The sequence below is a fragment of the Ascaphus truei genome, chromosome 1, assembly GCF_040206685.1.
Source record: "Ascaphus truei isolate aAscTru1 chromosome 1, aAscTru1.hap1, whole genome shotgun sequence".
Classification (NCBI taxonomy): domain Eukaryota; kingdom Metazoa; phylum Chordata; class Amphibia; order Anura; family Ascaphidae; genus Ascaphus; species Ascaphus truei.
Window position 1 is genome coordinate 49708517 of NC_134483.1, and position 144179 is coordinate 49852695.

Genomic DNA, 144179 nt, shown 5'->3' on the forward strand with positions numbered 1-144179 from the left:
AAATGATTTGTGGCCATTTCCCTGCTGGTCTCCAATATTGAATCGAGCTGTTTTTAACCTATACTAGCTGGTTAGAGCAATATAACTATTCATGCCTCACTTCAGTACATATGCTGTTATATTAATAGACTTATCTGAGGTGTATGTATACAGCACCAGCTGAGTGCAGGTTGCATTGTATGTACACTACATGCTTTGTGTATGCAATTTTGGTTTGTGATTATTCTAATAATATAAAACGAAAGCAATGTTTGGAGCTACTTTGTAGCAATATATTTAATTGACAAAAGGCAATCATTAACCATGTTCCGTGCATTTAATTGAGTTAATTAAGAATGAGTCAATCGCTGTTGGGGAGGTATATAAATACCCTGCCAGGGATTAGTGAATCATTAGCAGCCCCTGACGAAGCCCGCTGGGAGAAACGCGTAGGGCCAGCTTGTTCAGCAGCAGTGAGGAGAGACACGCCGAGAAGCCCCTGTGTGACTTTCGCGCGGAGTTCCGGAATTGAATCCCTGCACTGACAGACAGGAAATATCGCGAGAGCTGGGCCGCGTCACCTGCAGCGTCACACGCCACGGCCGATCACGTGGTACGGAAGTCACAGAGACTGCAGAGAGGACTGGTAACCGGCAATTCTACACGAGTGTGAGAGACTCGCTAAACACTCTTTACTGCTTGTTGTTTTCTCACAACATGTGAGTTGATTACCTAGATTTTATTAAGTCTTTTTTAGATTAAAACGATTTTACACATATTCTGTTCCCCTCCGTTATTTCCCCCCCACTCCCTCTCCCTCTCCCCTCTCCCCCCTCCCTTCCTCCCCCCCCCTCCTGCGAGATTCATCCACAGTGAAACGTGAGAGCCTGCGACGAAGAGCACCTGGAACAGCAGCAGCAGATTGCCAGTAAGCAGAAGTTCTGGAAGACCCAGCAGTTAACAGACAAGCCCTCCACAGCTACGTTCGTGAGTCCCTGAGAGGATTAAAGGCTTATATTTATCCAATCAGTGTAAGCGCATATTTTACCAGCTTAATATCCATTCTGTATAGATATACAGTACTGCCCTATGATTCCCTTTTGTGTTTCCTCTCTTCCCTATCTCACTTGCGCTTAGGTCATTCTTCTACATATATATATATATATAGTGCAGAATAAATTAGTTCTTCAGTATTAGGTGATACCTTTTTTATTGGACTAATAATTTATGTCATAGGACAAGCTTTCGAGAATTATCCTCTCTTCTTCAGGTCAAGCAATACTGATATACAAAGATTCAATGGCTAAAACAGTGTAGAGAAACAAACAAACAAAAAAAAACAACAGATATGTACAGTAGATAAGGTAGGGTGTTAAAAGTGTTTGAAGCCAGGGTACAGTGACAAGGAAAGGTGGGGAGGGGGAGGGATGCTGGGGGGGGGGAGGGAGAGAAAGTGTGGATAAGAATGGAGGCAAGCAGGATAATTACAAACAATTTTGATAGGGTGAGAGATAACCCATTTCCATATTAAGTCCTTTGGTTTTGGTGTCAAAGAGTCTTATCATTCTGAGTTCAAATGTTTTCCGTTCTTGGGTGCGTTTAAACATTCCATTGAGGAGTTTGATTTTTAAATCATTTATGGAATGATCTGGTTGTGAGAAGTGATGTCCCATAGGTGAGCAGTATCTTCCTTCTTCGTGATGGAGTATAGAGTGTCTGTGCATATTCATTCTTCCTTGTAGTTTTGGGCTGGTTTCCCCAATGTAGCAACCATGGTCACATCTGTTGCACTGAATCATATACACTATATTCCTGGATGTGCAGCTGTATGATCCTTTAACATTGAATGTTCTATGGTTGTGACTGGCTGTTGGATCTTGGCAAATATGTTTGCAGAGTTTGCAGCGTTTGTTGTTGCACGGTTTTGTGCCATTATCCGTGTCTTTAAAATCGTTGTGAAGTTTTCTGCTGACTAATTTCTGTTTGAGGTTTGGTGGTTGCCGGAATGCAAGAATGGGAGGTTTGAGAAAGATTTATTTTAATGTTGCATCCTCTGCCAGCATGGGTTGCAGATCTTTGATTATTGTTCGTATACCTCTAGGGTAGGGTTGTATGTGGTCACTAGTGGTATGCGTGTGGTAGGTTCTTTCTGTCTGTATTGTAGCAGGTGTTGTATCTGGTGCGAAACACATCCGAGGATTCACTGTCTTTTTTACTCATGCCATTGGTCTAAAAAAAAACTCCATTTATTTTTTGTCGAGTCTGGCTGTCTTGTTATTTTTGCTCTGTGCACTGCATTTGTTTCACCTGTTGATTTTTCCTGCTCGCTCATGCACACCACGGAGCTCCCTGTGTACTGTACCTCTAATTGTGAGTATTTTTTCATCTGCCTTATAACTCTGTCCTTTTTCGTGCACTAATCTACTGACTCTGTTATCGCTCATTATCTGAGGATAAGTCGTCCCCCCGGACTTTCCTGCACCCAGAGACACTGAGAAATTGGTGTTGGCCAGGGGGGAAGGTCATATTTCTGTACCCTTAGTATGCTTTGTGTTTGAGCTTATATGGCTAGTTTTTATTGGCATTGGAAGCATTTAAATATACTACCCACCATATACTACCCACCACATTATTAAGGGAGGCTTAAGACATCAAGATTGATTACTACATCATATTATCTTTATTCGTGATTCATTATCCTGCTCTGAATATTCACTGGATACGTACCATGACTTCTCTGATGCAACGATATTACAGTTTCATCTCTATGCTTTGTCTATGCACATGCGTGTCTATGGAACACATACCACAGTATATGCATGTAATTGAATTGGAATTGCAAAGGTAGCGGGCACGAGGGGGGCTGAGTTTCTTTACAAATGAGGGAAAGGCAGATAAGTGAGAAAGGACTTTTGCCACTGGTACAGTATTTTGCTAGGGGGGTATGGCTTTTTAAAATCAAAGTGGGGGAGGGCAGACTGCTTTTTCTATTCTATGCATTCATCCAGTTGATAGCATGGCTAAATCTAACAGTACTAATGTGAACACTGAATACCTGTAAATATTACAGAAGAAACTAGACACTTTTCATTTGCAATGTTTTGCTGTTACAATGTTTTTATTTCTGTGAAACACCCAGTCAGCAGTATAAAAGTATAATTATGTATACAGTATGTCTCTATGTTCCCACAACAATTAAAGAAATGACAAAAACGCCTGTATTACGAGTCACTGTCGTGCAAATGGCATTTGCAATGCTTTCTGGTTGCTAGGTACTATATTTATTCAGTTAAACTACCCTAGTATAAAAGTGTATCATTATATAATAATATATTTATAAAAGTGGAATATATTACGGTTTATTATATTGTATGGTATGTCTCAATGTGTTCACAATGATCAAAATACAATATCTGTACAGTATTAAAAATTTTGAAAATTGTAATCGTTTTAAGACTTCAATTGACATCTTCTTCTGGCTGTCAATTTGATGAGTTGAATTCTGCAAACTAATAAGAGCAAGAAATAATATATACTTAAAGTAAAGTATGTGTATGCATGATCTATAGTATAGAACGCATTTTCAGGTCTTTTAATGTAGGAGCATATATGGTCTATGGGATGCATTTGTGGATTATTTTGGAATGCCAGTTCTACTGTACAGTATTGTATGTGAACTTGTGTAAACTTATATTTATCTTGATTATACAGTACATGGGCTGAAAATTGGGGGGAAGCAACCCATTGTTGATGCAAGAGGTGTGCTGTATGTAGATGTTAAAGTCAGTAATGTAGTTGGGATATAGGATCATCTGGTTTTCGAAGTTGGTTGGTCCGTACTGGTAATGGTATTGGGGCAGGTACTCAGGTGGAGACAGGTAGTTGGGATGTAGGTTCATCTCATTTTTGGAGTTGGTTTGTCTGTACTGGTAATGGTATTGGGTAGGTACTCAGGTTGGATGAGGTACTCAGGTGGAGGCAAGTACTCGGTTGGGGGAAAATTGAAGGGATCAGTTCAGGAAGGTCTATTATTAAATCTCTTTCTCCTTTGAAAGTTGCCATCATCGAACATACCCATCCATGATGCGTGCAGTACCCAGCACCCGCCCCCACTTGCCGGTGCACAGTGTTCTAATGTAGCAATCATTAATGCTTAAGTTGTGTCGAATACAATTCTTCCAATTATTTTGGTTTGATGTTTTTGTGCAGAATAGGTAATTGTCAACAATATACTGATAGATATCAGATAGAGACACACACTTATCTGCCCCAAGATGAATTGCAAAATATTTTATATATAGTGGCGCGAAAAGGTTTGTGAACCACAATGACAATTTAGTAAATTCCATAGTTTTTCCATAACCTTCAATCAAAACCAGTCTTTTTCTTAAATATTCATTAAGGTTTATATTAACAAATGTCATGTCCTTTGAAATGAAATTATATGAATTAGACAAACTATGAGTAATTAAGAGTCACGGTATGTGCAAAAGTATGTGAAACCCTGGTTTTAATCAGCTAAATTAAAGGGGATAATTAAAATTAGGTGTTTAAATAATTAGGTAGATCTTCAGGTGTGAGTTTGTGAGGCCCCACTCTATATAAATGTAGCCCCCTTTCCCTATGCCTAAGGGAACTACGCAGGCAACTACGCATGCTGCTGTACCTGTATGCTCACAGGATGCCTAAGCCTCTGCTTCTGGGAGCCTGGGGTGAGCTCTGTCTCCTTGCGTGCAGCACCTCCACCTATTAGGGATCCCAGCGTTGGTGGGATAACCCCTCACAGGAACCAATACAACATTAGTAAGCAATACACCACACAATGTATATAACCAATCTTTACTGTACACAATACTAAACACAGATAACACTCAATATCAGGTACCAACAGTATAATGCAGTGACCTCAACACTGATTGGTTTGCCCAAAGTACTGAGGGTGCCCTGGTACCAATAACCCCTGGTGTCCGTCCCAGCAATCCTACCCAAATATGAGGTAGTGCTACCCCTTGTAAATGTTGATGCACGTTGGGTACCTGCCTGGGTACTCTAGTACCCAGGTGTTGCTTGGCACGGCGTGCTGGAGCGGGTCCCACGCAGCGGGGCCTCCGACACAATTCCCCTCTCTACTAAGGGTCCCGATCCTCCTTGTGGGGTGAGCTCCAGCCGGAGTGTCTCACCCAAGTGTTCTGGGATTCTGCGGAATGGTCCCAGATCGCTGCATGGCCGTCTGCCACCAGCGCAACAATACTAATAAGGGGAATGTCCCTATCTCGGGCCTTCTCTGTAATACTGCTCTTCGGGTGTCTCAGGGCCTGACTGGGGCCTAGGGGCAGAGTTCTGGCCTAGTCCAGGGGCGTTTGGCACCCGGGAAGCATTTGTTCTCTCTGCCGGCTCCTGCTAGACTGACTTTGTGGACTCCTGCTAGACTGACTTCGAGGGCTCTCTGTGTTGTATATTAAAAGTTTTTAGATACTGCTCAATTAGTCCCTTCTCTCCTTTCCCTGCAAAGATCTACACTGCACCTACAACCTTATCAGCCACGGAACCTATGGACTTTGATCTACCAACTGTTATTGCTGTTATCGACTGCTCCCTCAACCTTTTGTACATGTACATATTTGTAGCGAGTCATGTTCGGTACATCGTCAGTGGATACTTGGAGACGAATGTCCACAGGTAGTCGCGCCTCTCTGACGAAAATCATAAAATAGGGTGTGTACCCGGTGGATTCATGCCTAGTACAATTGGCATGTACTAAAGACTCGACATGCTTGCTCCAACCAGACTTCAGAGTTCCGTAGGGTTTCTAACATATCCAGTAGGGTTCGGTTGAACCGTTCCGGAAGGGCATCTTTTTCAGGATTGTAGGGGGTGGTGTGAGACTTCTTGATATTAAGCAGCTTCAGGAGCTCTTTGATTAACTTGCTCTCGAAGTCTCTCCCTTAATAGGAGTGCATTAGATTAGGTAACCCGAAATGGATAAAGTACTTTTACAACAGTACTTTGGCTACTATGAGAGCTTTCTGGTCCTTGGTGGGGAATGTTTGAGCATATTGGGTGTAATGATCTGTTACTACGAGAACGTTCCCGATACCCTTTGAGTCTGACTGGATGCAAAGAAATTCCTTGCAGACTAGGTCCATGGGACCAGAACTCTTTAGATGGCCCACTGGGGCTGCGCGTGTAAGCAGTGTCTTCCGCTGAATGCACAACAGACACCTCCGGCTATGGTGCTCCACCAATTTCCGCATTTTTGGCATTAAGAACCGATCTCTTAAAAAGTACGAACATTTTATCCACTCCCAGATATCAGTGATCATCGTGCAGGGACCATAGGACATGGTACTGTAACTGTCTGGGCAGGAATAGTTGTCTCCTATTGGGGGGGTTGTGTTAGGGGATAACTCAGTAGAGGAGGCTATGGTCTTGTCCCATTCCCTCATGACAACAGCGACTGTGTCAGCGGAAGCACGCTTCACTTTAGTCCTTTAAGGGTTGTTTTCTTGGATTGCCCAGCGTATGGCTTTAGCCACTGGTTCTCGCATCTGTTGTATCACCAGCTCTTTCCAGCTCATTATGGAATCTTGAGTTATGGAAATGCCTTCTGAGTGGTAATATGGAAGTGAGTCCACCACTCGGATTTCGGAGAAAGCGACATTGTCCTCCGCTATCGCCGCTGTGAAGAACATTGCCTGAATCCCAGGGCCAGGAATCTCTTCGCACTCGCCATCGTCCGATGTTGAACTCAGTCCAGGCCATCTGGACACAGCATCGGTTCTGACATTCAAGGGCCCTGGCTTGTACTTCAGGGTAAACTGATTGTTAGACAGGGCAGCCAATCACCTGTGGCCAGTGGCATCCAACTTGGCAGAGGTCAGGATGTATGTCAAAGGATTATTAACGGTTCGCACCTCGGAGACCCCGTAAAGATAATCATGTATCTTATCTAAAACAGCCCACTTGGGCACTAGGTATTCCAGTTTATGGACTGGGTAGTTCTGCTCACTTGCCGTCAGAATGCGACTCGCATACTCTACCGGCCGGAGGCCTACAGGGTATTTCTGGTGTGTGGCTATGTGGCCCACATAGGTGACTGAAGTGCAGCAGAAGCAACATGTGTCTAAGGACATCTTCAGGCCTTAGATTTGCGCATGCACAGTGGCCCACGGCCATTTGTGTGCATGCGTGCTGGACGAGGGGGGAACGCCAATGTACTTGTGGACAAGGGCGGTACTGTGCATGCGTGGGGAGGCCTGCAAGCTCCTCTTCTGCGCATGCACAATGGGCGCATACGTGCGCACGATAGATGCGGGCGATCGCCCATTAGCAGCATAACGTCACTTTTGTTATTTTTTTTGTTACAAGGCAATGCATTATTTCCCATTAAATCCTTGCAGGCACCAGCAAAGAAGTTTAACTTAAAAATATTTTTTCCCTGAGAGGGGGACAAGAAACTCCCTGCCCAGCGTTCCATGGCTTTTGTACTAAAACATGGCGTCGATCAGATGACATCACTTGGATTCAATAATGGGTACCTAAACAGAGGTAGGAAAAATAGGCCAGAATCTGCATTACCATATGTATTGCAGTGCAACAAGCGGCTACTTTGCAATTAGGTAAAAGTATCAGAAGTCCATAGTGACTACCTACCTGCCATGGTATTGTAAAAAGGGATTGCTTCAAAGAATGCAAAGCGCTAGATCTAGCAGAATAAATTGGACTTTTTAATTAATTACATCCACTGGCCATCATCTGTATGTACATATAGAAAAATAAATAAAAAATCAACTTTAAAATATTAATGCCACCTGTCATTTACACAGAATGGTGGTTAGTTATACTGTACGAATACTTTACAATGTAAACCGATGTTCATTAAATTATTAAAGCTGATCTAAAACATAACACATTGTACAACCTCCCCAATTGTTCAAAGATTCAAGCAATCATTTATGATGTGTGATTATTCATAGTCAGAACCAAGATAGTGCAAGATACTTCTTGTGAATTATACACAAAGAACATCATATATTAAAGAGATTCAGGTAAATGTATGAAGACAAATCCGTATTAAAGAATAACACTATGCTCTGGTGGTTAATAATACATAGAAATGTTACATTACCAGATTATACTCTAATACAATTCAAAGGTGCGCCTAAATATTTAAAAGGCATAAAACCCATATGTGAACATAAATAACTCATGTGTAAATATATCAACTACATACTAATAACCCAGAGTGGAAAAAACATTTCTGTTTGAATAATCTGTTGACCTAAAGGGTATTGTGAATGTCTAAACTAATTTTCTCTTGATGGACACATCTTCCATCACCCCCTGATGCAACTCCTCCAGAGCTTGTGATATTTTTTTTTTTCATTTAGAAAATTATCTAATCATATCATCTTGCAGCTCCTTATGGCATAGATCAAAATGTTTTTTTAGGCAGAGGTTTTCTGATAGATTAAACGTATCCACACTTTCTTCCAGTCATTAGCTTGATATATTAAAAAATATATTTTTGAATGTCCTTTCCTCTACCCCTCCTTGAAGGTTGTATAAGTTGAACAGTCCGGTAGAATCTTTCTTGCTCTCCCTTTCCATTACCTCTCACTGTTCTTATGGCATTTTGTTCTAAACAATCCAATGTTAAAACTCCTGCTTGGAGCTTGGTGCTCTAGATCTACCGTATAGTGTAGTATAAGGAACATGAATCCTTTACTAAATTCCCCATCTAAAGTAAATTCAAGTGAACTCATGATATCTGCGGATTCCGAGATCTGTGCTCTCATCCTATTCAATGCTTTGCGTTTCTACTAGTAAATCTTATTATTTTAGTATTTCATACAATACCCTTAAATATTTTTCTTCATGTTAAGGATTTATTGATTAAATCTCTATACAGTATGTGCATATTTAATCATCCTTCCATTAGAAATCATAACCTACAAAAGATCTCAGGCGACTCAGTCTTTTGTCCATTTTACTTTTAACAAACATTAGTTGTTTTTTGCTATATTCAATAAAAAGTCTAGCGGGCCTGTTCTAGTAGCTTCGATGGGTTTAATGCTGACTCGTAAGGTTTGGCATGTTCACGCTGAACGTTTTTTTTATTTGTGTTATCACGGTATTCAGAAAGAATCTGAAACCATCTCGAACCATGCGGTGTGAAAATGCCAAAACCGTTCGACGTAGCTGCAAAGTCATCTCAACGTTTTTCCAAGTTCTCCCCCTGCGATTTTCTCGCAATCTGGGCTGCACAGGGAGAGCCGTCTCTCCTTGCACAGCTCTCACCGGCGATCGCAGTGATTTAATTAAAATTTTAATACTAGTGTGTGGGAGCAGGGGGTCTCCAGAGCTGAACCGCATTAATTTCAGGTCCAGGGACCCCCTGCTTCCCGAGTTACAGGCCCCGGTATGGGGTGCCGATATCGCCTATGCATTTAAATGTCCCGGTCACGTGACGCGGGACAATTAAACATTGCATGGGGAAACCGGCATCCCATACTGAGGCCTATAACTCGGGAAGAAGAGGGTCCTCGGATCTGAAATATATGCGGTTGAAGTCTGCATTGCTGCAGCTGAACTGGCACTCTCACACTCTGGTGTCCAGGTAATTCTTCGAGGGAACCTCTTTTTAGTCAGGTTTGTCAAGAGTTTGGCGTGGGGTACACACTTGCGGCAATACCTGACTATCCCCAGAAAAGCTAGCACTTGTTTCTTGGTCTTTGGTCCCGGCCACTCTACAATGGCCTCCACCTTGGCGGACTTAGGTTTGCCATGCCCCCCGCCTACCCTGTGCCCGAGATATACAACCTCTCCATCCCTATTTGGCACTTGGCCGGCTTTAACGTTAGCCTGGCCTCCTGGATGCAGGCTAAGACCGCCGCTACATGTGTAATATTGTCAGCCCAGGAATTACTAAAGACCGCCAGGTTGCCAAAGTATGTCCTAGCATACCCCTGCATTTCATCCAGCAGGCAATTGACCAGACGCTGGAAGGTAGCCGGTGCGTTCTTCATCCCAAATGGCATGATGACATACTCATACAAGCTACTTGGGATGATGAAGGCTGACTTCTCCCGCGCCTCCTGGGTCAATGGGATCTGCCAGTACACCAGGCTCAGATCCATGGTGGTCAAATACCTTGCCCGAGCGAGCTCGCCTAACAGCTCATCCATCTGTGGCATGGGAGAGGCATCTAACATGGTCTGGGCATTTAACTATCGGTAGCCTACGCAGAACCAGGTGGTTCCATACTTTTTGGGAAAAGGGTCCACTGGCGAGGCCCCGGGCCTCTGTGACCTGGAGTGCACCCCCATCTCCAGCATCTCCTTAATCTCCTTCTCCATGATCCGCTTTACCTTCACAGACACACTGTATGCAGACTTATGAAGGGGCCTCTGATCACTAGTGTTGACCGGATGATCAGTGAGGTGAATCCATCCCAGCTTGTCCATGAACAAACTCCCATATCTTCCTAAAAACTCTCACGCCTGATTTCGTTGGGAAGCTACAAGCTAGGACCCTATCCCCATGACCCCTATAGAACCTCCCTGCTTAGCCTCCCCTCAGAGATTGGGCAGAGCTCTGCTCACCGCATCTTCTGATGGTGGGCTACACACCGCCATCACCACCTGTCCACCCACATGATATTCTTTTAACATGTTGATGTGGTAGCTCCGATGTCTACCTACCTCCTGATTCAAGTGTGAAACGGGTAAACTGCAAGTTAACCCACCAGGCACTCAGAAAATGTAGCTGCAGCTGTAAACTGGTGTTTAAACAACAATAAAAGTGGGTGATGATCGCTACTGTCCCCCAGTGTAGCCTTCACGGTGGGTGGGTTTTTTTTTTTTTAATTTTGACCAATGTATCAGGGATCTGAGTTTAGCATGTGATGTATAAATAGATGTTATATGTTTTCTTATCCAACGATATGACTGGTTATTTTTAATTACAGCACTGTTTTTAATTCTGTCTGCTATTATTGGCAATGTTAGGATATACACCTGTTACCCATTTGTTTGGGGCCTGTCCACAGGTGTTGCAACTTGCACTTGCTATAAATGCATTATGTTGTTACAAACGGATCACTCTTTTGACAAAGGCCTGACGGGCCGAAACGCGTCAAGAGGATCCGTTTGCACTTTGTTTCATTAAAGTTTTTTATGAATCACTGATCAGCCTTCTTTGGAGTCCTTGTTCTACGGCTGTGCGGCGTATAGACCTCCCCTGGGAGGATTTCCAGAGTACCTCCTGATCCAGACTTGTTCACCCGCCGGATTACCGGATACCGGCCAGACCTGGCAGCTACAAGTTTGTTCTGGTGAGTAGGCACCTCCCTGTATGCAAACAGTATGTGCTGTAGGTGTGCTTCCCAGTCCCATCCTTCGGCCTCCACAAATGTCCGCAGCATCTGCATCAGTGTGCCATTAAACCGCTCACATAGTCTGTTGGTTTGAGGGTGATAGCGGGTCATGCAGAGACAGGTCACGCCGCAAGCAGCCCAGAGACTTTGGAGCAGCTGAACTTCATGAACTGTTCTCCCTGGTCAGCCAGGATCTTAGGAAAACCTTCCCTAGTAAAAATATTTATGAACGTCTGGACCATCTTCCGGGTGCCAATGGAGGAAAGCGCTACCGCCTCTGAGTACCTGCTCACAAAGTCTACATTTAAATATACCTTTTCCCCAACCTACTGGGAATCATCAGGGGCCCAATGATGTCTATCGCTACCCACTGAAATTATTCCTCCATCACCGGTAGCGGCCTCAGGGGGGCCTTTGCCCAATCCCTTTGCCTCCCCATTCGCTGGCAGGCATCACAGTTGTGGCAGAACACTGATGCCTCCCACAATACCCCTGGCAAGTAGAAACTATGGGTCAGCCAACTCTCGTATGGCTAACCCCCTGATGCCCTGCCAGTGGGATCGCATGCGCTAAGTGTAGCAACTGAGTGCGGTACTTAGTAAGTACCACCAACAGACATTTGTCTGTCCATGGTTTGTCTGGATTTGCTGAGGCTTTATCCCGGTATAAGAGTCCACAGCGCCACAGGATCCGCACACTGCCTCATGCCTTCTAAGCTCTGATCCGTCCGTATGGCATCCTGAAACATTTGACTCTGCTCCAGTCCACTGGTCCTAGTCACAGTCAGGGATATCAGTCTCAGTCAAGGCAGGCGCCGCTCATCTTACCCAGTCAGCCTTCTCCAGAACGTCCACGACTGGGGTTCTAAGGACTTGGAAGTGATGGGTTCTGGTTTGGCATCCTGAAACACAGCTGTCTGGGTCGGGATCCCGGTGACTCTGGCTCTGAGTCATCGCAGCTACAGCTTTGGCATCGTCCTCCTCGTAGCTGCATCAGAGTCAACCCGTCATTGCACACCAGTACAGGAGCATCTAAGATGGGCAGAATGCTGAACCAGAGTAACAGCAGCAGTGGAATCCAGCATACCAGTGGTCATCCAGTCCCCAATAGTCACCGGTCGAAGGTGCTTGATCCAGACATCCGTGGGATCAAGACCGACCGTGGCAACATGGGAAGATGGTTCGGCTGGAACCAAGGGATTGGTCGCCTGGGTTGCTGCGACTGGCATCAGGAACGTAGCTTGGGGTGCTGGATCATCTGGCTGCCTATCCAGGCAACAGCACAGGCTGCTGTGGTACGTTGCCCAGCCACTGCACCCTATGGCTGGAGAAGCTTGGGACAGTCGCGTTTCATGTGCCCTGTCTGGTTGCACCTTAAGCACCGCCATTCATGGACGAACTCGGTAGGTGCCGGCTGGGTTGCTGCCAGGAGCTAGTGCTGGTGGGGCAGGATCAGGCTGTGGAGGCTGGAACAGCATTGTCATTTTAAGGGGCACAGTGGTCCGCCTCCAGTGTGGAGGACTTGAGGCTATGAAGTCATTTGCTAGGGCAGCCGCTTGCCTCGCATTGGAAGGTTTGTGGTCGGTGACCCATTCGCGTACCTCAGGTAAGCATTTTAGCATAAACTGTTCTTTGACCATTGTGAGGATCGGTGGCAAGCTCCGCTCCAGAGTTTGATTCTGACTTGCTGCTAGCTTTTCTCATCAGCTCCTGCTATGTGCAATCTACACACCTACGAATCAACACTCTGGTTTCATTTTCAGCCCCTACTGGCCAGCAGTTCACCTATTGGCTGTTTCACCCTTTATATGCTCAGTCCTTGCCTCTACAATTTGGCTGAGCATAATACTTTGTTTCTTGCGACGTTTTGGTGGCTGCAAGCACTCTTATTTCTAGTCCTGCCCTGCTTTGCCTTGTCATTCCTGCTTTGCAGTTTCATCTGAAACAGGACCATGGATTCATCCACTATTCTACCATCTCCTGTCCTCGACCTCGGCTATGTGACCTCTACTATCCTCCTCTCTCCAACCCCTGACCATGGCGAGTACACCTACTACCGGACTTCTCTTACCCTGACCTGGCTACACGACTACGAACCTGCACAACGGAAATGGCTATTCGGCTCAGGTGCGGTGTTTACCAATCCCCACCTCAGCCTTGCAGTCCCGTCTTGTTTGTGGTGAGTACTCGTTACAACCATCAAGTCATGGAGGGCCTTAAATGTCACCTCACATCCGGCGATCCATCTTTTAGACTGGTGCTCTAGCCGGGACATGAACTCGAGGTGTGTATCCTGGGGCTCTTTGTTCAGGGCTCTGATCTGGGTCCGGTAGGTCTCCTGAGTAATGACACACTGTACCAGGAGAACCTCCTTCACAACTGGGTAGTCCTTTGCATCCTCCCGGTCAATCTCCCGGTGGGCCACGGTTGCTTTGCCACTGAGAAAAGCGTAAATAAAAAACACAGTTTGAGGTTATTTTGAAACAGAATAACACGTGAATTTATTCAAGTCAAGTGCACAATGGAGACAGCTTTTGAAAGAAAGCTCTCTAAACAATAAACACGGTATGCCATATATTTATAGCCTAAATACTAAAAAGTGTCCTCCCTCAATGGTGGCTTGTGCATCACTAATATTACCTCATTTTGTAATACATAACAATATTAAAGCCGATGTCATTTTGTAATACATAACAATATTGGATAACTGCCTGTCAGCTAAAAACCATTATGGGGTTAAATGGGATGTGCCTATTCTGCCACCTGGCATATTGTATGAGAACCAGTTTCTCTGTAAGAATCTGAGCTTATCTCACGGGTTCTCACAACCTTTGGCCTGTTTACACTTTCAATTTGAAGCTGATTGGATGAGGAAGGATCAATAAAGTCAGCTAAGAGCGAAAACATTCCATTCTCTGCTTCACACATTTGTTTATACAGAAATGAAACACAGAAATTAAGACTCACAGAGACAAGACAAGATGGCGGATTGAAATATTCACACAAAATGGCTTCATCCTAAATGCTGTTATGTTGTTATGCCAGACCCCCTAATGTCTCAACTTTGTCACCACGCAGCTGAGAGACCAGCTTTTTAACCCAGTCCTCCACAGGTAAGGCATGCATTTAACAGTAGTCTTCAAAGGACAGCAGATATCCCTCAATGTCCTCTGTGTCCTCACAGAACGTTGCAAAGCTGCCATATGAGAGTCAGGGTGCCCGACTGGTATGGGGACTCTGCCTTCCAGAGGATGAGTGAGACCTTGATCAGATGGGGCCGTGAGCAGCCAGGACCTAGAGCAGGGTGACCTGCTCAGCAGCGGTGACCCCACTTCCCAGGTCTTCCAGCGCACGATGGATGTCTGCTGGCATGCCCACCTCTTCATCAGATGGCTCTGTCGAATCCTCCCGACTCCTCACCAGAGTTGGCGGGTAATTCCTGTAGTCGAGAGAGGCCCAGAACTGCCTCAGGGCTGGCCAATACCTCGGCTCTAACCACCGAGCGCTGCGCCTCATACACTACCAGGTCGGTGACCAGCTGCATCTTTTTGCAGTTTCCGGTAGGTATTCCCCACTCCTCACCCCGGAGTATGATCCAGTCCTTGGTCCAGGACAGACACTTGGCTGGCATAATTGTAGTCTTGTCTGCATGTTGACCAAGCTGCAGGGACTGGTAAGTGTGTGTGTCTGAATACTATACAGCTGTAACTCTGAGTTCTGTGGTCTTCAAAATGGAGACCTCACTCAGGCCAGATATTCCCTGAAGAATATCCGTGCTGAGCCAGGCGATCCCACCGCTGCCACCAGACAATAGCCTGTTATAGGAGACCAGGACTAATTCCAGGGATCAAACAGAAACACGAGAGTTTATAAAATTAATTTATTGCAAAAGTATATCCACAACAGTACAAATACACAGACAATACACGTACTTAACTGGGGATACCCTGCAGGCCTATTTTCAGAGACCTTCTTGCATATGTTTCCCCTGTTCTGCTTCTTGCATAGTGCCTACAGGGCCTACTTGTCAGGCCTGTGATGAGCACTGAAGCTCTCTATATGCAGCTGGCAATCACTACCAGAATTGGAGCTTGAGCTGAATCTTGAATCAGCGTTAGGCCACGTGCATAGTAGAACGCGCTAGCTTCCACACTCTCTGTGACCCGGTATTGCACTAGAAATACAAACTTGTTTGTATTGCGAAGCACCGCTCTCCCTGTAGCACATGTACAGTAGCGTGAGCACTATACGCATATGCATTGGCGTCCTAGTGTTCGTTTCGGCACGAGCTACGTAGTTCATGCCATATCCTGTACTATGGACGCGGCCTTAGAGCTAACTAGGCATCTCTCTCACTACCTTTTTATACACTTAAAACATAATATTGCAACATTCAGGGCTAGGGGCTGCCTACATGCCCAAGCTCTGATTGGTGGGTAGAACGGCAACGTAACATTTGAAACATACACTGAGTACAGGGAAAAGTCACAGATCGATTTGCAACAATTCTCCTGGAATACAGTTAACCTCTGGTTCCTGAGGTGCTGGAACCAGGCAAAGACATAATACAGATATACATAACATATATAAACTACATAGCATAATATACTGTATTATTGATAGGTAGGGGTAATGGCAGGCTTAACCTTTATTAACAGCTGCCATATTTACCCCTACCTCACACCAATCACCTAAACAACACAAGAATTAAAGAAACTAATCACCTAAACAACACAACAATAAAATAAATCAAACGCCTAAAAAAGCCAAAAATTAAACAAAAACAAGCCTTACAAATGTATAACAATGAACTCAAAACAAAAACACAAATACATAACAATCAATTAAAAAAAATTTGCCTAAAAATGCATTGCCTGTCACTGTATTGTATATACCTATAGCCCTAAAGGGGCATAGATAAATATATTGGCATCAATGGGTAAGCAAAAAAAAAAAAAAAAATACAATTAAACCTGAAAAATGTTTTTCTTACCTTTTAGATGTCTTCACCCTACGATTCCCGATGTATCAGGAAACTGTCGATTCGCGACGCCAGACTCAGCATCAGGTAAAATCTTCTTTCTTCAATCTTCTTTCCTTGTAATCCATAGAAATTTATAGGTAGATTGTGTCTAGTCATCTTCTTAATCTAAAATGAGATGGGACAGGCCTTTTACCAGGCCTGTGACGTCACATTTTAGGGTCAGATGGTACAGCTCCAATCTGATTGGATGCTGTACCATGTGACAGGCCTTTTTTTTTTTTTAATGATGTGACTTCATCTCCAAGGGAGGTACGTCACATCCTTAAACCAAAATGACTGCCATCACATGGTACTGCAGCCAATCAAATTGGGGACAATCCGATTGGTTGAAGTACCATGTGACATGTTCCATTCTTTTTAAAGGATGTGACATCATCTTTAAGGGGGATGTCATCCTTAAAAAAAAAAAAAAAAAAAAAAAATCTGACATCACATAGTGCAGGAACCAATGGGATTGTGAGTGTACCATGGGGTATACAGACGGCAACGAGTATTCTAAGGCTTGCCTTAAACTAGCCCGGTTACATGCTGGGTACATGCTGTGTGTAACCTGGCTAGTTTAAGGCTAGTTTAAGGCATTTCTGCATTGACTAATGACCCATCGGATTAACACAGCAGGCGTCCCTGGCAGTCCCATTCAGTCTGAATGGGACTGCCAGGGCCCCCCGCTGTTAATCTGATGGGCCATTAGTCTGTCTGCAGAAATGCCTTAAACTTGCCTTAAACACGACCCAGCATGTACCAAGCATGTACCTGGGTCTATTTGGCGATTGCCACTGGTTTGTGTTAGAATAACCATTGGCACTACAGTATCTCAAGTCAGAAACCGTGATTTAGAAAAATGCCAAATCACTTGGGATAGCAGTGTCTTTATCTGTTTCTTTTTCTAAGTTCTGTCCCTGCGATCTGCCTGCAGTCTGTAAGAGCTGCATCTCCCTGCACAGCTCTTAGGCTTAGTCCATGGTGACTGCAGCCGTGCAGAGGCGGGCTGAGGCTGAGGGAAAGCGGGTGCTTTCCCTAGCCTTAGTTTGCGCGCCGTCTGGGGACGTGTCGGGGGCGGGCCAGTGACGTCACGGAGCTGCTTCGCCCTCATTGGGTGAGCGCTCAAACTAAAAAATTATTGTCGGCTACACTACCGCACGCTTGCGGAAGCGTGCGCGAACCCCTGCTAAAGCCGTTCTCATTGCAGCTTTAGGGGCTCACTGCCGAGCGTAAGCACGCCTGAGCATGGGTCAGCGCCTAAGTGCTGACCATGCCTGAGGCCTTACAGGTGACCCCCTGCTTCCTGAGTTAGAAGCCCCCGGTATGGAGTGCCGGTATCTCCCTGCATTGTCCCCAACAACCCCCCCCCATCAACACATACAGTACAGTAATGGAAAAAATCCCTATTATTCAGATCTTTGCCCATTAAAAACAAAACAACCCAGCCAGCAGAAAGTAAATTAAAGTTACACTTACAAATACACGAGAACAGGAAACCAGTTTCAGAGCACTCAATCACTATGATGATTAATGAATTAGTTAAAAGTCTTTTAATGTCATCGAATGAATATAAAATAATGAGTTTTAAAAACAGTTGCAGTGACTGCGATCAAATTTTTAATACTGTACCAGTACTAATGATCATATACTTGTATAAAGTTGGTGACTAATACAAGTCATCATAAAGGTACTATGAATATAGACCAGCCCTAAATCGGGGCTTAAAAAGGGGATGAATTAACACACACCTCCTTACTGACTCCTAGATAAGTCTTATATCACGGTCTTATCACCCGTGATACTTCTCATATTTGTGGCTCGCTTACTAATGGAGCAATGAACTCTACCAAACACTATGGTGTAATGATCTTCACAAGTCTGTAGCGCAGTTAACAGAACCTAAGTGATGGACATCTGCACTGATATGACCTACATGTTCATTGTGGGTGCATGAGTGTTCTGCCTATACCATCTGCTTATAAAACAACATACTCAAGAGCGTGTCCATAACCCATTTAGCCTTTACAATAGCTATTGTGTTACTTCACAGAATGTCAGGAAATTATACGGCTTAGAACACTTACCTTTGGTTCACATCTCAGAAAGATACTTGTGCTCTTACATGACTTAAGAAGGAAGGGGTTGACAAGGCAACCAAAGGAAAACTATGTGCACTCACTATGACCAATTGAGGGCTGGGAAGTATTCAATCCTAGGGTACACTCCCTATATAGCCACTCACTAATACTAATATCTAAAATCTTTTATTAAACATATATACAATTGGGCCCCCGAAAAGGGAATTGGGACAAACGCTTTATGCAGCGGGAGTGCCAGTGGGTTTTCACTTTAGACACTACAACCTAATGGTTTAAATGAGGGATACATATATTCATCCTTTTTATAGAATGTCCATTTACTGTACTAACCACTTTAAGTGTTTTGGCTAGCTTAGGTTCTTGTATTGAATTGTAATGTTTATGGGGGGTAGAGGGAGTGGGTGAAGGCTGGAGTTGCCTGTGGTGGGGGTTTATGCCTGCAAGGTGGGTAACGGGAAGGGTTAATACCTTCATCACCTTAGCAGTAGCTCCTGCACGGTTTGTCTGATCGGGAGCATGACTGACTGGGAAGAAGCACGTCGAGCGAGTTTGGCATGTTATCTGTGCTTTCTGACTAGCTACACTTGCAAACTCATTCGAGAAGTGCCCAAACCTCGAAAAGTCACTTATTGAAAGTACTAGATTAGGCCCATATGTGTGTTTTATCTTGCTGTGGAGTCATAAATTCTATCTCATTTTTTTGGACATGCATGAATGCCATCGTTGTTTTTGGGAGAGTTCTTTGCCTAATGGTTAGGTTTTTCTTGCTGCTATTGTATATTCATTTGTCTCTCCCGATAGGTGCACCCCATAATATATTTTTGATGGGTTAAGTATATATATTTATTGGTAGGTGTGCAAACTTTATATGTTCTTTAGTTATCCTATATTTGTAATTACAGTATTTTGACCCAGAGGAAGGTAAACAAAAAAAAAAAACAGTGAAACCTTATGCAATGATCTCATAAGGGGAAGAAAAAAAAATCCTTCCTGACTCCAAAAATGGCAATCAGATTTCTCCTTGGACAACATCCTTTCCCTATTTACTTTTTGGTGTAACCCTTTATACCCTTCCTTTCTCAAAGGATGTCCAACCTTTTTTTTTTTTTGCAGATATCTATTGTATCTGCCTTCACAGTCTCTATGAGTAATGAATTCCACATTTGAACTGCACTTACTGTAAGAAACCCTTCACTTTGTTGCTGGTTTAATCTCCTTTCCTCCAAACTTACGGGATGTCCCCATTTAGTTTGTACTGCCCTTGCGATGAATTATTTTGAAATCTCCTTGTACGGACCCCAGTATATAGTATCATATCCCTTCTTAGACCCCTCTTTACTAATGTAAACAAATATAATGTAACATCAAGATTGACTTGCTAGTTTCATTTCAGAAAAGTGGAAGCATCTGTACTAATGTGGTCTTTGCAAAAGTATTTTGGTTTTGAGATCTTAAACATTTTGGTAAAAAAAAGTTACCCCAAATACAGTTGTACTCTTGCATGTTAATAGTTTACACATTTGTGCCCAGTTAAATATATTTTGTTAATCATCAATGGACTGCAATTTTGTGATGACTGCATAAAAATAGTCTGAAAATGTTTATTTAGTAGATTTGTCGGAGGACCAACATGAGAGTTCTTAATAGGATGTTATCATGTACAGTAGAGAACTAATTGAAATCTCACACGTTTCTACTTCTGGGATAAAAACTACAGTATTTAGTTTTTCTACAATTTCTAAACCTAAATGTTTGCTTTATGCAAACTACCCCCTGAGATTTCTCCCTGACTACTTCTAGTCTTGTATCATGTCCTCTTACCTTTTTTTCAAGTTTCATGGTTTCAAATCCCCACGTCTTTCTGAAACTGTGATATGTTTCTTACCAAGGTTGTTAACATTGTTTCAATGCATTTATTGTACATCGATTGCCTGAGCTCTCTTTTTATAACTTACATTCCAGAGATGCTAAGGTGCAATGAAAATATTGTTTTCTTGGCAGGACAAATCTAAAAGGCAACTAACTAAGACATTAGTATATCATCCCTAAAAAAAACATTGCTACTACAGAATAGTGGCTTTTGTATTGTAAATGATACACTTGCCTCTGAGGATCTATTTATTCGAAACATTATTTTATCACTCATATCTCAATCATAACTGCACAAATTAATTCTCTGTTCTGTCAGGAAATCCCCCAGATTCCCTATTATCTGACCTAGAACTGTCCTTGCTACTGACTTTTGACTAAGCTATACTGAGGCTCACAACATGTGAAACTTTTTGTTTTTTTCCCTTCCTATATTAAGGATAAAATATAAATGATTAGTCTAGAAACATAGCACAATATGCTGACAATAAAGAAGATGGAGCAGTGAAAACGTATTAAGAATTGCGTAACCAACAACAATAAAACATTGCTTCCTAAACAATTTGAAATTATATAGATAAAATGTATTCTATATTATACAAACTAGCTAGAATGCTTTTTGTTAAATCTAATTTAAGCTTCTGCAAAGTAAGCAGTCTTACAAAGTTTAGTTAACTGCTAATAACTCAGTTAACCAGTATTAGTCACACAAAAATGATAAATCAATAGTATTTGGGAAGTAAATACAGTTCTGTATTTACTGTAGTAAGAAAGTGAAGCACAGCCAATGCAGCAAAATAATGGATCAAGCAAGGGTAACTCCCATACAAATGCAATTTATTTGAATTAAGGTCAAATGGACAATTGTGACCAAAGTAAGAACACCTATGCGTTCTTTATATTATATATTGTGCCACGGGCAGTGGTGGGTACCACTGGGCACTTTATCCTCCCAGACTTAGTATTACTTATCTCATTTAACTGGAGACAATACCCACAAAAGGCATTCTGGACATTAAAGTGTTAATAATGAATTGAAAAGAGACTTCTGTAGCCTATACTGTGACTGAGCACCATTTACTTGGGACTGGACTGTATGCACTGTACCATAATATATGAGGTTGATAAAATGTTCATAAATTAAATTTTAACATGGATCAGATTCTCATGCTATATTTATATTGATCCAGTTAGACAAACACAATATTCCAAAGTTACATTTGCCAATTATTACGTAAGTTTTGACTATACTAAAATCTGATAATATATAAAAAATATGATATGAAGAATGCTTGAAAGAAATGGCTCAGAAACAGTTATTGGAAATAATCATATATTTAATGATCTATTTCACGTATCTGACAAACAGCGCAACAAAGCAGCAGCCAATCAATGACACGGCTGAAGCGGAACTTACAACCACAACCACACTGCCAGCAAGATTGACAAGGAATCCAAGGCCAACGCCCACAATAATCTGAGCCAATTGAACCATACTGGTGAGAGCGGCACAATCAATGCCTTTTCCGCGGTTATCCTGCTGTATCTTTCCATCCAACGGTGTCTCGCACTGCAAATAGAATAGCAGAAAAGCTGAAGGAGTGCACTTTTAATTGCTCTATTCTTAGGATAAGTTTCTAACACAAGTTTTAAGCAAACAAAAATTGTATTTGAAACATAACATTGAGGTATACAAGTTGTAGGCATACAGTACTCAATAACCCGTGGCCATTTTTGTAAAACAAATGCATTACATTAATAATGTATAGTATTCAAATTTAAATATGTTATATGTTATACATGCAAAAATGAAAGGATGCTAGTAGGTGTATTGGTTCCAGAGAGAGTAAGATAGTTTGTATTTTTAGAGGCCTTTTAAGGGACAAACTTGTCAATTGTACAAGGTTTTCTTGTGCATAAGTTTAAGACTAAGATGTTGGTTGGATAAATATATGAAGACAGGGATAGTTCCCTCCAGTATCAGAAGTGGTGTGAATTAGGCTTAAAACAGCTTTCCGAGCACTGGCTGTAGATGTTCAAGGTGTCCAGAGTAAGTCCTGAAACCACAGTACTGAAAAAAATGTTTAATCAGCATTCCAAAATACTGATGTATTTCAGTTCTCAGTTCCCATGTCGTTCAGTCCTGAGTAATAGTTACATATTAGAAACAATACTGACAAATCATTACCAGAAAGTAGCGAAAAGTGCCGACTAGCTGGTGTTTTGCTGTCAGGGTCAGATATAGTGTATCTGTGGTGGAGGGCCTGTTTGGTTGAGAAGATATTGTGTTTTAAATGAATGTGAAATCTCGCACAACTGTTAATGTGCACCAAAATGACATGTTCAGCAGACCATGGAGACAGACATGTATTGTCCCCCAATTTGCTAACATACAGGATTTATGGCAAAGTTGAGAGGACTGTCTCCTGCAACAACTAAAACCTCTATGATATATCTTTGCAATATCAATTACATTTTGCTACTCTGGACAGAAAGCAATACAGTATGTCACTTAAACAGCTTTATGAAGATCAGTATCAACGTCCTGGATTCAACTATTAATATTAGAGAAATACGTGAGACAGAAAAACAAGCGCAAAAAGAATCACTAATAGTGATTGAAGTGCTTATATAATTACAAAAGCTCTAATAGTATAAGGATTAACCTTATACTCACTGTGAAATCAGTAAATGCATTGGTGAGTAGAATGAGTACGAAGACTCATGCGTGTGAAAGAATGAATATCAAATAAGTGAAAATTAGAATGTGAAATATAACTTTATGCATATATCACCCTAGAGGAGACATGCAGCTTTTTCTGAAGATGTTTCCTAACATCTAATTAAGCAAGGCCGCATCGAATCCAAAGTGTAAACTCTCCTGGGATCATAAGAGAGAATATACTGTACATAGTACAAAACTGCTACCAATATTCAAAAAGTACTATGAATTGCCCACTCATGTAAAATTAGGAAATTTCAGACCTTTTCATATACTGTAAATGGTGGGCTATTATGTATGGAGTCTTGAGCCTTTTCTTTAGGACATTTATATGTTCAAACTCTCAATATTTATGTGGAGAAAGATGAAGACGACAGTGTAATTTTTTTTATACAATTGAAAGAGTACACTAGAGCAGTGGACAATCCACTCATCTTTCAGGAATATTAAAAGCGTAGAGACCACCCACGATCTCATAATACACCATCTGGGTACTCGCTGCAGATGCTTCTCCTCTCCTGATGCGTGGTCGCGCTTCCAGATAGATGACATCACCAGAGGGAAGAAGCAGGGAGACTCGTGATTCCGCTTCTACTCACAGGGAAGGAGGGCGGATGATTGGAGCTAAACGTTCCACCCCAGTGATGCCATCTACCCGGAAGTGTGGCTGTGCATCAGAACAGGAGAATCTGGTGTCTACAGGAGCGAGTGCCCTCCATTTATTTGAAAACATCTGAAATGTCCTGAAACTACATGAGAGGGTAATTCATAGTACTTTTTTTGCACTTTTTGAATATTGGTAGCAGTGGCGTAGCTAGACATGGGCGGGCCCTCGGGCAAAAAAAATTTCAGGGCCCCATTAATATTAATACTGACTGCAATTTTTTTCTTCTTCCCCCAACCTTTCCCTGATTCTCTCTCATCATCCCGCCTCATCATCTCTCCCCCTCCCCATCATAATAATCATCATCTCTCCCTCTCCTCCCCAACTCCCCTTCCCCATCTCTCCCCCTCCTTAACTTCCCCCTAATCCCTCCCCCACCATCACCTCTCCTCCCCCTTCACCATCATCATCCCTCTCCCCACCATCATCATCACTTCTCCCTCTCCCCCAACCATCATCACCTCTCTGTCTCCCCCCCACCATCGTCCCCGCTCCGTTTCCCCCAACCATCATCACCTCTACCCCACCATCATCGTCACTGCTCCCTCTCCCCCAACCATCACCTCTCTCTCCTCCCCCACCATCATCATCACCTCTCTCCCACCATCGTCACCTCTTTCCCTCTTCCTCCCCCATGACTACCTGTGGGTGGTCCAGCGATAAACAGAGGAGCCGGCAGATAAATCAGCAGCTGTTACACAGCAGAGCAGGACAGCAGGGGAGGAGCGCACTCTAGTGGTCTGACCCAGAGGTCTTTCTTACTTCCAGTGTCAGGTAGCCACAAGTGTAGAGATGCAGCGCACAGCAAAGAACTGGATCCACGGGACAGCAGCAGTTTGATAAAAATAAAGTTCTTTATTGAAAACACATGGTGCAGACAGGAATGGGTGCAGGAAAAAAGCCACTGTCTCTAACGCGTTTCACGCCTGTGTGGCGCTTCGTCGGAGAGTACCTTACTTACGTCGGAGAGTTACTTCCGGTGTCTGCTGCCAAAGCGTGCTCCTCTCCTGCTTTCCTGCTCTGCTGTGTAACAGCTGCTGATTTCTCTGCCAGCTCCTCTGTTTAATGCCAGGCCCGCTGTTGCCACCACCACCAGGGGTTGGAGGAGGGCGGGCCTCCCAAGAGCACGGACCCCCAGGCTGCCCGGGCTATAGCTACGCCCCTGATTGGTTGTAGTTTTGCACTATGTATATTCTCTCTATTTTGTAATCCTGAGTGAGAGCGAGAGAGAGATTGTATTCTTTAAAAAAAAACAAAAAAGTCCGGAATGCAGGCAATGGCGAATTTCCATGAATCCAGACGGATTTTCAAGTATGAAATCCATGTGCCAAATAGATTTGGCATAATAATCCGGGAAACAAATTGACATTTTTGCCCATCCCTACAAATCAAGCAATGTAGTATATACTGTATATACAATGTAATAAATGCCTGGTATGTTAGGAAACACCTCACAAAAGGATGAACCCCCAAAGCTGCACCATATTTTACTCCAACACAGAATAATAGCGGTCAACACTTTTCACTACCCTGACATTCTCCTTATAATGTATCTGCATTAGTTCTAAGAGGTAACATTAGCAGTAGTTAGGACAGAATGACATGGGAAAAGAAATACTTCAGTATTTTGGACTGCAGTAAAAATGGTTTAAATCTGGATTGTGGATTCTTTTACCCACTACACCTACAACACATGCTAAGAAAATGTGTCTACCACCCTTTTTCACAATTGACCCCAATACATGAGGACAAAACTCACCGTATCCTCATATGAAAACATGCTTTAGTATACTTACTGTATCCTCTCAACACCTCATTCATGGATGAATGCACTAGAGGACAATAATGTACCCTCAGCTACAGCATGCTAATCTTCTGAATACATTATTCACAGATGAAGGCTCTTACTATGACTAACTTCATGTGTGTCTATATTTAAGCCTCCCATCTTCAGTTTAGGGATCAAATCTGATGAAGAAACCTCTGCAGTCTCAAACTTATACACAAGAAAACCTTATACAATTGATCTATTAAAAGGTAAACATATAAAACAGCGAGAAGAATCAAAAGCGGATCCCAAAAAGCCCCTGTTCTAGCACGCAAATTCCTAAATAGTATGGTGTGCTGAGGCAAAAGAAGTATGTAATCAGCAGTAAAAATAATTGACTAGGCTCCCAAAAGCAAGAAAGTACAGATGCAGCCATGAGTATTAGAACTCTTGCCTTTTAAATTCTGGGGCAGTCTCACAGTAAATGCCTCAACATTTCTGTGAGATTCTTAATGGCCCATCGGATTAACCCAGCAGGGGTCCGTGCAGTCCTTTTCAGTTTGAATGGGACTGTAGGGGACTCCCCCAGCCCTCCCCCCTCCCCCGCTATGTAGTGATCCAAGAGCTGGGAAAGGGTCCTAAAAACCCTGTAAATATGATATTAAAAAGTTAGCCTTTATTGCTCAAGTTAAAATAGAATTATTTTAATACAGTAGGAGCAATGAAGGCTCTTGGATGTCTACTTTCCTCCTCTTAGCAATCTATTCAGTTTTTTTCTGCGGTCTATATACTTCTTTTGCCTCAGCCCACGATACTATTTAGGATTTTTTGAGAGCACTTAACAGAGGATTTTTGGGATTCGCATTGTATTCTTTTTTCCTTGTTTGATTTGTTCACATTTTTCACCTAGGTGCACCTTGTTCCATATTTTGCTTATAGGTTGAGTGAGTGACTATGTTAGGTTCCCAAGTGTATGTATTAAAAGATATCACAACCTATAAAAGTAACATAATTATTCAACCAAATCTACAGTGTCCAACTATATACCTCTGTTACTATGTAACAAATAGAATAATTTGCCAATGGGGTTGCATTCATGAGGATTATTGTTTCTTGTAATAAGATTGTAGACCTCCATAATTAACATGTTATGAGGGAAAACACAATTAAAACTATTTGTACGGGGGGGGGGGAAATGCAACAGTCTTGTCACTTTTTCTTCTTTAAACATGAAAGTCCAGGTACAGCAACAGAAACATGCTATAGACAGCAGCAAGAAAAACATGTCCACCAAATATATCCGACCAATTTAGATGCTCAAAACAGATGGTTGTGAGTGAAATGGAGTTTATATGCGGTCTCAGAATTTATTAATTCCTAAAGGCTTTAATAGCAGTGGCTCATGTTCACAGGAGAGCGCCTCTGGTCTCAGTTTGGACCTTAATTATATTGAAACTTCATTTTTTGGATTAGGTAGGTGTGATCTACATACCATTAATTAGTAGTTTCAAAATGTGTTAATGGTTTACAGGCTTGAATTATTGATCAATTCTTCTCGCAGTAAACCGCTACCTGACAGTGATACAGTATTGTTAGTGTTAGATTAATTGTCCATTAAAGAGACACAAATGCACACACACTGGCTGTACTGTAGTGTGAATAGCAGGTTAGATAGCTGTCTAATCTATCAGTCATAGGGGCTTATTCTAGTAGTTTCGATAAGTAACTCAAAGCATTTTGAGCACTTCTCGAACGAGTTTGCAAGTGTAGTTTTTCAGAAAGTTTCCATAACTTGTCAAACTCGTTCAAGAATGGCTTCTCCCCACTCAGTAGCTCTCCCACTCAGGCAAACCGTGCAGGAGCTCAAAAAATGCTAAAACTCGATTGTTTTGAGATATCACGGTAGCTTTGTTATTCACATCGCGGCTGCAACTCGCACGCAACTCACAGATTCTGATCTCGCCTCCTCAAGGGTGGCGAGATGGGATCTGCGATGTGACTCAGGAGAATTTTTTTTTTTACTGCATCGGATTTAAGCCGGGGGTCTTCGGAGCTGAACCACATTAAAACGACCCCCTGCTTCCATCCTATGTCATAAAACTACGTTTACAGGCAGCTTCATTACTTTAGCGGCGATATAAGTTTAAAGCAGAAAAAGAAATAGAAATACAACATATAAACATCTAAATCTTATCATTCCAAGGCACAATGACCTTCTTTTAATCCATAGGCATCATTCACCACCTCCACTTCCTGTGTTATGCGAAGTCTCTGGCGCTTTATAGTGCCTGGACCATTATATAACCGGTGGAAATAGCACCACGTTCTCCAGCCACCAAACCCATTTGCAATGATATCATAGAATGGCAAAACATGGTTGATTGGTTGCTGTAACATGGGGTACCATTTCCACGTGCTGTGCAATAGCATAGTCAGTAAAACATTCTAGGGCCTTTTCATAACACAGGAAGTAGGGGAGAGGCCACATTCCATGGTTAAACATCGTGTAAAGACATTGAGAGGAAAAGAAGTATAGAAATGTCAAGATTTTAATGGTTTTTATATGGGTTTTTTTTTACAATCACACCTTGGATTTTTTTTTTATTTTGATGCCTTTTAACTTTGGGGCATCAGCCCTTTTGGTATTAGTTCCCAAGGTTTCAGACCTGGAGCAAGATGGTAACCTTCATCATGGCTGTGTTGCTGGCCTTTATCTGTGTTGCTACTAAGTTCAATAACACATTAAAAAAAAAAACATATTTTAGGGTGCATCTGTAAAACCGTCTCCAATATTGGATACTTTTTTTTTTTAAACGTTAAGATTTTCTAATTTTAGGTGCTGATTAATTGTATTGTTAAAAAAAAAAATGTGAACAAATCACGGTCTTATTTTTCTCCTTTAGTATATTACTTTTAGATTTAGTAGTTCTCCTCTAACATTATTTAGGACCTCCGATTTCATCACAGGATCATATTGTCTTATATGCAGTGTTCGACAAACCTATACATTTGCTCGCCCCGGGCGAGTGGATTTAACATCGTGGCGAGCGCCTATTGGCCCAAGCAGCATACGTTTGGTACTAGGTGGCGAGTAGATTTTTTTGTGTGGCGAGTAGATTTTTTGGTGATTTGTCAACCACTGCTTATATGTATATACAAAGTCATATTTTCCTACTTGGCATATGAATACAATTTTAATACATAAACAAACAATTGAAAAAAAAATTCAATATTTCTAGTTCAATGACGATCATCTTAATTCGTTTTTTTATGGTCCACCAAAAATCTCTGTTCTGCATCCAATTTAAAATCTATAATATTCATGATATGAAAATAGTTTTAGCATGGCATTGTAAAAAACAAAAACATATGGTGTGACCCACAATGCACTTATAACCAAATCCATGATATTCTTAAATAAGATAGTGAAAATTGTGCTTGAATACAACTAATTCAATACTTAATAAACGTTAAAATACATATGAATGTGAAGTATAAAATATAAAATGTGGAGTATTCGTCCAAAATACAAACAAATGTGATTTGCAGCTCAAACCCTTTTATAGATTGCTTTCTCAATCCATATGTTCAGAGTTGCAGAGTTCGTAACTCTCACAGGCGTCTGTAGACTTTTTCTTTTTCTTCTTCTTATTTACTTTTGCTGATTCTCCTTAAGACCACAGTGCATTGCTTGCTGCTTCAGTTCCTTGGCACGTTGAAAAAACTATTCCTCTGGCTGCTGCCCTTTTTCTGGGGCCACATAAGCATCATCCTCATCATCGGAATAAGGCCTGAAGGGACACTGCTCCATTTGGCTGGGCTCTTTACACAAGGAACATTTTCTTCCCCATTCTTGCAGAGTCTGTATTTGACTTCAGCTGGGCGGCCATTTTAAAATCCCATGTTTTTTCACAAGTGGTGGGGTAGACTCTGGTCACAGCATCAGTCCCTTGTGTGGGTCACCGTCTGTCGCAGTCCTCCCAGTCAAACAGAGCGTTGTGGCTTTCTCCAGTGCCGTTGTAGCTTTCCTGCCAGCTTTCCAACCCTTTAAATCTGGTCACTTCTGCATGTGATTCTTTGTTTTGTTACTCAGGCTGTTTGCAGGGACTGTATGCAGGCAAAAGCACAAAAAAATTACAGGCAGCCTCCAGGGCCCCTTTTAAATTCAAGGGTTACTTCTCATCCCAACTTCAGATACCATATGTAAGAGATGTGTGCTGAGGTACATATAATGGAGACCGATTTGGGTGACATATCTTGACTTTATTGAGCCTGTTCCTTTATCCAGGCAAAACATACAAAAACAACAAACTAACAAACCCCTATCCCTTTGTAAGGGCTAACTTATTTCCCCAGACCCTGTTTGCAGGACTGGAGGGATATTCCCATTACCAGCCTATCACCCCAAAGTCTCAGGAGGTACCTTAATCAGCTGGCCCTCCATGGCAGTCTCTGGCAAGTTCCTGGGTCCTCTGTGTCCAGAAAATATAGGTCTCTGGATGTCTTGATCTCAGCACCGTCTTTGTGCTCAAGACAGTGTCTGTGTGCATCTTCTCTGCTCTCCTTCTGATTGCCCAAATGTAAGCTAAGGTATCTCTCTCCTGTTTCTCACATCAGGTTTTTTACAGAGCTCTAATTAGTCCAGGTGGAGACCAGTTAATTGAGTGGCTGTAATTAACTCTCTCTCTGCTGGATTTTCAGAGCTCTGAGACTGCTTTATTTAAAACATGGATACAGTAAGTCCCTGTTACACAAATATATAGTGCAAGGACCTACATACTGTATGGTAAAAAGGAACAATACAGGAAAAAACAACCAGGCGCTTACCTTGAGTATTAGATCAAAAATGGGTGCTTAGAATACAGCAATAAGATATACAATGGCTCTCTTGTGGGTGTCTAGAGTCAGCTTTAAAATCCCTTCTGCTTCTACCCCAATAACAGGGTTAATCCAGAGCCCTTATACAGATACAAAAACAAACAAGAATAGGGGGAGCATGGGATTAGAGAAAGATGCAATACATATACACATACGGTATGGCACTAACAGAATTCTCATGTGGTGAATAGGGGACAGAATGCATAGGATACTATTGTACTTACACGGCCATGTGTAAGTAGAAATGATAAAGGGTATCTTTAGTAGAACAATTCTAGCCCCTCCAAGCGCTGGTGCAGGTAAATCAGTAGAATATATATATATATATATATATATATAATATATATATATATACTCACACGGCCCAGTGTGAGTAATTACGAAGGATTGGTATCTTTGGGGTTAACTTAACCCATCCAAATATATTAGCCAGACGTGGGAGACTGCCCTCGAGCCTGACGTCAGCAGGGACTCACTTCCCAGTCTTGGCCGTCAGTCAGGGTCTCTCCCCGGTACCGCAGTGGGGGGGGGGGGGGAAACAAGTGAGGCGCGGTATCAGTTGAATTAAAAAAATAAGCATTTATTCGTTAGGATAAAAATGTGAACTCACATACACATAAAATGCACCCCTGGCCTGCCCACGTAGTCCAGGATCAGGCTTCAGCAACAGTTTGCACCGTTCCCGCGTCCGGGATGCAGGAGGATGGAACTTTCCTGCTTGACTGCAAAGGCTACTCTGCGATCTGGCTACGGAAGCCTCCGTGGAACACAATCAGCTACTGTATCGAGCTATGCGTTTCGTCGAATAATCGGCTTCCTCATATGAGCCTACGTGGGGAGGCCAGGGGTGCATTTTATGTGTATGTGAGTTCACTTTTTTATCCTACCGAATAAATGCTTATTTTTTTAATTCAACTGATACCGCGCCTCACTTGTTTCCCCCCCCCCCTCCTCCACTGCGGTACCGGGGAGAGACCCTGACTGACGGCCAAGACTGGGAAGTGAGTCCCTGCTGACGTCAGGCTCGAGGGCAGTCTCCCACGTCCGGCCAATATATTTGGATGGGTTAAGTTAACCCCAAAGATACCAATCCTTCGTAATTACTCACACTGGGCCGTGTGAGTGTATATATATATATATATATATATATATATATATATATATATATATATATATATATTCTACTGATTTACCTGCACCAGCGCTTGGAGGGGCTAGAATTGTTCTACTAAAGATACCCTTTATCATTTCTACTTACACATGGCCGTGTAAGTACAATAGTATCCTATGCATTCTGTCCCCTATTCACCACATGAGAATTCTGTTAGTGCCATACCGTATGTGTATATGTATTGCATCTTTCTCTAATCCCATGCTCCCCCTATTCTTGTTTGTTTTTGTATGGTAAAAAGGCCTAGAGAGAAAAAGTGGGTAATTAAATGATCATGCCAGTACCTTCCAAAGTCAGAAACAAAAAATAGTATTCCTTTTATTGGTCCTGCCCTTCATAATGTGGAACCATTACAGCTGTCTGTAAATTGGACAGTCCTGTCCGTTTTTGTTCATTAAATATAAAAAAAAACAACAGAAAAATGTTATAGGAAAGCAACTAGAAATACACATACAGTATCTTCAAGTGTCAAATAAATCATACCAGTTTAAATGTCCTGTTAAATATTTATAAATTTGGCTAATAACGTGCTGACCTTGTGATTACTTCCCATGAAAGAATAAAACACTACAGAGGGAAATTACAATTGGTCTATAGATACAATATTTATAAAACAGTTTACAGAAAGAGGGGGGACGTGTCAACTGTTTGAGGAATTTATTTCTAAATTAAACACAAACAATATAAATCTCAAGTTGACATACGAGATAAGCAAGAAGGCGGTTAACTTTTTGGATCTCAAAATCTCATGGGGTCCTACAGTATAGGTGAATTCGTTACCACAATTCACTGCAATGAAACAGCCACTAACAGCCTGCTGAGTGCAGACAGCCACCATCCAGCACCTCTGATAAAAGGGATTCCAGTGGGCCAGTTCTTAAGGGCTCTCAGAAACTGCTCAAATGAAATTGAATGTGTGACACAGGCAGCCCTTATGAGAAAAAGATTTCAGACTAGAGAATATAGTAAGTATTATATTAAGACAGCATATAGAAGAGCAACAGACTCAGCGTTTGAACCTTCTTACTGAAAAACCCACTACTAATGATCAACAGAAAACCATTAGATAGGTGGGAACTTTTAATAAAAATGGTCCCAATTAAACAACACCTTGAGATCACACTGGCACATTCTACTAGCAGATGAGGACCTGAGACAGGTTCTCAAACAAACTTCCATTATAACCAGTAGGAGGTAAAAAATCACTGTGATCTACATGTGCGTAGCCATCTTGAAACACCGATTAATGAAACCTGGCTTTCCAAACATAACATTGTAGGCACGTATAGATGCCCGGCTATAAGGCATGCACATCAATACTTTCCACAAAGGTGTTCAACAAGAATGACAGAAAGGAATATTAAATTCTCAAATTCATCAACGGTCTTTCCACAGGGATCATATACTACCTACTGTAGCAGTCTGCGACTGCGGTAAGAAATACGTCAGAAAAACTCGCAGTTCAGACGCAGGATCCTAGAACATAATGGATCTGTGAGAAACCACCTCAGCACACCAATTGTTAGGCACATTCACAAAATGCACAATGGAATGCAAAATTATTGAAATGCAACAGGATTGAGCATTTAAAGATGGGCCCCCAGGGGAAAGATTTGGATAAAGCCTTACTCATGAAAGAGTCAAGATGAATCTTTACCTTGAAAACCTTATCACTTCTGGGGTCTTAACGAGGGTTTTATATTCTCGCCTTTCATATAAACCCATTGGGGGTCATGCACTAAGCTCTGATAAGTCACTTTTAGAGCGCAAAGTGCTCTTAGAACGTGATTTTGCGCTCAACCCGATGCACTAAGCAACGCAAACAGGCACTTTGCGCTCTAAAACTGACTTTTTCCGGAATTTTTTTCAAATTCCAATTTTGCTCGTTCATAACCCTGTTTGCGGGAAATTCTGCCCTTAAGCGGGATGCACTAAGCAACGCAAACTTAGCGTACGTGAAAGTTGCGTTTATCAGAACACGTCAGGTCAGAGTAGACGCAAAAAAAGCTGGACTTAGGAAAAATTATTGCTTTTCATTTTTGCATGCGCAAAACCCATACAACAGGCCGGCAGGTGTCCCCGGCTGACCCCGCGGGCATCCCCGAGGGAGCCCGGGGGTCGCGCGGGTGACCCTCGGCTGACCGCGCGGGGGTCCGGGGGTGGGGGTCCCCGGATCACCAAGCGGGGGTCCCCGCGGGAGTGTGGGGGTCCCAGTGGGAGTCCCGGGGTACCCGGGGGCCTGCGGTACCAATGTTGCGCCTCCAAAAATAAACTAAAATATTTATAACTAAATACAGCCAACTAACACATACTAGACAGTAATGGGCAAAATTACTATTATCCACATATGGATAATAATGCATTTGCCCATTTTAAATATATTACACTTACCTTTTACAGGCACCCACGATGAAGGCCGTCTTCATCCTCATCTTCATCCTGCCCATGCCCCCTCTGATGCTGCAAAACACACACAAGAATAAAAACATCCAATGTAATGTCCCCTAACCCCTTAATCACCATAGCGGTTATTAACCGCTACAGTCATTAAGGGGTTAACCCACCCTCACCCACCACTCGGGAGGCCTACATACCCTCCCCCACTAACCCCCCACCCCGTGAGGCCTAACCACCCTCACCCACTACCCAGCCGGGAGGCCTACCCACATACCCTTGGGGCCAATACCCCCTCCCCCACCCCCAGTACCCACAATAAAAACAATACACAGCCCCACAATAAACATCATTCTATTTATTAAATACATAACCCACCCCCTGTGCCCCTCCATAAATACATGATTTATTCTTTTACATACAGGGTTCATACCCCAGGCCCACGTGAGTCCCCTGTGGGCCTGACAGGTCACCTCACAGACCTACAGGTTACCAGCAACTTGTTTCATACAGGTTCTGGAGGCCTGTTGGTGGGTCCCGCCAGACACCATGGCCCACCAGGTGGTCTCCGTGGGTCACTGTGGGCCACAATTGGGTCCCCACGGTAGGCCCGCGGATGTCTGGGGGCCCCAGGTCAGACCCACACGTGTCTGAAAGGCCTCGGGTGGTTCCCACGGGGGTCTGGGGACCCACGGGTGGGCACTACGGGTCCAGGTTGCCCCCATAGATGTGAGGCCACCGGTTCTTCCCCACACACTACGGGTCTACAGTGCCCCCACAGATGTGGGGCCACAAGTTCTTCCCCGCAGGTGTCCCCCGTGGACCACGCAGCCTGGTACCCATGAGATACCCGAGGATACCTCAGGTGGTCTCCAGAGGTCTCTCACAGACCTGAAGAACCAACCCTGTATGTAAAAAAAATAAACCTGACCTATACATTCAATACATCAATCCCACTCCCATCCCCAACACATACAGTACAATAATGTGCCAAATAACTATTATCCAGATATGGATAATAGATTATTTGCCCATTATTAAACACATTAACTAGCACAATAACATAAATAAAGTTCTACTGACCTCATCAATAAGACGCCCCCGTCGCCAGCAAAATCATTGTCCTCCGTCGCCAACAAAATACATAGCCAATACATTTTAATTACATTCAGATATAAATTAACCCCTTAATCACCTTATCGGATAATACCCGGGGAGGGGAGGAGAGAGAGAGAGAGAATATACAAATATATGTAGAACGGTTATCAAAAACATGCACAACTACAAATACCACTTCTCCATACAGACACAGTACAATAAAATCATATTTCCTCAAAAAATCCAATCTCATTTTCAAATCAAAAGCCGCAAATGCCAATCAAACCATTGCATTTACATTGTATACATGATGCATACAATCTGTGCAAAATGTACACTCTGCCAATGAATGTTAACAATAACATATTCCAAACAAAATACCAATACATCCAAACAAATATACTATTTAAACCAATCAAGTCACCATAAATCAATTAGCATTCATTAATCAAATCACTAAACAATTTAAATTCAATCCATAACAATTAAACAATTAACTATTTCAATCGTTAAACAGAACAAGTTACCATCAGACAAAATATAAGTACCAAAAAGAATACAATATACAAAAGCAAGCCTCACCCTGACCTAAAGTACACCATACAAGACCAAAAATTACATCTATCTAATTCTAAAATACATTACGCACACATTTATGCATAGCAGCATAGCCAAAATAATTTTAAACACAGCAATACAAGCATTTCCTACCAAACCATTTCTTACCCTGTATGTATATATTGATCTAGACATACATACATACATACAATACAGTGGCAAGAAATGATCTCTAAAAAAAAAAACACATGTAAAAAAACAAACAAAAATTGAACAAGTTAAATAAAATACATTTCTTTTGTTCACTTACCATTACTTGACCCACTCACCGACTCCCATTGAACAGCTTACTCTCGAACCAATCCACGCACAGGAACCCATAAAATAATAAACCATAAAATAATAAACAATAAAATAATAAACCAAAACAATCCACGGGTCTTCTATTTGTAATCCATCTTCATCTGTATTCTTCTTTCTTGTATCTTCTTCCGCTCTCTTCTGGGGTCTTCTTCTCATCTTCGGCCATGCCCTGGTCTTCTTTTTCTTCTGGAGGTCCTTCCTCCTTGGCGTCTGCCTTCAAAATGAGACGACATAGGCTTTTATAGGCCTATGACATCACATTTTCATCATATGGTTCCCACGGCCCTGATTGGGCCGTGAAAACCATGTGCTTTGGTCGAGAAAAAAAACCGATGACGTCATTTAAAGGCAAGGAAAGCACAGCCAATCAGAATGGCTGTGCTTCAATTGCCTTTAAGATGACGCCATGAAAAGAAAGATGGCCGGCCTCACATGGTACGGTAGCCAATCAGAGCATTGGAAATACATCCCAACTCTGATTGGCTCTAGTAGACCATGTGACAGAGGCTTGGGGGAGAACAGATGTGACGTCATTGAAAGCCTGTCACATGGTACTAGAGCCAATCAGAGTTGGGATGTATTTCCCACGCTCTGATTGGCTACCGTACCATGTGAGGCCGGCAACTACATATAAAAGACTGTCCTCTCACACGCCTAAAAAGAGACAGTCGCAGAGACATTCCACAAAGGGATTTGCAAGGACAAAAGAGAATGTTCTTCATCATGTCCAGGGAGAAAACAACCTCCTGAGGGCAGGTAACAAAGAGACACAAAGACGTATCACCAAAATACGTGGAGACGTTCTCGTGCAAGATGAATGCACCGATGACTTAGGGTGCATAGCGTTCCAGACAACAAGAGATGACCACACTATACCCAGACTTGAGCTACGTGGCACAGTATCAGCTGTAGAACTGGCAGAACTCTTCAAAAACGAAATGGACTGCAAACCAGATGCTGTCAGGCTCTATACAGATAACAAGGTGGTACTGGGTTGCATAGGCAACGAGAGGGGAGGATTCTACGTATACGTGGCCAACCGCGTAGAAACAATTAGGAAGCCAACTCAACCAGAACAATGGTACCATGTACCCACAGACCACAATCCTGCAGACCATGCCACCAGATCAGTGTCCGCAGCGCAGCTCCAGAACACGTCGTGGCTCACAGGACCAACGTTTCCAATGCAGCACGTGGAAATGCCATCAGCCCCAGTTGACGACTCTGAACTTGTGGATCCAGAGGAGGACATGGAAACAAGGCCTCAAGTATCTGTGTTACTCACGAGTATACGGCCCAGAATCGCCCTCAGCAGATTCTTTGCCATCAGAGGACCAGTCAGACAAATATGTTCCGACTGCGGAACCAATTTCGTTGGGGCACGCGAAGGATTACAAATAAACACTAAACAGTGCCATAGACTTTTGCACAGACATTGTGTTGCAACCAGCTAACCTGGAGCGGTGCATTCACCTGGCCTCCCTTACCGGAAGACATTGGCCAAAGGATTTTGTAGCCAGTGGTACCGGACGGTATCACATCGTTATGTGGATATGGACTTTCACATTGTTTGAGAATGTGATGTTATCTTTGTCATGCATTGCACATATGTCCCACCCATTCCAGTTATATAGTGGTACCTCCAGATACCAGACGGGGAGTGTCATGGAACAAGAATCATATTTCTGTTTGACCCCCCTTCTGTTTGTCAGCTCCTTAAGTTCAGCTTCATGCATTTGTTCCACACACACACCGTGCCTGTGTGATGTATCATTATGTTGCCCTTTCTGCTTCTGAGAATTTAGCCAGTGAGTTCCTACAGCAACCTCTGAGATCTTGTCTCAGAATGGCCTATTCTACCCTCCCCCCTGTCTTGCTGATAGGTAGTCTGTCCACAGACTATTGCTATTACCCAGATTCCCTCACACTTCCTTTTCCTTCCTACGCTGGCTGAGTGAGTACGTTTTCTTGTTACCCTCAACTGGCAAGGCCCAATCTTTTTCACCTGCCCTTAACTATGAAGCACCTATAGAGAAGCACTCTCACAACACCATTACATCCACATGTGCCTGTATATACTGCTCCTTTCCTAATAAAGTGAAGAAAATATAACAGGACTTGTGTGCTTTGGAAAGGGGGCTGAGTTGAAGCTATCTGGGTCCATTCATACCCCACACATGACCCTGGGTCCAGAATACGCTTCTTTAGGGATTCCTGGGGAAGGGCCTTTTAGAAAAACCATTCACCACATTGCACAAGGCCATCAATTATGCAGACCAGCAAAAGAGGCATGCCTTAGTGGGGGCTCATCAGCGACCACATAAAACTCATCTTTATACTGTCTATAACTTAACTTTTGCATGGGAGACCAGTGGATAATAACAATAATTTAAAAAAAAAAACGGTTGTATGCAAACAGCAATATTAAAAACTAAGCAAATATATAATGGTTTAAAGATAAGTTACAGACAACTATGGATTTTAATTGCATCAATCCACTTTTTAAATATGTTGTAACAAAAAATGCTGAGTGCTTCTAGACGCAAAATTGTGTTTTATAAAGATACCAACATAAAAAAAAAACCTTTTTGTAGTATGTTCTGCAATGGCAATTCTATAGTAAGTTAAAATTCTTGCATGATTATGACTCACACATTAATTATATACGCTCAGTTGCTGCATGAACAATCCTATGTTTTGAAATAACTTTGTACAGGATTGTACAAAATGCTAATTTTTGGTCCTTAAAAAATCTAAACCAATTACACTATGTATGTTTCCATACGCCATTTGCTATAATTTTCCCAGAGGGAAAGAAGACAACAAATGATGGGAATGTGGCAACAGCCCAAGTCCAGTGGAGAGGCTCACTGGGAAACAAGTCTTTAGATAGAAAAATAAACATTATAGTGACGTCTAAGAAATACAATTATGTTTACCTTGAGCACGCACAAAGTGACAATAAAACTCATGTACTTTCTTTCAGTATCCTTTGCTTCTAAACCAACTAACCATTAGGTGGATATTTGCATTAATGTCTGGACTCTATCTGCATACCGTAATACAATTCCTCTTTCCCATGTTTCAGACGGTGGAATATATGATGCTGTATTTACAGGGACACACAAAACCGCATCACAAATGAATCACCACCCAATAAAACACTTATTGGCCTGGGGGGGGGGGGGGGGGCGCGAGAGAGGAAGAGACGGGCACACATGTACAGTATGTGACTGCAGAGGGGACACATTAATTGGTGGAACTTGGACATACTGTATGTATTTTTTCAACCTCATCTACTAATTAACTACTGTATGTAACATGTATAGACCTGGGAGGTGGGGGTGAAGAGGTGCGAGTGTGGCGAGAGAATATAGGAATGGGCCTGGGGGATGTGGAGGGGGGAGATAGCTACAGTACCTCCGTGTAAGGCCCATACCTGTGAGCTTTGGGGGAAGGGGGCTTGTGTAATATGATCTGTGATAGGGATCAGAACATGGAGTTATAGCTGCAAATGTTATTACAGTAGAAGTTTATGTAAAGTTCGCGTTAAACATGGATAGTAATAAAAATGAGCATTCATCATGTTGTTCCCAACATAACCAGGGGAAGTGTTAAGTGGCATCTGAGAGAAACCATATTGTATGGCTTTATAATCTACAATATATTACATTGCTTAGCAAAGAGTTAGCGTAATTTGATATTGATTGAATTCTACAGAAGCAATTTCGGAGATATATTATTACTGAAAAGATGAATAGCTTAAAAATAAACAGTTAAAGGGCACAAAGGGTTTTACTCACTAAGATGCAATATCAATAAGTAGTCACCCGCCATTGGCTTACAGATAAGCACCATGCTTTATTGTTTTTTGGGGGGTAATGTTTGCATACAGCTTATAAAGTTTTTCAGTCATTTAAAGAAATACCGTACCTTTTAATTTAGAAAGGCTAACAATTGCGAGACTCACCTCTTCCTCTCGGTGATACTCCGAAATCAGGTTGAAAGGTATAGTATACAGAGTACTTGACATCACACCAAAGAGAGAACACAAGGCTAAAGTAGAGTAGACATTGGGAAACAACCCAATAAATCCGGTTCCCAGTCCGAAAAGGAGATATCCAACAAAATATAGACCCTTTAATCCAATGTATGGCAAAAGTGATTTTTGCATGTCTGTAACAAGAGAATTCAAGAGAAAAAAACATTAAAAAATGTGTGTAATATAACCATATAAGGTACAAGTTTACAAATGTATTTCACCAACATACATTTCTCAAAACACTTTGCTTAAAAAGAAATGCATAGGATTAGAACCTCGATGTTTCATATTGACATACAATTAATAGATGTCACTACATACTTAAACATTGAGTGCAGCATATCTTTAAATATCCATAGATAATACCTGCCCCGCATTTACTAACTTTTCACAACAAGTCTAAATCGAACTGTCTGAGCCTTGAGCATCTACAACAATTCAAAAGTGTACAATCCACAGTTTTGTCACCTCGCCCACTACAATAGTCCATACATGCATTTAAAATGTAGGGTCCTGAGGGGTATAGTGCAATTTGCTATAACATAGAACACATTGTTTTGTTTAATTTAAGACAATTTCAAGCAAGACATAAACATGTAATTAAAACTTATTTTTGTTTACAGTCTCTCAAATATATACAGTAAGTATTTCCCAAGAGTCTCTCCAGTTAAAAACAGCTAAAGTCAAATAATAATAAAAACAGTTCTGTATGTAAGAAGGGATAGTGAAGAAAGGGGGAATAACAAAGGATGACAGAGAATATCAGAATATAAAGTACAGAGGAATAATGACAGTAACGTTTAGTCAACTGTATAGAATATTCTACGGGAGAATTCTAAAGTGTCAAATTGAAATCTTTAAAAAACACTTCTACTCTCTCTAGAGTACTGAATGAGCTACTATAGTTTTGCAAGATGTGGTTAATTTTAAAAGAAAAACAAAAATCCTTAACAGCTATTTGATATTTAATCCCCAATGGGCTTCTTGGCTAGACATTCTGCCAAAATTCCCCTTTATATTCACCTATTTTTGCCACCTGTCTTCATGAAATATGTGTGCTCATATCAAGTTGCTCTCTACAGGGCTGATTCAAAAGGTCCCAAATTGCAGTGATCAGTTGAAAACTTGCATTGACTGAAAAGGGGGTTTTCAGCCGCTCACAGTTCTGGGCTTACTGAATCAGTCCCTATGTGAGATCATAGAAGTTGGTGATTTTAGACGAGGTTTTATATCTTTGCTAATTTCACCAGATACGAATGTTCAAAATGTGCCTAGTTTGCAAACATTCATGAATTTTTCACCCACAAAAAAACTCCCAACCCTGCTACAGTATTTTCCTACATTAGATTTAAGGCTAACATTTTTGCTGCAAGTGTCATATGAGACTATGGACCCCACCAACTAAAGCAGCTATTTGATCTTTCCAACCCTCAACCAATATTAAGAGAATGTATAAAATAAATAGTGATCCTCTATTTCTTACCCTAGCCCCAAATCGTTACTTCCTGGCTAGTTTTAAGGTTAATAAGTAAGCAGGTTAGAAGAACTCTACCCACCATACAGTCAAAGAAATTGTTGCAGCCCTAACCTTAATGTAGGAAATACATATGTTTGGAGTTTTCGCTATTTGTGCGTTTATGTCTTCTATTTTCTAAATACAGGCATACCCCACATTAACGTACGCAATGGGACCGGAGCATGTCTGTAAAGCGAAAATGTACTTAAAGTGAAGCACTAACTTTTTTCCACGTATTGATGTTTGTATTGTACTGCAATAGTCATATACGTGCATAACTGATGTAAATAACGCATTTGTAACAGGCTCTATAGTCTCCCCGCTTGCGCACAGCTTCGGCACAGGTAGGGAGCCAGTATTGCTGTTCAGGACGTGCTGACAAGCGCATGCGTGAGCTGCTGTTTGCCTATTGGGCGATATGTACTTACTCGCGAGTGTACTTAAAGTGAGTGTCCTTAAACCGGGGTATGCCTGTAGCGTATTTGTGAATAGGGACAGCTTCAGGACTAAGCAAATTAGGTACATGATTTATGCACCAATTCATGCAAAAAGCTATATAAAACTTTTGCTGGAAGTTTAGACCAAAAGGGGAGAAAAGGTTTAAATGCAGTGATATTTGCGTGAAAGCTTTGTGTGTGTGTGTGTAGCTTAATGTTTAACATGTGACAATGATTTATATTTGGGAACCTGTGAAATGCATGCCGATATCCTCATGGGTATGCTATCTTTGCTGTACTTTGTACAGTGGGAATAAAAACATTAGGTAAGACTAACTGTAATACTGATTACTGATACAGAACCTACAGTTTACTGTCCAACCGAAAACTATTTAAGTAAACTTCTTTGCTACCATCTTCCATACCAGAACCAGTTTAATGTCCACTTATTAACTTTATTATTTTTTCAACCTTCGCAGGATTTAGAATTAGTGAGCATATTTTAAAAAAGAAAAAAAAAAGGAACAAGCTCTTTCCTCAGCCTATTGTAATTAAATGAAGGAGGGCGGGTGCAAGTGTCAAAGTGTATATAACTGGAGAACAAAGGGGGGTGAGAGAGGCGCTGCCCTTGACTGCACTCAGTCCCTAAAGATAAATGATGAAAGGAAGTGATCGGAATACCTCCCAAACAGGTAATCATGGATAAGTGGATGCACTAAAGCAGAGAAAATAATTACATGGGGCAGCACCCATGTGGCAGAAAATCCAATCAGGGATCATCTCCTATCAATTGGTGCATACAGTAGATCGAGACTGTGTGAACAATAAAAAAAATCAATTTTAATTCAACCAAAAGGTAAAAATAATAGTGCTGGATGATCTGAAAGAACAAACATATAATTTAAAAAATGCTGTATAATTGTATTACAAAAAGAAATGTCAGATATATAGAATTGTGTCCAGGAAAATTGCATTGAATTGTGTCCAGGATGTTTGTGAAAAGGCTGTTGATTGCAACACTTTTTGTTACCTACTCACATTGTGTTACATATACCGAAGACTATAAAGGATGCCAAAATATAGACACTGTGCATAGTTTAAAAAGAAGCACATATAGTTTGCCAACATATAATGTTTTAGTGGGCGATTACATTCATGATCACGTACATATGCTCTGCCAAAAATGTAAATCAATTTTGAGGTACAAAAAGGGCTTTGTGAATACATACATTATTTGGTCTTTGGGAACATAAAAGAAAGCATAAATTACATTTGTAAAGCCAAGCCAAAGGAAATCTACAACATGAAATGCAGCATGTTTCAAATAACAGGCCGTACTGCATATCATAGTGGTCTTTATATATGGTGCAAATATAATATAGCTGTAAGTGTCATCAACAGCAGAAAAAGAGCATATGATGACACTTTACTCTCTCAGCGAGGTTTTACCAATGAGCTATACAGTTAGCCCTCGCTTACCGAAGGATGCCTTATCCAACGCCGCATAATGCAGTCCGCCAAGCGCATTATCCGACGTCGGACGCGCTTATCTGACAGTCCCTTATCCGACGGCGGTTTGCGGGACGCATTCCGTCGGATAAGCGAGGATCGCCTGTAGTGTCTGTAAAAGCGTAAAGTAAATGTGCATTACAATTCTGTTTAATATGCAAATCTGCACACAGATACCCAGTAAGCTCATATAAACCCCAAAAATTACCACAATATATATTTATGTATATAAGTGTCAAAAGGAGTACTACTAAGCGTGGCACTGTATACTACAAAAAACAAAACACAAAGGGAGCCCAGAGCTACTTCCAATACGACAAAAATACCCAGTGAAATATATATATATATATATCTTGAAAAAAGGGTAATTTAGTTTAACCCTTTGGCCAAAGCATTGCAAAGCATAAGTCTGCGAGCCACTTCAAGGCATGACCATAATATGCTAATCTGCATTATTCACTAAAAGGCAAAGAGTACTATATACAGTATAAATACGGCACACAAACACACCATGTTTCACTCACTGTTTGGTAACATTCGAAGACTAATTTTGCAACATTATTACTGTAACACCCATCCCCCCTCCCCCCGTCCCTTCCCCCCTCCCCCCGTCCCTTCCCTCCTCCCCCCGTCCCTTCCCTAGGGGAGATTGGTATGTTACAGGTGTTATGGTGCTAACATGTAGGCTCCCAGGAGGTGGAGTCCCCGCAGATGTAGTAAGGAGTTTGGGGTGCAGGGGTCTTTTCCTCAGGTTGGTGCAGCACACCATCCTGCAGGAACTTTCCTTCTAGCAAGAAGCACTCTGGAGTACCAGTAACAATGCAACTTGTCTGTTATATAGGAGCTCTCACAGCACAGATACATCCTTACAGCAATACATAGTCCTTCTCCTCATAAGGCATTCTGGCCCAGGGGTATCCTTCGCTCTCTCCTACGGGGAAAGGCAGAGCAGCCAGAGCCCTGGCAACTCTCTGTACTCAGACACACCTCACCCCCTAAGGGGTTAGGCCGAACAGTACACACTCAGAACTCTCTTCCCCTAGAGGGGAGAGAACAGAACACTAGGGAGGGGGCCCTCACCCTTTATACCTGGAGAGGGGTTAATCCCTCTCCCCCAATATCTGGACAGGCCCAGCTGACATCACAGGCCTAGTCAGCCCACCCCCCTTACATGTGACTCCAACTGCCAGGCTCCTGCACCTGCACTTGGTGTCTCCCTGGTTAGCCATCTCACATGCAAGCCCATGTGCAAAAGACTTAACCCTAGCACTGCCAGCACTTACTAGAACTGGCAATACTAGGGCAGGGAAATTTAGTAGCCAGATGGCTATTTGGCAACATTACCCTTTACTGATTGGCAATTTTTTTAGCAAGGAATCCAATTTTGGGGGAAAAAATGCTTAACATTTTGCGAACGCAATTTGGACGGTTTCACTGATCTCAAATCTCTCAAATGTTAAATACCTGTTTAACTGTAGCAAAATAAGTACTTCTGTGCACACAAACAAAAAGTAACGATAGAGGATGAATACAGGCAGTCCTCGTTTATCCAACGGAATCCGTTTTGGAAGTAGCGTTGGATAGTGAAACCGTTGTAAAGTGAGTCCCATGTTAATCAGTGGTGGTGAGCGTTGGATAACGCATTCAGGCGTCGGATAATGCATTCCAGCATCGAAAACAGGCCGACAGGGTTGCACTTTAAAGCGTTGGATATGCCATTCGTTGTAAAGTGAAACGTTGGATAGTGAGGATATACAGTAAACCTACCGCAGGGAAGCTACCAAAACAAGTATAAAAGTTTAATTCAGAGAGTATGCTACTATCTGGGTCAAACTTTTTTTTTACTTAATTACCAGATAGATCAAATGTAAATTAAAACAGGATTACAGTATGTGCATGTTTTATTTATATTTTCTAATAGTAAATATCAAACATTTGGGTAATATTAGTAGCCATACTGTGAAAAATAACCCATTTTGCTAACCTATGGAATAAAACATCTATCCTGAGTCAAATAAATGTTTGGGTGACACATAGCAATTTAAAATAATACCTGACTCTAATTTTTTTTATGCCAGATTCAACTTGGCAGGTGAATCTGACACAGCCACGGGTTCAACTCTGTTTTTCGCCGCACTAATAAAAACAATTTTTGACACTCTAGGTGCACATTGAGGGGAGGGAGAGATGGTATTAAATTGGTGCACACAAATGCAATATAATTTATGATTTCCATGTAATGTTAAAAATGCCATTTGAGACACATCATACACATGCCCCGAATATCTCCAGAAAGAGATAAGTAGGAGACTGTACAAATAATGGTCTACATTAAAAAAAAGAGTCACCAGGAAAGACGAAAATACCTCGATATGTACAATTTAGAGGAGAGAAGAAAGAGGGGAGTATGACAAAACTTTCAAATATATTTAACGAGTTTCAACAATGTACAGGAGGGAAGCAAATTTCTGAGAAATGCTGGAGCAGGAGTGGCCAACTCAAGTCCTCAAGGGTCACCAACAGGTAAAGGTATTAGGCCGAGTCCCCAGTGTAGGCTACGGCGCGCAGTGCTGCCAACAGGGTGGGTCTGCCGGGGTTTGCGTCCAAGGCCCGGTTGGCGTGTCATTAAAAAAAAACATTCTGAGAAAAAAATAATTCCGGCGATCTTTCCGTGTAGGGAAGTAGGGTGTCCGGCCTGCAGGGCCCAGGGATGGGATGAGTGGCGCATGTTGGGCTGGCTGCCCCCCCCCCCCCCAATCGCCAGACCCCTTCCTTGCTCACCCCCCCTGGTCCTGTCTCCCCACCCACATGGGCACCCGAGGGGAATGTGGGCCAGAGGGGGACGTGCCGTGGCAAGTGCACACCAACCTTGTTCCCCGTGCGCCTACCTACAGCCCCAGGAAGCAGCCACAGGGACCGGGAGCAGGGAGGGGAAGCGCCGCATATGCTGCCTGTGGACCCATTCCCCCGTGCTCCCAACATGGGACAGAGGGGAAGCGCCATGGCGAGCCTTCGCCCACGAGCCCAGCTGGTGCCCACGCCAGACTCCTGTCTGGGCAGTCACCTATCCACCACCCACCCAGGCAGTCAAGGCAATCACCCACCCACCAAGGAAGTCAACCCAGTCAGTCACCCTCCCACCCTGGAAGTCAGTCAGTCACCCACTCAGACAGTCAGTCACCTACCCAGGCAGTCAGTCACCCACCCATGCAGTCAAGGCAGTCAGTCACTCACCCAGGCTGTTAGTCAGTCACCCACCCAGGCAGTTAGTAAGTCACTCACCCAGGAAGTCAGTCACCCACCTAGGCAGACAGCCAGCTACCCACCCAGGTAGTTAGTCACCCACCCAGGCAGTCAGTCACCCACCCATTCAGGCAGTCACCTGAGGCAGTCAGTCACTGTGATGGTGAAGGGGTACCCTGGCTATTAATAAAGGTATTTGGCCTGGCTTGGTGCCCCTGAACCAGATTGGGAATTGTTGTGTCAGCTCTGCAACCTAACCAGGGTAATAATACTGCAAATGTATTCAAAATGCCCGTGTCTCTCCCCCCAGGGATAAGGGGGCGAGATTAATACCATGTATCAACTGTATAAGCCATGTAACAGGGTCCCCTGAGTCATATTGGGTAAATGTAAAGTGTCAGCTCTGCAGCCCAATTGTGGCATGTAACTGAATGTGTAATAAAATATGTGGTTTTTTTTTACTGTTCCAGGAGTGTTGGCCAGCAGAGATGTGCAAGGCATGAGTCTCAGGGGTGATTTTACAGTAAAATCTTGTCAGGGCCAATGTTGCGGGTACACCGAAACATGCACTCAGAAATCTCCCCAGATTCCTGAGGACATGAGGAACACAGACCACTGGACAAAATCCTCTCTAGAACGCAGTTTGCAGCTCACCACCAAATCCCCCTGCTTCAGCACAAACCAGGGCAGCAAGACCAGGCAGGGAACTGAGTTACATTACAGGACCCGGAGTATGCCAAAATCCCAGAACCCAGTGAGGGGTTCCATACATCTCTCACCAGGTATAAGGTGGAGAGAGTTGTAGGGGTTAAATTAAAATGTAGAGTGTCAGCTCTGCAGCCCACTAAGCGCTGCAGTCCTGTAAAATGTGTCAGAATTGTCTGTGTGTCTCCCACCAGGGATTAGGTGGCAAGGATCATATCATGTTTTAAATGTATGGGTTATTGTAACAATATTTTTCTGAATAAGAGGAAAAGAAAATGGTTTTTCACAATACACAAGGGTTATATTTTTATTACAGTAAGGAAGTCATTTAGTATAGATAAAAGTCCATTTGCATAGGGAGCTACTCCGCGTACCAGCTTCAAAGGCCAGGAGATGACGGTGTTAACCATTGGGGTAGCCAGGATAAGGACGTGTTAAACCTTTTGTTAGCAAAGAGAGATGAAGGAAGAGAATCTCAATAAGCATCCTGGCAAATGGCAGACTTTCAGGCGCTGAGCCGGCAGGGGGGCTAGCATGAAAAATGGGGAAAGATGGCATTTATCGCACATATTCAGTTGCTATACTTAAGCTCTCTGCCAGGTTCTGTAGAGACTGACAGAACTCTGCTACAGGTGGGATGATTGGTTCCCACGCAAAAGATTGGCTGCACATGATACAGATAGGCTTTTGATGTTTTTAAAAAGTCTGGTGCAGCTAGTCAGGAGTTAGTTCCATCATGTAATAAGATTCATCGGAGCTACAACGTGCGGTGAAAAGGTCATAACATCGTAACTAAGAATTGCACCCTACTTCAAAAGTTCGTTAGAACTAAGGATTGGAGAAAGAATCCTGCAAGGACAGAACGAAAACATTCCTTTCGGCGGAGAAACAGGGGCTGCAAGCGGCGCCCCTAGCAAGGATGGTTACACAGCTCTTTTGTGCAGCAACCCCGCTATTGGGAATTGATGCCTAGAGACTTGATTTCTGTGGATTTCATTCCGTGGACATTTTATTTTGTTTTGCCCCATTCCAGTAAGTGTTTATGAATGTTATTTTGTAAATCAAGCCGTGTGTGTTTCCTGTGTAAATAAATTACAATTTACTTTATCTCGCGCTTTGTTTAATCAAAGGATCCAGGTATTTTTGTGTTAAAAGCACTGGCCTCCTGTGACAGTCACACACCCACGCAGTCAAGGCAGTCAGTCACCTACCCAGGCATTCAGTCAGTCACCCACACAGGCAGTCAGTAAGTCACCCACCCACCCACCCACCCATGCAGTCAGTAAGTCACCCAACTGAAGGCAGGCAGTCACCCACCCACCCACCAGGGCAGTCAGTAAGTCACCCACCCATTCAGGCAGTCAGTCTGAGTCAGTCAACCACCCAGGCAGGCAATCAGTCAGTCAGTCAGTCAGTCAACCACCCACCCAGGCAGGCAGTCAGCCAGTCAGTCACCCACCTAGGCAGTCACCCACCCAGGCAGTCAGTCAAACCAGGCAGTCATTCACCCACCAACCCAGGCAGTTAGTCAGTCAAAGGCAGTCCGTCAGTAAGTCACCCACCCAGGCGGTCAGTAAGACACCCACCCACCCAGGCAGTCAGTCACCCACCCAGGCAACCACCCACCCAGGAAGTCAATGGCAGTCACCCACCCATTCAGGCAGTCAGTCACCCACCCACCCATTCAGACAGTCAGTCACCCACACACCCAGGCAGTCATCCACCCACCCAGTCAAGGCAGTCAGTCACCCACCCAACCCACCCAGTCAGTCACCCACCCAGGCAGTCTGTCAGTCACCCACCCAGGCAGTCAGTCACCCACCCATCCAGGCAGTCAGTCAGTCACCCACCCACTCAGTCAGTCAATAGGCAGTCAGTGACCAAGACCCAACCAGACAGTCAGTCACCCACCCAGCCAGTCACCCACCCATGTGCCTTCTATCTCCCCTCCGAAACCAGCCCCACTGCCCGCCAATTGAAGACCCCCCCCCCCCATCCGGCCAGTTGAAGGCTCCACACCCCCCCTCCTTCCCGGCCGGTTGAATGCTCCCCCGGACGGTTGAAGCGCAGGCTGATTGAAGGCCCCCCCGCAGGCCAGTTGAAGGTTCCCCCCTCTGGGCTGGTTGAAGCCTCCCCCCCATGGGCCACTTGAAAGCCCCCTAACTGACCAATCGAATGCCCCCACATGTACCGGTTGAAGAGAGGTACTGTAACTCATTTTAGTCCCATACTGTACTTTACCCCCCAAGGCCCATACTTAACACCCCCAGGCCCATACTTACCCCCCAACCCCCAGGCCCATAATTAACTCTCCCCCTAGACCCATACTGAATCTCCGCCAGGTCTTTTGTCACATTGGATGTAGCATTTGGTATCTTTGTCTTTTGTTGAAAATATTAAAATAAACAGATTGCATTGTAATGTTTTTTTCCGTATTACAATAAGAAGAAAACAATTAAGTAAAAGTTGCGTGCTAAAACTTTTTTCCATGGTAGGTGCGCTATGGGTTGGGGGGGGCGTGATGGGTTCGGGGGGGCGGCTCCTTTCATTTGTCATGGCCCCATGATTTCTGTTGGTGGCCCTGACGGCGCATGCGCCACACACCATAGCACAGCCCTCTATGAATTTTGTCTTCCCGTGCCATGATCACGTGTCGGTGCTGCCAATGCCCAGTCATGGCCGTGCCCCCTGTCATGGCCCCGCCCCAGCGCATATCATCGCTCCCCTATGGGCCGCACAACGTGGCTTTCAACTGTGCACGAGCCGTCAGGTGCGAGTCCAGCAGGTAAGACGGGGACTGTAGCCTTAGGGCTATCCCTGCTTCAGCACAGGTGGTGCAAGTCATTCTGACTGAGCCACTGATTGAGACACCTGTGCTGAAGCAGGGCTATCCTAAAATCTGACCTGCTGGTGGCCCTTTAGAACTGGAGATGGCCACCCCTGTATTAGAGATCAAGCTGTGAAGTAGAAGGGTGGCAGGATAAGGAGAAATGTGAGAATGGGTGATGATTTTTTGGAATATCCTTGCAACAGGGGTGGTAAAGGTTAATGCCGAAAGGGGACGCAGAAACGCTTTGCATGGCTGCCAGGCAGGATAAGGAGAAATGTGAGGATGGGTGGTGATTTTTTGGAATATCCTCGCAACAGGGGTGGTAAAGGTTAATGCCGAAAGGGGACGCAAAAATGCTTTGCATGGCTGTCAGGCAATCATAATGATCAAAGAACGTCAAGGATAAAATATGGCCTGAGGTTTTACAGAAAATGGGGTAACAAGGTGTGCCAAATAGCTCTTTCTGCTGGCAAATTCTGTCTACATCCTGTAAGCAAGGGAATTGCACTCACATAGAGGATGGAAATTGCACTCACACAGAGGGTGGGAATTGCACACACACAGAGGGTGGGAATTGCACACACACAGAGGGTGGGAATTGCACACACACAGAGGGTGGGAATTGCACTCGCACAGAGGATGGGAATTGCACTCGAACAGAGGATGGGAATTGCACTCGCACAGAGGATGGGAATTGCACTCGCACAGAGGATGGGAATTGCACTCGCACAGAGGATGGGAATTGCACTCGCACAGAGGATGGGAATTGCACTCGCACAGAGGATGGGAATTGCACTCGCACAGAGGATGGGAATTGAAAACATAGAGGATGAAAATTGCACTCACAGAGAGGATGGGAATTGAACTCACACAGAGGATGGGAATTGCACTTACACAGAGGATGGGAATTGCACGCACACAGAGGATGGGAATTGCACGCACACAGAGGATGGGAATTGCACTCACACAGAGGATGGGAATTGAACACAGAGGGTGGGAATTGCACTCACACAGAGGATGGGAATTGCACTCACACAGAGGATGGGAATTGCACTCACACAGAGGATGGGAATTGCACTCACACAGAGGGTGGGAACTGCACTCACACAGAGGGTGGGAATTGCACTCACATAGAGGATGCGAATTGCACTCACATAGAGGATGAGAATTGCACTCACAGAGGATGTTTTTAAGTATGATAATAAAAAAGGATATAATCTGACTGGCTCTAGGCATATGAGATCACACAGCTTTCCAAACTACTACTTGAACAGATCTGTTGTTTAAGATACTTACAAGAATACAAAGATGAAGCGATGGCATTGATGCACAAACCCCAGCAGCCTACTTCCACCCCTCGTTCATAGGTAAGATATGCTGTGGAGTTATGCTCTGCATATGGATTTCCATGGTACACAATCTGGAAAGTGACAAAACAGAAAATAACAGTGACTATAACTACTTTAATGCATATTTATAACCGTACACTTAAAATACAGTGTACCACAATATTTTACAGTGAGTGACACTAAAGTTGTAATTATACATTGTCCATTTTAAGGTTTGTATGGAGGCAAAATGTAAGTTTATTAATTGTGAAAATAATGCATTCTACATTTCATTGTCATTAATAGAGACGGGCGAACCAGTCCAAACCCGTTTCCGGGATTTGTTCATATTTGCCATGGAAAATCTGTTCCGAGGTGTAACATCTGCCAACGGATTGCTACAGTTTCAATTTACGGGGATAAATCCAAAACTGCCATTGGCTACAATCCACTGGTCAATATTAACGATCCATTCACGGTTTCCGCAATCCGCTGACGGATTTTAAGAATGCAATCCGTGGATTCAGCAATATGTGTGTGGATTCTTAAAATTCCGTCAGCCAATTGCGGAATCCGCAGATGGATTGTCGGCGTTAAAAATAAATAAATAAATAATTGAAAAACAAAAAAAAATCTGCAAAAGGCGAATCACCATTTTTAAGACTGATCCGCTGATATCCGCGGACTAAAGGAACCGGCCGATTCGCAGGGATCCAAATCTGCCCCCCCCCACCCCAAAATTGCCCATTATTAACATTAGTTAATTAGTCATTAACATAAAATGTCCACATTGCAGATTGACTTAATAAACATGAACAATAAGCTATTGGTTTAAACCAATACATAGTAGATCACTAAATCCATTGCAAATAACCAATTTGACATATGCTCGAAAAATTTGGATAATTTTAAAGTATGTTATGAGAGTAAAAAAGTGACAAAAACCCTCCCTCTCACAACAACAAAAAATACCACTTAAGAGCACATTCACATATCTCAGACAGGTCCACAAACCTGTGTTTACCCATTATCTCTTAGCATACAATTCTGCCGCTGGGGATTCTGGGTAATGACATTCAAATGAACACACAGGGTCACTTTTTACTTATCTATTTTAACGGGGAACCCCATATATGCATGCCTAACCATAACAAGTACAACATTGTCAAAATAACCAGCTTTAATTCAGAAAATCACCATTCAGTATAGCCCTACTCCAATGTTTAGGTTCCTAGAGGGGCCCTACTCAGGAATACTTAATAACACGTGTAGAACACTTAGCCCCCACCCCCTGGGAGATATGGCGGCTACTTTGTGTGGGGTGTGCTACCTGTGGCTCACAGGAGGCCTGAGACTCCGCTGCTGGGAGCCTAGGGTGTGTCTGATCCATCTGGTGACAGTGCCTCAACCTGTGTGGGAGCCTACTATGTTGGATAACCCCGCCACAGGACCCAATACAATGATACACACACTGATAAGAATAATAGTTTACTGTATGCATAAGAGAAAGGACAACACTATAATGTCCCCACCAACTAGGCCACGCATGGCTGTAACCCCACAGTGCCCTCCCACTCAGTGTTCACACCTGATGGAATATCCTCCAAAGTACTGAGGTGCCCTTAGACACCCAATCATCCTGGTGTCCACAAGAAGCAACCCACCCAATGTGTGAGAGAGTGCTGCCCACAACTAATGTGCGTAAAGTTGGTGCACTTGTTACCTGCCGGGTACTCCAGCACCCGGTAGCGCCGACTGTAGACAAAGGGGCCATCCGGTCCCACGCCGTCGTCGTCAGCGACGAGTCCGCCACCAAGTTGGGTGGTGTCCAGCTGGAGTGTCCCACCTTTATAGTCTCTCTCTCAGTGCGTGGTGATCTGGTCCCAGCAACCACAAGCTGAGGGGAGTCAGGGCCTATCTTGGGCCTAAGGGGGTCTCTGGCCTAGTGCAGGGGTCACAGGGAGAATTGGAGGATGCCATGCTGTATGCCAAATAAAGATGCCGTTGTACCAGCAATAATGTGTGGTCATTGTAAAGGAGAATTGCCTGTAGAGACCATTCTGCTTCCAGCAGGATCCTCATGGGATGGAGACGCTGCACCCTAGGAGGAAAAGCCATCCCTGTTGCTGCTCCCACACAACATCAGTGGAGCAACTCAGACCTCCTGTAACAAGCAGGTGAGCTAAAGCACTGGGGAAACACCCAGGTAGTGGCCCGATCTCCCGTGGGAGGGAGGGGAACAGGTGCTACACACACATATGTAAATGATGCAACAATGGCACAAACTCACTTGCTACATTAAGAAACAAGAGTCTACACAAAGTAATGAACAAGGCAAAACATAGGTTAAAGCAAACAATAGATAATATGTACAGTATAAGGTATTAATAAACATCTGACACATCATAAAATAATAATAAATGTAATATAATATAGCCATGGCTGGTCGAGACTATCTTTCTACCTTCCTGTCATGTAAGTTCTGATAGCTACAGACAGTGGCAGGCTATCCTGTGGGGTTACCCACCCTCATGCTGCTTCTCTGAGTGACAGGGGTGGAGGTGAACAGGAGTCTGTGTACAGCCAATCATGGTGCAGACCCTGTGCCCCCTTTCCCCCCCTCCCCCCTGTGAACTTAGGGAGTGTGACGACTCAGGAGATTCCTTCCTCTCCTTATCCCTCTCTCCCATCTCCTGTCACCCTTTCTACTCCTTCCCACTCCTCTCCTTTACCTTCTACCTCTCTCCCCTTGCCGCAGCGCGTTCCCCGCAGGTCCCGCATACCCACGCGCTCCCTTAACGCTTGCCTTGATCCACCCCGCTCCCTCTCCCCCGCGATAGCTCCTTTACCTTCCCCTGTGGTGCCATTCGTCCCGTTGCCTCCTCCTCACGTGGTGACCGTGGCGCGGCACTCCGCGCACCTGGTGACGCGTCCGGTGCGTGCGTCCCCTCAGCCCACGGAGGACGCGCGTGCATGCTCCTCCCTGCCCTTGCTGGCCATCGCGCGGGCACAGGCCTCGCGTGCGTTCCCCTCCTGTTGGCTCCATCCTCCTCCTGCAGTCTTCCCCTGCTCCGTGCGGGCCGCGCCTGTGTTGCAACCTGTGCACGCGCATCCCCAGCTTACAGGGGGTGCGCGCACAGACGCTTCTTATCAGGTTTCCCCTGTCTCCGCCTCCCAAGCTGTACAGGCCATTCGCCTGACTGCCCCTTCTGTCTCCTCCTCTTCTTCCCCTGACCTATCTCCAGCTTCTCACTCAGAAGCATGTGTGAAGAGCTCCCAGGCATTTGGTAAGGATTCAGCTTTATTCTTTCTTTATTTGTTATATTTTGCTGTGGATCTGTGGGGGAGTATAATGTGAGTATACTGTGAGATTTTTAGAGGGTTTTGGGTGCTTTTTCAGGTTTAAAAACCGTTTTATGTTTTCACCCAGAGGCTGCAGTGATTCAACCCAGCAAAGCTACACTGTGGCTGGCTGGAAACTGTAGTCTCAACCCCTCTCACCTCACCCACCCCTGGTTGTTTCTTTTTCTTCTAATTTCACCTTATTTTAAGCCTGATTTCCTTTTGTCATTTGCATTTTTGGGAGCTCTGTGTCTTACTTTAAGACCTTCAATATTGTGGTGTGGTTTCTTGTAAGAGAGAGAGTTAAATAATAAGGGGAGAAATGAGAAGATTACAGCAGGTTTTAAAAAGCTGTTTTTCGTCCCCTCCCTGTGCAGAGATAGTTAATTGGTTCTTAAAGGGACAGTTTCCTCTCTGCATCTCTCTCCCTAAGCACTATTTCCTCCCCTTACTTAGAGGCTTGTTTTATCATGCCTGGGGGGAATAGGACTACTGCAGCAACAGGGGCCACATCTGGACATAGGACTCCAAAAACTGGGGCCCCTAGGATCAATAACGGTACATCCAGTGCCCTGGCCACACCTCCCCCGGCTCCTGTTGTCAGTTTAACCCCTGCAGTCCCAGTTCCAACATGGGCGCAGGTGGCAGCTGCAGGCGTTGACCCCAGCAACAACAACGCTGGGGCCACGCCCTGTCTGAGCAGGAAGCTTGGGGTGAGGTGCCCAATGTCACCTGGCCTCAACATGGAGATCTATGTGAGGGCTGTGGCAGACGTTGTGGGTCCCTCTGCTGTGGTGGCGGCCAGCAAGATGTATGGGAGGGGCATTTTTTTCCCTCCGTACGCTGACTGCCACCTACACCCTGGTGCAGAAAGGTATCAATGTAGGGGGGACCTACATCCCTATAGAACGCATGGAGGGGTTAGGCACAAAGGTCATCCTTTCAAATGTGCCCCCCTTCATCCCAGACAGCCTCTTGCGGCCGCACCTGCAAACCCTGGGAGACATTAAATCTCCTATAACAAAATTATCTTTGGGATAGGGCGATGAGGCATGTGCTCTCATTTAGGCGGCAGGTACAGCTGCTGCTGCCGGGGAGCACAGAATCTGTGGAGGGGTCCTTTAGGGTCCATTCAATACACTATGTTCTATGGCACGGAGGGGGTTAGGTGTTATTTGTGCAAGGAGCTGGGGCACACTCGTAGGAGTTGCCCCAAAGGGAATAGAAATCCCACTTCAGCTCCTGCACCCGCCCCTCCCTCTGCCAAGACACCCGGTGCTGCTATGCCCACCACAGCGGGGCCCTCGAGGGCCCAGGTCCCTCCAGGGACCGCAAGAGATGTCGCTGTCCCATCCCGAACAGTGACATCTGTACCTTTCCCCAAAAAACAGAGGGAGAAGGAAAAACCCTCGAGGGCTCAAGTCCCCTCTGGGACCGCAGGAGATGTCGCTGTCCCATCTCGAACAGTGACGTCTGTGCCCACCACAGCGGGGCCCTCGGGGGCCCAGGCCCCCCCTGGGACCGCAGGAGATGTCGCTGTCCCATCTCGAACAGTGACATCTGCGCCCACCACAGAGGGGTCCTCGGGGGCCCAGGCCCCCCCTGGGACCGCAGGAGATGTCGCTGCCCCATCTCGAGCAGTGACATCTGCACCTCTCCCCAGGGAGCAGAGGGAGGGGGTCGCCCTGGAGTGGCCACCCTCTGTTGTCGCTGTCCCCCACCCGGGAGGAGACACCCTGTGCCGCTGCGCCCACCGGGGCGGGGCCCTCGGGGGCCCAGGTCCCCCCTGGGACCGCAGGAGATGTCGCTGCCCCGTCTCGAGCAGTGAACTCTGCACCTTTCCCCGGGGAGCGGAGAGAGGGTGAGGTGGTCGCCCTGGAGTGGCCTCCCTCTGTTGTCACTGTCGTCCCCCCCCCCGGGAGGAGACACCCTGTACTGCTGCGCCCACCGCGGCGGAGCCCTCAGGGGCCCAGGTCCCCCCTGGTACCGCAGGAGATGTCGCTGCCCCATCTCGGGCGGTAACGTCTGCAGAGGGAGAAGAAAAGAGTCACCCTGAAGAAGTCACCCTCTGTTGTCGCTGTCTCCCCCCAGGAGCACCCTACCCCCAATGTAAGCATCGTACAGGGTGCGGGAAGCGGTGGGAGTCTCCCACTGAGGAGGTAGCGGTACTCTTTTTTGGGGAATCAATCCCCAGGAAGAGGAAAGAAAAAACTAAGAACAAGAGGGTGATTGAGGAGGGCGAGGAGGGTGAACCGTATTACGTTCACCCTCAGAAGTCTCTGAAGCGGAAAGCAACATCAATTCTGCACAGGGTGGCCCTGTCCGGCCCACAGGTTAGGATTAGCCAGTGTAAGCCGGACCCCATAAATATGCAGTCCCCCCCCCTCGAAGATCTGGAGGGTATGCAGAAGGAGGTACCCGGCATCCCTGGGGTGGAAGATGAAAGTGCTCAACAATATGAGGCTTTGCTCCTAGAAATGGACGTTGGGGAGCCTTCCAACACCACTCCCAGTTGGAGAACATCCCCCGGGGACTTGTGTTTCGGTGAATCTGCTGCGCCGGACGTAGTTGTCTTCGGGGACACCTGAGGCTGAGCCCCGGTTTGTGTCACCGGAAGAAGGGGATGGGCTAGGGCTGACCCCCGTGGTTGGGGGTTTGGAGGATGGAGCGAGGGAGGCTGGTGTGGGTGAGGGTGTTTTAGCGAGCACTTCATTTTGCATCTGGGAGATGCCAGATGTGAGCTCTCCTGGTGAGGAGTTTTGGTCGGCACTTTGTTGGAGGCGACTGCTGGGCTGGACCCTCCCTATGAGGTACTTGCTGAAAAGTGCCCTCCCACGATTAATGCAAACGCCCGTGGCATCCTGTTTGTTCGCATGGTGGTAGAGGAGACCAGGAGGGCACTGTGTGCCTCGTTGGCCCCCAAGGACACTAGGGAGACCGCTACCTCTGCCATACCGCCACCAGCTACCCCTGAACATCCCACCCCGGGGTTGGATGTGGAGGATATAGTGGACCCCCTCATGGAAACACCGAGGAGGGGACCCACTTTAAGGCTGAGAAAGGCCCCCGCAGGGAAGGGCGGGAGTCTCAGTTTTTCAGTCAAGAGGAGCTCGGGGAGTTGGGGCTCAGTGAGGAGTCCTCTGGCACCGCGGAGGCGGTGGACTCTTTGACCCCCATTATCCCTGCCCAGGAGCTAGATGGTTTCCTGGAGGATACCCTCTGCAAACACAGAACCACGAAGGTGCAGTTGGCCCTTGGAAGGTGGAAGGATGCTTCGGTCATTCTCCACTCTCTCTTAGTATACATCAGGGCTAACCACAAGGCCAAAATCTCTGGGCCTATCCATCTTCGTGTCCTGAAATTTCATAAATTGATGCGAGACCACATAAAGGCTTCTCGGGGTGTAGCTCCCTGAGTGCCTGTAGAAAGCAAAACTTCTGATTACCAATGGCTTTGAGCATCGGTACACTTAACGTGAATGGCTGTAAGAACGGGTTTCGCAGGTTCCAGGTACTCTCCTTTTTACAGAAGGGAAAGTATTCTGTGAGTTTCCTGCAGGAAACTCATACCACTCCAGAGGCTGAAGCCAGCTGGCATCTGGAGTGGCGAGGCAAGGTCTTCTTCAGCCACCTCACTTCGTCATCTAGTGGGATGGTGACCCTGTTCTCTGAGTCCTTTTAACCAGAGCTACTGCTTGCCAAAACTGTTGTTCCAGGTTGCCTGTTACATCTCAGGTTCCGGCACGAGGACTACAAGTTTAATTTCTTGAACGTGTATGCTCCTGCCACCGGACACCTGAGAAGGCAGTTCTTCGTCAGAATGTCTGAATTCCTGGAGACAGTCGACGCGGACGAACACGTGGTGCTCGGAGGTGATTTCAACTGCACCCTCGAGGCTCTGAAAGACCGGAATGGCCCGGAGCCACACCCGTGTTCTGCGTCGGCCTTGCAGGAGGTCATCACCCGTTACTCCTTGGTAGACGTCTGGCGAGAACAACATCCCGAGGCATCCACTGAGTTCACCCATGTTAGGATGTTTAGGGGTGAACGGATGTCCTGGTCCCGGATCGACAGGCTGTATATATCCAGCCACAGCCTGTCACGAGCCCAGTCCAGTACCATTAGGCTGGCGCCATTTTCGGACCACAATTGTGCGTCCATGACGGTGGCGCTACTACCAGCAGCGCCCTCGGCTGCCTATTGGCACTTCAACAATACATTGTTGGAAGACAAGGGGTTTGCGACTTCGGTCCGAGACTTTTGGATGGCCTGGAGAGGTTGCAGATCAGACTTTGCCACGTTAGAGCAGTGGTGGGACGTGGGCAAGGTTCATCTGCGCCTCGTTTGTCAGGAGTACACCAAAGGTGCCAGCAGGCGGCGCGATGCTGAGATCGAGGCCCTTAGGGAAGAGGTGCTCGATCTCGAGAAGCGGCTGTCTGTGGCAGGAGACCAATATCTGCAGTGTGCGTACGTGGAGAGGAAGTGCGCTCTCCGGGACTTGGAAGATCGGAGAGCTCGGGGGGCGTATGTGCGATCCCGCATCCACTTCCTTCGGGAGATGGGTCACGGGTTGCGCCTCTTCTATGCACTGGAGAAAAAGAGGGGAAACCGTAAACATATCACCTGCTTGCTAGCAGAAGACGGTACCCCTCTGACTGACCCGGAGAGCACCCGGGACAGAACCCGGAGATTCTACGTAGACCTTTTCTCTCCGGAGTCCATCCAGCCAGACGCATGCAGGGTCTTATGGGAGAGGCTTCCCACGGTCGGCGAGGGTGGAAGGGAGCGGCTTGAGTTACCTTTGACTCTGGCCGAGCTCTCTGAAGCCCTCCGTCTCATGTCCTGCGGAAAAACGCCGGGGCTAGACAGGCTGACTGTGGAGTTCTTCCGGTTTTTCTGGGAGATGCTGGGACCTGATTTCACCGAGGTCCTGGCCGAAGCCCTGGAGACCGGTGAGATGCCCCTTTCATGTCGGCGGGCAATACTGTCTTTGCTGCCGAAGAAGGGGGATCTCCCGCCAGATCTCTAACTGGCGACAGGTCTCACTGCTAAGCACGGACTATAAGATCGTAGCCAAAGCGCTCTCGCTGAGGCTCAAGTCAGTGCTGGCAGAGGTGATTCACCCCGACCAGTCCTATACTGTCCCGGGCAGGAGTATTCATGACAACATCTTTCTGGCCCGGGACCTGCTACATCACGCGCAGAGGACTGGTCTGTCACTCGCCCTCCTGTCCCTAGATCAGGAGAAGGCGTTTGACAGGGTGGATCACCGTTACCTCATGCAGACCCTGCGGGAGTTTGGCTTCGGCCCACAATTTGTGGGCTTTCTCCAGATGCTGTACGCCTCTGCAGAGTGTCTGGTGAAGATCAATTGGTCCCTGACGGCACCTTTTGTGTTTGGTCGGGGAGTACGTCAAGGGTGCCCCCTGTCTGGGCAACTGTACGCGCTGGCCATTGAGCCTTTCCTCTGCCTACTGAGGAGGAGGCTCACCGGGCTTGTGCTGCGGGAGCCCGACATGCGGGTATTCCTGTCGGCTTATGCCGATGACGTGCTCCTCGTGGCCCAGGACCTAGATGATTTAGAGCGGGCGCAAGCGTGCCAAGAGGTCTACACCGCTGCCTCTTCAGCTCAGATCAACTGGTCCAAGTGCTCCGGCATTTTGGTGGGTCCCTTACAGGTGGACTCTTTGCCCCCCATGTTTCGTAATGTCTCGTGGGGGAGCGATACTCTCAAATATCTGGGAGTCTACCTGTCTGTTGCGGAGAACCCGGCCCCGGAAAACTTCAGTGATCTTGAGGAACGAGTCATTGCTCGTCTGGGGTCTTGGGTGTATCTGTCGAGAATGCTTTCCCTCAGGGGAAGAACCCTGGTGATCAACCAGCTGGTGGCCAGTCAGCTATGGCACCGGCTGATAGCCATGGGTCCGACCCCCGAATTTATCAACAAGAGGAGGTTGATGGATTTTCTCTGGATGGGGAAGCATTGGGTCTCTGCAGGAGTTGCGTGCCTTCCTTTGGAGGAGGGTGGACAGGGAGTTGTGTGTGTCCGCTCCCAGTTACACACTTTCCGCCTCCAATACCTGCGGAGATACCTATTCGCAGATCCGTCTCCGCAGTGGTGCCAGCGGGCAACCAGTTTCTTTCGCCAGCTGCGCAATATGAAGTATGACCAGCAACTGTTTATCATCAGGCCCGAGGGTTTAGGTAGAGACCTCTCGGAGCTGCCGGCATACTACCGGGACTTACTTAAGGCCTGGAAACTGGTCTCCGCGACCAGTAAGGAACAGGCGGTGGGGGTTGATTTCCTCGCTGAGCCCCTGCTGTATAATCCGGCAGTGGGGGCTCGGATGTTGGATTCACCCTCTATTTGCCGACGGCTAATCCTAGCACAGGTGACCAGACTCGGGGATCTCCTGGACTTTGAGCGGCGAGACTGGGTTAGGGCAGAGGTGCTCGCGCCCCGTATGGGTCTGCATACTGCCCGCGTCCCTCATCGTTTGATCCGGGAGATTAAAGACCCGACTTACTACAATCTAGGTTCCTACGACTTGGTGCCCCAGCCATTGCCAAACCAATTGCGTCCATAGTCAACTCTATCCTGTCTGCAGGCCATATCCCTAAGACCTGGAAAACTGCCAGAGTTGTCCCAATCTTCAAAAGTGGGGACAAAAACACTGTCTCAAACTACAGGCCAATCTCACTTCTCCCAATTCTATCCAAAGTTATGGAAAAATGTGTCCACTCCCAATTAAGCGATTTCTACACGAAGACAAATTTCCCTAGCCAATTCCAGTCTGGCTTTCGTCCCAAACACTCCACCGTAACTACCCTGCTAAAAGTTTGCAATGAAATCCAGTGTGGAATGGAACGGGGACAACTCACTGGTGCAGTATTCCTAGATTCTGCAAAGGCTTTTGACACAGTTGATCATGTTATCCTGCTTAACAAACTCCAGAGCTCTGGAATAGGGAAACATGCTTTAAACTAGTTTCAGTCCTACCTATCAGGAAGATCCCAACATGTGTCCATCTCAGGCTCTAACTCCAACCCCCTGGATATCACCTGTGGTGTACCGCAAGGCTCTGTTCTGGGGCCCCTACTCTTCTCAGTGTTCATTAATGATCTTCCCACAGCTTGTAAGGAAGCCTCAATACACATGTATGCAGATGACACAATCCTGTATGCACACAGCCATAGCCTCTCTGACCTTCAACACATACTTCAGTCTGACTTTTTGAGACTCGAAAACTGGATTTCCCAAAACAAACTGTTTTTAAACACTGACAAGACTGTAACAATGGTATTTGGGACCAAGACTAAATTTGTAAAGCTTCCAGTGACTGAGCTCCTGATTAGAACCAACGCTACCACCACCCTAACACCTGTCACTAGTTTTAAATACCTGGGCTTATGGTTTGACTCCCACTTAACATTCGGGATGCACATTGATACCCTGACAACCAAGACCTATGCCAAACTAGGGGTACTTTACAGGAACAAATCCTCCCTAAGTCTCCTGGTCAGAAAGCGTATTGCACAGCAGATGCTAATGCCAATTATTGACTATGGAGACATAGTATATGGCTCGGCACCTCAAACCCACCTTAGCAAACTTGACACCCTCTACAATTCAATTTGTCGTTTTGTTCTCCAATGCAACTACAACACACATTACTGCGAAATGCTCAAAGAACTAGATTGGTCATCACTAGAGTCTAGGTGCAAAGTTCACCTTTCCTGTCTCACCCTCAAATACTTTCTGGGCAAGCTACCCAGCTACCTGAACAAGCTCCTCACCCCTACCACATGCAGTACCTATCACCTGAGATCAGACTCCAAAAGACTATTCATGGTCCCAAGACTCAACAAAGTATCCGGACGTTCCTCCTTCTCCTTCCGTGCACCCCAAAACGGGAACAACCTACCAGAGACTCTCATATCCACCACCAGCTTAAGTTCTTTCAAATCTAAGGCTGTCTCACACTTTAATCTGGTCTGTAACTGTTTCATACGCCCATAATATATATTTTCTTTAACTGTGCATGCAATGTATTGTATATAATTTATACCTTGTTCATTTATGTAACTGTATTTGTAACCATGTATTATTTTGTTTTACTCTGTGCCCAGGACATACTTGAAAATGAGAGGTAACTCTCAATGTATTACTTCCTGGTAAAATATTTTATAAATAAATAAATAAATAAATAAATCCACCCCGACTCACGCACCTTCATTGAGGGGGTATTGCAGACTTGAGAGCCTTGTCAACCTATCAACTTCAGCTCTCCGGATCTTTGTGTGGAACCAAAGCTACGGCAACCCCCTCGGGCTCCTCTCTCCCCCAACCTCAGTAGGTTGGAGGATATGTCACCGGCATGTTTCCGCGGCATGCCGGGGAAAGTCCTGTATTCTCTAGTGCTCCATATAGTGCACTACCTCGCCCTTGTCACTCGCCCTGATACTATCTGGAGGCGGGTATTTCCTGCGAACGAGGGCGAGAGACCCCGGTGGAAGGAACTCTATTCAGGTTTGGTTCCCCGTCCCGCCGGGGATTTGAGTTCGGGGGTCCTCCACGGTGCACTGAGCACAGGAGAGTACTTGGCACACTTCACGGACTCTCCCGCCGCCTGTCCCTTTTGTGGTGAGCGGGAGCCCGTATATCACATTTATTTGAGTTGCGCCAGACTGCAGCCCCTCTTTTCCTTCTTGAAGAGCCTTCTCCTGCAGTTCTGGCTACACTTCTCCCCTCATCTTTTTATTTTTGGGTGCCCAGTGTCCCGGAACGATAAGCCTAGGGATCTCCTGGTCAACCTGCTCCTGGCATTGGCTAAGGTAGCCATTTGTAAAACCAGGAAGCAGGTTTTGGAGGGTGGGTCCCAACAAACATCGTGGCCATGTTCCGGGTGCTGGTGCACTCCCGTATTCGGGCAGAGTACTCGTACGCCGAGTCTACTGGGATGATTTCAGAGTTTGCCTCCCAGTGGGCGTTAGGTGGGGTGCTCTGCTCGGTATCCCCAATCAAGGGTTCTTTAGAGTTAACCCTTCTGCTTTAAGTGCACTTCAACAGTGCACTTGTTGGTCTTCTTTTGAATATTTGTTTGACTGGATTTTCTTTGTTCTACTTGGCAACAAGTAGAATTGCTGTTCAACTGAATTGGCCGGCTTTGCCGGCCAATCAGTTTTAAACCAGATCAAAATAGACCCACTTCTCTCTCTATTCCTCCCTCTCTGTCATTGGTGCACCTTCCTTTAAAATCCCTGTCTGTCCACCTCTTCCTCGCTCTGAATAGTTCCTGTTACCCTGTGTGTACCTGACCTATGCTGTGCTCCCTCTGTGCTCCTGTGATTACCTGCTCCTGTGTTACTTTGGATTTCCCTGGATTTGACCCCTGCTTACCCTGGACTACTCTGCTCTCTGGTATCCCTTGAACCCTGCTACACATACGACTTCGCTGACCTCTGGCTTCCTAGGACCTGGCTTGCCCTCTGACGACTCTACCCTCTGGATCCCTGAACATTGGCAAACGGACACGACTATTCTCACGGACATTCCCCAAACGTTGCAAGTATACTCTAACAACTCTTCCAACAGGCCCAGCAACGATATACCACACTCCTGGCTTGCTCCCACTGCTGTGGGTGTGTGGTATCATACCGTTCCCACCTCAGTACTGGGGTCTAGCTTGGTCTGCGGGCATACAGGCGTGACAGGGAGGAAGTGTTCAAATTATAGGAGTTGAGCTCAGCCCCTCCGCGGTGAGAGAGTCAGTTCAAGTTCTTCCCTGCTGGGAGTGAGATTGCCTTCAGCCCCTCCTGAGTGAGCTCAAGATCTGTGCAGAGCACAAGGCCTCAATATTACCTGCTGGCCAGCACCATCCAGGGGTCTGGGACCCATTCTCCACTATGATATAAACGCTGTGATACCACCTGCAGTGGCTGCACCATTAAAGACCCTTTTTTATATACTTCTGCTTAAGTCGCAGTCTATTGGGCAGAGGTATGGGAGAAAAGACTGTCATGGTGGGGACTGCCTACACCTCTGCTGGAGCTTACTTTGACTGGAGGCACCGACACTGATGAAGAGAACTTGAGGATCAGTAAAAGTCTGTCCTGTTCCCCATAACATCGCAGAAGCGCATCTCTCCTGAACCCTCACAGGTAACCAGCACCACACGGACCTGTAGCCTAGGAAGATCTCCCAGAGGGTGGGATGGGGGGGAGGGGGAGCAGTGCTACATAAATAATATACAGTCCCAAATATATTTTTGAATTAAAAGCTGAACTTTTTTGTGGCTGTGATATTGTCTTACTATAATACAATTGTGGACTTTAACAATAAATATCAACAATAAAAAATAGTACACCATTTCTAAAACTTACCTACAGAAGGTGTAGATTTAATCAATGCTATTATTAATCGGAATACAGAATTGTGTGTAGCCCCCTTTCCCTATGACAAAGGGAACTACGCGTGCTGAATATACCTGTTGCTCACAGGAGGTCTAAGCCTCCGCCACTGGGAGCCTGAGGTGAGCTCTTTCTCATTTTGGTACAGCGCCGTCACCTATGAGGGATCCCAGCGTTGGCGGGATAACCCCTCACAGGAACCAATGCAGTAAAGAATAATACACACAGGTATATAACTTGTATTTACTGTAACACACTATAGCAATATAACAACAATACATATATCACAATAATCCAGCAACGCAATGTAATAACCCAATAACTCCCCCCGCCCCCCCAGTACGGAGGGTGCCCCAGGCACATATGACCCAGTGTCCATGGAACAGTGTCCACGCCAAAGTGTACGAAGGTAGCGCTACCCTCCTTGAGATGTGGTGGTGCACGGTGGGTACCTTCCTGGCTATTACTAGGGTATTATGGATATCTGGGGATAGCAGGGCGGCACCCGTAGTCCCACGATGCGGGGTCTGCAAAATCCCCTCACGCCTTACAGGTCTTGGTCCGCCTTGTGAGGGAGCTCCAGCAGGATTGTCTCCCGTAATGTCTATGGTGGGCCCTGGGCCTGGTCCCAGACCGCAGGACACCACGTGGCCATCCAGTCACCAATGCAGTACTAATACAACAGTACTCTAATGGGGAAGAGTCCCTTGCCTTCCCTGCAATACTGTACTTTTTGGAGGGATTGGGCCTAACTGGGGCCTTTGGGGTGAGTCCTGGCCTAGTCCAGGGAAGAACTGCTTCCTGGACACTACCTGTCTCCTTGCTGTTCCCCCGTTCAATGGTGCGCGTAGTGTTTGCACGCCAAGGATATCCTGGTTTCTCTCCTTGCGTTAGCCCTGTAGTCTGGGACACCGCCCCATGTTGTTATTTCCCCCCCTCAAGGACACTGGGACATGTAGTCCCCCCTGTGTCCAGCGGAGCCATCCAAGATGGCCGCCACATCTACTCTGTGCATGTGCACCTCGGCTGACACTGCGCATGCGCTATCCTTAAAATGGCAGCCCCCACACTCCGGGTCCTCCGCGAAACTCCGGCGCTCCGATTGACCTGCAGCCTCCCTCCCCACACCGGAGGTAAGAGGGGAGCACGGCTACATCTGCATAGCAATGTTTAATGGAATTCTAGAAAGACCACGTTGTAGTTCTATTTACCTGCCCCATGAAGTCCGTAAAGAAGAGCATGTTGGAAAGGAAAGCCGTCCATCCTATTAAGTGGCTCACACACAGGTAACGATAATGAGGAGGCATGGTTAAAAGAGCCGTTATTAGGGATTTAATGGTCATTCGTTTCTGCACCTAAAATAGAAATATGACAAAATAATACAAAACAAATACAAACATAATACAAACACATACAATGTTACTAAATGGATGGATTAATAATCAAGAGTAGCAGTTTTGTAGCATGAAAAGTGATACAGTAGCACATGGAATAATCCCAAAATATAAGATGCCTTATGGAAGAAATTTCACATTGTTGAAAGCCAATCCCCCAAAAACACAATGTACTTGATTTTTATAATCTACTTCAGTGTTTTTCTTAAATTGTAAATGAAAAAAAGATTAAGCATAAAAAAGCATTCTTTACTGAATATTTGCAAGTGTAATAATAATAATAATAATAATAATAACAATAATAATAATATGCACATGAAACAAATACATTTCCATACAGATAAATAATTAAGACTGTGTGCAGTAGGCTTAGCAGAAAGAATGATATGACATAGAAGTCTTTAAAGGGTATCCATATGCTCAATTCATATTTTTTTAACAATACTAGAACTGTTTAAGCCACTACTTTTTAACTTTGCTGATTTTAAATGGTGTGTTTTATCCCTAAAAAGTAAACCCAAAACAAACTTGAAGGGCTGTCCTCCTTCCACCTTGTGACATCATTAAACCACAAAATACACACACACTCACTATGTGTATATATTGTGACAAACGCCCCTCTTTTGTAGTGCTGACGTCTGTCTGGGTTCTTCCCGACACAGTCTTCTAGGGTTAATTATACAACAAACAGGATCATGCAAAGTATTATGCTGCTTAACTCAGGCTTCTGCCTGCTTTATTTTCATCCAAGTAAGGTACTGCAGCTTTAACATGTGAAGGTTAGAGGTACTCAGATACTTTCATTCAGCAGTTCACATATTTCAGTGTTACAATATTTCCCCCCACTGTTATTTCAAGAAATAAAACCAAAATCATATAAGCAAAATCCTATCCCTTTCAGGGATCTAACTACACATCAGAATCAGTCTCTCTAACAGCTGCTGGCCAACTAAACTGGTTCCCCAGCTTAAAATAATGCTCTCTCATTTAGGGTCACAAGATACAGCACAGTCTTTTAGCAACAGCAGTAACCATTTGTTTTGTCTTATCTGTTTGTGGTGTCCAGGCAAATCCTCTGGTACTGTGATACGTGGAGGGGCCGTCAACCCCGACACTGGATGCAGGGGAGCAGCGACACCCCCAGCCCCCAGGCTCTAAGGAGAGAGAGTGAAATGCAAAACCTCTCTGCTCTAAATACCTGTGCATGTTATTAGAAGAGCAGGTGAGGGAGAACTAGAGCCATTGTAATCTGTGGTCTGGATTTTCCATCCAGCTGCCTGAGTTAATGGGAAGCTGTGGAACGGATCATTTTTAACTATTCCTGCACTTTCTGCTCTAAAATGGGGCAGAAAGCTGCCTAACATCTTTGGACTATGTCACATATCCCCCTCCCCAGCTCACACCTACTGGGGTGAGCGGCCATGGACCTCACTGGGGTGAGCGTCCTACCTGAAATACTTGAGCTAACTCCTCAGTACAACATTAAGTATTCACATGACACGAATATGAACTTTTTCCACAGCAATTATGGACAATAGGTTTCGTCATAAGAGACTATATTTGGCAAACATATTTTGTTGCTCTCTATTAGGGAACTATTTTGAAAAATAAGTGTCTAGCACACATTCTTACAACCCAGGATATGCTAAATATATTCAGAAAACCAGACAATTTCTATTACCTCCCTGGGTTGTTCTACTCTAGAATATGAACCTCATTATATAATTTACCAACTGAAAGGGCCATCAACCCTGTATATTAATTTGTAGTTTAGCTACATTTTCAACACAGAGAACCAATATAACATTGTAACCTTGACAAAATGCTTATTCTAGAGGCCTAATATACCTTAACTACAATAGCTTATTTGCATAGTTAAGTGTCCGTGACATAGTCCACATGTGTAATAACAAAAAAAAAATATCGGTCAATTCCCCAAACACATTTTTTTTTTTTTCTTTGACTTCCAGTCCATTACATTTCCTGACTTTATTTCATAGGCCGCTGCAACCTGCAAATGACTGGACTGTTTCTTTAGCTTCTGACGGAACTCTGGGGCCGGATAGTCTTCGTCTTTATATTGTGGCCCAAGGTGGCGAGATCCGGAAAAATTCAAGGCCAGCGTTGACCTTCGTCGCTTTTGCTTTGCAACCTTTGAACCTTTATGGTACTTCTTACTGCCATGTATTTTCTCACGACCATCACTCTCAGAGATTTGGGATTTCCCCTCTGGGGCAATTATATGGTACTTAGAAGATGAAGCACTGATTACCTTGATGGGGCTCTCACTAACTCTGGCTGTACCCTGTGGCATTTTACCTTTGCAGCCGGCAGGCATGTCTTGGGCCTCTCTTTCCTGAGGCCTACATTTATTCAGGCGAAAGTACCGCTGGATAACCAGTGACGCCTTTCTCAGGGTTTGATAGCGAATCCTGTTCTGTGTCATCCTAGTCAGAGACTGGATTTTTATAGTTGCTCCTTTCATAATGAGGAACCTGTTTCGTACCATGCGGGCACGGTAGAATGATTGAAGAACACAGGCTGCTTTATTCCGGCGATTAAACTGACGAATTTTCATCCCTCTGTAGGCAGCCTGTAGGATGATAGTTGCGGCGCGTTTACGCCGATAATTTTCTCTTTCCCTTCTTCCTTGGATAAGAGCTTTGCAGTGCTTCTGAATTATTCTAATGCTTTTCTCCTTTTTCAAAACGTTAAGTTCCTCCACGAGAGAATTCTGTTTTGTGCATACATGTCGCAATTCTGTTCTCAGAGCGTCCATTTCTTCCTGGTGCTGGGTCCGAGTGTGCATCAATGCATTCTGTAGTGCTTCCTGCACTTCTAATTTTTCCTGAGTCAACTGTTTCTTTACTTTTTCTGCTTGGACAGTCAAATCTGAATTTTCCAATTTCAGACTCTCATTTTCTTGCTTTACAGTCTTTAACTCACTTAGGGCAATCTCATGGGTTTGCTTCAACATTCCCAGCTCTGTGTTCAGACCGTGGCCCTCCAGGCGTGAGTTTTTCACCTCTGTGCTGAGTGCGTGAACCTCTTGTAGAGCTTTCCCGTATTTCTGTTTTAGGATAGTAATTACGGTGTTGGCCTTTTCCAGACTAGTCGTCACCTCTTCCAGCTCACTCCGTAAGAGAGACTCTGTTTTTTTCAAAGCCTCGTGCTCTTGTAAAGCTGGGAGTATACACCTCTGTAACTCTGCGTTCGCTTCTTGCACCTTCTTATAACATTCTCGCTCCTTCCCCAAATCCTGCCACAGGACTTCATAATCATGGCGGGCAGCTTGGAGTGCAGAAACCAAAGCCTCTTTATCCTGGTTCAAGGATTCAGCTTCCCTTTGCTCCTCCTTTTCCTTTGCCACTGTTCCCGTGACAATTCTGCCGGTCACTCCGGTCTGCAGCACATCTCGGCGCCTTTCTGACGCATGTGCTGACAGCGCAGGTTCAAGTGGCTCGGTCACTTCCCCTGTGACTTGAGGAACCGTTTTCTTTTTCTTCTTCTTTCTTTTTGCTTTATTAGCTCCAGAGATATCAGTGGTACTGGGCACACACTCACTGGTATCAGCTTCCACATCTTGCTTGCACTCACAGGGCATTGCGATGGGGTCTCCGGGAAGCGCAATATATGTAATAAAGAATAAAACAGTGATGGTGCAATATTGTTAAAGCAAGGTTAGTGAATTCAAATAGTGATGACACGGCTTTCTATATATTTGGTGCTTTTTGTCCAGAAAGTTTTCAGAACGGAATTACAAATCAAATGTGATCCAAAAAGCATTGGATAAAACAAGACAAATATCAAGAGAGTCCATGTTAACTCCTAAAGTAAAATCTAGTGGAGACAACAAACTGAAAGTACCCTTTATTACCCAATACAATAGAGATGCACACAAAATAAATAACATACTGAATAAACACTGGTCAATCTTAAAGAATGATCCCATCATAGGTACCTCTTTACCAGATAGAGTCCAAATGGTGTATAAAAAAGCACCAAATATAAAGAAACTAGTAGCACCTAGCGCTTTGAGGGGTCCCTTAACCACAAAAAATCCCACGTGGTTGGATCCCCCTAAAGGATTCTTTGATTGCAAATTTTGCACAGCCTGCCACTACAGTTGTAAAACTACTAATACCTTCCAGTCTAACATTACTAAGAAGGTATACAATATAAAACATCATTTAAACTGTAGATCCAACTTTGTTGTATATTTGATCGAATGCGAGTGTGGTCTCCAATACATAGGGAAAACCATTAGACCCCTGAAAACACGTATTTTGGAACACATAGGGAATATAAAAAGAAAAATGACAACCCATAGTGTTCCAAACCACTTTCTAATGGCACATAACGCGGACCCGAAAGGGTTAAAATTCAAAGCAATAGAGCAAGTTATGCCCCATTGGAGAGGGGGAAACAGACACACAGCATTGATCAAAAGAGAGTCATTCTGGATGTATGAATTAAAAACTATGTCTCCGTCCGGTCTGAACTTAGATTTCGATTTGAAACCTTTTTTATGATTTTAAAATGAACTAATCATTTGTTTTTACTCTCATTTTAGAAACTGCCTTTGCCAAAATAATGTATGCACTTTTTATCTCCATCCCCCTAGTATAGGGAAGATTCCCTTGACTGTCTGTTTTTAAACTTGTTGTTTAAATATTGCACTTTAGTTATTTTAACATTTTAAACAAAAATTGATTTTATAATCATTTTATTATTATTTTATTGTCAAATATGGTCTGAGGACACAATAAATGTATTTTAAACCAAGTGTATAAAATGTATATTTTATGATCTATTGTATAAAATGTATGTCAATTGCACTTTATTATTGTCAATAGATGAGTAAATAACATATGCGGTACAGAGATAGTCTCGTTCCATTTCCACTATAGTCTTAAACATGCTTGATTAACTTGAACAAAATCAGGTGGATTAACAACCAATAAGAATAGAATTGAGGGTATATATATCCCCATTAAGCAATAGGATGTCACTCCTGATGAAACCTATGTGGTGAAACGCGTAGAGTGACGCTCTATCCCTGAGACGGCTGGAACCCCAGGAAGTGGACGCGGCGGATGACATCACTTCCGGTGTCTGGAACGCACTGGTGGAACGCACGCCACGAGAGAGGGGAAGCTGAGACACCATCGACCCAGCCAGAGAGATCCATTGCGATCTAAAATGCTTACCTGTATCTGAAAATATGTGAGTGTAACTGATTTTACTTAACTTTGATAAACTATATATACAGTCTGCACTATGTCCAGTTGTATCTTTTAAATAAGGTTCCTGGGAGTCCATACATACGGGGAAACACTGATCTCTGCATCTCCTGGCGATTGAATGAATGCCTTAAAAGATACCTTTATGTGCCTGCAAAACCTCACACGTTTGTGAGTATATATATAGAAAGCCGTGTCATCACTATTTGAATTCACTAACCTTGCTTTAACAATATTGCACCATCACTGTTTTATTCTTTATTACATATATTGCGCTTCCCGGAGACCCCATCGCCATTCCGTACGAAGAGTATTGACCGAGCAAACCTCAGCCGGGTCACAGCTGCATCTTCCTATATGTTTATATAAGTATCACTGTTATATTAATTTATACTCTTTATGATTGATATCTGAATATTTAGAGCGCCACATTTTGATAAGTTTCCTTTTGTATGCACTCACAGGGCATTGCTTGCTTTTGCAGCTGTTTGTCTTTGAAAATTTTGGGACACACATCTTCCATGTGACCTACTTCATGACAGGCCCAGCATACTAAATTCATCTGTGGGTACGGCTCTCCTCCAGGGGCCACATACGAGTCGTCGTCATCATCATCGTATGGCCTGAAGGGACACTGTTTTTCAAGATTACGTGCATTGCAAAACAAACATTCCACGTCGGCCATTTTATAAACCCGGCAGAGACAATTTGCTAGCTGCAATTTCACTCACTTCAGCAACTTACATACAGCACTTGCTAGCTTCAAATTCACTCACTTCAGCAAAAAGGCATTAGCTTTACAAACAGCACTTGCTAGATGCAAAAAAAAATTTTTTTTCAGCAAAACATTTTGGTTTGCTTTTTGGGTTCAGGGTGCTATTGCATCCCCACTTCGCACATTCTCTGTGTATGCTAGAAGCACAACTGATATACACAGTGGGACAGACTTCACTCATAGCATCTGTACTTTAGTTCAGCTGGGCGGCCATTTTAAAGCCCCGCATTTATTTGCAAACCCACAGACTTTTTAGTGTCTGCCCGCATTCTCCACCATATGTGACAAACGCCCCTCTTTTGTAGTGCTGACGTCTGTCTGGGTTCTTCCCGACACAGTCTTCTAGGGTTAATTATACAACAAACAGGATCATGCAAAGTATTATGCTGCTTAACTCAGGCTTCTGCCTGCTTTATTTTCATCCAAGTAAGGTACTGCAGCTTTAACATGTGAAGGTTAGAGGTACTCAGATACTTTCATTCAGCAGTTCACATATTTCAGTGTTACAATATTTCCCCCCACTGTTATTTCAAGAAATAAAACCAAAATCATATAAGCAAAATCCTATCCCTTTCAGGGATCTAACTACACATCAGAATCAGTATCTCTAACAGCTGCTGGCCAACTAAACTGGTTCCCCAGCTTAAAATAATGCTCTCTCATTTAGGGTCACAAGATACAGCACAGTCTTTTAGCAACAACAGTAACCATTTGTTTTGTCTTATCTGTTTGTGGTGTCCAGGCAAATCCTCTGGTACTGTGATACGTGGAGGGGCCGTCAACCCCGACACTGGATGCAGGGGAGCAGCGACACCCCCAGCCCCCAGGCTCTAAGGAGAGAGAGTGAAATGCAAAACCTCTCTGCTCTAAATACCTGTGCATGTTATTAGAAGAGCAGGTGAGGGAGAACTAGAGCCATTGTAATCTGTGGTCTGGATTTTCCATCCAGCTGCCTGAGTTAATGGGAAGCTGTGGAACGGATCATTTTTAACTATTCCTGCACTTTCTGCTCTAAAATGGGGCAGAAAGCTGCCTAACATCTTTGGACTATGTCACAATATATATATATATATATATATATATATATATATATATATATATATATATATATATATATATATATATATATATATATATATACACACACACACACACACATATATATACACATGTAGCCATGCCATCTGTGGCTACTAATTTGCTTCCCTCCTGGCAGTAAGCCCTGGTATAAGCAGGCCTTGCCAGTAGTTGGTATGGGGTTTCCACCCTCACATTTGGTACTGCACTTGAGTGACAGCAGGGGGTGGTACATCCTGTTGTTGCTGGGACAACAGGGTGCACACCTTCTGGCTGTACTTAAGGACAGGACTGCCCAAAAATTAGTTCTTGGTCCTTCCCTCTGAGGAAGGCAGGTCACACAACTGGGAGCCTGAGATTGGAGCTTTCCCATGTGCTGTTCCCTCTGGGGGAGAGTGAGTGTGGACCTTACCTCCGCCAGGTAGGTGGGGAAGAGCTAGGATGGCTGCGGGTGCCCTTGGCCTGTAGTGACAGTCCAAGGACCATCTTCAGTGATAACTGACCTGACAGACTGTATCTGGCAGAAGACTGCCGTGTTAACTGTTACTGCAGTGTAGTAATAAACCCGTTCCTGTTTTGCAATATACCTCCTGCCTGGTGCATGACCTTACGGGGGGAGAGGTAATAAGTTCTACCATGGGAGATCACCTTCAGTTCCTGGAGCATACGGCAGATGGAGGCGCTGCACTTCTAAGGAGATATGTGGGGTATAAACCCCAGAAGCCTGTTCCTGTGTCCCCACTATCATCGGAGGACGACTCAGCCCTCCTGTTGCCAGCAAGTATATGCACCACACACCCTGTAATGGCCCCTATCTGCAATTGAGTGGGGGGAGAAACACCGTTACACACACATATTGTTTGATATTTGTATTGTATTTGTATAGTATTGGGTTTGTGTTATGAGCTTGCAGGGGCTGTATACTAGCAATACCTCTGCAAAAGCCACTGAATTTGCTACTTGCTTTTGAGCTGTACTCAACTTTGTGAATGTCTTCTGTGCTACCGTAATTGTAGTCTTGAGTTGGGTAATTTGTCTCTAGATTGACAGTGACCTCTACCAGCCAGCCCCCACAAGGATGGACACTACCTAGACCTGGTTTTCACTAAAAACTTCTCTCTCTCCGACTTCTCCATTTTCCCTTTTCCTCTCTCCGACCATCACCTCATCTCATTTTCTCTCTCTCGCTTCTCTCCATCTCCATCTCCATCTCGCCCTCGTTTTTGCAGAAACCTGCGCTCTATTAACCTACCAGCTCTTGATTCCACTTTACGCTCCTCCCTCTCCTCTCTCAGTTCTGCTTCAGACCCTGACAACCTGGTCAGGAACTACAACTCTGCCTTATCTTCCTCTCTTGATCTTCATGCCCCGCTTTCTCTCTGCCGTCCTCGCCCTTCTAACCCCAGACCCTGGCTAAACTCCCACACACGCATGCTGCGTTCCTCCACTCGTTCCTCTTAACGCCTCTGGAGGAAACCTCATACGCTCGCAGACTTCATTCACGACAAATTTATGCTATCCTGTTTCAACTCTGCCCTCTTTCAGGCTAAACAAACCTACTTTTCATTACTAATCAACACACACAAGTCTAACCCACGCCGTCTCTTTTCTGTCTTTGACTCTCTACTCAGACCACCCTCAGCTGCCTCCTCTTCTTCCTCCATCTCACCTCAGGACTTTGCAGACTTTTTTATGGAAAAAGTGGAGTCCATACGGCAGAACATCCCATCTGTTGCCTCCTCCCATCCCACAATGCTTCCCAACTCTCCTCCTGCCTTTCTTGACTCTTTTTCTGCTATCTCGGAGGAGGATGTATCACTGCTCCCTCCCTCCCATCTCCCTCCCATCTCCTAAAACCTCTTGCTCCTTCTATAATCCCTATGCTCACACAGATCTTTAACTCTTCCCTCTACTCTGGTACCTTTCCTTCATCCTTCAAGCATGCAACCGTTATACCATTACTCAAAAACAGCAAGCTTGACCCTACCTGTCCTTCTAACTATCGACCTGTCTCCCTCCTGCCTTTTGCCTCCAAACTCCTTGAACGTCTTGTATTCTCTCGATTGCTACACTTTCTCAACACCTATTCTGTCCTAGACCCTCTACAATCTGGCTTCCGCACTGCTCACTCTACTGAAACAGCCCTCACTAAAATAACTGACGACCTCCACGCTGCCAAAGACAGAGGTCATTACACTCTGCTCATATTACTCGACCTCTCTGCAGCATTCGACACCATGGACCACCCTCTTCTCCTTCACTTTCTCCATACTCTTGGTATTCGGAACAAAGCTTTATCCTGGATCTCCTCTTACCTCTCCCATCGTACCTTCAGTGTCTCTTTTGCTAACACCTCCTCCTCCTCTATTGATCTCTCTGTGGGGGTACCCCAGGGCTCTGTCCTGGGACCCCTTCTCTTTTCTCTCTACACACTCTCTCTAGGTGACCTAATCACATCTTTTGGGTTTAAATATCACCTCTATGCTGACGACACACAAATTTACCTTTCAACCCCTGACCTTACACCTGCTATACAGACCAAAGTTTCTGAATGCCTCTCTGGAATATCATCCTGGATGGCAATCCGCCGACTGAAACTTAACATGGCAAAAACAGAGCTCCTTATACTTCCTCCCAAACCTGGCCCTACTACCTCCTTCCACATTGCTATTGGAAATACGATCATTCACCCAGTAGCCCAAGCACGCTGCCTAGGGGTCACACTTGATTCCTCTCTCTCATTCTCCTCTCATATTCAAAACGTTTCTAAAACTTGTCGCTTTTTCATCCCCAATATCACAAAGATACGCCCTTTCCTCTGTTACTCAACTGCTAAAACTCTGACTCAGGCCCTCATTCTCTCTCGTCTCGATTACTGCAACCTCCTGCTGTCCAGCCTTCCTACCTCTCACCTGTCTCCCCTACAATCTATCCTAAACGCTGCTGCCAGAATCACTCTACTCTTTCCTAAATCTGTCTCCGCATCTCCCCTCCTGAAATCCCTCTCCTGGCTTCCGATTAAATCACGTATCTCACACTCAATTCCCCTGCTCACTTTTAAAGCTTTACATTCTTCTGCCCCTCCTTACATCTCAGCCCTAATTTCTCGCTATGCACCATCACGACTCTTGCGTTCTTTTCAAGGATGTCTTCTTTCTACCCCCTTTGTATCTAAAGCTCTCTCCCGCCTTAAACCTTTCTCGCTTTCTGCCCCACACCTCTGGAATGCCCTTCCCCTCAATACCCGACTAGCCCCCTCGCTATCCACCTTTAAGACCCACCTTAAGACACATCTGCTTAAAGAAGCATATGAGTAGCACTGGATAATCATGGACACATGACACATAAAGCTTGGCCCCCTGCAGACGCACTTACTAGTATTCCCTCCTCCTGTCTCTGTACGTTCTCCCTACCTACCAATTAGATTGTAAGCTCCTCGGAGCAGGGACTCCTTCCTTAATGTTACTTTTACAGTATGTCTGAAGCACTTATTCCCATGATCTGTTATTTATATTATTTGTTATTTATATGACATGTATTACTACTGTGAAGCGCTATGTACATTTATGGCGCTATATAAATAAAGACATACAATACATTACATCCCCCTTATGTCTTGCTATTAATCACTACCTGCTTCTGAATTTGTATCCCTTACAATGGAATCACTCAAAAGTAGTTGCCTCCTTTTCTGGGATCTCATTTTCCCAACTGTTAGATTTCTACTGCTATAAGAAAACACCATCCCCTTTTTTCCACTGTGGTGCAGTTCTGCCCTGTTTAGTGCAGCAACAACGGTGACTTCCATTTGTTGCTCTGGAGTGCTCACTTGCACATAGAAACTCAGAGCTTGGTAACCACACAGTAGTGATACGGTAGCTGGACTGCTCCCAGGTTGTAATGTGCTCTCTGCTGGATGTTGATGGGAAGATCTGAGGAATGGCAATCTAGCATTACCCTTCAAATCAAAGCGACCAAATAAAGAACTTTATTGCAGCAGCAGCAGCAGATTGTTAAATGTATGAATACAGATTTGTGTTTCCATAGCAGCAACTGGATATTTGATAACATTTTTGGAACTGATCGTTTTTAACCGACAGATAACTACTCCTAATTAAGTCAACAGGAATAATTTTCTCTGGAAAGTACAAAGTGCAATCTGTTATTTTATTCCTATATAGGTGCATAAGCAAAGGTCACGTTTTTTTTCTACGCAAGTCATAATAACTTAATACGAACACTTTATTGCACTCAAGTGCACTCATGACAGTTATCTATAGAACATGTTTGATGTGATCTCTCTTGGGAGCTCTCGTTCTTTTAATGCTTTTACTTTAAATGCATCAACACCTGAAAATACATGTATTTTGCATACTTGCTTTTTTGAAATATGTTCTTTCAGACAAAAGCATTTTTAAATAATGGGAAAAAAACAACAAACTTTTGCGCAGAAGCTGTATAGATATTTCTGAAGACAGAGAGAAGCAAGGCATTTTTCTAGTAGTTCTTTCTGTAGCCGGGTCTCCACTCACCGCCGTGGCAGGTGGGGGAAGGCTGCAGGGCGACCAGATCGCTGGAGCTCCGCGGCGTACCCGGCAAGCGGGGGCCGCCATCTTATGTAACTCGCGCATGTGCATAGGAGTCTGTGCGCATGCGCATTGGAGTTAGGATGTGGCAGCCATTTTAGGAATGGCACCGCAAGGGACTACATGTCCCACGAGCCTCCACAAGTAGGGATATAGATTTTGATACTTGGCCCCTGAGTCTTAATAATTTGATCCAAATAAGATATGATGTCTGGTAAAGGCAGGGTCAGTAGTCATTAAAGCAGCTATCTGACATTACACACAATTTACGTGAATTCAAGCATGAGGGGGTTTATTGCAGGTGTGATGGAAAAGCTGGGACTCGGTCCAGAGGTCATGCTAAAAGAAAACCCAAGACTCATTTATGCAAGATTATCTGGATATGGCCAATCAGGAAAGTACGCCAAATCGGCAGGTCATGACATCAATTATGTTGCTGTATCAGGTATGCTGGAAACATTAGTTTAAAAAAAAGTTAATCTTTCTTACCAAAATGATGACCAAACTACTTCTTTCTTACAAGTTGTGACAGTAGGGGCAGCCTGGCACAGTGTATTAAAAGTTACGCTCGCTGGCTTCCCCTACCCATCACAATGGTCAGGTCTCCCGTGACATACAGTACAATGAGATGCCTAAAGACCGAGGGTTGCCAAAGTTTACTTATTGTCGACCAACTTATTATGCATATGTACTTGGTTTTGTTTGGTATATTTAATACTGTATACGTGTGTGTGTGCCTTTATATAGTGCTATTAATGTGAATAGCGCTTCACAGCAGTAATACACGTGACAATCATATAAATAACAAATAATCCAAATAACGCATAATGGGAAAAAGTGTTTCAGACATAAAAGTAATATTTAGGAAAAGGAGTCCCTGCTCTGAAGAGCTCACAATCTAATTGGTATGTAGGAAGTACATACAGAGACAGTAGGAAGATGTTCTGGTAAGTGCATCTGCAAGGGGCCAAGCTTTATGTATCAGGTGTATAGTATTAGCCACGGAGCTACTCATATGCTTCGTTAAGCACGTGTGTTTTAAGGTGGGTCTTAAAGGTGGATAGAGAGGGTGCTAGTTGGATATTGAGGGGATAATGTGTTTTTACAAATATTGTACCTGGATCTACACATTAGCTTTTATCCATGATCGAAAAGCTATAGATTGCTGAAGAAAGTTTACTGAAATGAACTAATGAACTATGTGGAATTAATTACATGGATTAACAGTGGCAGTTTGAGTACCTTTACTATGGTACTGTAGGTTAGCGGTGCGTAAACTGGGGGGGGGGGGGCACGTCGCCATGGCAACGCAGCGTCATTTGTCATGTGATGTCACGTTGGGGGTGGGGGAACACCGAGACACAAGCCCTACAAGTGGGAGCTAGTGAAAAAGCGAGAAAAGGGGAGCAAAATCGCCCTGCTGGTGCTGCAGGTGAGTGACAGACTCGCTCTGTGGTCTGCAGACAGTGAGGCCCAGTGCTGACAGCATAACCATCCCTCTTAGTGTGGACTAATATAAAGTACTGAAGAGGACTAGAGACCTATTGAACCTGGACGCAGGAGTGAGATGTCTGACACTTGCGGAGGGCATTTTTTCCTGCTTGTCCTAAAGTAGAGGCCCCATAGAATACAAGTGAAGTGGGATGGTAACCCTCGAGAAAAAAGCGTTGAACCCCTGAAGGGGTTAAATAAAGTATGAGCTTATGGGAATAGTGCAATTAAAATCTGGCTAAAGCCAGTATCATACTTACCTTTACTATAGAGGTAATATACACCCCAGTGTCAATCTGGACATCACCCTCCAATGAATGGTAGGTGAATGTGTAAGGCTGACAGAGAGCAATATATGTGTAAGTTTTATTATATTTCCACCAGGGAATTTGTGCACCCTGTTGCGCATTATTAAGTCATATTATGCAAACCTGTAAACATATACTGTATTTGACAGTTAGATACTTCATATCTTTCTAATGATTCAACATTTACATACAGTATATTAAAACATTGATTTTTTTTGCTATGCTTGGAATCATATCAATTGACATAACATTTGCAACATTGAACAGCTTCTTTTAGCATAAATATTTAAGCATATACTGTACATGCATATACTGTACATGCATATACTGTATCATGCATATACTGTACATGCATATACTGTACATGCATATACTGTACATGACTTCAGTAATCCTTTTGTCCCAGTAACATACTGTAATGGTATAGAAATGCAGCTATATCAAATTTGAAACAGATGAAAAGGAAAATCAGATACAATTATTTACATTATCAGAAAAAGCAGACATAGGGGGCTATGCACTAAGCTCCGATAAGTCGTTTTAAGAGCGCAAAGTGGCTTTTAAGGCCGAGGCACCGCTACGTCAGTCAGCGCGTCCGCACTGCATGCAGGCGGCGCGTTGAGAAGCAATTGACCGCTAACTGCGGTCTGCAGGGAGCGGGAGCTGGAGCGGGAGGGGGGGCATGGTTTGAGCAAAGGGCTGCAGCGGGGGTCTCCCGGGCTGCAAGAGGGTGCAGCGAGCCCCCACACATGCCCTTTGCTGCTCGCTCTCTGTGCTGTCCCCCCCCGATCGGTCCGTCTCCCCCCGTCCCCGTCTGTCCGTCTCCTCCCGATGGTCCGTCCCCCCCCACACACACAACACACATATACACATATACACATACATAAACACACACACACTTCCCCCCTACCTTTGGAGGTGGGGGAAGCTCTGACGCTCCAGCCCCGTCACGGATAGGATCACCAGCGCACCACCGCACCACCTCTTGGGATCGCAATTCTCTTGCATCCTCTGGCGACTGACGCGTCACAGCGCATAGTGAGCCTCGCCGGAAGGAGGCAGCGGGAACAGACAGGCAGAAGGTAAGGGGCTGGTGGCCCACATGGCCGTCCACAGCGGGTCCTCAGCCAAAGGCCGATACAGGCTGCTCCACAATTCACTAAGCAGTGATAACAGCGCATTATCGGCCTTAAAAGGCATTTTTTCTGGCCTGCTCGCAAAACCCGCCCGATCAGGCAAAAAAAAAGCAAACTCGTCGATTTTTGCCAGTCCGTGGGATTCTCTAAGTGGCGCTAACTGAATCGTGTTTTAAAAACGCGTCGGAAAAACGTGCAAGCTAAAGGCAGGCGCAAAAGGAGCTGGACTTGGAAAAAATTCTTTGTTTACCTTTTTTCAGGCACACCATCCATACAACAGGCCGGCGCATGTCCCCGGCTGACCAAGTGGGGGTCCCCAGGTGATCCCCGTGGGTGTCTGGGGGCCTGAGGGATAGGGATGGATAGGGAGGGGAGGGGAGGGATAGGGAGGGGAGGGATAGTGAGGGATAAGGAGGGGAGGGATAGGGAAGGGAGGGATAGGGAGGGATAGGGAGGGGAGGGATAGGGAGGGGAGGGATAGGGAGGGGGAGGGAGGGAGGGATAGGGAGGGGAGGAGAGAGATAGGGAGGGGAGGAGAGGGATAGGGAGGGATAGGGAGGGATAGGGAGGGGAGTGATGGGGAGGGATAGGGAGGGGAGGTGAGGGATAGGGAGAGATAGGGAGGGGAGGGATGGGGAGGGGAGGGAGGGATGGGGAGGGGAGGGAGGGATGGGGAGGGATAGGGAAGGGAGGGGAGGGATAGGGAGGGGAGGGAGGGATGGGGAGGGATGGGAGAGGAGGGATAGGGAGGGATAGGGAGGGGAGGGATTGGGGGGGAGGGATAGGGAGGGGAGGGATAAGGAGGGGAGGGATAGGGAGGGGTCTCTGGATCTCCTATTTCTGGCTTCGTAGAGGACACTGTTTAACCGATTCCTTTTTCTTGATGACGGACTCTCCAGCTCTCGTTCCACCTGACGCTTATTGAAGAATCACCCTAACTTATGTCCCAATTTCTTATGTCTTATGTAGATCTCCTACCTATCTTAATTCTGTCACTGTTGTACCTGCCCAACCTTAGATGCAGACCGTCAAAGGAGAACCCACCTATCTCTATCCAAGCCAGCTGGAGGCATTGCTCACCCCTGGGATGTCTGTTTGTGCCAGCCACGGCAGCCAGACTTTTTGGAAATTTGGGCCAGTGTCATTGACCAAACTTGTCAACTTTTCCATCTGGCAGACAAACCAAATTCTGTTCCGAATCTTTTCAATAGTTGGAATTGCATTCTGTTTCCACAATGCTGCGGTCTCGCAATGCAATTAGATTTTTAAGACAACAACTCGAGTTCGCCCACTTGAGTTTCTCAACGGTATTGCAGACAGCACTAAAATGTCATTTTCTGCACTCAATAAAAACACTAGTAATCTTGTGTCTTAACGCGGTAAAGTTGGAAGAAATCACGCAGCCCGACCTGGATATGCCCAGGAATACAGCCCGTGAAAAGTTTGGATAATGGCCGCTGCATCTGTAAACCAGCTGACGACTAGCACCACTGGCACAGCATACTTCATTTTCAGCTCTACTCGTCATTAAAGCAGGTAGTATAGGATATTCAGCGCTCGTGCTGCAAATGTATGGCGTATAGGAAAATCCCCTTGCTGCATGTGTGTGGAGCGTCTCCCCGAACAGCTCCCAGAGCAAGGTGATCCCCCTAAAAAGGGGGGGCACCCTGAAATACAAGAAGAAAAAGTGCACAAAATGCGCACCAGGGATTAAAAAGATATAATTTATTAGTAAATATTTCACTGAGGGGATCCAACCCCACCTCAGTAACAAAAGGTCACACAGCTAGGTTCAGTTACAATGAACATGAACCCTAGGATACATAAAATACTCTAAATCCATAGACAGCATAACACACAAAAAAAATTATTTAAGACAGAAATAAATAATTAATAAAAACGGAACAATTAATCCTGAGTATTATATAGTGAAACAACGATTTAGGACTGTCTAAAGCTGGCAGGGGGAGACAGAAACTCACACTGAAGCCAAATGCGGGTCCGTGGTAAACGTATGAAGATCCGGATCACGTTACCACAGGGATGGAATCACCGCATGGGCTTCATGCAGGCGCCGTCTCCGCCCGTCAGCAACACGCGCAGGATGACCTGTCGTAACCTCTACGCGTTTCGCACTACGTGCTTCGTCAGGAGTACACGCACAGCATCATCCGCGCGTATTAGTATAGGCAGCAGCCAATCGAGTGGCCTGGCCCAAAACAAACACCCTATGAGTGCCATACACTCACGGGATGTATTTTAAAAATAATACGAGCAGCAATCAATGCCAGTAAATGCCGTGATCGTTCAAACGGCATACATAATTTCAAGCATGAATAATAATAACACTATATTTTCGATATATATACAGTATATATTCAGCATGTAACTAGTTAAAATAAGGAACATGGTATTAAGTTAGAAATAGAAAAACAATACAATTGAGATTGTTCTAAAAGATTAGGAACACAGTTAATCCTATAGTTACTTAATGGCAGAACAAGATAGTTTTGTAAATCAAAGTAAATATTGCAAAATGAAGAAACACTGTTCTAACTTTGATCATTGACAGTGAAAAAAAACAAGTAACTTCTAGGTTAAGACTAGTTAAGATACGTGTGTAAAAGATTGTGCTTGAATGTATGGAATTCAGAATCATTTAACATCAATCAAGCTGAAGATTCTCCACTCTATAACCACATTCTGTCTCTGGTTTTAAATATATATTGCCATGCTCAGTAGCACTCCTCTGTGACACTCATATGCTTATATATATTTTGTGGTTATTTTGGGGGTTCAATAGGAGCTTGTTAGGTGTCCAGTATACTTTACAATTGTGTTTCAGCTAATCTTGGCTGATTGGAGGGTGGCAACCTCCTACTTAATTGAAGCTCACCCCCTCCCACATTTAAATGGTTAAGGGCTCACCCCATAGCATCTTCCACACAGGGGAACTTGTTTGCTTGCAGGATGGTTGTGACAACTCTAATACAGAGTGCTTTTCCTGGTAATGTACAGGTTAATACAGGCTTCAATCAGACTTAGAACTTTGCAACTAATATTGACAGATTTACTATAAATCATTCTTCCTGTTATCACACAGGTTATTAAGAATTTATATTAGCGTTAGGGACCCCTGAATTGTGGTCTGCCGTGCAGTTGGCTCAGGGGCTTACAACAATTTTGGCCAAAAATGTTAAACTAAAAGACCATTTTACTTAATAGATATTTATACATATATATTTAGGCACTGTACCGTGTATGAGTTTCACTGGATGTGCTAAAACTGAGCTCTATCTGTGTTTTATGTTCTGTCTCTGGTTTTAAATATATATTGCCATGCTCAGTAGCACTCCTCTGTGACACTCATATGCTTATATATATGTTGTGGTTATTTTGGGGGTTCAATAGGAGCTTGTTAGGTGTCCAGTATACTTTACAATTCTATATGTATGCCTGCAGACCTGATGTAACTGACTGAAATGATATTAAAGATGTGTTCTATTTGTCTCAGAACAAATTGAGGCGGAAAAATGGACCGTGAATTACAGTATTTGATATATCACTAAAAGGTGGGACATTTATTTGCACCCATCTAATGAAGCAAATCTTCAATAGTCAGCATGGATTTATGAAGGATACACTGTAGGTCGTGCCAAACTAACCTTATTAGTTCCTTTGAGTAGGTAAGTAGGAAGTTAGACCAGGGTAATGCAGTTGATGTGGTCTACTTATTTTTTGCAAAGGCTTTTGATACGGTTTCACACAAGAGGTTAGTATACAAAATAAAGCAAATTGGACGCAGTAAAAATATATGCACCTGGATTGAAAACTGGTTTAAGGATAGACAACAGAGAGTTGTCATAAATGGAACGTTTGCAGGTTGGGCTAAAGTTTTGAGTGGAGTACCTCAGGGATCGGTACTGGGATCCCTACCTTTTAACGTGTTTATTAATGACATCGAGGTTGGCATCGAGGTCTCCATCTTTGCTGATGACACTTAATTGTGTAAGTGGTAGTAAATCGTAGTAAAATAAGAGCAGGGTGTAATTTCTCCCAGAAGGACTTGACGAGACTGGAAACGTGGGCAGGTAAATGGCAGGTTCAATACAGATAAATGTAAGGTTATGCAAACAATATGGGAAACAATAATAAACAGGCGACTTACAAATTAAATGGGGATACATTAGGGGAATCCTTGATGGAGAGGATTTAGGAGTACTTGTAGACAGCAGGTTCAGCAATAAAGACATGCATTAGCTGCAAAGGAAAACAAGATCTTATGTTGCATTAAACGGGCAATAGATGGAATGGAAATAAACATAATTACAGTATGCCCCTTTTAAAGCATTAGTAAGACCACACCTCAAATAAGGAGTACAATTGTGGGCACCACTCCTTAGAAAATACATTATGAACTAGAGAGTGCAGAGAAGAGCCACCAAATTAATAAAGGGGGTGGATAATCTAATTTATGAGGAGAGGCTAGCTAAATTAGATTAATTTACATTAGAAAAGAGGCGACAAAGAGGGGATATGATAACTATATACAAATATATTTGGGGATAGTACAAGGAGCTTTCAAAAGAACTATTCATCCCACGGGCAGTACAAAGAACACAGGATCATCCCTTAAGGTTGGAGAAAAGGAGATTATCAGAAACAATGAAAAGGATTCTTTACAGTAAGGGCAGTTAAAATGTAGAATTCATTGACCACGCCAGTTATTTCTCTCCAGCCTCCATCCGTGACCAGTAGTGCATATAAACAATTTGTTATCCTTGTGGTGCTTAAATACAATCAGTGATATTTTTTAATTAAAAAGAAAAACTATTTTAACGTATAAAATATACCAATTAAGTGCAACTAAATAAACAATAATAAATATTGTGCTTTAAGTGATAAATACACCCAAATATAATTGAAATTGCAGCTCAAACCCTAATTTCAGATTTTCTCAATCCGTGAATGTTGAAGGTGTCCAGACATTTTGGGGAGCGCAGATGCATGAAAAGACAAAACACGTAGAATATAGTGCAATATGTCTGTGATTTGAAATAGAGTGATTTTTTCTTCAGAATCTGATGACTTGTGTACTCACAAATTTCCCACTCATATAGTGTGTATAAAGGGATCTTTATGGCGCCGTGCCGAATGCCTCCATAGATGTAATCACCTTAATGCAAGAATGGAACAAGAGAACCGACCATCGTGTGATCAAAAAATAAAAGTTTTATTGTAAACATATGGTAAAACACACTCACATGGTGTCAGTTGGTTTAACAGCAGTTTGATCATAAATGATCCACGCCAGCAAGTTGGAGCCTGGTAGCTCCGTCTGCTCTCTGAGCTGGTCTCACTCCCCGTCTGCTTCTGTTCCAGTGGAATCCCCGGATAACGTGCAGAGACGGATACAACGAATGGACAAACAGGTTGCGCTGGAATCAGCCTCCCTCTCGGTACTTCAGATACACTCAACGCGTTTCTCCTCTACTGAGGTTTCATCAGCAGAGGAGAAACGCGTTGCGTATCTGAAGTACTGAGAGGGAGGCTGATTCCAGCGCTACCTGTTTGTCCATTTGTTGTATCCGTCGTTGCACGTTATCCGGGGATTCCACCGGAACAGAAGCAGACGGGGAGTGAGACCAGCTCAGAGAGCAGACGAGCTACCAGGCTCCAACTTGCTGGCGTGGATCATTTATGATCAAACTGCTGTTAAACCAACTGACACCATGTGAGTGTGTTTTACCATATGTTTACTATAAAACTTTTATTTTTTGATCACACTATGGTCGGTCCATCCGTGACCACAATTATGTTTTTTTTTTATCAAAGTCAAACAATTTAGAAATGAACGATTGTAATCACATTTAAATTTACTGATCCAGGTACACTTTAAAAAAAAAATGTCTACTATGTTAATCTGTCTACAGTACTGTACCGTTAACATATACAGAAACCAAAAAAATTACATTAATTGGTGTCCTAAATGTGTGCACTACTAGATTGGAAAGTCTACCAAGATTAGGATGGCTGCTTACATTACTTTCGAAAAGTATGCACGTACATTTGTTTTGCATGACATACTGTGACGCAGCAGTGTGCAAACTGGGGGGCACGAGATTGTCTGCGCGGGGTTGCAGAGGCCCCGCGCACTTCCCAAAGGTGCCTGGGAAGCGGCGAAGGCCTCTGAAAACTGCACTTACTTTGGCTCCGGCGGCTTCTGGAGACACTTCGCCATGGCAACGTGGCATCAACTGACGCCGCAAGGTCATGTGACGTCACCTTGCCATGGCAACGTAACGTCATGACGTCGGAAATGAGGTAAGGAGCGGGGCGCGGAGAGAGGGAACCGCCAGCAAGGGGTGCAGGGAAAAAAGATTGCGCTCCCCTGCTGTAAGGTACTCGAAGACACAAATGTAGTGCAGTTTTCAGCGAGCACCCAATCCATTTGATCACACATCCTTTAGGTCCAATAATATTTTTAAATAAAGTCTACTTCAGCGAGAAGAAAGCTTTCCTGCAAGCAGGATACCGTAACTGGATGTTTAAATGAATGGCTCTTTTTGTTCTCTGAGAGAGAAAAAAAAAAAAGTACTATTCATGTGATACAGGGAAGTAAAAGAAATTCAAGGGAAACAAATACTACACTGATTTCGACCATGAATATGGGGAAAGGTCACACCTCCATAAAGTCATGATTTCAAGTCCATCTCCAGATTGCCTCAAGCAAATGTACAAAAAGACAAAGCTCATCAATTGCCTCATTGTAGTGGTCAATTTTCACATCTTCTACTTTTAAATCAAAGGGTCTTTTAGAAGACGGTTCACTAGTGAAATGTTGTATAAAAACTGTGACAGCATTGCCTCCAATTGCTTAGTACTTTGTTGGATATTGTGCACAGGAAGCAGGCTTCCACTTAAGGTCATGTCATGTTCTTTAATCTCCAGGCAAGAAACAAAAAAATGTTCTATTCATACAGTATATATAATCAATTTATATATTTTTTAGCTTGCACATTATGAATATGTCAAAACAGTCCCTATCTCCTCGCTTCTCTAGTTTGCACTAGATAACGATACTGCCATCAACGATGGTAAATAGGAGAGGTGGAAAAGGATGTTAAAACATATCAATAGAATGTAAAGTGCGTGAATAAGGTTCAAAAAGCAACTAATGTTAGATCTTTTGTGCTCTCATTTCCAATGCATAGAGCAAATGTGATGTTGTTAATGATGTTAAGGAATAAAAACAACGAATGTACTGTACCCTAATTGCCTAATAATTACAACTACAGTATACATATAATTATACCTCTAATTAATCCTCACAAATCTCTTTCAATCAAATGAATAGTAATCTATTGGTTTTGTTAGAAGGCTTCAATTAATGGCTGACTCATCAATTAGAAATGTCAGAATAAGAACAGTTTCTGTAAATAGTAACAGTAGTTTGGGTTGGATAAAAAAAACATGGACAGGTTCATTAAGGGTGGGCAATTTAACTCATGTTATGGTTCTAAAAAAAAAAATAATGTTTTGGATGTGGATTCGGTTCTAAAATGTGTTCATGTGTTTGTTTTGGTTTTATTTTAGCAAAAATAAATAAATTAAAAAAGCCAGGAAATGTTAAAAGAAATAACTAATTGAAAAACGCTAAAATGAGCATAATATCATAAAAGCAATTGGGAAACTAAAATATTATAACTGAAACAAATATTTATCTCTACAGTACGTCCACACACAGGGTATATATACATATATAGTTTTTGTATCGTTCATTGAGTTAATAAACGTCTCTGTTTGCCATTTGCTAATACATTTACACAGGCAATCATTGTAATTAGTGAAAGATATATTGCCGCTTGAAATGTTGTCCTCAGCTGATTGCCATTTAGGTAACCTTTAGGGTACATAAGATCTTGCCACCATATAGCAACTATACCCTTGAGAAAGTTGCATGAATGCGACAAAACACATTGGGACAATCTTTTATTGCACATTGGATGGTGAGCTGCTACATACACCATCCACAACATAGGACATTTTGTTATCTACCAGCTAGTCAAAGTTCGCTTGACATAATTTGCTGACAGGAACTTCAGCTGTTTTTAAGGCATGGATATTTCAAATTGCTACTGTACGTACACTACTGGTGGGGGGCCAAGAGACACTCGGCTCTGGAGGTATTTTCTTACTTAACCCCCTACACTACGGCTGAATTCGTTTGGAGTTTATTCCTTCATTTGGGACGTTTCCACGGAGCGTCTGATCCATACTTCCGGCGTCGGTTGGATTGCCCTCTCAGCTGTTTGTAGTGCGGAGGTCACCCATTTCCAGCCACGCACAGTTTCATGCTGAGGAAAGACAGCACAACTTTGGGGATCTTTCGGCTTTCGGATTCTCCATCATAAAGCTCACTAATACCTGGTGAACCCTCCATATTTGTATTGTTTCTACGGAGTCATATCTTTTTACATCAGAGTTTGCCACTGCCATACCCAGGTATTTGCCTACTGCTTTCATTATTCACTTTAAAGAGCCATTTTACACAACACTTTGGCTGCTAAGAAACCTTCCTGCCTCACAGCTCGATTCCATTTACAGGACTCAGAGTGGTAATGTTAAACAATTGCTATCCACCTCTCATTCACAATTGAGTATTTTTATCTTGTCTCTGTTTTTATCACTGTAATTAAATATATTGTGCTATGGAGCATGCTCTTCTTTTTTCTTTTGTAGATATATCTATATGCACGCGCACACACTACTTTTTTTAAATAAATTATCAAGCTCTGGTGCCGGAGACTTTCAGCCTGGATATATCTATATTTTCTTCCCTTGCTGCTTCAAAAGTGTGAGGGTGGGTGTGAGGATTGGACCTCGGCCCCGCCCCAGTGACGCGTCCCGCGACGGGATGGGTAACGCACCTCACTCTGAGGTTCTGCACAGGAGTTGTGCTGTCAGTCGGGGGGACACCTCATGGATCGTTCATAGGCTCCGCCCCCGTGATGTCACGGGTGATGCCTCTCGCGTGAGCGCTGCAAACAAGTGGCGCATTTCCACTAACAGGACTGGACCTAGGCTCCGCCCCTGCACCGTGTCCCGTGATGCAATAGATGGCGCTCCTGTTCACACTCCACGCCGGCGCCGCGTTCCAAGGGACACGTGAGGAGTTAACAACATCAATTACTCCACACCTGTGGTGCACTCTGCCCCTGCCTATCACTGGATAACCTTTCTTTAATTATTCATGACTCATTGCCTGTAAGCCTTCCCATTGGCTCCCTGCTCCTTACATGCTCAGCCAGCCCTGAGGCAAATTGGCTGAGCATAAACTTCTATAAACTTGCATTCCTCAAGCATTCTGCTGCTCTGCTGTTGCTCTTGCATTCTGCCTTGATTTCTGTTACCTTTGACCTCAGCTTGTACCCGGACCACTGCCGTCTCTGACCCCTGACCTCGGCTTGTATTTGGACTCCCACCTTCTCTACTCCTGGACCCCGGCTACGCACAACAACCATCCGACTTCTCCAATCCTAGACCACGGCAAGTATCACGACTATTCTGACCTCTACTACCCTGACCCGGCTTCGCGACCTTCACTCTGCACTCCGGACGCGGTTACACGGTTGTAGGTCGGTGTATATCACTATCCCCACCTCAGCTTCGCGGTCCCGTCCTGTTTGTGGTGTGCACTTGTTACAGTACGAAGTTTGAGACGGGTGTTCAGGAAGATGTATACTGGAACTTGTGCTGGTAGGTTTAACCATACTATAAAAGCTTAAACAAGATACCAGAACACACAGAAAAGTAATGGCCATCATTCTCCAGAGGCAGGATTCACAAAGTAGGCATGAAGGCAGAGGGTGTGTTAAGAATCCCCAAGGGCTAAACAAAACTGTCATTCAAACCTAAATCTGGCTACCTACATCTGTGGAACTCTCTCTAGTGAAGCAGCAGTGCAAGGATCCGAAAGACAAACTAGAAAAGATTAAATTGGATATTTTTGGCCTTCGTGAAGTAAAAAAGCAGCCTCATTGAGTTCAAAAGTGGACACTTATTATATTACAGATGTACAGAAAAATTTAAGAATCAGTGGAGTAGGCTTCATCATTGACTAGAAATGGAGAACCAACATACTGGGAGTAGGAAAGCTCACATTTAAGAACAGACAAAATCATCAGTTAACAAAGAGAAGTACTGTAAGCTCCAAATGATCCAAGTCTATACCCAACATCAAGTCACACAGACCATGAAGTACAGTAGGAGACGTCTATGATGAAAATCAACTAACTTATCAACAAATGATATGGCCACCTCAAGATCCATATGGAAAATTTAAATGCAACAAAGATAAAGCATCAGTTGGCAAGTATGGTTATGGCAACACAGAAAATACCATGGAGACAGATTGGTAGAATGTGAAAACTTCTACATCATGAAATCATTCTTCAAGAAGTATCGAAAAGAAAATGAACATTGGGTGGTCTCAATGGAATTCAAATTAAATTGAAACGTTATTGAAAAGGAGAAAATGGCTTAAAAAGAACATAAAAGCAATGAACATCAAGAACCTCAAAAATAACGGCAGAAACGTTCAACTAGAGAAAAAAAATTGCTTCAGCTTTCTCGAGATGCATGGTAATAATTAACAAATAATTATGACAAACATATGAATATTGTAGATTAAAAAAATCAGAAAACGCTGAAGGAATCACTACCAAGAAATAAAATAAGAAAATATTAATGAGAAAGAGCAGTTTACTGAGGAAACAAGAAATGAAGAAATCCCAAGACGCAAGAACAAAAATGGAATATACAGAATTGTGCAAGATGTTCTGGAAGTGCCGCCTCCGATGAAGCAGCAAGTTAGTAGAAATGCATAGGTTGTTGTGGGAGCATGTTTGGGATCCAGAGGACACCGTACTCAGAGTGATGTCCTCCACTTGATTGTACTGCACAACGGAATAGGTTGGTGTGTTATAAATAAATGTTAATAAATAATAAGAGGCCTTTAAATGGATATGGAGAAGACACATTGGGATCAGGAATTATATTGATTATATCCTAGTCAACAGCAAGATTGAAGACTGCATAGTGCTTAATCATTTTTACGCAAGAAGTGATCACCAAGTGGTTCACTGTAAACTACATCTGACTGAAGATGGAAAGAAAACGGATTAAAAAGATGAAACCAAAAACATCAAGAACTTCAAGAATAACAGCAGACAATTTCAACTAGAGCTGAAAAATCACTTCACCTTGCTCGAAATGGACAGGGAAAAACTTTAACCAACAATTATGAAGAACTTTTGAAGATTGAAGTTGAAAGCGCAGAAATAAAGTGGAAGAATCACCAACAAAAATAGGATTAGAAAATATCAGAAGAGACAAAGCAATTGGTGAGGAAACAACAAGACATGAAACAGTCCAAACAAATATAAAGTCCCCAGCGCTAAAGTCCAAGATACCGTGATCTTTAAAGCAGTCTCTAGTCTTTAAGGTGGTAGTTGGGCTCTGGTATAGATGCTCCAGATGGGATGATGTCCTTGATGTAGATGGGTACACCGTCTGAAATAACAGATAAACAGACACACCTGATTGCGCAGTGTGTTACAGCAATCAGAGCCCTATCTGAGATGTGAAAGAATCCTACTCACATAATGAACGCCAAAGTGTTCAGTGGAGAGGATCTGTGCTTGCTTCCCTTGTAATCCGCTCCTCACACGAACCCCACGTGCAGACAGCTTACTAGGGACAGCTGGCAGTGTACACCCTCTATCCTCAATGGCGTCGGGGATGCGTCCGTTATGGCACCTCCACCGATGTGAGACAGGAATATGTACAAGATAGTGTAGTATGAACAGACCTTTATTGCTTAAAACACTATAAAACGTAATAAAATACACTCACATGGTGCAATGATAGATGGTACTGCTCAATATGCCGTCCGCAGCTTGCATTTCCTGATACCGCACCGGAGAGAATCACTGCACACAGACACGCTGTCGACTTGGCGTGTGACGTCAGTGCTAAAGGAAGCTCTCCCCGCGGCAGGACTACAATGGCTGCGATGGTTCAATTGACTAAGCTCCTCCTCCCTACGCGTTTCGTGACACGTGGTCACTTCGTCAGGGGATGGTGGAGCTTAGTGTGTGACGCCTTATATGCAAACCCAGATGGAGAGATACTCCTACTTGGGGTGGGACTTAGCTGTAATGTCGGTCGAGGGGGATCAGCTCTGTCACTAACAGCGCGATCGGGGTTAATGCCTTGCCAACATTTAACATATATGTCCACATAATGTGCAATAAATGGGAACAGTACAATGAACAAATTAAGAACAAATAAAATAATAAAACAATCATACTTACATATAAACACCTAGCTGTCCGTTAGATAGCCTGCGAGATCACCATGTCACATGGTTAAATGATCTTAAAGGCTACTATACATGCCAAAGTTGCATCGGTTGTAAACACAGTAAAAAAACAAAGACTTTTAAATCTAATGTGACAGGACAAAACTTTAACATAAAAACCTTCATCAACTGTAAAACAAATTTCTGTGTCTATTTGCTGGAATGCCCATGCGGACTCCAATATGTGGGCCGCACTGGGAGACCCCTCAAACGAAGGTTCGCTGAACACGTTTACAACATTAAGAGGGGTCTCGAGACACATAGTGTCTCAAACCATTTCAAACACCATCACCATCAGAGTCCAGAAGGTTTAGTATGTATAGGGATTGATAATCCCAAAAGTAGTTGGCGTGGGGGGGACAGGCTCAATACAGTCTCTAAAAGAGAAAGTTATTGGATTTACACACGTAAGACCTTGACCCCCCTAGGCCTTAACATTGATTTTGACCTTGCAGCCTTTTTGAAGGACTCTTAAGTTATCCCAGCTACGCAGAGTGGGATATTTTATGTAAAACATTCAGGGATTGCATAATGAATGTATTAACTTTATAAATATGTGATCTACACCATGATAATACATGGGTGTTTATATGTAAGTATGATTGTTTTATTATTTTATTTGTTCTTAATTTGTTCATTGTACTGTTCCCATTTATTGCACATTATGTGGACATATATGTTAAATGTTGTCAAGGCATTAACCCCGATCGCGCTGTTAGTGACAGAGCTGATCCCCCTCGACCGACATTACAGCTAAGTCCCACCCCAAGTAGGAGTATCTCTCCATCTGGGTTTGCATATAAGGCGTCACACACTAAGCTCCACCTTCCCCTGACGAAGTGACCACGTGTCACGAAACGCGTAGGGAGGAGGAGCTTAGTCAATAGAACCATCGCAGCCATTGTAGTCCTGCCGCGGGGAGAGCTTCCTTTAGCACTGACGTCACACGCCAAGTCGACAGCGTGTCTGTGTGCAGTGATTCTCTCCGGTGCGGTATCAGGAAATGCAAGCTGCGGACGGCATATTGAGCAGTACCATCTATCATTGCACCATGTGAGTGTATTTTATTACGTTTTATAGTGTTTTAAGCAATAAAGGTCTGTTCATACTACACTATCTTGTACATATTCCTGTCTCACATCGGTGGAGGTGCCATAACGGACGCATCCCCGACGCCATTGAGGATAGAGGGTGTACACTGCCAGCTGTCCCTAGTAAGCTGTCTGCACGTGGGGTTCGTGTGAGGAGCGGATTACAAGGGAAGCAAGCACAGATCCTCTCCACTGAACACTTTGGCGTTCATTATGTGAGTAGGATTCTTTCACATCTCAGATAGGGCTCTGATTGCTGTAACACACTGCGCAATCAGGTGTGTCTGTTTATCTGTTATTTCAGACGGTGTACCCATCTACATCAAGGACATCATCCCATCTGGAGCATCTATACCAGAGCCCAACTACCACCTTAAAGACTAGAGACTGCCTTAAAGATCACGGTATCTTGGACTTTAGCGCTGGGGACTTTATATTTGTTTGTTCACTGTGTATATCAGGTTTGGAAATACCTGTCATTATTGTCACCTAGCTGCTATTTTCTCACAGCATTGTGTAAGTCACTTTAATTTGTTGTTGCACGAGCACATTTAATTACATTAGCACATATTATTAGCACTTAGCTTAGTGTAGGTTAGCGCTTTTGGAGGGGTTATTCTTTTTGTTTTGTTCATGAAACAGTCCAAGATGAAAGATCAAGGAGTTGAATATGCAGAGATGTATATGACGACAAGCAATCGTATAACTATAATGGTATATGGAGAAGGATTTAGTAGTGCTTGTAGACAGCAGGCTTAGCAATAGTGCCCAAAGTCATGCAGTATGCAAAGGCAAACAAGATATTATCTTGCATTAAACGGGCAATGGATGGAAAGGAAGTAAACATAATGATGAGATTTTACAAAGCATTAGTAAGACCACACCTTGAATATGGAGTACAATTTTGGGCATCACTCCTTATTAAAGACATTATGGAACTAGAGAGAGTGCAGAGAAGAGCCACCAAATTAATAAAGGGGATGGACAATTTAACTTATGAGGAGAGGATAGCTAAATTAGATTTATTTACATTAGAAAAGAGGCGTCTAAGAGGGGATATGATAACTATATACAAATATATTCGGGGACAGTACAAGGAGCTTTCAAAAGAACTATTCATCTCAAGGGCAGTACAAAGGACTCGGGGGCATCCCTTAAGGTTGGAGGAAAGGAGATTTCACCAGCAACAAAGGAAAGGGTTCTTTACAGTAAGGGCAGTTAAAATGTGGAATTCTTTACCCATGGAGACTGTGATGGCAGATACAATATATTTGTTCATAAAAAGGTTGGACATCTTTTTAGAAAGGAAAGGTATACATGGATATACCAAATAAGTAAGCATGGGAAGAATGTTGGTCCAAGGAGAATCCGATTGCCAATTCTTGGAGTCGGGAAGGAATTTATTTTTCCCCTTATGAGATATCATTGGATGATACAACACTGGGGTTTTTGGTTTGCCTTCCTCTTGATCAATAAACAAGTATAGATATAGGATAAAGTATCTGTTGTCTAAATTTAGCATAGGTTGAACTTGATGGACGTATGTCTTTTTTCAACCTCATCTACTATGTAACTATGTAACTAAAGATGTAAGAAAATGACTTATTTGGTGTAGAAGACTATTAAAGATAACAATAGCTTAAAGAAGACAAAGCAGCAATTTGGGATTGGGAAGAAGCAAATGATTGCACTCCAACAAGACAAGAAGAGACTGTGCACTTAAATAGTGAGACTTGAGGACTTCTTCAGGATTAGCATGGGAACACAGATAATAGAGGGCCTGATCCAGAAGAGGAAGACAAAAAAGAAACCACCAGTGTGGGTCTCTTACTGGAGGGCTACCTAGTTGATCCTGACAGTAGCATACGCTTGCCTCAAAGATTAAGCCATGCACATGTAAATACACATGGCCGGTACAGTGAAACTGCGAATGGCTCATTAAAGCAGTACTCGTACCTTGCGTAGAGAGGGACACCATTTTCACACAAATACGAACCATCTGCGACTTTGCGAGTTCTTTTCAGCTGTGGATCAGGCTCAAAAAGGCAGATTCAGATTCGGATTTTAATTAAAACCGAATCCATTTGCGGATTCAGAATCCCGGAAATATAGCTTTAAGTGGAGACATATTTTACTAGAGTCTCAAGTACTTAAATAAATAAATATCCCCTCAAACCTCCCTCCAAGTAACATATGGAAAGACACCTCGGCTTAAAAAGGAGCACACCTTAGATTACCTGGAAGATATACTAATGAGATATGCAATGTATATTGAATTAACTCCCACCACACACTTCCTGAAAGGATTTCCAGAAGACCTATATTGATAAACGGAAGCACTTTCTGAGAAAGGGGTACTGGTGTCATGTACCAACAGGATCAGTGTAACACTTGTGCTCACCACAAACAAGGCGGGACCCCGCTACTGAGGTGGGAAGGCAGATAATACGCCACCCACAGCAGCGGAGGCACGCTTGGAAGGTGGATAGTCAAAGTAGCCGGGTCTGGGTAGGAGAGGTTAGGTTAGTCTGTATACTTGCCACGGTTGTAGGTAGGTGCCAGGAGAGTCCGTAGTGCCGTGGTCAAGGATTGGAGACAGTAGGATGGTCGATAGTCCAATAGCCATGGTCAGGAATGGAGAAGTACGGAAGGTCAGAGGCAAGCCGGGGTCGATATCCAGAGAAAGGGTCCAAAGTCAAGCCGGGTCGGTACACAGGAAAACAAGACAGCAAACAAAGTTAGACAGCAGCAAGGCAGGAAAAGAATGTGGGAACACAAGGATACCAGGAACTATGCTCAGCCAAAGAAGAAATGGCTGAGCAGAATATAAATACAACCAGGAACCAATGAGAGTGCCATGAGAGTGCTGCAGCACAGGGATTGGCTGAAGGACACCTGAGCAGGTGTTTAGCGTTGCCGCGCAGCTTGTGGGCGGTGCACACGCGTCACGCGCATGTGCTGCGTGAGGATACTATGTGACGTCGGCGTGCGGGCGGAGCTTAACTCCGCACGAGCCCCAGAAGTACCGTGCGTGTGTGCGCGTTCCGTAAAGTGGCCGGAGCCTTGTCCGGTGAAGGGTGCAGAAAGGGCCCGCAGTGAACAGGAACCGGCTGTGCTGGAACGCCGCGCGGCAGCAGGTAAGGAAGAAACCCTCAGAGAGAGTCTCCCTGCTTCCTTACAATCAGAACCCACAACCTCTGCTATTCAGGACAGAAGCTCTAGTAGCGTAGGCTAAACCAGACCTATCGCAAGAATAAATTACCATTGTTGGACAAATAAGTAAATCGACTGGACTCCAAGGGATATCCAAAGATCAAGGATTAGGAAATTTGTTGGAGCAACATGGAGATGAGACCGCAGTATCGGGAAGATCATTACATACATACAGTATGGTGAGATGGGTACTTGGCCTGGTGTTCTGCTAATTGTTTAAAATAATTTTTACATTTTTGAAATTGTAATTTTATCCCGAGAGTTAGACATAGGCTACATTAATTTGCAATTTGGCACACAATTTATTTTTTTAAATACACGTTTTAGGTGGATTTCAGCACCAACATATACAGTAAATAGTCCAAAAGTATATAGTAGCACAGGCACTCACAACATGTTTAAGAATGTATTGTGAAAATGTCAACATTTCTGTCCCATTATGGACCTCTTCTCAAGATCAATCTCTCTTTAGTTTACCAGACAAGTTCAGCTGCACGCGAGTGCCTTTAACATGACTATACAGAAGCACTTAATGATTAGTTACACACTGACTATTACAGTACCAATAATCATTCATCCATGTCTCTCTGCTGCATTATACATATTGATGCAACACTGATACAAATGAACTACCCAAGATTTGGGGGAAAAAATCATTGCTTTCATAAATACAGTAGCCCACAAGTCTGTAATTCTACACATTACCCAAAGGCCTTTTAAGAGAAAGTATTCAATTTGTAACAATTACCATCTTTCCCTTACAAAGACCTTGCAATAAATTGCACATTCACAGATACAGTATGCGGCAGGAGCAAAATTGTGAGAGATGAGTGTACGGTACATCATTTTGTAAACTCAGAGCATGTAAATAAAGAATACAAATGTTACTATGCAATACCATCTATTGCAGCTTTGATTGAACCACAGTGAGGAAGATATTTAAGGCAGGCATTGATTAAAATAGGTCCCCTATTACCTGTAGCTTTGTGTCTTCAATTCTGTTTTCTTCTAATTGAGATATAGATCTTCGTTTATTTTCTCTCGGTTTAAAAAAAACATTTGGTGCTTTTTCTGTAGAACCATAAGTGCTCAATTCATCATGTTTTAGCAACAGATTTGTTTCCATTCTCTCATCTTCTAGGGGAACTTCAGGAATGCTGCACAAATGTACAGCAAGAAGAAGGAGAAAAACCAAAGCAGAGAAGAGAAACATGACCTGAAATTCTGATCCAGGGAGTCTTCCGAAGAGAGTAGATTGCCAGTCAATAGCACCTATGAGATAACCCAGAGCTCCTCCAAAACCTGCAGCAAGACAGCAGAAATAATATATAGCTTAGAGGTTTTATAACAATGTTGCTTTTTACAGTATTTGCAAAGGACATACATTTCATCTTACTTTCCCATGCAAAATACGCTTGAATAAACAGATGTATAAATGATAGATTCAGTGTATAGAAAAGCAATAGAAAGTTGGCAGAATATTAGGCATGTTATAGAATGCAACACATGGGGGCCTATGCTATAAGCATTCTTTAAAAAAAAAAATCACTGGGCCATTTAATTCGTCTGATTTTTGAGCGCTGGTGTTGAAAGCCTCGATTACCTGTGATAGCAAAAGTCCCAAAACGGGCGAGTAGCCGAAGACATGATGACCGCCTCTCTGAAAAGGCCTTACCCGGCGATTTCTTTCAGCTGCAGAGAGAGCTGCACAGAGAGAGCCGCCTCTCCCTGCACAAATCTTGCCAGCGATCAAAAGTTTTTAATAGAAAATGTAACACTAGTGTAGATGAGCAGGGGTCACCGGAGCAGAACCACGTTGATTTCAGATCCGGGGACCCCCTGCTTCCTGAGATACAGGCCCAGTTATGGGTTGCCGGTATCTCCTATGCATTTTATTACCACAGTCACGTGACGCGGGGCATTTAAATGCATAGGGGATACCGGCACCCTATACCAGCACACTATAACCACCGCGGACGACTACGTGTGCTGCTATACCTATTGCTCACAGGAGAACTAAGCCGCTGCCACTGGGACCCTGGGATGAGCTCTTTCTCCTATAGTGCAGCGCCTCCACCTGAGGGATCCCAGCGTTGACGGGATAACCCCTCACAGGAACCAATACAGTAATGAATAATACACACACAGGTATATAACGGATCTTTACTGTACACACACAATAACATATACTAAACACATGCAACAATAGTACTCCTGTACACCCAATGTCCCAACACTTGGTTGTCCCCCAAAGTACTGAAGGTGTGGTGACACCAATAACCCTGGTGTCCTTCCCAATGTCAGTCCCACCCAAGTTTGAGGTAGTGCTACCCCTTTGAACCGTTGGTGCACTTATACCTTTCTGGGCACTTCTTTATACAGGTGCAGCTGTCAGGTGAGGCTCAGTCAGGTCCCTCGCTGCAGGGCCTCTGACTAAATCCCCTTACTCCTTAAATTCCTGATCCGCCTCATGGGTGAGCTCCAGCTGGAGTGTCTCACGTGAATGTCTATGCGGCCTTTGGCCTGGTACCAGACCGCAGGGCACGGCGTGGCCGTCCGGTCACTGATACAACAGCACCCTATGTGTAAAGGGGGAAGCCCCACCTGGGGCCTTCCCTGCACACTAATCTGGTGGTGACTCAGGGCCCACCTGGGGCCTAAGGGGCAAAACTAGGCTGTTCCCTGAACACTACCTGCTCCATTGCTCCCTCTCTCTGGACTGGCGCACAGTCCGTTTGCACACCACAGACATTCCCTGTCTCCTCGAGCCCTATTGGCTAGGACTCCCCATGTAGTGCCTACCTCCATAAGCACTATGGGACATGTACTGAAGTCCCGTGCGACATTTTGCAGTGCTACCCAAGATGGCTACTGCACTATATCATGGCCCATACGTCCCTGGCCCTGCACTGCGCATGTGCGATCACTCAAGGGGGCGGCCCCCGCACTCTGAGTCCACCATGGAGCTCCAGTGGCACAAAGCATCAGCTCTTCCTCACTGGAGGTAAGGACGGGGAGCACTGCTACATGTGCAATACATCGAAATAACCCCCCACCCCAAAACACAAGACGTACAGTAATGGGCAGCCAGCATAAATAAAGTAAATAAACCTTTCTAATTACCCCTACCATCATGAAGGGCGTCCTCACCAGCACACTCCAGGTCCATGTCCTCCATTGCCAGAAAGAATACAAGAAAAAATACCAACACCACAGTGGCTCCCAGCACTCAAAAAATGGAATAAACAGAAAATCTGCTAATACCATTTTAATATGCAAAATATATCCTAACAATAAATTGTACACAATTGTAGAACTGATACAAAATTATAAAATGAAGCTAAAACTAGCTGTAGGTGTACAAAGCAAACTAAGGGGGAAAAGTAAATTGAGGTAAAGGGATGGGGAAAACAAGGGGAGGGAAAGTAAAAAAATAGGGAGAAGAAAAAAAGAAAAGAAAAAGGGGGGGAATACAATGTAAAAAGGTAAGTAGAGGGGGCAACATTTCGGGGAGAACCCCTTCTTCTGGCCCATTCCCTATGATCTACATGATCATACAGTAGGTACTTCCCTCTCCCTTACCCTAACCTCTAAATACACCACAATAAACATTAAACACAAGCAGCAAACTGGCCAAGTGACTAATCCCAAGCCTAAATATATGAGTAAATAATAGCAGTCAGATCACCATAAATCGAATATACATTCAAAGCAAGTAAGTCAAATCAACAGTAATAAGCACTGGCTGCACTCAATAAGGTAATATGCTCACACTTGGATGCATCAACGAGAGTAATGGCGTCAGCTGCGATGCGTCTGCTCACAAACAATACAGTACATTGTATTTTTTTTTTAAATCTAATGGTTAATAACCGCTATAGTATTTAAGGGGTTAACCCACCCTACCCTGCTACCCACCCAGGTTGCCTAACCACCCACTCCAGGACCACTAAACCCACCCTCTACCCAATGATTGGCATAGTGGTATATCATACCCATATAATATGGGCATGATAAGCAACTATAGCAGTCAATGGTCACCCTAATAAAAAAGCATGAAGGCCACAAATAAACAATAATAAAACATATACACAAGCACTTAAACACCCCAATTGAATAAAAGCACCAGCCAACCAATTAAATAAAAGCACTAGCCAACCAATCAATTTAATAAATAAAGCACTAGCCAACAAAACAATTAATGAATTTAAACCAGTAGCCAACAAAACAAATAATTACTTTAAAATTCTAACCAATCCTAAAATGTACTAAAAACAAGCCATCCAAATTCCAAACAATTGAATCCAAACAATAAAAACAAATAAAAAAAAATACAATCAATTCAATGCAATCAAAATGCATTGGCTGTCACTATATTTTCCTGTACCCTAAAGGGGCACAGATTAATACATTAGGCAATGGGCAATCACAAACATAAAAATAAATAAATACAATGAAAAAAGACATTTACAGTACATACATTCAATATTTGTCTTTCCTTTAGAGTCTTCACCCTCCGAATCCCGTTGTATCTGCAAACTCTCGAACTGCGACGTCATCACCGCAATCCAACGCCATCCACCTTGAAGACTAGCGTCAGGTAAAAAATAAAAATCTTTCTTTTATCTTCTATCACTGTCTTTTTTCTTCATCTGACATTTTTTTCTTCTTTTCTTTAATCTTCTTTCTTCATCTGTCAATCCAAAGCCCCATGGTAAATCCAGAACAGGATGTTCTCTTGTTGGCTTCTTGAGGTAAAATGAGAAGTACAGGCCTTACATATGGCCTGTGACATCACATTTTATGGTCAGATGGTACAGCTCCAATCCGGTTGAATGCTGTATCATGTGCCCACCTCTTTATTTATTTTTTTAAGGGTGTGGCGTCTTCTCCAAGGATGGTACGTCACATTCTTAAAAAGACATGGCTAGATCACATGGTATAACAGCCAATGAGATTGAAGACAATCCCATTGGCTGCTGTACCATGTGATCGGTTACATTAGTTCAAAACGATGTGACATCATCCCTTAAAGTGACGTTACATCCTTTTGAACTAATGTGACCTATCATATAGTACAGCAACCAATGGATTGTCTTCAATCCCATTGGCTGTAATACCATGTGATATAGCCATATGGTTTTAAGGATGTGACGTTCCTCCCTCTGAGATGACATCACATCCTTTAAAAAAAAAATCTGATGCTTTTTTTCTGCATTTTCCTGTATCACCGCCTCTCAGCAGCTTCTCACCAGCCTCACACCAACTTTTCCTGGCGTGAAGATTTTGGGAGAAACTCACAATTCTAGAGCCGCGATAGGCCTCGATAACCTAATCGCGGCTACTAGAATTGCACGAGTTTCAGAACCTGCCAATAAGTGGGTTATCACCGCTCACCCAGCAATCTTTTAATCACGGCTGAGAAATTACGAATCATTCCTTTATCGCCCACTTATCGAGGCTTACAGAATCGCAGTAGGCATTTTGCCCGATAAGTGCTCGATAAGTGGCTTATGAACGCTTGTACAGTAGCATAGGCCCCATGGTCTTCATTAATGTCCAGCTGTGCAATACACACTAATTTGTAACAGGTCACCCTAGGATTAATAGGTATTAATCTACCCAAGCAATAATATACAGTAAATGGCATCTCCTGTCCTACTGTAGCAATGTTTGAGCTAGCCAGTCTTTTAAAAATAAATAAATGAGTACTTTTGTATTACAGTAAGTGATTCTTTTTTAAAATTTGGACAAAAATATTTCTGACATTGTTGCGTCACCCTAGTGAAGTAACTTCATTTGAATACAGTGAGAAGGACAGAGGGGAGTCTCTGTATAAGGCGATCATCGCAGAGTATTGCATTGAAAAAAACATTTTAAAAAATTATGTTAAACAGAGTATTTTGCAAGTATCATGGGACTTTTTTTTATTTTTTTTTACAGAGGAGCACACTGCACACAGAAGGTTATATAGAGGCAAAACATGCAACATAAATATGGTAAATTCTCTGCAATAAATTGGTTTATGTTAGAAAACAATGTAGTTTACATCTGCACATAATGCTTCTAAGATACCTCTGTTGCCAGCGAAGTCTTTAAGACTGAATGTACTCTAAATATTTATAATATGCTTCTCACCTTAATAGCCAAGCAACGAATTGCTCCTTTGTAAAGGGGACATATGAATAGAACCATTAGCAGCCCAAGTAAATAGATTTTGAACCTGATAAAATTATCTGTCACTAAGTTATGGTCTAACATTTTGTACTGTCAAAAAGTACATACATATGTAACAGGTTTTCCCCCACCCTGGGAGATTACACTATTACAGGGTGTGTTGGGCTGGTTACCAGCTGGTTCACAGAAGCTCTGAGGTTCCACCGATGGTATTGGGAAGACAGGACAGACTTTTGGGGTGATAGCTGGTTTTCTCTCACTGGTGCAGCGCCTCCATCTCTTACAGGCTCCAGGAGTGCCGAAGACAATCCCTGCAGGAGAACCCTCTGATACTCCCCATGATTGATTTCAGACTCAGGCAGGAGTATATTATAAAACAGGAACGGCTTTATTGTCCAAACTCACAGAATACATCCTTTAACTGATTAAACTCTATTCCTTCTTCTTGATGGTCCCTTGAATCAACCCCGGCAAGGGCCAGAGAGTCTATCCTAGCTCTTCCCCTACTCCCTGGTGGAGTAGGAGGTACAGTCCCCACTTCCACTCCCCTAAGGGTGGGGATGGAAGGTGGTCGGAGACCTGTAAACACTCTTCCTGGGACAGTCTCTCTCATGGGAGAGAACACAGACAAAATTTGGCTGTGCAGCTCCCTTTGTACACAGGAGCAGGGTCCAAGGTCTGAGCCTCTGATTGGGCAGAACACAGGCCTTAGTCCCGCCCCATCTGTCACTCAAGGGAGATGCTCACTGCAGGGGAAACCCCAGATTGGGCCTAACACAGCCTGCACTGATACCATGGCTTATGTGCTAGGGAAGGCGGATTAGTAGCCAAAAAGAAAACTAGGCTACACTCCCTCCTGGTGGAGAATCCAACGTCTCCGCTTAGAACCTAAATTTCGTGTACCATCCTTCAGCTTGGAACAAATGCATAACAATTATACTATTACAGTTTATAGTATACAGTTAATCGCATACTCATAACAGTGATGAAGCATAACAGATCCCTCCCAACATAGAGAATCGTCACCCCCTCAATAATAATGCTTAGGGTCAGGCTTCTTAACTAACCTGCCCTCATGATCAGGAACTGTGATTGAGCACACCCTTTTTAGACCCTGCTCAAGGCGATACTCCACTCGATCCATATAGATACCCCGTCCTACACTCCACACTTTCATGAGGTAGCATACTCTCTCCTCGGTGTAAAATCGAGAGTAGCTGCACATGGAAGATAAATACTCTATCACAGCATCCTCAACCAATCTTCACTATTGGCCTCTATCTCCCTCATGATGGGTTCAGGGACATAGGGGTAGTCATAGCCATGGGACAGCCGGTACCTTTGGACTATGCTTGGTTGACCCGGCTGAGCTTTGTTACCTTACGGCTGCAGGCCTGGCAAAACAGTGATTCATACGAGGGAGTATCCTGATAAAGAGTGGTTAAGCCTGTTGATTTTACTATCCTAACTTAATCTTCCTATCTCTCTTCCTGGTGGCCTCGGCTGTCTCTTCTTTAGAAAACTTCCCTTCCTCCCACTAGTGATCCACGACATCCCGACTAATCAGCAGGAACCTGGTCCTGTTCATGTAAGGGACATAGCCTTGGAACATGGGTCCCATCCCTGTAATACCTTCCCCACAGGTGCAGAGCATGCCGACAGGTCAGACTCAGAGAAGTCACCGCTGTGGATACACTCGATGTCTCTGATCTGTCTGATTTTCCTCCAAAAGAAACTGTGCACTCAGCCATCACTTCCCCATCAGAATAATCAAACTCCACCCTGTCTCTCCAGTCCTGAGAAGGTTTAACTACCTTCTGTATGGTTTGGGCAAGAGTGACAAAAGCGTTACGGTCCTCAAGGGTGCCAATGTTTGTAGGCCTACCATGCCCTGTCACCGCCAGCACCTGGTGCTTGCTAGGGGCCTTACACCTTCGGCCCTTGCATGGTCATGGTGCCACTGTAGAGTTAGATCAAGTGGGTCTAACTCACCGGAGCGGGCATGGTAGCATCCTCCTCTGCCCTAGCGGTCGCCTCTATGATGACATCATCATCATCTGGTTGCACCAGAAGGGTGTTGACGTCCTCCACGTAGGAAGAAGTACCAGACGGTTCCTCCTCACTGGATTGCTCCGCTTGAGTCTGGAAGGAAGAAGACTCATCCTCACCACTCCGCTGAATACTGGAAGTCGCATGGTCCTCCCGGCCAGAAAGAGGCACGTCCAATGCCGTCTCTCTGGGAGCCGCCACGGCGCTCTTCCGCCACTTGAGATGCACCGCCCCTTGCAGTAATGTCATCAGGGCAGGACTCCACTCCCGCTCGGTTCTGAAGGTAGGCGTTTTCTCCGCAGTGCGCTGGGGTGATACTCTGGCCAGAGCATCACTACGGGTCGCCTTCCACTGCTGTGTCATCCGATGTCGGGTGGGACTCTTCCCCAGGGGAAGAGCACAAGTCACCTTGCGGTTGCTGGTGGTGGCTTGCAGGCAGCGGTCCCACTCGTACGCCACCAGCGGAAGCGCCTCAGCTTCCTCCCGGGCGGTCACCTTGCCCGGTAATCCTTTGTAGTAGCAGGAACCAGGACACACAGTTCCTTTGGGGCATCTGCCCCCGAGGTCGCACTTTTCTTCAATAAGGCTGCTTCGTTTCTTCGGTTGGGTAGAGTAGGCAGTGACACAGCTGGCTTTAGGTGTAGGGCTCCACACCGTAGGCACTTTCTTGTCAGGCTCACCTCTCCGCACGGAATGTCGCAGCAGGGGCAGATGCACTTTAGGTAATTCTCCCTGTTCACTTCTACTACCAGGAAGCCTTCTGGTAGTCTGTATTGGGATACTTTACACCCAGACATATTAGTGTAAAGTTTGGGAATAAAGTTCAGCAATAGAAACAGTACAGTGAGTATAGCTCTTCTTAGCTTGCTCACCACGAGGAACTGAGGGTGCAGTAGCTCGTATCCGGCTCCTCCCCCAGTGTTGACAGTCTCTTTGGGTAATGATTAGTGCCTCCTCCCCCTGGTGGAATGAAGAGCATGGGCACAGTGAAGAAGGGCGTGGCCTCGGCTTTCACGCCAAGCCACTCACAGAAGGTGGGTGCGGCTCCTACTTTCACGCCGAGCCATTCACTTCGCAGGGCATGACTTAGGGCTCGTTCAGGGAGGCAGCTGAGGACTCGGAGGGGGGGCGTGCGGGAGGCAGTGCTGGGAGTTTGCTGGCGACATGTGATTATCCCCCAGCTGCCTTTTCAGCGTTGGGGAGGGGGCGGGGCTACAGGCTGCAGGGTTAAAGTATCCAAGCTGCAGCCATGAAATCATTCTGAAGAATGATTTAATTGGCTGCCTTGGTCCCTGTGACGCGGCTTCAGCTCCAAGAAACGAAATTTTCGTTTACTGAGCTGTCGTCAGCGGCAACGCCTGGCTTCGGAGGCAGGGCAGTAGCTACCTTGAAAACAAGTATTCAAATTGAATACTTTGTTTCTCACTGCAGCAAGCACGTCAGCACGCCCTCCCTCCGAAGGCAGCACCCTGAACGAGGCCTTAGCTTCGCGCCAAGCCCTGCACAATTTTGCAAAAGAAAAGCTTGCAACTTGCAAATCCTTCCACGCGGTCCTCCTGATTTTGGAGGGAAACCGCTCCCTACACACGCTGCAGATCTTCCTTGGTGGAGAATATACCCCTGGCTAGACAAAACCCCTTCCAGTATGCTGCACACATTGACAGTCCAATTTAAGCTCACTGCAGCTCCATGTGCTGTGAGCTGCTAATATTATTGTTGTAGCTCATCAAACGGAGGTTCTGGCAATCCTGACTTTCAAGATCGCCCCCCCCCCCCTTGGACACTACACATGAATACTGTAACACCACCCTGTTGACCACGATACTATAGTCCCTTTCCTGAGGTTTCTGGGTCCCAGCCAGCCAAAACAACCCTCTAGGCACCCTACCATACATATCATTCCTTAGGGTGATACAAACGAGAACAGATCTCGTCTCCTGGTGAGGAAGTTTGTCCATTGTCTTGGTGGACAAGAGTTCCTTGGATACTACATCTGGCCCCCCATCCTTCTTAGTACTCAAACTGGAAGCATACCTTCTTTCATAGGCTTGCTTCGCTGTAAAAGCCTGTCCATTTTGTACTGTCAAAAAGTACCTACATATGAACAGGTTTTCCCCCACCCTCTGGGAGATTACACTATTACAGGGTGTGTTGTGCTGATTACCTGCTGGTTCACAGAAGCTCTGAGGTTCCTCCAATGGTATTGGGAAAGACAGGACAAGCTTTTGGGATGATAGCTGGTTCTCTCTCACTGGAGTGCTGGAGGTAATACCTGCAGGAGAACCCTCTGATACTCCCCATGATTGATTGCAGACTCAGGCAGGATTATATTATAAAAAGAAACGTCAGTCACCGAGATTTGAATCAGCGACAGCAGCAGCCAGAGGATCGCGAGTACCACGTGATGTGACATCACCATGTCACTACACCCTACGCGTTTCTCTCCAGACGGAGCTTCGTCAGGGGCAGGTGACCCTGCAACAAGCTCCTACTTAAGCTAAGTAGCCAGTTATTTACTATGCTTCACTTTTATTTAATCTCAACCGCGTTCCTCCTTTTGCAGTGATTTCATTGGTGTTATTCAGGAAATTGGAGCTGGGAAGTTGCAAGTGAGGCTGCTGCTTAAGCTTGGAACAGCTCTCATGTGTCTGCTTAGCTGGATTAGCAACTTTGTATAACCAATTATCTCAACATTGAGCCACATCTCAGCAACATCCTGCTACACACTTACCACCATTAGATTAGTGAGTTTAGTGTACTACTTGGCAGTGATGATAGAGCTGCGCTGTCTATAGGTTCACAGCATTCATATGTTAGCTTAGTTATTCTAGCGGTTTTGTGTTTATCATCCTAGTTACCAGCTGAGGTTCCTGTCACATCTTGCCACACTCACGGCAATTAGATCAGTGAATTTAGTTTTAAAAGTTGGCAGTGATGTTAGAGCTGCGCTGTTTGTAGCAAACAGCTTACATGATAGCTTAGCTACACTAGAGGATCACAATCCAAACACATCCCATTGCAATCAATCCACTGATGATTTATGCATACATCCACCGTACTAGTGGTTAATATGTGATTATCACACTGCAAAAACATTATGGGGCTCAAGCAGAGAGGAACGTTAAAAAAAGTTTAAAATGGCTGTAAAATAGCCACAGATTTGCCGTTAGTGAAGGTATTATGCAGAGAACGTCGTTAACTCATTTCGGCAAAAAACTGCTAATTGCCAACTTTTCCTGGCTATTTGAAACTCGCCATACTAATGCACATATTGGCGTGTTCCAGCGATTCGGAACTTCTGGAATACCACGCTATATTAGCATGGCGACTTTCAGGTTCTCGCCACGAGTTTGGCGAGTTTTACAGCTCGGAAAAATTTTCTGGGCACTTTTAAAAATCGCGCCATTTTCTCCCGAGTTTAAGGATTTCTGGCTAGTTTTTTCGCCAGAAGATGGCGCTATTTCCTTATCTATGCTCTCTGCATGAGCCCCTATGTTTAGTTGCAGGGTTGTCATTCTACGATTGAGTAATTAACTCATACAAGGAATTTTGCATTTTCATCATATGGTTGTTTAATTAAAATTCCAAAGTGATGATAGCGACCAATTACCATTGATTGTGAGCACCATGTGTTATTTTAACTTTTAGAGTTTTATTTTTCACCTTTGCACAGCTTTCTTCACTCGTGTGTAATCACTGCATAAAAAAGCAAAAAATAATTTTTGAGTGCACCAAAATGTACTTTCTTTGAATGATCACTGACTTAGTCAGTTTTTAATTTATATGTCAATTGTACATACAAATCTTGGAGCAACAAGAAGTAACAAGAAACTGGAACGTACTGTAAGTAATCTCTTTGCGTATCTTAGTGTTTATAATGTTGTTGACAATCATTCTAGTTATAGGATTATACATATGCGGATATCATTGACTAATCATATGTGTGACATTTCATTAGGAAGTGCTTGACACTCATACTTCCTATGTCCTTTATCTTGTCATTTGCATTTCCCTCGGGTCTCTGCAACTCCTGTTTCCCTATTTATTTGTATCTTACTTCTTATCCAGTACTTCATATCTAAGATTAGACATTTCATCTTTGGCATTTTGTCATGGGTCCTTGTGTTTGATGTTCACACAATTCTCACTTTCACTACATGCAATCAGTCAAAGTTGCTAAACTTAATCAAAACCAGATTTTTGTTTACCCAAAGTTATAAACGAGTGGGAAAAAAATGAGAGAGATAGGCCTTTTACTTTATGTGAGGCTTTTCTTAAGAGTGAAGGTTACTGCAGGTCAAATCACATACTGTAGATAGATACAGTAGAAGCAACTCTTATTCGAACAAAAACCAGTGGCAATTCCCCAAAAAAACCAGGAAACACCCAGGTACATTCTGAATACATGCCTTAAACTTTCCTTAAACTAGCCCCAGCATTTCTGCATTGATTAATGGCCTATCAGATTAACAGCGGGGGTCCCTGGCAGTCCCATTCAAACTGAATTGGACTGCCAGGAATCCCTGCTGTGTTAATCCTATGGGTCGTTAGTCAATGCAGAAATACCTTAAACGTGCCTCAAACTAGCCCAGAACATACCCAGCACATACCCAGCACATACCCAGAATGTAACCCGGCTAGTTTACGGCAAATGTTAGAATAAACGTTGCCTCTACTGTATTATACATTCAGCTTCAATAATTGTATTACAAATGTAGCCATATATATTGTTGTGTAGTCGCCCAGGAAACCATAGATGGCAACTTCCTGACCTCTGCCTGCTCATTGAATCCCCACGACCGACTAATTGCCCACCAGGATTAACACAGCGAGGGTCCGTGCTTCTCAATGGGCCTCCCACTGCGTTAGTCCTACCGGGCACATCCCCAACCACTCCCATCACCACAAACACAAGACTAGTAGCCAAATGAGGCCAATAGTGCTTTTGCCCATTTGTGATGCAAAAAACAAAAAATACACAATTAAATAAACATAAAAATACAATAAAAATAAAAAAAAATAGCCAATACACCCATTGATTGCCACTGTGGTTACCTATGCACAGATATCTTTTTATCTTACTCCTTGTCGCCTTTCTTCTGCATGAGAATATGTTGCCACGCCGTCTTCATTCTGTCAAATTAGACGTGACAGGCCTTATATAAGGCCTGTGATGTCACATTTGACTGTCAAATGGTACATCCACCAATCTGATTGAGTGATGTACCTTGTTTATTGGGGGTAGAGACGGTGGGTGAAGGATGTAGTTGCCCCAGGTAGGTAGTGGGAGGGGTTAACCACTTCATTACTTTAGCGGTAGTAAACGCTAAGTAATGAAGGGGTTAAACCCTCCCGCAATGTTCCCGGTATGCCTAACCACCCACCCTGGGGCAACTACCCCATCACACCCAACAAACCCGGTAATCTTGTTTAACCCCTTCATTAACTTAGCGGCTAGCTAAGGTAATGAAGCGGGTTTTATTTGATTTTAATAACACAGCAGGGGGATTTTTAATATTTAATAGTGTAGCAGGGAGTCTCCGGAGCTGAACCGCATTAATTTTAGCCCCGGAACCCATGCTTCCTGAGTTAAAGGCCCGGTATGGGGTGCTGGTATCTCCATGCATTGTTTAAATCTCCCACGTCACGTGACCGGGACATTTAAACTTCGCAGAAATACCGGCAACTCATACCGGGGCCTGTAATTAGGAAAGCAGGGGGTCCCTAAGGCTAAAATGAATGTGGTTCTGCTCCGGAGACCTCTTGCTCCAATATGGTGTTATTAAAATAAATTAAAAAACAGGTAATCGCCTCGAAGAGCTGTAGCTCTGTCTGTGCAGCTCTTACAGACTGCAGGCAGATCGCAGGGGCAGAACATAGAAAAAGACACAGCTGAACACACTGTTATCCTGAGCGATTTGGCATTTTCCTACCTCACATGATCTGACTTGCGATAACTATTTCTGAATACCGTGATAACACACACGTCAGACCATGAGGTAGGTCATGTCAAAACATTCGATTTTGCAGTGATTTTATCGACGCTACTAGACTAGGCCCCTTAGACTTGTATGGTATAAATGGTAAAGACTATATTTACGTTTTAGATCCTACTTCGTTAATGATTGCATATTACTCGTGACTTGCACTTATTTGCAGGTTCAGCCCAGCACTGACTGTTATTTCTTCATATTAAAGGTTCATTTGTTACAGTCAATTAAAAAATAAAAAGTTGACACATTGACGTGAAAGGCACATCATTGCAATATTGCCAATTGGGTTATCACAACGATTAATTTAATTTCTGTTTTTCAAAGTCTTTATTTTCAAGAGACTCAGGACTGCAGAGATCCAGGCAGTAATCTCTTTCCCTCTATCCTATATCTTCTTTTACAGCTCAGCTTTTCAATGTCAAGTCTTTCAGCAGAGGTTAAACAGTAAAGCAATTGCATTTGTGGTTCGAATAAAGAAAAAGGGTATTCGGGGGGGGAAAAACACAAGGATCTAAATCTATTCAAGAATGTACAGCACAAGTATCAGTATCAAAGCCTGGGGGGGTTTCATTTTTTTGATATGGCATCGCTACCATCACAAGTTTATTTGCTATGTACTGTAGTAAAAATACTTGTGACATGGCACATGACATGGGGCAGGGGTTATTTCATTCATGAAGCGATGAAGAAGAACAGCACTGCAGAGGAAGCTTAAAGAGGTCAGAGGGAGAAAGAGGTGAATACAGTCTGGCGCTTACCAGTGAAGAGAGCATGATAATGAAGCCCTCTCTCCTTATCCTGGTGCGAGCAAACGTCAAATAAATAAGCTTTGATTGGCCCATCAATGAAGTCAGCAGCAAAATCAAAGACTACCACGCCCAGCATAGTAATAACTATAGCCCACGTTTTTTTCTCGGCACGGTTTTTAACGATGGCTGGAAGAAAACAAAAATAAATTACATTTAGAAACATTATGATAAAATCTAACAATTTATTAATAAGTAAACCCGAAGAAAACAACTACATACTTGTGTTTCCAAGACTTTGAGAACATTAATAAAAAGTATGTTTAGAATGGGAAACAACTCACTCCTAAAGCACCAGATCAGATCTTTGGTTATGAAAACAGAAAATATGTCACATTAAACTAAAATATGTGTTATATATATATATATATATATATACATACATACATACACACACACACACACACACACACACACACACACACACACACACACACACACACACACACACACACACACACACACACACACACACACACACACACACACACACACACACACACACACACACACACACACACACACACACAAACACACAAACAGAGAGACAGTGATTGATGTAATCTAATTGTACAGGTCACTGATATGGTTTAACGAATCTACATCACACACCCTAGCTAAAGGAATGTAAGCCATTCAGTGTAATACTCTGAGAATCTGTGCAGGAATTGAAGCCGACAAAGTAATTTGCAAATCTAAATGATAAATATCCTAAAAGATACAGGTTTCCTCTTGGGGCCATGAAAGGCATCCAATTGCTCGAAATCAAGTGTTAGAATTCTTCACTATGAAAAGGTTACCAGTTAATAAATTGTGCAGTCAGCAGGAAATCTATCAGACTTATTCATGAAATGTAAATGTTGTCAAAAGTGTTAAGCTCATTGCAGGCCAAATACTCACTAAAGGAATTTGCCAGTAATCTTGAGCTACCTACAGTATTTGATCAAATGAACAGTCCTACAGTACCTGATTGAGTAAAAGACAACATATTTCAGAAGGGTACAAACTGTTTGTGTTTAGTACATGTGGCAAAATATGAAGTGTAATATTTCATTTGTTACTGTACAGCTAGTGGTAATATTCCACCTATCTGATTTAATACTGACTAACCTTAAAACTCGTCTCACAAATCAAGCATCCCAATAAGCCTGCACTCATAGCTATTGTCCCACACCCACAGTCATTCCTATCAACCCTTATGGCCAAGCACTGCCATCTACAGCACTTATTCCCTCACCTGCTGTCTCTGTAAGGCTGCGTCCATAGAGGGGGGAGCCGCGCTCCTCCGCGCTGACGCCGAGGCTCGTCTGTGCAATCAGGAGCGATTGCATGAACTAGCAGACGAGATCGGGAGGCGGGGTACTGACATCACTGGGCCAATAGCCCGCGAAGCGCCAACATCAACGTCACGGCGCTGTGACGTTGACGCTGCTTCGCTCTGATTGGAAAATCCTTGCGCCTCAGCACGCCTGCGGACGGTCGCGGGAGCTCCCTCTCAAGACATCCTCATTGAGGATGATGGGGCTCATCGCGAAGCGTCTGCACAGCTCAGCGCTGACTGTCTTTCTATGGACGCAGCCTTAGTCTCCCAACATACCACTTAGATTGTAAGATCTTCGGGGAAGGGTTTTCCTTTCCTATTGTCTGATTTTGCTGCGCTTATTGTATTTTAATTCCCTGTACTGTATTCTTTGTGAAGCACTGAGTACACTTTTGGCGCTATATAAATAAAGATATACATACAATATTATATTAGCACTGTCTACATAAATACAAATTGTACACATGGTAAGAGGAACAGAAAAAATAAATGATAAAGTAAAAACGAATTACTTACCAGTTACTGCTGTGTCTCCATTGAGGAACAGTGCCATACCCAGCACCATCAAGATCCCCATAAAGAGGATATAAGGCCTGCGCCTACCCCAGCGGGCCCGGCAGTGATCACTGGCAGATCCTACCACTGGCTGGAGAATGAAACCCACTATGGGGCTGATAAACCAAACTAGACTGTATAGACTCTTAGGTAATCCCACACTGAGCAAAACAGGGGTCACAAATGCTGCTTCCACTGCATAGCAGAACTCCCTTCCAAACATGGCCATACTGTGCATAATCAACCTGCCTGTGGACCTTCTGGGTGGTTCCACTGCCGTGCAAACACCCCCATTCATCTGTTCCAGACTATTACTATAATCCATGTCTTTTGAATGGGGTTTTATGCTGGTGCTGGCAAACTGGTTTGGAGGAGTCTGATACTCCACTTCTTTGGATAATGTCATTTTGGCTGAATACACTTGTGGAATTCCCTGCCGTTACTGAGTGATGTTCTGCTCCAGTTGTGAAGGATTCTGAGTTCCACACACAGTTTTTAAGAGAGGCGTGACTCCAATCCTTTCATAACTGGAAGATCACAAGTTAGGAAAGAAAAAAAATCATGTGAAAGGCAGATTAAGAGGAATTAACTCACAAACAGCCAATGTGCTACATTTGTAAATTATTAGTCCCGTAATTCCAGAAATGCTTAATATTCAAAACAAAAAGCATTCATTTTGTCATTAGCCACAGTAATAACTGCATTCTGAGTGTCTTACAAATATGTATGACAATTGATCAAGGTTTGTTTTCATATTTTCTAATTAAGCAGTTAAAAAGTAATCTACAATTGCATTCTCCTGGTCCTCACTTGATTGTATCCTTTTTTTGTAGTCATCATTCCAAAATACAGATTGGTAAAGAGATCTGGGCATATATATTATGTAGTCATTTGGTATATTTAGGAAAATGTATGTCTTTGTTTTGAATTTACTCCCGAGTAACGCAACCATTCCATTTTACCCCCTTTATTCCCCAAATAGTCTGCACCATATTAAAGAGGCAATGCAAGCAGTTTAAAATATATATATATATATATATATTTGTTTTAATATGCATTTGATTACCTTTATTGAAAACTAATTACCTAAGCTGCTAATCGATTGGTTCTCCTGTGATCAATCAGCAAAATTCTAAATTCTAAATACAACCGGGATTATAAATCTCAGGAGATTCCTCTGGGAACTATTCACTGTTCACTATTTCCTTCCTCTAATTTTTGCACAGTATGTCCTTCATCACTATTTAGGGTTTGGAGAATTTAGTGTTTGCACTATTTCCATAGCTCTATGATCTAAAATTCAGTCGCAACATTGATAAAAAATTTTTTTTTATTTTCGAATAAAAAAAAAACATTTCACTAAGCCTTAAATGGCTAAGGAGGTCATGCAAATAGTCTTACATTTGACAATTTTACAAGCTTTCCGAGAAATATTGGTGTGTGTGTGTGTGTGTGTGTGTGTGTGTGTGTGTGTGTGTGTGTGTGTGTGTGTGTGTGTGTGTGTGTGTGTGTGTGTGTGTGTGTGTGTGTGTGTGTGTGTGTGTGTGTGTGTGTGTGTGTGTGTGTGTGTGTGTGTGTGTGTGTGTGTGTGTGTGTGTGTGTGTGTGTGTGTGCACTGTATATGTTTGTTAGGATTAGGCGAAACTAGCGGTTTAAGAGAATTTCAGAAATTAACATACTGTATTAAGTAAAATTGCATTGCACATGGATTTAATACTTGGCGAATCGCTTGCAAACTCTTGAGATGGTTGTGATTTGTTTTTCACAGCTAACTGGGCACTGTCTTTTTTCCTAAACAGAGATGGGCAGAACAGTCCAAATCTGTTCCCTGGAATTTCCCGGATATTTTAAGACAAATCCATCCCCCTCATCAAGAACCGCCCACGGATTTGCCATTAAAAATCCAAGCAGATTGTTAATAATCCGGACTGATTCCCACATCCTTCCTTTAAAAAAAAAAAAAGTAGGTTTGAAGCAGGGGTTGCCGGAACTAAACCCCATCAATTTCAGTTCTGCGGACACCCTGCATACCGAGACACACACCGGTAGAGGGTGCAGGTATCTTTCTTCAGTTTCAATGTTCCCGGTGATGGCTTCCAATGGCTTATGTGACCGGGTCATTTAAAAAGAGATACCATGGAGAAGGAGCGGCTCAGTGAGTAAAGACAGTGACTGGCAATGAGTTTGAAGCAGGGGAACCTGGTTCAATTCCAGGTGTCGGCTCCTTGTGACGTTGGGCAAGTCACTTTATCTCCCTGTGCCACAGGCACCAAAAATAGATTGTAAGCTACATGGGGCAGGGACCTGTGCCTGCAAAATTTTCTCTGTAAAGTGCTACGTAAAAACTAGCAGTGCTATACAAGAACATGCTATTATTATTATACCGGCAACACCTACAGAGTTGTGTATCTTGGGGAGCATGGGGTCCCCAGAGATTAAATTAATGGGGAACAGCATCAGAGACAACCTGCTTTAAAACTATTTAAAAATAAAAATGTATATATATATCACCTAGTCCAGGCTGGCATTAGCCTGTCTTTCCCATGTATATAATGGTCAATATATTTGCCATTATATACATACAGTAGGCAAGATAAGCTAAACCAACCTGAAATAGATTATAAAATAGTAATTAAAACACATTACAGTACTTAATAACCCCTTCGTAGCCCACGGGTCAACTAGTCATGGGTTTCGATGACTAGCTGACCAAAAACTGAAAGAAAAGCAAGAAGACATTTTAAAGCAACAAAGAAGAACTACTCACCGAAGCCTGCTCTGCAATCAATGGAGGATGCATTGCTTCCGGATTGGATTTGTTTATGTGTGATTTATTTTTTTATTTTTTGTGCCATCGGGCAGTAATTAGTTTTTCATTTTTTTTTGGATTTTCATTTTTATTAGTCACCGGGTTACGATTGCTTTGCTTTTATTGATGGTTGGCCGTTGACCCTTTATTGGAATTATCTGCTGGTGACCCTGAGGATGAGGAGGACAGCCTTTATCCCAGCGGGGTAAATAATACCTTTATTTAGCGTGTGCATTGATTTCCAATGTGGCAATCTAGGACCCTGTTGAGGGTTTACGTAACCACAGTGACAATCAATGGATTAAAAGGTTAGAGTTTGATTATTTGTATTTTATTATAATGTATATATGGTTAAATGTAATTATTTAAATGGTTTTCTAAGGGCAATATTCCCATTAGCTATATTAGCCTATTGCCCATTATTTGGGGTGGGGTTGTATTTCTTGGGGTAGGGAGGGTGGGAGATGGGAGTAGTTTCCCCTAGGAAGGCGGTTACTGGTTAGGCCTGCCGGTGTGTGTGGGGGTGATAGGAGGTATTAACCCCTTGGTTATCTTAGTAGTAAGTAAAGCCGTGCATTACAAATCTTTACTACCCACTAAGGTGGCCAATTGCGGGTAGGTAGTGTAGCCCTGGTTCCTAGCGAACACAGACCACTACCATATGCTGTATAACCTGTAGGCGCACAGGGCCTGAGCCTCTGCCACGGAGAGCCTGGGATACGTTTGATACTTATAACTTGGTGCAGCGCCTCCACCTGCGACAGCTTCCGCCCGAGGGGAAGTGGGTCTTCGCAGGAACTTATGTACATTAATACACACACAGCAATATACCGTTATCAATATGCTTTACTTGCAGAAACCGTAAACTTCATCAACAACAGGTGTCCCTCCCTAGAGGAGACACTACTCTCGCATCCTTCGGATGCTCACTCTCCCCACCCCTCCACCGGGTGATCCCACCCTGTGTCCAGTTCCCTCTTGGAATACGTTCCCCACCCTCACGTGAGACAGTGAATGTATATGTATGTGACTGCGCAGCCACTGTGTCCTGCGTGAATGATGGTACCGTTGGTGCACTTGACGTTAACCTTCCGGGCACTCCAGTACCCGGTTCTGCAACTATCTTCACAAAGAATCGGCGTGGGCGTAGATGACGTCACTGGTAGGTGTCCGGGGCGATCCCACCCAGACACGCTGCCACTTGGTAGCGGGGCCTGATCCCAGACCTCCCGCTGATTTATAACTGTCCCGGTAGCGATCGGTTAACAATAAAGGAAGCCGGAACCTGTCTATGGCCAGTCCCTAGTTCAGCTTCACACTACTGGGGCTCAGGGCCTAACTGGGCCAGGGGCATATGGCCTAGGTAGGGGGCGGAGCTCCTTCTCCTTCCTCCTACCGCTCGCTCTGAGCCAACGTGCACGCCACCACTTCCTTTTCCTGCCTACCTCGTACCTGATTGGTCCTGGGGCCCCGCGGGGCTGCTGGGACCCGTAGTCCCCTAACTCCTCGCCTATCCGAGCTCTCCTCCTTCGCGGGCTTTGTCGCATAGTCTGCACATGCGCAACCTCCTGCCAGACCAGCTCTGCGCCGGTGCCAACCTAACATGGCGGCTCCCTCAACGCGGAACCTCCGTTATTGGAGCGTTCCCTAGGTGCAGCATCTCCCACCCCACAACAACAATTGGTGGAAAAGGGATCCTGCCTACATCAGTGTAGCTTAATGTTTATATTAACCTCTTTGTAGCCATTTTTGGTCAGCTTGTCATGTAAACCCATAGGTAGTTGACCCGTGGGCTACAAAGGGCTTAAAATGCACCATCATGTATTTTAATGACTTTTATCATGTATTTCAGGTTGGTTTATCTTATCTTGCCTATGCATATATTGGCCGTTATATGCATAGGAAAGACAGCCTGTACTAGGTGATAAAGTATGTTTTTTTTAATAGGTTTGAAGCCGGGGGTCTCCAGAGCTGAACCCCATTCATTTAAACTCTGGGGACCCCCTGCATCCCCATATACACGCCTCCATAGGGGATACCAGTATTTCTCTGCATTTTTAAATGTCCCGGTCACAGCTTCCTATTGGCCCATGTGACCAGGACATTTAAACTGCACACTGATTCCGGCACCCCCTCAGGAGGTGTGCATCTTGGGAAGAGGGGGTCCCTAGAGATTAAATTAATGAGGTTCAGCTCCAAATACCCCCTGCTTCACCTTTTAAGCCGCCATTATGGATGGTCCTTTTTAGGACTGCTCCATGGGTATCCCCGGCCCAAAGGTACCAGCATTTTCGGTGTGGATTCAGATCCGCCAAACAATTTTCACCCATCTCTACTCCCAACACACAAATCATGTACATTTATTTAAATGCTGATTATCACAGCCAGGTCTGATTCTAGTGTGTAGAAAGGAAAAAGTAGCGCCAACCAACTACCAAGGTAAACAACAATAAAATTTATAAAATATATACTGTTACACAGTAATCCAGTGTCTGAAAAGTCCTGCTGCTACAGTCCAGGGAGGTGATTCCAACACCTCCAAAACAACTTGTGTAGAAAAGGGAAGTCCTCCAGCGCATAGGCTCAGTTCACCGTCCCAAGCAGGTACAGTATATGTGGGAGAAAACAGACACACACACAGAACAAAACAAAGAGTATAATATCAGTATGTACTACCAAAATACTGCAGCACCTCACTCTCTAGCAAATTCACACTTACATGTGCAGATCCACACTAGAGTTGAGGATGTACAGTAGCATTCCACAGCAAGGTGCTTAAAAAGAGTAGAGAAAATGGACATAGCATAATACGTGGTAATAACAATAGGAAAATAAAAAGTGGATGCACTCTCAAACGACTCTGCTAAAAAGGCATTGGAGAATAGCTTTTCAACCTTGTGTTCCTCCGCTCCAGTCCAGCTCTCCCACATCTGTCCCTCTGCCTTGTGGCTAATGGGTTGCTCTGTGGTACTTGGCTCAGCTGCTCCCGAGTGCCTCTGTGTCCCTGCTTCATGGTGGCTCTATCATGCTTCTCGCAGCCTGGTTTGTGCCCTCTGATTCTAGTGTGGAGGTGGACTAATCAGTGTGCTCCGAGGCTGTACAGGAGACAGCTGAAAACGAGTCTGGGAGCCAAGCCTAGCGGGAGATTTAAAAGTCTGCGTGTCTGTGTGTTGCCTAAGGATCAGAGAGCAGGACTTTTATGCAGGTGATTTGAACGTGCTAAGCCGTGAATTGCACCAGAGAGGTCTGAACGGTCACTATCCCCACAGGAGTGGAACCAAAATCTTCTGCGTTTTATTGTTACTGTGTATGTTTTTGTAGTCCTTTTTTCTGTAATCTAAGCACTGTATTTATATATATATTAAAACATTTAATAAGTAATGCTTTGGGCTATGAATGAACTGTTGCACGCTCTGGAAAGAGTATTTACCTTTTCTGACACATTTTGCTACAACAGACTTTTGGTGTGTTAAAGTGAATAGTTTTTCTATAATGACCTGGGACCCTCACAATTATTAATATTACATCTTTGATTTGTATTTCCCAGGTGGTGGAAGTGTATAGATATTATTGCAATTGAGTAATAGGTTAATTTTAACTAATTGGAGGTACCTTACACAGGCAAAAGGTGAGTTTGCTAGAGTAGTCGAGTATATTAACCTTGGTTTCATATCTAAGTTACATGCCCACGTGTGTTCTGTTCGGGACTGTGGTATATGGGGACGGATTTAGGAGAGATATTGTCCATTTGAGGGACCTCTGCAGAGATGAAAAGTGGGAGCATTTGTGAGCGTGAGTATTAACCCTTGTCCTGTATGCAGGTCACGTGCTCACAGGGGTGCTGTACGTGACAGTTACTGGTACATTGCGTCATAGGGGTAGGTTATTGGCTCACCTGGTTTCTGCTTTACAGAGCAGTTCCTTGGAGGTGTATGGCTCCTCCCTCCACGACAGAGTTCCTACCAATTCTTAAATTAGCATTAAGGTATAATACACCTCATTATCAGTCTACCCATCAACCTCCACTGAAGAGAAGGTGAGTGTCTAAGGCAGACAGAAAGAGATATGTGTAAGTTTTAATATTTCACACTGGGGTATTTGTGCACCCACAGTTCACCTTTTATAATAACGGAACTCTGATACTGGCTTTGGCCAGCTTTTAATTGCACTAAATCATAAAAGCACATGCTTCATTTATTTAATGAGTCGGCCCCTTCACGGCCTTTTCACATACAGTATGTCACCAAGTTTAGTCCATAGGACAGGGATGGGGAACCTTTTTTCTGTCAAGGGCCATTTGGATATTTATAACATCATTCGCGGGCCATACAAAATTATCAACTTAAAAATTAGCCTGCTATATTTGGTCAAACATTTAATTAACTCACCCCTAATGTGATGGCTGGAACTGCTTCTCTTTGGTGAGGCATGTGATGTTAGCTGGTATTGATGATGTTGCTACTCGCAACTGGTTTTCCAGGTTTGGATGGGTGACTGACTGACTGACTGACACTTGTGTGACTGACACTTGTGTGACTGACTGACTGACTGACACTTGGGTGGGTGACTGACTGACTGACACTTCGGTGACTGAATGACACTTGGGTGACTGACTGACTGACTGACACTTGGATGGGTGACTGACTGACACTTGGGTGGGTCAGTGGGGGAAAGGGGGGGGGGGAGAATCCTGCTCAGCTCAAAATAGACTTACTAGGGAGGTGCTATCAGGGTGAAACTTAGCGTATAGGAGGAGAGAGAAAGAACCCTATGTGATGCACTCAGCCCTACAAATAAAAATAATAAACTTTTATTTATTTATTGAAAAATGCAAACATAACAAATATATTAAAACCTAACAAGTGTACTGTGCAGTTCTAATGTGCATTCACTCTGAATGACCAGATAGTGTCATAAATCGTGTGATGCACAGTAGATGCAAGAGGCTGTAGATTCTAACAACACTAGTGTATAAATTTAGTGGATGCACAGTGTATATGACCCTGTGGGGGAAACAACTGATGTGCACTCTACACAGGTGTTGTAATACACAGGCACTGGGAGCATTAGTAATGCATAGGTGGTGCAGCTCTGTGTAACAAGGCTGCAATGAGGTGCATAACACTGCTGCATACACAAGGAGCCAAATACAGACCCAGATAGGGAAAAGACCCCCCTGGTGACAAATCAATGGGAGCCTTGCTAGGAGGTGGGTGCAGGTGAGTATACCCCGTTATTAGCCTCGTGAGAGTACTCCAGACTGATAGCCAGGACTCACGCTTTGTCAGCTCCTTCCAGAGGGGGGGGAGAGATGTTATCACACCCCTACTGTATATGTATGCTTTAGAGCTAGCCAGTGCCAGCAGAGACTCTCATATGCCTAGCGTCTAGCTAGTGGGATCCACATCTGTGGCCCACATCAAAGTTTAAAGCTAATCTACAGGACGTGAACAAACTCCTATGAGTTTGACACTGCTACAGTACAGCCGGCGTCGCTATGACGTCATCCCGACGCGCGTTTCGTTCCTACAAGGGAACTTCTTCCGGGGAGGGAGGGCGCCCTGCACAGACCTGCCTTTTAAACCCTGCTGTTGCCATGGAGCGCTGGTAACACACTTAGAGGGAAGCTCCTCCTTTGTCTAATGCTGTCAGCGCGGCCCCTGGTATCAGTTGTACAAATAAGGTCTGTGACAAGGGTATCCTATGGTTAAAAATACATGTGGGGGTTAAAAGTCTTTAATAAAGCAGATGCACGCAAAATGACTGGTTGCCTTATTGAGTGTTATAATGTAAATGTACCCTCTTATAATTGCAGTATTATTAAGATCTAAATGCTGATATTGTGATTGTTTTCAACTTTGATGCATGCATATCCCCTCTAATAATTATAATGTTATTATTTTATTAAGAGAGCCTGGGCATTTAGATATATGTATATATTAATGTAATTGTACATAATGGTTCTGAGGTAAGTATTGGTGGTCCCATCCAGAGATGTATTAAAGGATGGGGAGGTTAGAGAAGGCACATGGTGAAGGGGGTCTCATAGGAATGCACTGTAGTTGAAATCCTCATTCAAACCATGAGGTGCCTGCGTGCCCAGAATGAAAATCCATCTAGCCTCTTTTCTCAGTAAAGCATTGTCAATATCGCCTCCACGGAGGCCAAGTGATACATGTTCAATGCATTGAAAACCCACTGACGTAGTGTCACCATGATGTAACAAATTGATGTGTCGTGCCAACGGCGTATCTACTTCATTCCTGATGGTACTTACATGTTCAAGGATGCGGCGACGTAGTTGGCGTGAAGTTTTGCCCACATACATCAAACCGCATCTGCATGTCGCTAGATAGATCACTGCACTTGTTTTACAGTTGAAGTAGTCCTTGATTGTATATGTAGCTGAACCAGTGGCATTTTTGAATGTTTTTTGTGAGTTAATGTGACCACATGCCTTGCAAGTCCCGCACTTGAAAGTGCCCTTTGTGGTGTTACTGAGCCAAGTTGTTGTGTTTGGTGTTTTATAGTGGCTGTGTACTAAAGTGTCAGACAGGTTTTTGGGTCTCCTGTATGTAATGGATGGAGTATCATTAAGCACTGACTTATATACCTCATCCTCCAAGAGGATGTGCCAGTGTTTATTGAGGACCCTTTTGATCTCTCTCCACTGTCTGCTGTACGTACCAATTATTCTTACTGTACTTGGTTCGTTCACCATTTGCTTTTTACCATACAGTAGCATGTTGCGATCTGAATATTTGGCCCGTTTATAAGCTCTATTAATGCAGCTCTTACTGTAGCCTCTATCCATAAACTTCTGGCTCATAATTTGGCATTGTTTCTCAAAGTTACCACTTGTAGAACAGTTTCTTTTAGCTCGTAAAAACTGTCCCACTGGAATGCCCTCAACCTGCGGTCTGGGATGATGACTATTGAAAGACAACAGGTTGTTGGTAGCAGTAGACTTGGTGTGGACTGTGGACTGGAGGACGCCATCGTTGTCCTTGAAAATCACTAGGTCCAAGAATGTAATCTGGTCCTGATTATTTTCACTCGTTAAGCGTAGGTTGTGATTATTACAGTTCAGTGCTGTTACAAAGGCATTAAATTCTGCTACTGTCCCATTCCACAGACACAGCACGTCATCAATGTAGCGTGACCATAATTCGACGTGCTGTGTATGTGTTAGCATCTCCTGAGAGAAGACCGTCATCTCCTCCCACCAGCCCAGGTAGATATTTGCATACGTGGGGGCACATGTGGTGCCCATAGCGGTACCCTGGAGCTGGTGGTAGAAGGTGCCCTTAAACAAGAAATAATTGTGCTTAAGAACATAATCCAGAAGCTCAAGAATGAATTCATTATGGTTATTATAATCAGAGCTTCGGTTTTTCAGAAAATGTGACACGGATCTGATTCCCACATCATGTTGGATACTGGTATACAGGGATTCCACATCAAGTGATGCCAAGAATGTATGTTTGGATACCTGTATACCATCTATTCTCCTTAGAATATCTGTGGTGTCAATTGTGTGGGAAGGGAGATTGGTTACATATGGTCTCAAAACCTGATCCAGATAAGTACTGGCAGGTTCATTGAGGGATTCTATGCCGGAGACAATAGGTCTTCCAGGGGGGTTAACGGCATTCTTATGTAACTTAGGAATACTATAAAATGTGGCTATTTTAGGCTTCTCAACCATCATATACTTGAATTCCTGTGGCGAGATTACTTTGTTATCCAGACCCTTCTGTAGAATTTTCCTCAGGCTTTTAGAAAAAGCCAGAGTGGGGTCCTGTTGTAACGCAGCATAACATTTTTTATCTTTTAGTAGCCTCACATTTTCTAAGACGTATTTGTCTTCTTCTAAGATTACAATATTCCCCCCTTTGTCGGCGGGCTTGATAATAATCCCTTTTAATTCTGAAAGTTCTTTTAATGCATTTTTTTCATTTCTTGTGAGGTTTTCTTGACCCCCTCCTGTGGACATTTTTTGAAAATCTTTGGTGACTAGTTTGAGAAACATATTGATGTTGGTATCAGCACTTAGGGACGGCGAGAACTTGCTTTTGGGTCTGAGTGTGGTAAAGGGGCCGAGACCAGGAGGTCTATTCGTCTCCTCCTCTAAGGATGACAGCATTTTGAGGTATTCACGGTCTTGGTCGTCAGTTAGCTCCATAAACTCCTGGGTTAGAGTCATATTTTCCCGTCTTTTATGGAATTTTTTTAGGGCCAGCTTACGTCCAAAAAGATTAATATCTTTCACCCAAGTGAATACATCAAAGTTGCATGCAGGGGTAAATGATAGGCCTTTTCTAAGGACTTGTTCTTGTATTGGGGTAAGGGTGATGTTAGTCAGATTAATGACTTGTAATTCATTCTGTTTGTTTATTATTACTGACGATGCCGTCTCCGCCAGTTCCTCCCTCTCCCCCTGTACCCCCATATGTCTCTGTTCCTTAGTTTTTCTCTTGCCTCGTCTTGTTGTTCGCCACTGCCTCTTGGACCCCCACCTCGTCCACCTCTCCCCCGTTGTGATTCTAAAAAAGGAACCTGGGGATTGGTGATGTTTGTATTATTGGGATTTGTATTGCTCTCCTCCACATCGGAGTTTTCCCATTCCGTGGACGAGTCGTGGTATTCCTTATTTTGGTTTTTATGTGGTTTGTAGATGTTACCAGTTTTGAAGTCATTTGCGTCTCGCAGAAATTTTGTATGTTTGCGTGCCTTTATTTCTTTTGTGAATTTTTCTATATTTTTCTTAAGTTTTAATTCTAATTCCACGTACTCAGGTTCCTCAGACCACTTGCTTGTCTGTGCAAGCTCTAGGTCTAATTCCACTGTGGCTTCTTCCAGTTTAGTGGATTCATACTGTATTAGCAGTGTCATTAATTCAGTCGAACAAGTGAAAAGTATACGTTCCCATTTTTTGATGAATGTTTCATCTTGAACTGCAAAAGCAGGGAACGTATTTATTCTGAGACCACGTGGTATAAACCCTTTGGTTATATCGTTTTGTAAACTTCTGGTTTCCCAGAAAAATCTTGTTTCTTTCTTAAATTTCTTTTCTAAATTTTGAAAGTATGTTTTAATGTCATCTGTAACACTCGGTATGTTGTCTGCTTGATTCAGAGAAAACAGTTGGTCAGCCTCCAATTGTCTTTCTTTGGAGGTGATTCTGTTTGTGAGAAAACCTGCCATATCATACGTGGTGAGCGGGCTTAGGATAAATTGAAAGAACCTAGGTTCAAATTAATGCAGTCAGTGGGGGAAAGGGGGGGGGGAAGAATCCTGCTCAGCTCAAAATAGACTTACTAGGGAGGTGCTATCAGGGTGAAACTTAGCGTATAGGAGGAGAGAGAAAGAACCCTATGTGATGCACTCAGCCCTACAAATAAAAATAATAAACTTTTATTTATTTATTGAAAAATGCAAACATAACAAATATATTAAAACCTAACAAGTGTACTGTGCAGTTCTAATGTGCATTCACTCTGAATGACCAGATAGTGTCATAAATCGTGTGATGCACAGTAGATGCAAGAGGCTGTAGATTCTAACAACACTAGTGTATAAATTTAGTGGATGCACAGTGTATATGACCCTGTGGGGGAAACAACTGATGTGCACTCTACACAGGTGTTGTAATACACAGGCACTGGGAGCATTAGTAATGCATAGGTGGTGCAGCTCTGTGTAACAAGGCTGCAATGAGGTGCATAACACTGCTGCATACACAAGGAGCCAAATACAGACCCAGATAGGGAAAAGACCCCCCTGGTGACAAATCAATGGGAGCCTTGCTAGGAGGTGGGTGCAGGTGAGTATACCCCGTTATTAGCCTCGTGAGAGTACTCCAGACTGATAGCCAGGACTCACGCTTTGTCAGCTCCTTCCAGAGGGGGGGGAGAGATGTTATCACACCCCTACTGTATATGTATGCTTTAGAGCTAGCCAGTGCCAGCAGAGACTCTCATATGCCTAGCGTCTAGCTAGTGGGATCCACATCTGTGGCCCACATCAAAGTTTAAAGCTAATCTACAGGACGTGAACAAACTCCTATGAGTTTGACACTGCTACAGTACAGCCGGCGTCGCTATGACGTCATCCCGACGCGCGTTTCGTTCCTACAAGGGAACTTCTTCCGGGGAGGGAGGGCGCCCTGCACAGACCTGCCTTTTAAACCCTGCTGTTGCCATGGAGCGCTGGTAACACACTTAGAGGGAAGCTCCTCCTTTGTCTAATGCTGTCAGCGCGGCCCCTGGTATCAGTTGTACAAATAAGGTCTGTGACAAGGGTATCCTATGGTTAAAAATACATGTGGGGGTTAAAAGTCTTTAATAAAGCAGATGCACGCAAAATGACTGGTTGCCTTATTGAGTGTTATAATGTAAATGTACCCTCTTATAATTGCAGTATTATTAAGATCTAAATGCTGATATTGTGATTGTTTTCAACTTTGATGCATGCATATCCCCTCTAATAATTATAATGTTATTATTTTATTAAGAGAGCCTGGGCATTTAGATATATGTATATATTAATGTAAGTGTACATAATGGTTCTGAGGTAAGTATTGGTGGTCCCATCCAGAGATGTATTAAAGGATGGGGAGGTTAGAGAAGGCACATGGTGAAGGGGGTCTCATAGGAATGCACTGTAGTTGAAATCCTCATTCAAACCATGAGGTGCCTGCGTGCCCAGAATGAAAATCCATCTAGCCTCTTTTCTCAGTAAAGCATTGTCAATATCGCCTCCACGGAGGCCAAGTGATACATGTTCAATGCATTGAAAACCCACTGACGTAGTGTCACCATGATGTAACAAATTGATGTGTCGTGCCAACGGCGTATCTACTTCATTCCTGATGGTACTTACATGTTCAAGGATGCGGCGACGTAGTTGGCGTGAAGTTTTGCCCACATACATCAAACCGCATCTGCATGTCGCTAGATAGATCACTGCACTTGTTTTACAGTTGAAGTAGTCCTTGATTGTATATGTAGCTGAACCAGTGGCATTTTTGAATGTTTTTTGTGAGTTAATGTGACCACATGCCTTGCAAGTCCCGCACTTGAAAGTGCCCTTTGTGGTGTTACTGAGCCAAGTTGTTGTGTTTGGTGTTTTATAGTGGCTGTGTACTAAAGTGTCAGACAGGTTTTTGGGTCTCCTGTATGTAATGGATGGAGTATCATTAAGCACTGACTTATATACCTCATCCTCCAAGAGGATGTGCCAGTGTTTATTGAGGACCCTTTTGATCTCTCTCCACTGTCTGCTGTACGTACCAATTATTCTTACTGTACTTGGTTCGTTCACCATTTGCTTTTTACCATACAGTAGCATGTTGCGATCTGAATATTTGGCCCGTTTATAAGCTCTATTAATGCAGCTCTTACTGTAGCCTCTATCCATAAACTTCTGGCTCATAATTTGGCATTGTTTCTCAAAGTCACCACTTGTAGAACAGTTTCTTTTAGCTCGTAAAAACTGTCCCACTGGAATGCCCTCAACCTGCGGTCTGGGATGATGACTATTGAAAGACAACAGGTTGTTGGTAGCAGTAGACTTGGTGTGGACTGTGGACTGGAGGACGCCATCGTTGTCCTTGAAAATCACTAGGTCCAAGAATGTAATCTGGTCCTGATTAATTTCACTCGTTAAGCGTAGGTTGTGATTATTACAGTTCAGTGCTGTTACAAAGGCATTAAATTCTGCTACTGTCCCATTCCACAGACACAGCACGTCATCAATGTAGCGTGACCATAATTCGACGTGCTGTGTATGTGTTAGCATCTCCTGAGAGAAGACCGTCATCTCCTCCCACCAGCCCAGGTAGATATTTGCATACGTGGGGGCACATGTGGTGCCCATAGCGGTACCCTGGAGCTGGTGGTAGAAGGTGCCCTTAAACAAGAAATAATTGTGCTTAAGAACATAATCCAGAAGCTCAAGAATGAATTCATTATGGTTATTATAATCAGAGCTTCGGTTTTTCAGAAAATGTGACACGGATCTGATTCCCACATCATGTTGGATACTGGTATACAGGGATTCCACATCAAGTGATGCCAAGAATGTATGTTTGGATACCTGTATACCATCTATTCTCCTTAGAATATCTGTGGTGTCAATTGTGTGGGAAGGGAGATTGGTTACATATGGTCTCAAAACCTGATCCAGATAAGTACTGGCAGGTTCATTGAGGGATTCTATGCCGGAGACAATAGGTCTTCCAGGGGGGTTAACGGCATTCTTATGTAACTTAGGAATACTATAAAATGTGGCTATTTTAGGCTTCTCAACCATCATATACTTGAATTCCTGTGGCGAGATTACTTTGTTATCCAGACCCTTCTGTAGAATTTTCCTCAGGCTTTTAGAAAAAGCCAGAGTGGGGTCCTGTTGTAACGCAGCATAACATTTTTTATCTTTTAGTAGCCTCACATTTTCTAAGACGTATTTGTCTTCTTCTAAGATTACAATATTCCCCCCTTTGTCGGCGGGCTTGATAATAATCCCTTTTAATTCTGAAAGTTCTTTTAATGCATTTTTTTCATTTCTTGTGAGGTTTTCTTGACCCCCTCCTGTGGACATTTTTTGAAAATCTTTGGTGACTAGTTTGAGAAACATATTGATGTTGGTATCAGCACTTAGGGACGGCGAGAACTTGCTTTTGGGTCTGAGTGTGGTAAAGGGGCCGAGACCAGGAGGTCTATTCGTCTCCTCCTCTAAGGATGACAGCATTTTGAGGTATTCACGGTCTTGGTCGTCAGTTAGCTCCATAAACTCCTGGGTTAGAGTCATATTTTCCCGTCTTTTATGGAATTTTTTTAGGGCCAGCTTACGTCCAAAAAGATTAATATCTTTCACCCAAGTGAATACATCAAAGTTGCATGCAGGGGTAAATGATAGGCCTTTTCTAAGGACTTGTTCTTGTATTGGGGTAAGGGTGATGTTAGTCAGATTAATGACTTGTAATTCATTCTGTTTGTTTATTATTACTGACGATGCCGTCTCCGCCAGTTCCTCCCTCTCCCCCTGTACCCCCATATGTCTCTGTTCCTTAGTTTTTCTCTTGCCTCGTCTTGTTGTTCGCCACTGCCTCTTGGACCCCCACCTCGTCCACCTCTCCCCCGTTGTGATTCTAAAAAAGGAACCTGGGGATTGGTGATGTTTGTATTATTGGGATTTGTATTGCTCTCCTCCACATCGGAGTTTTCCCATTCCGTGGACGAGTCGTGGTATTCCTTATTTTGGTTTTTATGTGGTTTGTAGATGTTACCAGTTTTGAAGTCATTTGCGTCTCGCAGAAATTTTGTATGTTTGCGTGCCTTTATTTCTTTTGTGAATTTTTCTATATTTTTCTTAAGTTTTAATTCTAATTCCACGTACTCAGGTTCCTCAGACCACTTGCTTGTCTGTGCAAGCTCTAGGTCTAATTCCACTGTGGCTTCTTCCAGTTTAGTGGATTCATACTGTATTAGCAGTGTCATTAATTCAGTCGAACAAGTGAAAAGTATACGTTCCCATTTTTTGATGAATGTTTCATCTTGAACTGCAAAAGCAGGGAACGTATTTATTCTGAGACCACGTGGTATAAACCCTTTGGTTATATCGTTTTGTAAACTTCTGGTTTCCCAGAAAAATCTTGTTTCTTTCTTAAATTTCTTTTCTAAATTTTGAAAGTATGTTTTAATGTCATCTGTAACACTCGGTATGTTGTCTGCTTGATTCAGAGAAAACAGTTGGTCAGCCTCCAATTGTCTTTCTTTGGAGGTGATTCTGTTTGTGAGAAAACCTGCCATATCATACGTGGTGAGCGGGCTTAGGATAAATTGAAAGAACCTAGGTTCAAATTAATGCAGTCAGTGGGGGAAAGGGGGGGGGGGAAGAATCCTGCTCAGCTCAAAATAGACTTACTAGGGAGGTGCTATCAGGGTGAAACTTAGCGTATAGGAGGAGAGAGAAAGAACCCTATGTGATGCACTCAGCCCTACAAATAAAAATAATAAACTTTTATTTATTTATTGAAAAATGCAAACATAACAAATATATTAAAACCTAACAAGTGTACTGTGCAGTTCTAATGTGCATTCACTCTGAATGACCAGATAGTGTCATAAATCGTGTGATGCACAGTAGATGCAAGAGGCTGTAGATTCTAACAACACTAGTGTATAAATTTAGTGGATGCACAGTGTATATGACCCTGTGGGGGAAACAACTGATGTGCACTCTACACAGGTGTTGTAATACACAGGCACTGGGAGCATTAGTAATGCATAGGTGGTGCAGCTCTGTGTAACAAGGCTGCAATGAGGTGCATAACACTGCTGCATACACAAGGAGCCAAATACAGACCCAGATAGGGAAAAGACCCCCCTGGTGACAAATCAATGGGAGCCTTGCTAGGAGGTGGGTGCAGGTGAGTATACCCCGTTATTAGCCTCGTGAGAGTACTCCAGACTGATAGCCAGGACTCACGCTTTGTCAGCTCCTTCCAGAGGGGGGGGAGAGATGTTATCACACCCCTACTGTATATGTATGCTTTAGAGCTAGCCAGTGCCAGCAGAGACTCTCATATGCCTAGCGTCTAGCTAGTGGGATCCACATCTGTGGCCCACATCAAAGTTTAAAGCTAATCTACAGGACGTGAACAAACTCCTATGAGTTTGACACTGCTACAGTACAGCCGGCGTCGCTATGACGTCATCCCGACGCGCGTTTCGTTCCTACAAGGGACTTCTACTGTGCATCACACGATTTATGACACTATCTGGTCATTCAGAGTGAATGCACATTAGAACTGCACAGTACACTTGTTAGGTTTTAATATATTTGTTATGTTTGCATTTTTCAATAAATAAATAAAAGTTTATTATTTTTATTTGTAGGGCTGAGTGCATCACATAGGGTTCTTTCTCTCTCCTCCTATACACTTGGGTGGGTGACTGACTGACTGACACTTGGGTGACTGACTGACTGACACTGGGACACTTGGGTGACTGACTGACACTTGGATGGGTGACTGACTGACAGACACTTGGGTGGTGGGTGACTATGACTGACTGTGGGTTGGTGTCTGTATTCACACACACACACATCGGAGCGGGGGAGGGGAAATCACACACTCAGACCCTCTCACTCATACACTCGCTCACTTTCAGACACTCTCTAAACAAGAATGACAATCAGCTGCAAGAAGTGGCAATTTGAGATGCATGAGGGACGGTCTGACAGCTTAGATCACACAGTCATTTTATGGGGCACAGATCATTGGGGGGGTGTCTGCAAAAGTTAATCATACAACATGTATTGAAGTCAAGGAGACCAATGATGCTGGGATTAGGCGTCAGGCCTGGTGGTGTCCCAGGGCCCTCCTGCCCTTCCCGTCAGGGCCCTGCATAGCTCCCTCATCTTACACTGCGGAGCAGGTGCCCTCCTCTGCAGCTACTTCCCAGTGTGGGGAGGAGGAGGAGAGGCGGTAGTGAGGTGTCTCTCCCTCTGCAGACTCGTTCTTCTATCCCCCAGCCTCTTATACCCCCTCCCCCCCATCTGCCAAGCCCCACTCCTCTTATACCCTCTCCCCCCTGGAGCGCTGCTTACCCGCGCCGCCCTGGTGATACTCAGGTACTTCATCACCTCAGACGGCTGCTGCCACACAAAGACAGACACACAAACACAGTGACACAGACAGTGACACACACACACACACAGACACACACACACAGTGACACACACACACAGACACACACAGTGACAGTGACGCGCACACACACACACACAGACAGTGAGACACACAGAGACAGAGAGAGACAGTGAGACACACGGAGACAGTGAGACAGAGAGAGACAGTGAGACACACAGAGACAGTGAGACACACACATAGAGACAGTGACACACACACACACACAGACAGTGACACACACACACACACAGTGACACACACACAGACAGAGACACACAGTGACAGTGCCAGACACACACACAGTGACATTGACACACACACAGTGACACACACTATAAGCCCACCTTTGCAAACACACACAAAAATAAGGCCTCTCCCCCCTTGGGGTGGGTAAGGTGCCTGGGAGGAGATATAAGGGGGCATGTGGGTTACCTGGGGCCCGTGGATGGGCTGCTGGAGCAGCATAGGTAGCCATTGCAGATGAGACTGGCAGGCCCGCGGAGCCTAAAGGGAGGGACAGAGGGGCGGAGCCTAAGGAGCCCAGCATTACTGGAGGAGAGGAGGGGGGCAGTGCTGAGGGAAGGGGAGGCCCGGCTTGCACCCTACACTTGCTCCATGTAGGAAGAGGCGGGCCAAAAAGAAAATCTTGGCAGAGTGACAGCACGGGCAGCCAATCAGGAGAAGGGAAGATTTTTTTTTTTTTTTTAAACCATTCTTGCAGTCTTGCTTCCCGGGGGCCGGACCAAATGATTTTGCGGGCCGGACGTTCCCCACCCCTGCCATAGGACAATAAGAAATTACATATTCAGCATAGGTACCTGCTAAATGGAGTCTACCTTAACGAGGTTGGCAGGCTTGAATCATGTTTTGATCGAAAGATGAAACTAAATGACTCCTGTATTACACAGATGTAGGTTCTAAATGTAAACATGTCATTTCTATATTTGAGACCAAATTGGTAGGAGTCCAGGATTTGTTCTTTTGTTTACCAGCATGGATCACACATGCACTGCTCTATCCAATCCGATGCCATCAATGTATGTTACACCCCTGTAGGCTATTGAATATATCTTTTGCAATATTCTTTCGTTATGTGAGTATACCCCTGGGTATAGCTTGCATAATCCAGCTGAAGAATTACTCCAGTATTTGTATGTCTTCTGTAAGAATATTTTCCTTAACTATTTGGTGCCGTAACTTGGATGGACGACTCACCCAGACCCTTGGAGTGCCCTCAGATGGCCTGAGAAGTGCCGCGGCCTTGTGGGAGAATCCTGTTATCTATGTTTGTCTTTTTAAGTTTCTCTGGCTGTTTGGGGTAAGGCTCTATGGTTCACTAGTGACGCTCCCTGAAACCTTAAATTTATGAATGAACACAGACACTGTGACTAATTAACATTATACTGTTTAGAGATAAACGCACGAAAGTCCATGGGTAACTCCCATGGCATGATATCATCTCACATGGGTGAGCAAAGAAACTGTGGCTATCCTCTCACATGAGTGAGGGAAGACATTGTGGATATCCTCTCACATGGGTGAGGGAACAAATTGTTGTATCCAAGGTCAGGAAGAACTTGAAGTAGTAATAGATTATGGTAAATTGGTGAAAGTATGTGATGTAAATCTGGAGACAACATTTATTTTGGCCAAAAGGAGGCCATTTTGGTGAAGAATTAATTAAGGAAGTTAAAAAGTAACTGATTGGGGAAACGCAAGGAGGATGCCTGCTGGATGTTTTCAGAAAGTGAGCGACAAACGAAAGTTGATTTCCTGTAATGAAAGTTTGAAAAAAAGAGGACAAGAAATAAAATGAAGCACTTGACAAAATACCGACAGAAATTACATCAAATACAATACAGAAGTACGAAGACTAAGACATTAGACCCTGTAGTGACGACTGACAGTACAGGATACCCAACGGTTTACAACGGTTTACAAATTGACGATATTGATGTGAAGTGATTTTGGAAATAATATAAACTGGACCCCAATTGCTCAAAATGTTCTAACTTATGGCACCAATTGCAATATTTTTGTGTCCAAATTAATTTCATATTTGCAGGTACTGAGACAGGGGAGTAGATTGAGAGGTTTTTGGTACTATTGACTTCCATAGGAACCTAAATTATTGTCATTAGAATTGGTTATTTCTTGGATAGGACGATTCTCTATTGTTTCTGGTTGATATACAATATTATGTCCCTCTTTATTTGTCAACTAGAGGTTATTGCTCAATATCTATCTGTAGAGGGTATCGTAATTGTGTACTTTCCAGCTATTGCATTGAGCTTGATGCTATGCACTGTGAAGTTTGGTAATATATATTTTGTGCTTTTTATATCTTAAGTAAATACTGTATTATTTTTGTCTTATTAGATTTTATAATATTGTGTAATATTTGGTGTGATCTAGTGCCATGTACAAGGAATTTCAGTATGTTTGTGCACATTCAGATTAAATCTGTTTTGTATTGAAATCACCTGTTACATATTTTTAAACAGTGAGACTTACCAGAGTGATGTATATGTCCATGCTATGTGATAGGAAGGCATACCCCTGATGAAGTGGATCGGTTCTACAAACCGCGTAGGGCATTGTGGGACCTCTGATCGCTGATCCTTAGAACTATATTTGAGACCTTCCAGAACTACACTCGCAGCAAGGCTACAGCTACGGAAGCTGCAGATCTGTGCTGTCTGCACAGCTCAGACTTGAGCTGGCTGTTTGAGCATGAAAGCAGGAGTACACTCTCGCGATTTGGAATAATTTAATCGGCCCCACTGTGTGTTTAATCAGTGCCGGAACCCTGGGATCTGGGTGATATTGCTCAAAAGATATTTTTCCTGCTAATATATTATTGGTCGATTTGTTTTTGTTTTTAGTAAACTTTAATACACAAAGTTAGGCTTACAGGCCTAAATGTGTACACACATTAAGGTTCAAGACAGCCATTGAAAGTCAGAGAAGTTAGATCACAGGGTGAATTAGCTTCAATGTATTGCCACTCCAGTACACATTGCTACTGTACGTGGGACTGCAGCTGTGAACTGTGTAAGTGGTACACGTAGCTTTCTGTAATGGTTAAAAAGAGATGGACAGATCTTTGTTTGGTTTTCAAAGGTGTCCTGCTTTTCTACTTGATACTTTGTTTTCGTGTAGCCATGCCTGGTTTGGCTACCAGTCTACCCTCCCTGGCACGCAAGCCCTGGTAAGGCCATAACCAATTATGGGGTTTGCACACACACAGGCAGCTTCCTTGAGTGACAGGGGAGGAGGTGGGACTAGGTCTGTGTTCTTTCAAATCCTGTGTTCATACCTAGTACCTTCCCCCTACTGTACTTAAGGGAGTTGCAACCCCAAATTCATTAGTGTCTCTACCGTTGAGAGAGACAAGGTATCACGCAGGGCTGCTGTGCACTGGAAGGCCCAAGTCCTCTTCCCTAAGGGGGAGAGTGAGTGATTACTTTTTCCCCTGGTCCTGCTAGAGGGCTAGGGAAGAACAGGGACTGCTGCAGGGGCACTTGACCCGTAGTGAAGGTCCAAGGACCATCCTAAGTTTGGAGATCAGATCAGTGACTGTATTGGGCAGGGCTGCCTTGATACTGTGTTTGCAGAAGAATAAAACCAGTTCCAGTTATCTATACCTCCCGCCTGGTGTGCAATCTTTCTGGGGGGAGAGGAAACCATTTGTACTGTAGGAGATTGCCTCCGTACATCTGGAGCCTAAGGCAGATGGAGGTGCTGTGTACCATGGAGTAAATGTCAGGTATATATCCCAGAAGCCTGTCCTGCAGTCCCCACAACCATCGGCAGACCACTAAGCATTCTGTGAGCCAACAGACACCATGCACCATACACCTGGTAACAGGGGAATCTCCCATTTGGTGGAGGAAACACCATTACATTTGGAGGCACTGCTGAGATCAGCAACAGGACAGGCTTTCAGCGATGCAAGGCTGGAAGTTAACAGGTACGCTTCCAGAGTGAGCGCTGGAGAAAGAGGGAGGCTAGATGTAGTGTTCGGGGAACCTAGGCATACCATAACCGGGACTCAACTTCCCCGTCACAGAACTGCAACCTGGATTGACCTACAGGGCAAGCTGTGCTGAGACAGAGAGTCTATTGCTATTCGTAGTCACCCTGTGGCCTGAAACATAGGGCGTCTGGAGGGGGTCTAATGTCCGTGGGCCAGGATCACCTGAAAGAGACTAGGGTGTCAGGGGAAGACGGGGTGGCATAAGGTGCTGCTAGGGAATGTCTTAGGAGGGGTGCCTGCTCCTCAGGTGCCTATGCCCCTCTGCTGGAAGAATGCCCAGTGTACCACTAGCCATCGACACACAGTAAAACCAGAGTGGTCATAATGGACTGTGACCGAGTGCACCATATCAGAAGGAGCTTTGCTAGCCTGGGGTACACCTACACTTGGTAGACAGTAAAACCATGTGCTGTGAAGGTCTACAAAGAGCAGATTCCTGCTGGAATCATGTGTGACACGTGATCCTGTATGTTAGTGCACTTAAAATGGTGGTTCTCCTGCCCAAGAACGCACTACATGAAGTTCGCTACTCAAGATGGCATCTTCCGCCAAGACTGGAGACCATGTGTGCTGCCTGCAAAAGGGTTGCATGCCTAATTGTTGCAAGGTTCTGCAAGGATCTGATGCGAAAGCCAGAGCCGCGCCCAAGTGATGTGAGTGGCCTAGCGCATAGCTAGAGTCACGCCCTGTTCCAGTGTTCCCCTACTCTAAACTTCACCAGAGGGAGGGGGCACTGTGACAGCCAATGCTGAACAACTGTCAACTAAAGGAGGAGCCAGATCTTGCTGACCGCACCCTCAGTTTTTCGGAGCCTGACAAGAGAGGAGCTACAGTACTCTATCTCCTGTCTTTGAGAATCCAGCTGAAATGAACACTGGCCTGTAACTTCTTACAGGAGGTCTCCTGGTAGTGGAAGTAGACAGGAAACACATCTTGAAGTGCGTGTGTCCCAAGTGTGACTTCCCCAGCGGGGATATTACCTGGGCTGCCAAGTGTCCACGGTGCACAGCTTTCTGAAGCCAACGCTGATGCCGCCTAAGGCCTTCTCGGGCAAAAATACGACCAACCCCAAGACCTGGGTGGTTGATGAATTGTCTACTACTACTCCGATGGAGATTCAAGAGGGTCAGTGTGCCCTGGAGGATGCTCCCAGGGTTCTGAGTACCCGATGATCAACCCGATTCCAAGATGGTTCCAGACCAGGTTCCTGAGATGGAACCTGAGACGGTCTGCGAACCAGAACTAACCAACCTACTATGAGCAACCAGGTAAGGTGACGGCCTGGGTTGAGGAGGGGCTCGCTGCCGGTTGTGGTGCAGGAGTTGGAACGCTGCCTGCTGATTGCTACGGACGATAGTGAGATGATCCGGTATCTCTCCCCTGCAGATGTGTCCCTGCCCTCTTCCAGAGAAAGCAGCGGTCGAGGGTCCATGGTGCTACGCTCGCATGCATGTACCCATATTGACACTGTGGCGGAAAGACAACATACCGGTGGTATCGAGAGATGGCGGAGTCCGGAACCGATGACAGCAACAGTGCGGCCTGAGCGGCGGAGGACCGTCCCAATGGTAGCAATCCCCAGCGGCCTGGTTACTGAATCTAAGGTGTATCTGCAGAGTCTCCAGGTTCTGGCAAGTCAGCGGAGCGGTGAAAGTCCACCTCCTTACCACCAGCAGGACCCGATGGAGACTTCTGGCACGGAGGTACTTTCCGGTGCCGACTCCTACGCAGATGGCGACGACACCTAAGCAGAGACGGATGTCGACGCACTTCCGGTGCGGGACCTCGACCTTTACTCGGATCCCACGAGACCAGAGTCAGATGATGTCAGCAGGAAGGCGACCGCGGGGGCAGGCGAGGAACGACCAATTTTCGCTCAAGTGAGTATCTCTTTACCTACCACTGGTGTGGGTCACTTCATGGACCATATTCAGGCACACTTGGGTCGCAGAAAATCTGTGAATCCGGTGAATACAGCATCATTTTCCCCCATGGCCAAGTATCAGGATCATGTGATGGGCCAAAAACCCCAGCCAGCTGCAGAACCTCACATCGAGAGCATATATCTGGTATCCAGTGAGGGTAGGGCTCAGACCAAGGACTCTGAACGAGACTTGAAGGACCTTAACAGCCCAAGACCCTAGTAGTATTGCCCCACATGTGTTTGCGAGACCCTCGTTTTCTAAGAGTGCTAAGAGGCCAGGCCAAAGCCATCTGAAATCAGCAACCCCTTCCCAGGACTGGCGGGATTGGTGCTTTGAACTTGGGTCAGAGGAGGATGAGACCACGTACAGTGTAACCTCTGGGACCGAGTAAATATGCCATATCGGTCAATTCCGACACTTCGGGGTTCTCGTCTAAAACTACCTCAGGCTCGGGGTCCACTAAGGTGGCCCCAGTAAAATATTTACCTTGGTGGGATACCTGGTTCCAGGGGTATGTCCTATATATGCATCGCACTAGGTTTGTGCTAGAGGATGGGGATCTGGTGGATCACTGGTGGGCTGGGAGAGTTTAGTCCTGAGGAGACGGCTGAAGTGCAGGGAGCACAAGATACGCTTGGGGATAGTTCAACCAAAGGGTGTAATCTTTAGGTACTGCGAGCCACCCGTGCAGGAACCCTTGTTCTGGGTATTGCCATGCCAAGCAGAAGGTCTTAGGCTTACCAAGATTAGTAGGGTGGAGCGACATGTGCTGCAGAGCTATAGACAGTCACATGGGTTCGAGTATCACTACGTTCCAGAGCCTATAATGAGAGAGCTGGAAAAGAACCGGGAACAATGGCTGATTGATGCCATTAGGGCCTACATAACATTGCACAGTAAAAGCACTTTCTACCACATAGAAGATCGGGTGACATATCTTGTAGGGGTGTGGAAAGTAGCCAGATCCATTTACATGGATAGATTGGAATAGGTGTCAGAAAGACACCCAAAAATAGTATTTTCAGTCACAGTACTGGATAGTACTGGTGCTTTGGTCCGTAAGCCAGACCCACAGCATTACTATTAGATAGTAAATAGGTTCTCCATGTTGGGAGGAACCAGGGTCATTTCTAATGCAGTGATATTTGTTATTTTATATGAATACTGTAATGTACTGTTTTACAGAGATATGTGTCACCTCTGCCAGTATGCTGTATTAGCTATGTATATCATGTGAGCATACTAATGTTGATAAACACTGTTACAGTATTTTTGTTCTGTTCCAGGTTCCCAGATGAGGGATGGTAACCAAATTTCAGCACCAAGCAGGGACCATTGGATTCCACCAGAGGGAGAATGTAGCAATGCCTGGTTTGGCTACCAGTCTGCCCTACCTAAAGTATCTATAGGTTATTAAGAGCCGAGTTTCTTATGATTTCATGTATCCATCGTTGTGGACAGTTGATAGTGGCTGCTAATAGTAGAAGCAGCCTATAGATACTAACTAAACAGAGTGGTCCCATTGAGAGAGACCCGCTTTAACACTGTCTATATGTAACAATTCTGTTGCAATTTCTCTAAGGGATGTTACAACTCGGCTCTTAATAACCTATAGATACTTTTGGTATATATACTATATATATGCTGTAAGGATGAGCTAATGCAGATTTATATATGATTATGCTTCAGTACAATAATTACTACGTATTTGTCTGCTGATGCTGCTGTGTATTATACAGCCATATGTGTCTATATACTGGTGAATAAATTAGCTATGGAGCGAATAAAAGGGTACATACATAGTTGAATCCAATAGGAATCTATTCAATGGGTTTGCAGCATTGGAGAACTGTACATTTGTGACTATACAAGAGGATAATTTAATTATCTACAGCTTTCTAGTTCTCTACCATTACTCCACTACGGGGAAATTTAAATGAATGTTTTTAACTATATTTGATGTGATGTATTTGATGTAAATAAAAATGAATTATTTTTTTGGTTTCCAAACTACCTATCCCAAATTGGTTATCAATTTGATCTATAGGAGGTATCTATTGATGGGCTAATAGTGCCGGAACATTCAATTTAAATCGGCATTCAGTGCATTTCTGTGGGGTCTTTCTGACCCTTCTTTGGGTTAAATCTGTGTGCTATATATTTGTAACCCTGCTTCCCCTCTTCCCCAGACTCTACGGTGGTGTCTAGGGTGCATGAGGGCAGATTACATGCGGTGTGGTGCATACCTGTGAGGAACAGGAGGGCCTGAGCTTCCCGCGATGTTGGGGAGCCAGGACCGGGCTTCTGGGGTGGTAGCCTCCATGATCTCTTAGGGGTGCAGCGCCTCCATCTTCTATACTCCCAGGAATATGGGACGGGAACTGTATAGAAGAACCCCTTGGGTCCCAGGGTAATAGCTTCCAATTCACACAGAGTCTTTGGTAACAAAGGATAGTCTCTTTTATTAGCAGATCAGCAACTCTCCACGGTAGTGGCGTCCAGTAGCCGCAACAACAACCGCCCAGCGGTACTTATTACTCCGCTCTCCTCCCACACCGATAATTCTTCCTCTCCTTCCCTCCAAGTCTCTCCTCCGACAGGATGGTCTGGGCTAGGGCTTCAATACCCCGTGGCCCACCCCCGAGGTTATCCTCGCGGTGGGTCTTGGATTCTCCCCATCACCCCTGGCAGTGGGGTGAGGGCATTGGTCCACCAAGTCTATACTTCTATCAGCTCTACTAAAGGAAGCTGAATCTCTCCACTCCTCTCTCTCTGCTCCTGCACTCTGCGCAGGGGAGACCGCGGTCTCCTCCAACTCCTCGGACCGATCCGCAGGATTCTTCGACTCACGCCATACTAACTGAACTGCATACTCTCGGCATAACGAACCGGCAATTCCAGACTCTTGGTATAAAAGTAACTCTACTCACAGGAGTTGGCTGCTAAATATAGAGTTAGCCCCGCCTCTCGTGATGTCAGCAGAACCTCCCCTCTTGCTCACGCCTGCAGCAGAGTCCAGGCCTGCATCTACCACTCAGGACAGGGCTATGAAGGGGGAAGGGGGAAAACCCATGATGATTACTAGTGCCTGATCTTAACAAGACTTACCACAGTAGAAGGAAGATAGGTATAGCCTGTGCTGTTTACAGGGGGCTACATATTGTTTACCTCCATGCACCTGCTGGTGTGTTCTCTTTAGGACTACACTATAGGAGAGCAGTCTGATTCATCTGTTTCATTTGTAATTTAACTTACCATGATTTATAAAAGTGATCTCTAGTCTTATGATGCTGTAAATAAGAAAGCCATACATCATACAGCAAGGCCATATCCAGCTCACAGAGAGCCTTGGAGAGGCCCTTGAACGGTCTGCCCATGCTAATTTCAGTATTGTTGCCTAGGCAGCTAAATTATACAATATTAACAAGCTCAAAACCCAGACCTGCAGTAACAATTGGAGTGCTACTGGGAAAGTGACTTCAAATATATAACCATAAACAAATAAAATGCATTGCACATCTAATCTAAAAAGAAACAAAAAAACATGTAGTTAATTTATTATGGTTTGTTTTCTCATACTGTAGAGTCATTAGTTCAATCTTTTGTGCAAAACCCTGTCAGCATGTCCTACACGACCAATGTTATACTGTGTCCTTTGTATTTTCTCCACTGCATAGAGAAAACAAAACCATGGTAATCAATAGCATAGGATGCGTGACATGTATATGGTGCCTAAGGCCTTGTCCATGCTAATCGCGAGCTGAGCGATTAAATCAATGTAAATCCATTGGAATGTCCATACTTCACGTGAGCAGGCGCGTTGCGTGCATTGAAACAATGTCTTTGTCGTGCTATGGACTAGTCACGTGCCCAGTTCAGCCACTGAGGGTGAACCACGCACGTGACATAACGGGCACTCCCCCAGCATGCCCTCACCACGCCCCTCATTGTGTAACCCTGCAGTCCACGAATCGCCTCAGCTGCAAGCAAGCACAATGAAGCAGCATCCATTTATGTTTGTATTAAGTATTACAATTTATTACACTTGTTTATATAATTTTTGAGCACCACGTTTGATATATTTGCTTTTCCAAGCACAATGTCACAAAGCTCCTTCTCACGCTCGCGAGCAAGCAGCATGGACGCGGCCTAACGGGTTAAAATGTAGGATCACGATGTAGCATCCCTGAGTATATCTATTGGTATACATGTTGCTCGACCAATCACAGCACTTAGCACCATGATAGGACAACAGCAGCAGCAGGGAGGTATACAGGAATGGGCTGTGTGCTCCTGGGTATGATCCAATAACAAAGCAGCAGCAGATGGACTACAGCTACCAGAAGCAACTGTTGTTGAGAGGGACAAATGACATGCCCCCGAGTAATGGCTGAGGGAGGAGAGGAAGAACAAAATGTCACAAGACCAGAAGGAGAGAGTCAGTCGGCCTGCGGGAGCAAGGTGTGAGGAGTTGACTCAAGAGAGACAAGACTTTCCCCGAGAAGAAGGCATCATCTAATCCTAACAGCAGGGATTCCCACAAGGACGCTAGACAGTAAGCCTTGCATGTTACCCCTGCCGAGGACAGATATACCGACTCTACAGAACCGCAGGTTGGCCTCTTCCCACGGAACCGGACCGTCCTGAGCCCACAAAGGGGAGGGGAAGCATGATTAACCAGAAATAAGAGAGCAATCTTCGCAAGTACAATTCCCTATGGGGACCCCAGCAAATAAACAGTTGT

General features: G+C 44.2%; 1 protein-coding gene across 1 annotated transcript; it reads right to left on the reverse strand.

The window, feature by feature from the left end:
- Positions 1-21665: 21665 nt before the first annotated feature.
- Positions 21666-115442, reverse strand: SLC45A2 (solute carrier family 45 member 2). The gene is made up of 7 exons (XM_075587780.1): positions 114927-115442; positions 113042-113218; positions 99041-99366; positions 66538-66681; positions 51544-51667; positions 39936-40141; positions 21666-21919 (listed from the first exon to the last, which is right to left on the reverse strand). Exons 1-7 carry the CDS (start codon positions 115369-115371, stop codon positions 21695-21697), a joined length of 1647 nt encoding a protein of 548 aa, XP_075443895.1. The 5' UTR covers positions 115372-115442; the 3' UTR covers positions 21666-21694.
- Between the last annotated feature and the right edge of the window lie 28737 nt (positions 115443-144179).

What these genes read in the sequence shown, in the direction of transcription:
- SLC45A2 (XM_075587780.1), bottom strand. Translation starts at nt 115,371, where the DNA reads ATGACATTATCCAAAGAAGTGGAGTATCAGACTCCTCCAAACCAGTTT. An exon ending in TGGAGACACAGCAGTAACTG is followed by an intron (nt 113,219 to 114,926) that starts GTAAGTAATTCG and finishes GTTTTCTTCCAG; the next exon opens with CCATCGTTAAAAACCGTGCC. An exon ending in CGCTTCATCTTTGTATTCTT is followed by an intron (nt 40,142 to 51,543) that starts GTAAGTATCTTA and finishes CTCTTGTTACAG; the next exon opens with ACATGCAAAAATCACTTTTG.